The sequence below is a fragment of the Siphateles boraxobius genome, unplaced genomic scaffold, assembly GCF_051911475.1.
Source record: "Siphateles boraxobius isolate OS27281-9 unplaced genomic scaffold, OSU_SipBor_1 35, whole genome shotgun sequence".
Taxonomy (NCBI): Eukaryota; Metazoa; Chordata; class Actinopteri; order Cypriniformes; family Leuciscidae; genus Siphateles; species Siphateles boraxobius.
Window position 1 is genome coordinate 14,306,159 of NW_027508975.1, and position 101,273 is coordinate 14,407,431.

The 101,273-nt window shown below is 37.6% G+C and overlaps 3 protein-coding genes across 8 annotated transcripts; 1 reads left to right on the plus strand and 2 right to left on the minus strand.

Annotated features, from left to right (window-relative positions):
* Positions 1 to 9,492: 9,492 nt before the first annotated feature.
* Positions 9,493 to 20,838, plus strand: LOC143702530 (XK-related protein 8-like). Of its 2 annotated transcripts, XM_077196474.1 has the most exons (4): positions 10,130 to 10,409; positions 10,452 to 10,534; positions 15,506 to 15,699; positions 19,479 to 20,838. In XM_077196474.1, exons 1-4 carry the CDS (start codon positions 10,182 to 10,184, stop codon positions 20,201 to 20,203), a joined length of 1,230 nt encoding a protein of 409 aa, XP_077052589.1. In that variant the 5' UTR covers positions 10,130 to 10,181; the 3' UTR covers positions 20,204 to 20,838. The 2 variants fall into 2 exon arrangements, with proteins under 2 accessions (XP_077052588.1, XP_077052589.1); XM_077196473.1 differs by having other exon boundaries at positions 9,493 to 10,534.
* A 1,077-nt stretch (positions 20,839 to 21,915) lies between these two features.
* eya3 (EYA transcriptional coactivator and phosphatase 3) lies at positions 21,916 to 52,522 on the minus strand. 4 transcript variants are annotated; one of them, XM_077196477.1, is made up of 19 exons: positions 52,395 to 52,511; positions 43,380 to 43,503; positions 42,740 to 42,789; positions 41,629 to 41,732; positions 38,688 to 38,771; positions 38,516 to 38,585; positions 37,196 to 37,305; positions 36,838 to 36,972; positions 36,521 to 36,600; positions 35,753 to 35,933; positions 34,847 to 35,016; positions 33,831 to 33,914; positions 33,624 to 33,713; positions 33,485 to 33,543; positions 33,177 to 33,337; positions 32,117 to 32,231; positions 27,564 to 27,685; positions 26,862 to 26,962; positions 21,916 to 24,501 (listed from the first exon to the last, which is right to left on the minus strand). In XM_077196477.1, exons 2-19 carry the CDS (start codon positions 43,410 to 43,412, stop codon positions 24,421 to 24,423), a joined length of 1,830 nt encoding a protein of 609 aa, XP_077052592.1. In that variant the 5' UTR covers positions 43,413 to 43,503; positions 52,395 to 52,511; the 3' UTR covers positions 21,916 to 24,420. The 4 variants fall into 4 exon arrangements, with proteins under 4 accessions (XP_077052592.1, XP_077052591.1, XP_077052593.1 ...); XM_077196476.1 differs by having other exon boundaries at positions 38,688 to 38,774; XM_077196478.1 differs by lacking the exon at positions 36,838 to 36,972 and having other exon boundaries at positions 38,688 to 38,774; positions 52,395 to 52,522.
* Positions 52,523 to 59,617: 7,095 nt separating this feature from the next.
* LOC143702532 (serine/threonine-protein kinase Sgk1) lies at positions 59,618 to 73,961 on the minus strand. 2 transcript variants are annotated; one of them, XM_077196481.1, is made up of 12 exons: positions 73,499 to 73,961; positions 65,479 to 65,554; positions 64,168 to 64,275; positions 63,995 to 64,052; positions 63,821 to 63,904; positions 63,607 to 63,738; positions 63,399 to 63,511; positions 63,162 to 63,285; positions 62,327 to 62,422; positions 61,897 to 62,052; positions 61,719 to 61,808; positions 59,618 to 61,128 (listed from the first exon to the last, which is right to left on the minus strand). In XM_077196481.1, exons 1-12 carry the CDS (start codon positions 73,530 to 73,532, stop codon positions 60,961 to 60,963), a joined length of 1,239 nt encoding a protein of 412 aa, XP_077052596.1. In that variant the 5' UTR covers positions 73,533 to 73,961; the 3' UTR covers positions 59,618 to 60,960. The 2 variants fall into 2 exon arrangements, with proteins under 2 accessions (XP_077052596.1, XP_077052595.1); XM_077196480.1 differs by lacking the exon at positions 73,499 to 73,961 and adding an exon at positions 66,223 to 66,453.
* Positions 73,962 to 101,273: the final 27,312 nt, after the last annotated feature.

A 101,273-nucleotide genomic window follows, 5' to 3' on the forward strand; every position in this document is an offset into this window, starting at 1 on the left:
TAGATTTATTTTTCACATTTTAGGTCCAAAAAAATTAAATTAACATTTTGCAATTATCGCAATGTCAGGTTTGGGTGAAGGGATGAAGCGAGGATTCAATAATGCAGTTGATAGGCTTTTAATGATAATAAAATAAAACAAAATGCAAACCAAAACTACCCCGATGACTTGACTTGAGGAACATAGATGGTATATATACAATGCTGATCTGGCACAGGTCTGAAAACGCAAGGAGAGTAAATAGGGAGCAAACAAGGCAGGTAACGAGGGAGGACAGATGGGGCAAATAAACCAATAGTCAAGTAACAAGATGGGCACGGTCAAGAAAATAACAAATCACAACCCATGTGCTCACACAAACCGAGACATGAACACGCAGCTAATGAGAACTCATAAGCCACTTGTTCACACAGAACATGACAATATGAAAGCAAACAGCCAGTGTAAAACAAGCTGCGTGCTACACAGCACAAGACAAAACACGACATGAAAGCACATAGCCGATGTAAACACGAACTGCGTGCTGCACAAAACACAACAACACACACAGACAGAAGAGCGTACGGCCCGAGCGAGCACGCTCACACGACAAGAGAGAGTGCATGAGAACTCGAAACTCGAAGCGAAAGCTCATCCTGTGAGCTCACAACAGAATACAAACACGCAGAGGATGAATGTCTGAATCCCGACACAGAACCAAAGCCAAACTAGACCAAAGTGCCGGGATCAAAACACCACGCCCCGCACATGAAACAAGTCACACAGACAAGAGCGCATGGCTTGAGAACGCTTGAACTGTGCGCTCAGACAAAGACAAGACAAAACTGGAGTGTCAGGGTTCTGTCACAAAACCAAGATTTATGATTTCCATTACACAAGAGTAGATGTTAAAAACTAATGCTGATTTGTACTCGGCTTTCGCCAAGATAAGCACCAACTAAGACGTAGCTTTACAGTAACCTATGCTTCTCCATCCATTTACGCTTCTTTCCATATGGTGATGTGAATCTCCTTCTGTCTGGTGTTAATAGCTGCAGTGTATTTGGCGCGTCAGCACACACAACAGCTGCAACCAAAGTGTGGTCTACCCAGCGGATCAGCATGACAACCGCTTGGATTGAGCCGAGTAGGGGACATCTCTAGGGTCTTCAAGTGGGCACCTTCCGTCCTCAGTGTTTCGTCGACTAGCCCACAACACCTCAAGAGGGCTCGACAGTGACTCTGGCGTCCCAGAGTCACCCCCCTCCGTCCCCCACTCAACTCAGCCCAGCTTACTGACCCTTACATCCCTCCAGCTGCTGAGGTTGCTCCTTCCTCGTTGTTCACATGTGACCTAACCACAATCTCTCCGCAACCCGACCATACGGGCCAACCGTTTGACTACGGCTGTCGAGCCCCACTGCCGTCATTAAAGCGGGTTCAGTGGCAACAATTCCGTATAGCATACTGCCTACCGCAAAACACAATATCTGTCCAAACATCAATCCCCATTCACGCAAAATACACAGGAACGTAATAACTGTAATAACTATGCAGACTATACAAATAAACCAACAGACTCTTCGAATCTTCGAAACCGTAGCTGTACACAGCCAGCCAGAATCTTTCCGTCTCAACCACAGCCAGTTGCTGCTCCTTTCTGCTGCTTCAGATAAGTTCTTTACTGTGCGACGCAACTCTTGGCCACTGAATCCGACGTCTCTGAGGAACTGGGTTGTAGAGTGTGAAGAGCCACCTTACATCCTGTCAAAATGTGCCTTAATGTGGCAGGTGATGAACACAAAGGACATGACGGATCCTCTCCTACCCAGAGGTAGGAATATAAAAAATAAACTAGACAGAAGTGACAGAACCCTGACAAGTAATTAAAAATGAGTGTGCAATTTAGGTAAGAAATATAAAAGCCCAACATGGAGTAGATAAATACAGTTGAAAGATTTGAAGAACAAAACTACCCCATCAAAGTCAGCAAAACCTTTCTCTGGCTGACTCCGAGTGAGGGTTTATTACGTATTCATTTTTTTTTGTTAAAGTTAGCTTCACGGAGCGATGCCAAGCAAGCAGTAAACAATGTCATGTGCTCTTTAGCGGTATTGTAAACAATTCATTCATGAACAACACACTGTAAACCACTCAGAACACCCAACCAAAGCCCCCCAAAACACCCAGAACAGCCTAGAAACACACTGTAAACCACTCAGAACACCCTATAGGAACATAATGTAAACCACTCAAAACACCATAATAAAGCACTGTAAATCACCCAGAACGACCTATAGCAATGCAATGTAAACCACTCAAAACTCCCTCACTCTAAAAAAATGCTGGGTTGTTTTAACCCAAATTTGGGTCAAATATGGACAAATCCAAACGTATGGTTAAAAAATGAATTAAAATAATTAACCCAACGGCTGGGTTTGTCCATATTTGACCCAAATTAGGGTTGAAACAACCCAGCATTTTTTAGAGTGGAAAACACTGTAAATCACCCAGAACACCCTAGCATTGCACTGTAAACCACTCAAAATATCTTAATAAAGCATTGTAAACCACAGAACACCCTATAGCAATGCACTGTAATCCACTCAAAACACCCTAAACAAAGCACTGTAAACCACTCAAAACATCCTAATAAAGCACTGTAATCCATAGAACACCCTATAGCAATGCACTGTAAACCACTTAAAACACAATAGCAATGCACTGTAAACCACTCAAAACATCCTAATAAAGCACTGTAATCCACTCAAAACATCCTAATAAAGCACTGTAAACCATAGAACTCCCTATAGCAATGCACTGTAGGCTAAACCACTTAAAACACAATAGCAATGCACTGTAAACCACTCAGAACACTAGCAACTGCATTTTAGCTAAAATGCTAAATGCCTAAATTAAAGATTAAACTCTCATAACTACATATTTTAACACACTTAAAGGGGTCCTATTATGCAATTTTTTAAAGTCTTGGTTTTGTTTTGGGGATGTACTAGGCTTTCATGCTTGAGTGTAAAAAAAAAGCAAAATTTTTTCACATATTTTACATTGGCTGCATCGAAAACCTGAAAAATGCTGCCATCGATGCACGTCCATTTACAAAATTATCTTCACTTCCTGTCTCACACCTTCATCTGATCGATTTTTGAAGGCAGCACACCTTATTCATAGCAGCGCCATCCTTGAAAGCCAAGGTGTGAGTGATAGACATACTTCAGTGGGTTGTACTGCTGTTTAATGTGTTTTTGGATTGCTACTGATGAAATACTGCAAAACTATCTTTCCAAGAAATGAAAGCTCTAGAGTAAAGTTCTGCCAGGGAGACTCAAATGTTACATCACTCATTACTTTCTAGTCTATCCACTCACTATCTAATACTTGGGGTAAAAAAGATTGTTACTTACACACGTTTGAGTTTGCTGATGATGCAAACATTCACCTCCATCCTCCCCACCACCACCAGGATGGTCCTTGTCCATACCTCCCCGGGGGTCGGCTGCGCGCTTGCCTTCATCTTCAAGCAGGATATGCAGAGTAGGCTACCCTCCGAATGTGAACTATGGACCGGGCCAAAAGACCATTGGTTCTACGCCAAAGAACCATCCAATATTTTTGTTTTCATTTTCTGGTCTATTTAATTAATAAATGTCGTATGACGGATGACGATGAATGGGGTTTCGCTTAGAACCCCCATATCTTTTTATCTATAAAGAAAATATATTTGGTTTTCTCCACAGAGATTTTAAATCTCCATTTATAAGACCATTCCCAACATTGCATGCAGCTGACTGCATTATATTAACAATATAATCCACATTTCTTCCTCTAGTCTAATCCAAAGAGCTCCATCATTAAGCGAACCAATGGGCCCCCCAGTCGAGTTTAATTTTTTTGATGACTTAAACAAGTGACATAAATTAATGAATGAATATGAATGAATGAATGAATGAATGAATGAATGAATGAATAATTCAAGACAAGAAAATTCTGATTTCATGATCAATATACCTGCCAACAAATGCTGCTGTGTCTGCCAGCGTTTAAATCATGCGCATAATCTGGACACCTTGCGAGTGCATAGACTATTCCATTCCTATCTACGGCAAGCCCCGAGGGGAAAATAGATTGCATACACACATACAACGAGCGGCAGTACATCATTACCAGTATTATAGTAACAGACTTTGTTGGATTCTGTCATGTACAATCCAACAAAGTCTGTTACAATAATAATAATAAAAAGGATTCTGAGGACAGTTACACTGTATTGAGACAGTTGAGAAATAATAATATTTACAGTTTTCAACAATAATTGTCATTGTTGAACCCTTGCTCTTATTATGTTTCGATTTCTCAGTTTTGTCATTATTTTAGCAAATAATTTATTTTATATGTTTTGAGACAGTTTGTTTTAAGAAGTTTCAAAGAGTTAGTAAAAGAGTAAAGTTTTAAAAAAAGTTAAGTAGGCATCTATTTTTTTATTAAGTATTTATTTTGTATTAATACATAATCTCACTGTATTCATTTATAATGTATCATTATTGCGTGACATTTGTGTCAATAATCGTCAAGCACAGGTGACTTCGCGTAGTGGGAGGGGGCCCCCAAATCAAATTCTGCTTAGGGCCCCCAAAAGGCTCGGACCGGCTCTGATTAATGAGCTCCATCATTAAAGACACTTTTACAACAATATATTGTTGCAAAAGTGTCATTAATCATAAAAAATAAATAACAATGGACTTATGCCGCTACACCCTGTGGGGGCCCATTCTCAATCAAACCTTTTTCTGATATAGCCTATACTCTGTCTAATCTTTACTTGTATATTTCACTTTTATACCACATATTCCAATCTGATCTAATTTTATCAGCAAACCTTCCTTCCATAATACTGTAAGTGTTCAGTTCCAACCAGTCTAGGGGAAGCAACAATATAGTTAACACTACTGCCACCTAGTGGACTGACACACAACATGACGCTTTCAAAAATATAAAATAAAAACAAACTACCTTTTAGGACATAACACCCCCACCCTTAAATTACAAACCAGAGGTTTGTATACCATACAATACAATACAATACAATACAATACAATACAACACAACACAACACAACACAGTACTCCAATACTTCACCATCATGAACAGACAGGGTGTCTGCAATAACATTCTCAGCATCTTTCTCATCAGAGGCTATGCACATTCATATTTCGATATTATTAAATGTATTTTGCATTGTTTTTTCCTTTCTATCTATGACCCAGCAGTAGAAAACCACTGATGTAAATGGAAGAACAAGACACTGAAATGTGACACTGATGTTTCTGTTTCACAGTTGTGAGTGTGGTCGCCTCCACTACTTCTATAGCCGTTATTATATCTTGTGAAAATATACCTTGTCCTTATCTTATTTTTCACTATGGACTGATCTGAACAGCACTGTTGATGATTATGGTCTACACTTTCAATATATTTTTCAATACATTAAATTATTCATTTTTGTCAGACCAAATGTCTGACTATAGAAGTTCTTGTATTCAACTGGGAATATCCCCTACAGTAAGTTCATGTTTTTGGTTTTTATGTCTGTGGTTTCATTAGAATTTCAATTAAAGGATAGCTCATTTAAACATGTGTTCTCTTGTTATGAGTGTGGAATGCAAGCTAATACGTCATGGGTTATGATACTATCTCAGTTCTTTTTTTTTACAGGTCTCCATTGAATATTTTGTTAAAAAGACTAACCTAGTCTTTCATGTGCGGTTATTGTGCGTTCTTGTGTGTTTATTTGCATAATTTGTTTCCGTGTAACTATTAGTTTGTACTGCCTGTTTGGTTGCTTGACAGCAGACTTTATTGACTAAGATTCATATGCACCTGCATTTTCCAGGTACTGTAAGCTTGAAGCTTTAAATAATTCAAATCATGGCCGACTTCAGGTATGCCTTTGCCTATACCTCTGTTAGACAACTGAGCATTTAGACAATATGTGCCTTTTACAAACTTTGTTGCATTATTTTCCTGTTATCACTGTAAAGCTGCTTTGAAACAATCTACATTGTAAAAAGCGCTCTATAAATAAAGGTCACTTGACTTTTATTACTAATGGTATTTGCTGAGGCAAGCATTACTACTGTTGTTCAACTTAAGGTTATACATTTGAACAAAACATTAACCTTAAGTTTTAAACTTTGTTGCATAACTTGTTTGTTCATGAATGAGACAAATGTTGCAGCTTATTGAGGAGATTATGATTTCACCGGATGGATGATCGAGAAATAACACAGATTTATACTGAATGTTCACTGCATGTTTAGACTTTAAGACCATATATCAAGTCATAGACACCTGGGAGTGGAGTGGACTGCACTGCAAACAACTGAAAACATAGAAACACACTCTAAACCACTAAATACACTCAGCAATGCACTGTAAAAAAACAAACAAGAAAATGACCTTGCTAGATTACTTACAATATGTAGTCCGTTAATGATTCCAAATAACATGAAAACCAATTGTAGTAGTAACATAATCCATCTCCGTTTCAAAAAAGCATCACAAGCCTAAGTAGATCGTAGAGCCTTTGCCACCAATGGTCTCTCAACTTAGCTCACAATGCTTTTGGGAAACACAGCCCTGGGCAGTGGATCTGTAGTTCCTAGCATGTTTTCCAGGAGAGGGAAAGATGTTGATAGTTTACATTAATGTTTAATGTTCAGTTATGGGGAGAATTTTGGAGTTTCTGTCATTGAACATTGTGGTTACCATTGTGCTAAAGAATAGCGCTGTCAAGTGCGATTTTTCTTTGATGCAACACAATGTTTCAAGATTCAAGTTTCAAGTTTACTTTACTTATAAAGCACATTTTAAAACAACCTTGTTTGACCAAAGTGCTGTACAAGATATAACTAGATCCATCCCAAAAATTAAAATCAGCTTTCACAAGACATTGAACGCACAAGAATACAAATAGGTTTTTAAAAGACTTCTAAACTCAGACACTGTGGACGCTGTTTTCATATGTAGTGTCAGTTTGTTCCATAACCCAGGGCCAGCTACCGCAAAGGCTCTGTCTCCCCTGCATTTCAATCTGGAACTGGGTACTTATAACAGATAATTGGTCTGTGATCTGAGCAATCTAACAGGTTTGTGTTCCGTAACCAACTCAGAAAGGTATTGAGAAGCAAGATTACATAATGCTATACACAAGTCAAACAACAAGACTTTAAATTCAATACGATACTGAACAGCCAGTGTAGTGAACGTAGTGTAGGGGTGATGTGATTCTGTTTATGAATGCCTGTAAGCAAACGGGGAGCTGCATTTTGGACCAGTTGAAGCCGATGGATAGATGAAACTGGTAGCCCTTGGTATAGCGAATTACAGTAATCAAGCCGTGTATAATAACCCCAAATCACAATTTCTCATTGAAGCAAAATTCGCCGATCAGCAAGGAGCTGGTGCGGGTGTGTCAAATCTTGAGGTTTATTAGAAATTGTATGTTGAGTCAATGTAACTCAATTAAGTTAAAACAGCATTCCCTTGTTTTATGCACTGATCTAATGTCTTATATAGATCAGTGGTTTTATACATAAAACTGATTGAAGTATGTTACAACAACATTAGAACATATAATTTATAGGTAGAATCAGTGCTTTAAGTGGGACGGTACGCGCCGGTACTCAGTACCGCCACTTCCAAATATAGCTCTTGAGCGTACCGCCATCTCTCCGTGCGCCGGTACGCTCATTTGCACATCTGTTTTAATCAATTGGCTGCGCTGCCGCTTTTCAGAGCGCCCTTCACAATGCATGCTTCCTAATTCGTCCCACCGAGAGCAGAGACTACATTACCAGCCCGTCCTCATCCCAATGCGTCATATACGACGCTTTTGCCAAAGCGTACATATCCTACGCACATGGCACCCTTTAGCGTAAATATGAGACGCAGATATATATGGGGCAGAAGGCGCCTCCTAGTGGTCTAACCCTAACCCTACCCCAGACCTAAACCTACCCATACTCTGTGCGTGTTATATTTACGCTAAAGGGTGCCATGTTCGTAGGATATGTACGCTTTGGCAAAAGCGTCGTATATGACGCATTGGGATGAGAACGCGTTGACATTACCCATACACCCTTGAGTTTTACAAGTGAAAAGAGCATGCGTCGCTTTTGCCGCTGTCAGTAGCTACGTTTACAACTTTACATTGACACAATCGGAATGAAATCAATACGATTGATGAATCTGAACAAGGTGTTTACATGAATGATAAAATAATCAGGTTGATGTGCGCGTTTATATGTCACAAGTTTCAAATCGGATCTGATTTTTTGACATGCACAAACTGCACAAATATACAGTTATACTCATTACGTTTATTTAACGTCCTTGCACATGTGCAGTCCTTTCAGTTTCGGTTTCCAATCAAGTGTTTACATGTTCTCTCGATCGAATTACATAAGGGATAAACCACCCCTTTCAATCCGATCGATATGTCATTCGGATCGAGCTCAATCGGATCGATTAAGGTGTTTACATGAGGGTTTTTTAGTCCTATCGAGCCGTCAATCCGATTATAAGTGTCCATTTGTCAACCATGGTGTCAACTCAACGTGGTCCGGAGAGGGTGTGTGAAACGGATAAAGAAATGAATGAACCATAGCAAGACTCATGTTTATGTTCTACTGTTCTATGGTTATTATGTTATTATGTTTTATAATTTATTTTATGTACATTTTGTTAAAAATGTTTTCAATACCCTTTTGCACATTTTATTTATGTTCAGTAGCTCTTTCTAGCTCAAGAAAATCCACAATTCAATTATTTTGTATAAGGTCGTCTGTTGACTGCTGTATATAAAACCCCTTCAAGAGACAACAAGCTGTTGTTACCTCAGGGGAGGAGGGGAGTCAGCAAAAAACAAAAACAAAAAAAACTTAATAATAGAGTACCGGCACCTCTTTTGGGCCACTTTAGCACTGGGTAGAATCAGGTAGAAATACCTCCTTGACGCAACATCTGCACATGTTCACTTTTTAGAGTGCAATGTTGAGGAAACACTTCCAGTGATTAAATGGAATCTGATTGTGTAATCCAGATTCCATGGAATCAGTTCCAAGCACTGACGGTAACCCACCCAGAACACTTATTATTGCATATTAACCCCTATAATGACCACCCAAAGAAACCGTGTATTGTGAATATAAAATATAATAAATATTCCAATATAGTGGTATTTTTTAGAAGAAAAAAAAGAACAAAAAAAAAGTATTATAGCTTCATTAGTACAGCCATTTGGGCAATTAAAGGTTTTCTTTTCCTCTTTACTTTAAAGGGGTGGTATAATACCATTTTCACAAGATGTAAAATAAATCTCTGATGTCCCCAGAGTATGTATGTGAAGTTTTAGCTCAAAACACCGTTTTTGTGTCTGTCCCTTTAAATGCAAATGAGCTGCTGGCACAGAGCCAGAGGGCGGAGCTACAACAACTTGTGTCCTTAGCAGCTTCGATTACCAGACAGACATGCACTGAAAATGTAAAAAACGTTTAGCCTTTTATGTTCAAACCGGAGTCAGAAAGATGGAGATACTCAAGAAGAAGTGACAACAATTAGACAACATTTCTGTATGGTTAGTTGATGGATTTATGTAGCTTATGTGTTATCTTCCAGTAATTGATTAGCATATTCTGTCTTGATTATCTATAAATCGTGTTCCAGGGGCGGGGTTTATGTAAATTTTAGGGTTTGTGATGTCATTAACCCGGGAGGAATGTCTTGTAGTCCCTACCAGCCATTTGTTGTAGTCCTTAAAAAGCTATTTCTTAAAGAAAATATCTCCCTTTGCTTTGAACTTTGAGCATTGTAACTTTGCAGATGTTGTTTATGCTCATACAGCAACATTACACTAACTAAAGCTAGAAAAGTGAAATCATAATCAACCACCCCTTTAATTAGGAGGATTATAGCAACTATTTGCCATTTCCCGCCAATTGTGTGTGAGTCTGGTCACATTCTTAAGTGACTTCACTCACTATCTCACACATGACTAATCATTCAAAACCATGCCATGGGAGGAGTTTATGTCTATGTGTAAATTTTACTTTCTCTTTCAGATGTTTTTAGCAGTATTTATATCCTTACTTTGTCATGCTGTAAAGGTTTCTCACACTGGATCAATCATGGAGGAAAGCTTGCCTTTCAAGTACTCTTTATTGGAATATCTGTTTACATTGGTGGGATTGTTACTTTCCCCGCTGGATATAGTGCTGGACATTCAGACTGTTGTGTTATTTTATCAGGATGAGGCCTATGTGTATATGGGGGTGATGATTTTTCTGCTGCTGGGCTCTTCAGTATTGGTACAGGTGTTCAGCTGGCTTTGGTACTCAGAATTCCTGGAGACTAAGGTGGAGAATACTAAGCTTGAGACTAAGGTGGAGAAGACTAAGCTTGAGACTAAGGTGGAGACATTTGCTAACAGGCATTTACTGATCAAACCCCTCCACTTCCTTCAGCTTGGAGTCTACCTCAGGTCTGTGATAGATTTGCTTCTTAATTTTCCTTGAATAGTCTTGTGGGAAAAAAGTAGCCTACACTTTAGCATCCATTTAAAAAGAGTACTTTTTATGGAAATAATATACTTTAAAAGAATATAAGTATAAACTGAATGTAATATTTTTAGATGCTTCACTGCATGTTAATTGCAAATACATGAGAATGCATTACAGTTTAATTTTGCAATTAAATTTTTTTTGACCCACTTAAATATGACTTAAATACATCTTTGTATGTAATGTCATAATTATTATTATTTTTAAATATGGTTTGTGTACTGCTGAATGTACTGACAAGCATTTATGGTAAACTACAGTATACTTTAATGTCATTTCTATTGACTTAAATGTCACGTATTTTAATATATCTGTAATTACACATTTGTAATGATATAGTTTCAATTTAGAAATATTTAAAATATATTAACTTTAAATTAAATACTAAATAACACACTACAATTACAATTATAATCAAGTACTTCACGTTCTTTAGTATGTTAGTCAACATCAAAAAAGTGTGCTTATTTAAAGCACAAAACAACATTATTAAAACATAATTATTTAATATGTACTTTAAAGAAAAACTTTTAATATGACATTATTACAATGTGCACTTTAATTACAAGACATTATTACAAAAAGTGTACTTAAGTGTGTTAAACAGTCATGAAAGTGAATTAGATATTATTAAAGCTCCAGTCGGCAAGTCTGCAGATTGAGTGGACTTAGGCAAAATTTTGAATGTTTACAACTCTCATGCCCCTCCCCCACTATCAACGAATACCCTCCCACCGAGTTCATGGCTTCGTGCTCGTCAGTGCACCAGATTTTCTGTGAACGCGCCCGTCTTATCAGCATCCATCAACACCATGAAGTATTTTGTTATTGTTGTTTTGTCATTTTGGAGTAGATTGTTACGAAATGGATTACCCACCAATTAAACGTAAATAAACACCATCGTCTGTCTGAAACGCTATTATTGCTGTATGTGACAGACATGGTCATTGTACATTTTTCTACTGCTCATAACGTTATATCAGAGCTAGTAAGATAGCACATACAATAACAGTAGCTTTACTACTGTTCTTACTCTTGTAAGAAAGACAGAGTAGCATTGATTCTTCCTAAAAGCCGAACTTTCATCTGGACATGTTTATCCACCTAACGTTTCATTCACACGGATTTCAGTTCAAACAAACCTGCCCAACAAGTGCTAACGTTAGCTATCCATATCAACACATTAGCGCAAACATACATTACAAACATAACACTAAGAAATAAAGGTACTGGAGCCAGTTGCACCAACAGGGCTTTACTAAGCCTGGTCCTAACTGCTAAGTAGGTCTTAGTTAAGACCAGTCTTTAGAGTTGACCTAACGTCGGTTGCACCAACAAAACTTAAGCCTAGGCTTAATTACGCCTGGTTTTAGCAATGTGCGTTCCTGTGAATGGCCACGGAACTATAGTGGTTGCCTAGCAGCGTGCGTTGCTGGGGTTACGTTGTAAACTATCTTCCGGTGTTTCATCACCGCAGACTCGGCCTCAGTGGGGAGGTGAGCAGATCGCGGAAGGCGACGGCTCAGTGCCAGTGATTCTCTGCGGATGGCCCGATATGCGGTGGATTTGTGGACATTAATCATGTTTCCAACAGTGTTTTGAAACGCACCATTTGCATAAAAACGTAGCGCTATTAACAGCTGTAATGCCGGTGTCAATGCTGCGTTGTGGTTCGACACAAACTGTAAGTGGGGTGACAGCTCTTCAACAAGTTCACATATCTCTCTCCGACAGAATCGAAACCTCTCAATCAGCTCCTCATCATTGTAAATGTCCAATGGATTGCTTCTGTCCCTAATAACTCACCGCCGTCTAAAAGCCTGCTCATTGTAAAGTCTGTGTATAAGGCGCGCCATGTCTTTACTGCTGAGTTATCAAGTGGTTACTATAGAAACTTGCCTAGATTTTGACTTTACGCCTGCTACTGACTAGGCGTAAGATTTACGCCCAGTCTTAACGTGAAGAGGACTTAAGCCTGGATGGTGCAACTGTCGTAACTATTAGGTCGGACTTAGAATGCTGAGTTAAGACCTACTTACCTTAAGACCAGGCGTAAGCCCTGTTGGTGCAACTGGCTCCTGGTTGATAAAGCACAATTACCTGTGGAATTACTATAACACTAAGAAATAAAGTAACTGGTTGATCAAGCACAGTTACCTGTGGAGAAGAAATGTTGCAAGCTCTGCATCCAGCTTGAACCCAATTAAATCAGTAAATCTCTCCACCTTTCAAATGCCGATCCGATGTTGATCCTGGTTTATTTACGCACTTTCTTTCTTTACTTCTTTATTTTCAGCAGGTGTTCTCTTTTCCTGTTTTGTTTTTGACCTCCTAGCTCTTGAGGTTAACCGAAGAATTGGAATCTTTTCCGCCATCACTCTTCATTACTGCGCGAACTTCAGGCGTGTGCATGCGATTGTAACGTGCGCGAGGGGTGGCGTGTGCACGACCTGTGATTGACAGTCAGATCTCACACCCCCCTGCGCTGATTGGACCCGATGATCCGGGACGGGTGGATTTTTCCAAAACAAATAACACACTCCAGGTGGAGTTAGAAGCTCGGTCTTTTTTCTAAAACCACTTTATTTATGTTGTTCTGTCGGATTATAGTGTCGATTTCACTGAATATGATCAAAAAATTGTTGCCGACGGGAGCTTTAAGTAGCCTTTTATTCAATTTATTTTACAGGTCCTTCTAAAAAAATTAGCATATTGTGATAAAGTTAATTATTTTCCATAATGTAATGAAAAAAATTAAACTTTCATATATTTTAGATTCATTGCACACCAACTGAAATATTTTGGGTCTTTTGTTGTTTCAATACTGATGATTTTGGCATACAGCTCATGAAAACCCAAAATTCCAATCACAAAAAATTAGCATATTTCATCCGACCAATAAAATAAGTGTTTTTAATACAAAAAAAGTCAACCTTCAAATAATTATGTTCAGTTATGCACTCAATACTTGGTCAGGAATCCTTTTGCAGAAATGACTGCTTCAATGCGGCGTGGCATGGAGCCAATCAGCCTGTGGCACTGCTGAGGTGTTATGGAGGCCCAGGATGCTTCGATAGCGGCCTTAAGCTCATCCAGAGTGTTGGGTCTTGCGTCTCTCAACTTTCTCTTCACAATATTCCACAGATTCTCTATGGGGTTCAGGTCAGGAGAGTTGGCAGGCCAATTGAGCACAGTAATACCATGGTCAGTAAACCATTTACCAGTGGTTTTGGCACTGTGAGCAGGTGCCAGGTCGTGCTGAAAAATGAAATCTTCATCTCCATAAAGCTTTTCAGCAGATGGAAGCATGAAGTGCTCCAAGATCTCCTGATAGCTAGCTGCATTGACCCTGCCCTTGATAAAACACAGTGGACCAACACCAGCAGCTGACATGGCACTCCAGACCATCACTGACTGTGGGTACTTGACACTGGACTTCAGGCATTTCCTTCTCCCCAGTCTTCCTCCAGACTCTGGCACCTTGATTTCCGGATGACATGCAAAATTTGCTTTCATCTGAAAAAAGTACTTTGGACCACTGAGCAACAGTCCAGTGCTGCTTTTCTTTAGCCCAGGTCAGGCGCTTCTGCCGCTGTTTCTGGTTCAAAAGTGGCTTGACCTGGGGAATGCGGCACCTGTAGCGCATTTCCTGCACACGCCTGTGCACGGTGGCTCTGGATGTTTCTACTCCAGACTCAGTCCACTGCTTCCGCAGGTCCCCCAAGGTCTGGAATCGGTCCTTCTCCACAATCTTCCTCAGGGTCCGGTCACCTCTTCTCGTTGTGCAAAGTTTTTTGCCACACTTTTTCCTTCCCACAGACTTCCCACTGAGGTGCCTTGATACAGCACTCTGGGAACAGCCTATTTGTTCAGAAATTTCTTTCTGTGTCTTACCCTCTTGCTTGAGGGTGTCAATGATGGCCTTCTGGACAGCAGTCAGGTCAGCAGTCTTACCCATGATTGCGGTTTTGAGTAATGAAACAGGCTGGGAGTTTTTAAAAGCCTCAGGAATCTTTTGCAGGTGTTTAGAGTTAATTAGTTGATTCAGATGATTAGGTTAATAACTCGTTTAGAGACCCTTTTCATGATATGCTAATTTTTTGAGATAGGAATTTTGGGTTTTCATGAGCTGTATGCCAAAATCATCAGTATTAAAACAATAAAAGACCTGAAATATTTCAGTTGGTGTGCAATGAATCTAAAATATATAAAAGTTTAATTTTTATCATTACATTATGGAAAACAATGAACTTTATCACAATATGCTAATTTTTGAGAAGGACCTGTATTATATACAATTCGTTTTTTTATATATATATATTATTTTAAGATTTGAATACTTACAAGTGAACATTCAGTACAACTAAGCACACTTGATCCATAAAATTATGAACACCTAAAGGGATAGTTCACCCAAACTCTCATCATTTACTCACCCTTTGTATGATATACAGCTTTAATTGAGGCTTTTATTCCCATATAAGCACTGATCAACATTTACATAGAGCACATAAAATATGGCAAACAGAGTTTTGTTCTCACAAACACGTTTCAGTTTCCGCAATAATCAGCGAGATGTGTTCTTCTGTCATTAGAAAAAGTGTCATTTGTGTTTCAAAGAACAGCATGAGGTTGAGTAAATGATGACAGAAAGTCATTTTTGGGTAAAGTAACCCTTTAAAAATCATCATTAAATCAAAATTAATCAGAGCTATTTCTTAATCCTTATTGAGATCAATTGATTTGGTCTGGAGTCAAACAGTTGACACATTTAAATAAAACAAGTACTTCATAATGTAGAACAAAAACCAAATTGTGGCTTCTGTTGGCTATTCTAAAGTTTTGATTTATTAAGTGTTGCTTAAGTAAATGCATGTACCTTGTGTTCACAGGTATGCTGGGGTGATAGAGATTTCCACAATGCTTTTTCTTAAAAAAACGAAAAGATTCACAAAGGATGTGGTTGTGTTCCTGAACCAGGACCTTCAGATGCTTCATCTATTTGAGGCATTTTCTGAAAGTGCCCCACAACTCATACTTATGATGTGTAGAATCTTACAGAGAGGAGAGCTGGAGCTTATTACAGGTCTGTCTCAAATCCAGAACACTTCGAAGATTTGTTTCTTTCAGATTATAGTTCTTATGTGTCTCTGAACCATTTAAAGCCACTATGAAATCAAATTTGACTAATCTTATTTTTTATAGAATATTACGTATTGTATAATGTATTATAAACAATTTATCCATGCAAATTATTATTATTTTTAATCCACTCATAGTCTTTAATCAAAATACATTCCCCTCCCTCTTGCAGCAACATCTCATCTCCTCTCTGATGACGTGTTTACTGGCAGAAGAGTGGGACAACCTGCCAATCACATGAGATCACAGCAATAGCAAACCACAATGATTCAACTAACCAATCAATACCCGAAGGACAAAATCAAGTGGGCCGCACAATATATTTTTCTTGTCCGAAAAGCCATTTCACTCTGATATGTCAAAGAGTAAAAAAGATGATAGCAACTTCCATTTAATGCAGACTTTATAGTGATATTTAAACCACAAAACAATAAAAAATAAAACACATATTCTGTCATAATCTACCCAACCTTATGTCACTCTGTGATTTTTCTATTTAGGTGGAACACAAAAGAAGATCTTTAGCAAAGATCCTTACCTTTTTTTCAAATAAAGAAAGTGGATTGTAACTGATTTTACTAAGCACCAAAAAAGCAAAAAGTACCTTAAAGTTGTATGAAATGGAAATTGTGATCTTTTCGTCACTGCTGTAATGTATGTCTGAGTGAAATGGCTTCTCAAACAAGATAAAAAACTGTAGGGTGGGACTTGATTTTGCCCATCGGGAATTGAATGGATTATTGGATCATAGTAATTTGCTGCTTGCTTCAATCGTGTTTGAGTGACAGGTTATTTTTGATTAAAGATTACAAAGATTACCATAATTGATGTCCTCTACTGTATGTCTGCGCTGATATGTGAATAAAAAATGTCTCTGTTACATTCGGTAACCCTCGTTCCCTGAAGGAGGGAACGGAGACGTACGTCTTTACTGACTAATAGGAATCTCGCTAGAGAGGCCAATCTACTTCGAGTGAAACTAAACAAGCCAATGCACATTGGCGTGCAATCATTTGCATCAGCTGGGCAGCCTCGCAGCGCGGGTATATAACGAGCAGGAGGTGCGATTGCACTTCAGTTTTTTGCTGAGGTGCCAAGCCTGATAAGCTGGCCGCCCCGGCGAGCGGCAGCAGATGTGGCGAAGGGACGTACGTCTCCGTTCCCTCCTTCAGGGAACGAGGGTTACCAAATGTAACAGAGACGTTTCCTATTAGTCGGTCACTATTACGTACGCCTTGACCGACTAATAGGAATCCCGACCAAAGCGCCACAGCTGCTGCACCCCATCCAGCGCCCTGTGCAAGCCTCTACCCCTTCTTACCTGGAAGGACGATAGGATGAGGCATACACAGAGTGAATCTGTCACTGTTGTTCCGTGATAACACAAACAGTGAGACATTTGATAACACTGGGGAAACGTGCCCTTTCTGTTAGGAAGATGAATGCTGTGGAAGCCACTTTCTTCAAGGAGTTATGTGGAAATACATATGGACTAACCCGAAGGTTGTACTACTTATGAATAATAGGTGACTTAGCCCAAGGGAAAGACACAGGCTTCCGATGGGAGCAGCCGTGGAGAAATATACACATATGGGATCCCCGTAGGCATAGGAGCCGATTTATGTTTTCCTCCGTGGGTGCTCATGGTTCACACCCTTTAAAAAAAAAAAAAAAGTAGTCAAAAAATATTTGCATTTCAGAACCTTAGGAAATGAACAGCGGCCGACACGAACACACACACACCTATTTACTTGATAATAAAGCCGTAAAGTAGGCTATCTTTCAACTCAGGACAGCGCCACTTCCTACAAATACAGACAGGATTGGAGATGAAAAGTTTAACTGACACGTAACCGCAATCAGCTTCGTGGGAAATTAAGAATCAATGTCACAAGTCCACACAGTAAAAATTTGGTTTTGCTTTTTTAATAAGAAATCTGTCCATTTTAGTCTCACTCTGAATCTGATTACCGAAAGCACATACACGCACGGCACTGTATGGGGGGATGGAGTGGGGTCACTAAAGAGTCACGTCCCTGCCCTGTAGCAGCCTTTTAAAGCGGCTCAGGGTGAGATGTAGTGCTAGCAATTCGAGCCAATTGATGTGCTAATGCAATTGGGGGTCCGTCCACACTCCTGACACAGCATGTCCGTTGTATGTGGCAGCCCAGCCTGTGGCAGAGGCAACTGTGAAGACCGCCGTGGCAGGATGTGTTTGATGGCCTCCGTCTGTGTTTGGGCACCGCTGGCACGCCCGAAGGAGGTAGTGGCTCCGAGCCGTCGTCCGCGGAGATGTCTGACCCACCCTCCGATGCAGCGATCGACATCTGGTCGTCACGGGGAGCACCAAAGGAAACGACTGGCTGCGGAGCGTGACAGGGATGAGGATTTCTATGGGTTGGTTCCCCGAAGGAAGCGCGCTCACCATGATCCTCAGGTCTCCGGCGTTACTGACCGAAGCAACCCTCTGGGGAGGGGTTGGATCGAGGCAGAGGCACGTGAACTCGGCCCCTTTGCAGGAACGAGAGTCTCGAACGCAGAATGGGCACATGACTCATCCACGAACGCTGCCTCAGTATGTTCGAGGCTCAGACACACGAGGCAGCAATCATGACCATCCCCGTGACCCCAGGTAACGACCACATCCAGAAACACACAGATAGAACGTCATCTTGAAAAAGACGCAAACTATCTGTGTAAGCTCTTTTAGGGACTGCTCTCACAGGTGCTGAAGCAAGTAGGGGAACAGTCACTTCGAACACAGACAGGAATGTGCACATGTCTATGCACTGTCTCTCTCTTGCGGGCAGGTCTTACCAGCTGTGAAAACAGCCTTTGAGCGCTCTGAGGCGCACCTTACCAGCTGTTACAACAGCTTTTTTGTTTGCTCAGTATAGACCTTATGCGCCAGACAAACGAGGGCGCAGCCATCTTTATAATATTGTCTTTGAACTTCCGTTTTGCGGTCGCTCTGTATATTTCTATGGCATTGCTGTCCAGGACTAATTAGCTTTTGAAGTGGTTTTACTTAAAGTAAAACTGCCTGAAGAAGGTCGCAAGACCGAAAGCTTGCTAATAAATTGATCTTGCACAGTGTTTGAGTGTGCGGCTGCTGTATTTTTACAATTTACTTAATGTAAAGTTAACAAAAGTTATCATGAGGATTGTAATGTTTAAAGCAGATGTCTTAACAAATGTCAGTAGACAGGGAAGATTTTAAAACGAGCAGTTCATTCAAAAATACGAAGGATCGCTGTGAAAATAGAGACCGGAAGACAAAAGACAATGAGCGCAGTGCTGAAAGGGGCGGGGCTACATAAGGTCTATAGAGAGCGAGAAAAAGACTGCTCGCGCTGCTTTGCTGTCACGCCCGCACCGGGAAGCAGAGGTCCAGAAAAACTTGTTTGAAGTCTCAAATTCAGTAGAGGCATTGAAGTGAGGCTGCACAGCTGATGCAAATGATTGCACGCCAATGTGCATTGGCTTGTTTAGTTTTACTCGAAGTAGATTGGCCTCTCTAGCGACATTCCTATTAGTCGGTCAAGACGTACGTCATAGTGACCGACTGATAGGGAACTTTTAATTCCAGACATAGCAGTGCCAATGTGTCTTCTTAGAGTCTCAGCATCAGCATGACTGATTATATGCAACTCACTCATATATTCAGAAGAACACTTGCTTGTGTGATATTGTTTACTAATATGTAATGGTTTTTCATTTCAGGTTTAAAAATCCTCTCATCAGCTGCTGCAATAGCCTTTACCGTAGCCTTGTATCACCGCAGCATGCGTTCCTTTCTTCAAGAAAAATGCAAGATGAGCTGGATCCCTACTGGCATCTACTTTCTGTGGAACTTCTTGTTGATCATTCCCCGTGTAACCGCTCTGGCACTCTTTTGCAGTGTATTGCCATGCTACATAATAGCCCACTTCCTGTCTTTGTGGATGCTGCTGGTTTTAGGGGTCTGGAGCCAAAAAACAGATCACATGGAAAATCGTGGTTGGGAATGGCTCTTCAGAGCTACTGTTGGTCTAATCTGGTACTTCAGCTGGTTTAACGTATCAACAGGAAGCATGAAATTAAAGACCGTTCTCTATAATTGTGTCATGGGGTTGGACACAATGATGCTGCTGGGCTTCTGGTGCTGGAAGGTGTTTGAGTATACAGGCTGTTGGAGCTCCTTAAATCCATACATAGTGATCCTGACACTACTAGGTTTGCAAGTTGTTGGAATTCTTGTGAAAATGATATACTACAAATGGTTCCATCCTAACTGTGATGAGCAGAAAATAGTTAAACCCAGTGAACAGAAGAAGAGACACAAAATAGAATTTTATGGCATGGATACAGGCCCCATGGAATCCTTATCTGAAGATAGAGCTCCTGTTCAAACTGTCACTGGTGTTATGAAGAGGGGGATGAACATGGCTGCTAATTTCTACTACTAGTTCTATAATTATATAGGTTACACTTTATTTTAAGTCTTATTGTTACAGTGTAATTATATATTTAAGTACTGAGTAATAGTAATTAACTACATGTACTTACTATAGGGTTAGGGTAGGATTAGGTTTTGGTTGAGGGTTAGTTGCATGTAATTAAGCATAATTTACTCTTTTTACCACGGTAAGTACATGTAACATATGTAACAAGGACACTGTAAAATAAAGTGTTACCTATATGGTAACACTTTATATTATGACCCGCAAACAACTGCGCAAGTAAACCGAAATTGCGGTGTACGTTTCTGTTATTATAGTGTACTTCCGTGTAGGTATAAGGGAACAATATGTTAAGTTTGGGGTAATAAAGGGGTAACAAGCAGATATACAACCTGCAAAGAACTTCGTAAGTAAACCGAAATTACAGTGTACGTTTCTGTAATTATAGTCTACCTCCGTGTAGGTATAAGGGAACAATATGTTAAGTTTTGGGTAATAAAGGTTTATTGTTATTTATACACTTTGCCCAGTGTGATTTCAAGATTATTTCTGTTCTGTTTACAGTTTGTACAGTGTTAATGTAATTTCAACATTGTGATTGTTTATTGTTAAACTTGTTTTAATAAATGGTTTTGGTTTAATTGTGCTACTGTTTTTTTACAAGTATTAAATTTAGAAATTTGTTGATAATGCTAATGTTGAAGCTAGGTTTGTCTGTTTCAGCATACTGGTTTAATGTTGTATTCACCCTGTAACTATACAAAACAAAGGGGTAACAAGCGCCACTTTAATTTACAGCCCGCAGGAGTTACACTTACCCTGTAAATACACAGTTGAAACGGGTAACAAACACTACTTACTATGTAACAATACGAAACAACGCTATTTGCACAGTAATTACAGAGAAAGGTACTCTTATTAAAAAACAAAACAAAAAAAAACGTTTTAGTTGCACAGTATATTTGCCCTGACATTTAAGTGTCATTGCAATACAATGTAAGGTAAGTACTTAGTACTACATGGTATGTTCTAAATTAAAAACATAGCAGAAACTATTTTTTTTTGGCTTAACTTATGCCAGGCTTAATGTAATTTAGTAAGAAAAGCCAATAAATTCAATTTTTTATCATACTGTGCTTACATACAGCCATATATATAAACACACACACATATATATTTATTTATATATATATATATATGGGTGTATGTAAGCACAGTATGATAAAAAAAAAATATATATATATACGTTTAATTTACAATCCACAGATGTCAAAATTTCCCTGCAACTACATTGCACAAGAACATATTTTGCCAGAAATGTGATAAACTTTATATATAACAGACATACAATTTTTGCCTGGAATATATTAACAGAATAGGTACCTGTTAGTTTTAAAATAATTACATTATAAATAATTTGCTTGTATATCTGGTTGTACCCCTTTATTACCCAAAACTTAACATATTGTTCCCTTATACCTACACGAAAGTACACTATAATTACAGAAACGTACACCGTAATTTCGGTTTACTTACGCAGTTGTTTGCGGGTCGTAATATAAAGTGTTACCAAAAAATAAAAATTTACAATTAATTGCAAATAACACGCAATTAAGCGTCCAAAAACATTATATTGTTGTTTAAAAGTATATTATTTATGTAAAAAGTGACATTTTGAGTCAGACAATTATGAGTGAGAGATAAACAAGTCAAGCAGGTAGGCCAGCCACAAAGTATTTAATGAACTTCACTTACACAAAACCATAAACAGTGTAGGTACAGATATTTGCTTCTTCAGACAGTTTCAGTTTGAATATGCCAGAGGTTCTCCAACTAAGCTAAAAGTTCAAGCATAATTCCAGGGCTAGATCGAGCACTTGTTCTCTAGCTAATAGAGCTACTACATCCCTTGATTGTCTATGCATTAGTAACAAATCCCTAAATCTCATGATACAGTCACGTATCTTCAATTAGGTGTAGATAATAGACAGTATACAGGGAATAGATCATTGTTTTTGTTTTGTTGTTTTTTTCCTGAAAAATGCAGGAAACAAAGTAGGACATAGAAGAAAAAAAGCACCAGAAGAGCATTTTTTGAGATTCAAGTGAAAGAATAACAGCATCTGATTGGCTGGGTTATGGAGGGAAATTATTTATGCAGAGATGAAGATGGCGAACATCAAAAGTACCAAACTTAAAGAAAATGACGGCATAGACCTTTGAGTCAAAGTTAACACTTCACCAAAACAAACAATACAAACATATGTTTGTCATATTGCATATGTTTGCCATATCTCAGTAATTCCCTTTAAGATAATACATTTACTGAATGGTGATTATATTTAAAAGGCACAATATAAATATGTACAGGAAAAGAAACACACAGACACGCACATCCACGCAAACAAATGAAGAGTACACATTCTTAATTGTCAAAGCTGCTTGAGTAAAAATGCTTTTTCTTCAGGCTCAGTAATGTTCAGTCACAATCTCACAGCAGTCGGGAATATTAGACCCAAGCTGCTTGTAAAACCACCTTCAACCATAATTGAAACAATCATTTATCACTGATCAGAAATGTATTGCACACTATCACAGTTTTCTCCCAAACACGTATGAACGAAAGAAAAAGGTCACAGGCAGGGGCCTCGTAGCTTCAAATCCATGGGTAATTTTGGCTTTATGCAAGAGGTAATATTACAAAATCCTACTCAGCCACACGACTTGCCTCAGGGGACAAGAATGCAGTTAGTTCCTGTGGCTCGTAATTACATTATAGACATTTAACAGATATATTTCTAATGGGACGTTTACTTCCAGGAGCTTAAGTTTCCCTCAAAACAACACCTTTATATGGATTTTAAAGAAATAGCTCAACCAAAAATTCTGATCATTTACTTACCCTCATGTCGATTCAAACCTATATTACTTTCTTCTGTGGAACGCAAAACAGGTGTTAAGCTGCTCTTTTCCATATAATGAAAGTGAGTAAGCCTCAAATTTAGTAAGCCATTCATTGAAAATCCTCCCCTCTGTCATAGCTCTGAAATCTCAATTGAATTTGTGTTCAAATACAGCAGGGCAAGAAATGTCACACCAAGTTGAGCAGTTGATTCAGTCTCATAACTACAGCAAAGGGGAATGCTGTTTGTGTATAACTTAAGGCATTCATAAAATAAAAAAAAGATTTAGGTAGGTTGCTCATCATATGACTTCAGTCATATAACATGGTAGACGTATTTGGCTTTTAGTTCTTTTATGGTGATTTTTGGAGTTTGAAAGCCCCCATTCCCATTTAAATTTCATTGTATGGAAAAGAGCAGCGTAAAAGTTCTCCTTTTGTGCTTCACGAAATGAAGTCAATCAAACAGGTTTGGAACAAAAGTAATGCAAAAGATGACAATCCTCATGTTTGTGTGATTAATTCTTTCAAGAAAAAGGAACAAAATGTACTAAAAGAAATATGGTTTCCCTAAGTCACTCTCTAATTTGTAATATTTCCCAATTTAAAGCAGAAATTAAGTGTATGAAGGATAAAAATGCATGCAGACCCCTGGAACTGAGGAAAATGCATATAGATATATATATATTAAATGTGATCTATGCTAAACCCTGTAGGTACCATCTGAAGACAGATATTAAACGGGCCACGTCTGTGATCCGCTTTAAGAACTGAAATAAATGCATAATTTCTTGGAGGCGTCTAAAAGCATGTAACCCGCCATCTCATAAGAACCCATATCCTGACCTTTGGAATGAGCGCAAATCAAAATGACTCCGACTTACTTTTCAGCCCTTTAAAAAGTTTGAAAAAAAGAAAAAGAAAAGAGAATTAAGTTCACTCCTATGTTTCTGTGTCAGTGCAGACTTTTGGTCATGGGTTTTTCCTTTGGTGAATCCAGTTACATTGAAGATGGTAAAGCTACATCCTTTTTCCAAGAGAAAGATGCAGTGAGAATGGGAGACAGTGTTTTCCTCTTTTCCGCACGTATGGTGGTGTTGTCCCAGTGCAAGGTTCAACCTAGGGGGAGGATAGCTGCCATTGAGGGAGTGGAGGGCTTTTGAGATCGTGTCGTGTCACACACCTTCTTGAGTTCTTGTCTATGAACGCTAATATTCCAGACTCTACTTCAGCTGCTCCACTGATGCGATGGATAAGGATGGGTGGATGGGATTGCTGATGGCTGCAAAAGGAGAGATCCTTGTCTTAGCTCCAACTCAATCTATAAGAAGTCCAGTTCCAGAGCTTGGTGAAGGGAAATCAGGTCTCCATGAGAAGAGATTCGCCAAAATGGCATGTTGTGCTAAACAGTGATAGTGCAAACTTGTTAGATTACAAATATGTAGAATAAATTTGAGAGAATTGCCCAATAAAATGTATTAAATGTAAAATGAATACAATAAAGCAACACTTGTGAAACTTTGTGTCAGGCCTATTGAACATGACAATTCACTAGCATTCAAAAGTTTGGGGTCAGTAAGATTTTTTGGGGGGAAAAATTAATACTTTAATTTAGCACAAATGCATCAAACGGCATTAAAGACATTAATACAGGTCCTTCTCAAAAAATTAGCATATTGTGATAAAGTTCATTATTTTCCATAATGTAATGATAAAAATTAAACTTTCATATATTTTAGATTCATTGCACACCAACTGAAATATTTCAGGTCTTTTGTTTTAATACTGATGATTTTGGCATACAGCTCATGAAAACCCAAAATTCCTATCTCAAAACATTAGCATATCATGAAAAAGGGTCTCTAAATGAGCTATTAACCTAATCATCTGAATCAACTAATTAACTCTAAACACCTGCAAAAGATTCCTAAAGCTTTTAAAAACTCCCAGCCTGTTTCATTACTCAAAACCGCAATCATGGGTAAGACTGCCGACCTGACTGCTGTCCAGAAGGCCATCATTGACACCCTCAAGCAAGAGGGTAAGACACAGAAAGAAATTTCTGAACAAATAGGCTGTTCCCAGAGTGCTGTATCAAGGCACCTCAGTGGGAAGTCTGTGGGAAGGAAAAAGTGTGGCAAAAAACGCTGCACAACTAGAAGAGGTGACCGGACCCTGAGGAAGATTGTGGAGAAGGACCGATTCCAGACCTTGGGTGACCTGCGGAAGCAGTGGACTGAGTCTGGAGTAGAAACATCCAGAGCCACCGTGCACAGGCGTGTGCAGGAAATGGGCTACAGGTGCCGCATTCCCCAGGTCAAGCCACTTTTGAACCAGAAACAGCGGCAGATGCGCCTGACCTGGGCTAAAGAAAAGCAGCACTGGACTGTTGCTCAGTGGTCCAAAGTACTTTTTTCGGATGAAAGCAAATTTTGCATGTCATTCGGAAATCAAGGTGCCAGAGTCTGGAGGAAGACTGGGGAGAAGGAAATGCCTGAAGTCCAGTGTCAAAGACCCACAGTCAGCTGCTGGTGTTGGTCCACTGTGTTTTATCAAGGGCAGGGTCAATGCAGCTAGGTATCAGGAGATTTTGGAGCACTTCATGCTTCCATCTGCTCAAAAGCTTTATGGAGATGAAGATTTCATTTTTCAGCACGACCTGGCACCTGCTCACAGTGCCAAAACCACTGGTAAATGGTTTACTGACCATGGTATTACCGTGCTCAATTGGCCTGCCAACTCTCCTGACCTGAACCCCATAGAGAATCTGTGGGATATTGTGAAGAGAAAGTTGAGAGACGCTTAAGGCCGCTATCGAAGCATCCTGGGCCTCCATAACACCTCAGCAGTGCCACAGGCTGATTGGCTCCATGCCACGCCGCATTGAAGCAGTCATTTCTGCAAAAGGATTCCCGACCAAGTATTGAGTGCATAACTGAACATAATTATTTGAAGGTTGACTTTTTTTTTATTAAAAACACTTATTTTATTGGTCGGATGAAACATGCAAATTTTTTGAGATAGGAATTTTGGGTTTTCATGAGCTGTATGCCAAAATCAACAGTATTAAAACAATAAAAGACCTGAAATATTTCAGCTGGTGTGCAATGAATCTAAAATATATGAAAGTTTAATTTTTATCATTACATTATGGAAAATAATGAACTTTATCACAATATGCTAATTTTTTGAGAAGGACCTGTAATGTTACAAAAGTTTTTTATTCCAAATAAATGCTGTTCTTTTGAACAGAATCCTGAAAAAAGTATCACGGTTTCCACAAAAATAAGAAGCAGCATAACCGTTTCAACCATGATTGTAAGAAATGTTTCTTGAGCAACAAAGCAGCACATTAGAATCATTTCTGAAAGGTCATGTAATACTAAAGAGTGGAGTAATGATGCTAAAAATCAAGGTTTGGCATCACATGAATAAATTACATTTTAAAATATATTCAAAGAGAAAAAAATTATTTTAAATTGTAATAATATTTCACAATAGAACTGTTATTACTGAATTTTTGTAATCAAATAAATGCTGCTTTGGTGAACATAATGGACTTTATTATGTAACTCCAAACATTTGAATGGTAGTGTACCTCACGGTATACTTTAAGTAAATAATTTAGATCATAGAGCTAAAAAAAAAAAAAATTTGTAAACCCCTGATTAGCAGTATCATTAAAGTATGAGATATTATATTTTGATGTGATCACGTTGACAGAGTTATGTCATACTGTATGTCCAAATCTTGGTATTGTACCTGCTTTGCAGCAAACTCTTCATCACGGCCGTCCCCTATAACAACATAGGTCACTTTCTTCCCAAAGCGAGCGATGATGCGTTCAAAGCAACTTTCTTTTCCTGTTAACAGACGAGTCATTCAGCGTTACTCTAACAAATGTTAGATATACCATGTAAATTTACCCTTGTGCTCAATTTCAGTTTGATACCAATGATTTTAAAAGGAGAGGATGTTTAAAATGAACATAGGCTACTGGAATCATTTATTAAGCCTCATGGTTGTTCAAAACCATATGACTTTTCATAACCTGAAACAAAAGGTGAATTTTCAAAGATTATTGTGACTACTCTTCTGTGTAATGATGAAAGTGGATGAAAGCTCCAAAATGAGCTAAGCCTTCATTCCAAGTGCTACATTCCAAACCTACGTAAGACATACAACATCTTATGGTCTACGTGGTGTATTATTGCTACAACCCATGTCTTCCACAAATGGAAATGTTTATTTTCAAAGTTTTGACAGTTTATGGTCTATACGGTTGTAGTTTATTTAACATTTTTGGAGCTTAACAGCCCCTGGTCATTGTACAGAAAAAAAACAGCAGTTTAAAAAAAAAATTAATCTTCAACATTCTCCTTTTGTGTTCTGCAAGTCTGGACCATCTGGCTTTGGAATGACATGAGGGTCTTAATTTAAATTTTTGGTAAACAAAACTGTTACCTATTTTAGTAGCACTGTAGATGTTCTCGATGGGAAAGACGTCACCCAGGCCATAGAGAAGCACTTTAGCTAAAGCAGGAACTAGCTGAGTGGTGGTGACCAGAATATTCATACATCTGCCCCTGTGAACAAACAATTAGCCAATGTTAATGTGTACACTACATTTAAGCCGATGGAGCCGCACTGAGAAACCTGTTTAGCATGTTACTCTAGACCTGCACACACAGTGTTTAATGCCTAGAGGCGGATCTGATTATTTCCTGTAAATCATGCATGCTCTGAGAACAGAGAAAGATGCAGTTGGGCTGGGTATCGGTACATATATCCTGATTAAATTTAATTACAGTTCAATCAATTCAATTATATTCTATTCTTTGAATATCGATGTGGTTCTCGATTTAATTCAATGACTATAGATTTAATACAAATACTACTCAGGTAGGCCTACAGAAATTGAATGAAGTAATCAAATGTAAAATAACACTTCATAGTCTTTACTGTATAAATTAAATATAGATTAATCCTTATTAAAGTTACAAATGTTTTATTTAGTCAAGAGCAGTGAGGGATTTTTCTGTCTTTTCTTGGTTGATCAACATTTAAAACAGACAGTAGCATGAATATTAGACTCCTGTCACTTTGAGACTAATGCACAGATCCAATATACTGATACTGTACACACGTTTTCTTGCTCTACTGTTAATGTTCACACAAAACATAACAGACTAGGTTTACTAGGATACTAGATAAACATTTTGATATTTTGTGTGTATTTGTTTGTTCAAGTGCAAGAAGGCGTGAAAGAACTCAATTCAGTATTCACAACGCTATTTGAGACGCAGCTTTCAGGGCACGCAGACAAAACGCGAATACCGAATCAAGAATCAGTCCTGTCATCTGTCCCGAGCATCTTTATTTCTTGGCTGCTTAATGAGAGTTGTTTGAGGACTCCACAGCATTGATCACCATGAGCTAAACACTAGAAGTGCCAGAATTCCAAGTCATGTGGATGCATGTCGAAGAGATCAATAAAGCAGTATACTCAGGACACTTCGTCTAACTCATCATTTGCACGGACTTGAGTAACTAGTGAACTGTTATGCACAAACATAACGTTACGGCTGCTGAGATGGGCAGCGCCGAAGAGAAAGGGTAACACATTCACCACAGATAGGCTATATTTTCATATCCACTGAACATAATTCAGAACAAGATAATAACAACTAGGGGTGGGGAAAAATAATCGATTCTTAGATGCATCGCGATGCGGACGTGGACGATTCTGAATCGATTCACAAATGTCAAAAATCGATTTTCAAAAAAAAAAAAAAAATTTTTGTTTTTAGATACAGTGATGTGAATAAGTTAGGACACCCATGCTAAAGTTGCCTAAAAAGAGGAATAAAAAATAATCTTTTGGAAATTGATCTTAATGCCTTAATTAGAAAAATGAGGAAAAATCCAATCTTTAAGGACACCAATTTTCTTTGTGAATGAATAATGTATCATACATAAATAAATGTTCTTCCTTAAAATACAGGGTGCATAAGTCAGGACACCCCTATGTTAAATTCCCATAGAGCCAGGCAGATTTGTATTTTTAAAGGCCAGTTATTTCATGGATCCAGGATAATATGCATCCTGATAAAGTTCCCTTGGCCTTTGGAATTAAAATATCCCCACATCATCACACACCCTTCACCATATCTAGAGATTGGCATGGGGTACTTTCCATAAGATCATCTTTCAATGCAAATCAAACCAGCTATTAGGCTAACTGAAATAACACCATGCCAATCTCTAGATATGGTGAAGGGTGTGTGATGATGTGGGGCTTTTTTTAAATCCAAAGGCCAAGGGAACTTTATCAGAATGCATATTATCCTGGATCCATGAAATAACTGGCCTTAAAAAATAAAAATCTGCCTGGCTCTATGGGAATTTAACATAGGGGTGTCCTGACTTATGCACCCTGTATTTTAAGGAAGAACATTTATTTATTTATGATACATTATTCATTCACAAATAAAATTGGTGTCTTTAAAGGTTGGATTTATCCTCATTTTTTTAATTAAAGCATTAAGATCAATTTCCAAAAGATGATATTATATTCCTCTTTTTAGGCAACTTTAGCATGGGTGTCCTAACTTATTCACATCACTGTATGTAGCCTATTTATAATGACGTAATATTGACGCAACGCAAAAGACGGAACTCTGAAGTGCGGAAGTGCAGTGCCCGGACCGTCTGTCTGTGGCGTGCGCACATAACAGAGACGCGATGGCTGAGCGCGAAATCCAAACACCCTCCTCGTTAAAAGCTGACGTGTGGAAATATTTTGGCTTCTATGAAGTTGAAGGGGGAAAGGAGCTGGACAAGAGCCACACTAGTTGTAAGCTTTGTAGAATAAAACTAAAATATTTCGGCAACACGACAAATATGAGAAGCCATATGACACGTTTCCACCCAGAGGAGGAAAAACACTCGGCTGTACCAGAGCCGTTTCTCTCTATGGCTCTGGGCTGCACCGCTGTTCAGACGATTCCTGCTGCCTTGTCGAAAAATCGAATCGATCACAGATAATGTTGATTCATTCTCTATTGTTTCCATAATGGTGTAAATCTCACAATATTATAACATCGTTATTTCATTTTAATCAGGGTAAGTGTATGGGGAGCATATTTTGATATTTTAAATGAACTAGCAATTATCACATTTGATATAACAAGTAAAAGTGATATTATTATATGAAATAAAATTATAATAAAATTCGAAGTTAAGAGTACAGTATAATGTACTGTTTTTATTTTTAAAACGGTGTGAAAAGTAAAAATTATCATCAAATATTCATCTTTGACCTGTCAAAGTTTCCTACAAGTCTCCACAGCAAGGATGCATAGATTTATGGGTGTGGTAAGCAGAAGAAAAATGAGTCTGCACATGCGCATAACCAGTAAGTAGCACATCTCGATGGGTAGCATGAATCGTCAGAACACCTGTTGTTGTTATATTATTAATTTACTACAAGTATGCTGCTAGTTCAGGCACACATTTATTTTCCTGTTGGTTCTTTGCAATGTTAATAAAATATATTGTACGTTAATTCTTTATGGGTCATTACTTTGTACTTTTAAAGCAAAGTATTTATATTCACTCACACACACACACACACACACACACACACACACACACACACACACACACACACACACACACACACACACACACACACACACAAAAGATTCAGATAATCGATAATCGCTTTTGAATCGAATCGCAGGCGTCTGAATCGTAATCGAATCGAATCGTGAGGTGCCTAGAGATTCCCACCCCTAATAACAACTAAAAGTATCTTATTTAGATATTCTGTTGACAGTGAGAGAGACAAAGGTCAACCGCGGGAAATGTAACAAAAGAATACTGCGAAATCCAGTGCGGTCAATATGACCGTCTATGGCCGAAATAGGTAAATATGTTCATTTGTTTTTTTGCCTTATGTGTAATTTATATGAAAAACATTTTAAATGACAATACAGACACTTTTAGGAAAAGTCAGGTACCAGCAGGATTTTATTTATTTTTTCAACAAAGTTATTGCAGATATAAAATTCAAAATGGTCAAAATGACCGCCATGGCCGTTCTAGTGTTAAAGGGGTGGTATAATGCCCTTTTCAAAAGATGTAAAATAAGTCTTTGATGTCCCCAGAGTGTGTATGTGAAGTTTTAGCTCAAAATACCGAACAGATAATTTTATTTAGGATATTAAAATTGTCACTTGTTGAGGGTTAGCAAAAACGCACTGTTTTTGTGTTTGTCTCTTTAAATGCAAATGAGCTGCTGCTTCCGTCACAGAGGGTGGAGCTTCAACAACTTGTGTCATTTTACCTCACACAGACATGCACTGAAAATTTAAAAACTTTTAGCCTTTTATGTTAAAACCGGAGTCAATGATGGAGAGACTCAAGAAGAAGTGACAACATGTAGAAAGCAACCGGACATTTCTGAATGGTTAATTGAAGAATTTATGCAGCTGATGTGGAGTTAACTATCTTTTAATTTATTGATTAGCATATTCTGTCATGATATTCTATAAATTGCGTTCCCAGGGGCGGGGATTATGTAAATTTTGGGGTTGATGATGTCACTAACCTGGGAAGAATGTTGTGTAGTCCCTACCAGCCGTTTGTTGTAGTCCTTAAAAAAAAATTCTTTAAAAGAAAATATATTCCTTTGCTTTGAACGGAGCGTTGGAACTTTGCAGATGTTGTTTATGCTCAAACAGCAACATTACACACACTAACCAAAGTTAGAAAAGTGAAATCATAATCAACCACCCCTTTAAAGTTTGCATCATAACCTCTCCTTAATTGCTGGTTCCCCTGCCTGACTTCTTGAGCTCCCTATTATTGAGGCGGGTATATTATTGACATGTAAAAGTCTAGACCCTGAATATAAGATGCATTTCATAGTAAAGAAAAAATATATACTCTGAACAATACGGTAATTGAAAAATCAATTTTTTTGCCCTAGATGCAGATTTAGTGAGTAGTACCTTGACTGTACGAGCAAGAGAGATTTGAGGGCAGTGCTCCGCCAGGCATCTGTAACGGTCTCAATCTCTGAGCGAAGCCTGAGCAGTAGGTCTCTCTTCATTGGGCTCAGCAGACCTAAAAAACAGCAATGTTGACATTAAAACAAATTATATTATAATATATATAATATGCAGTAATTTAAAGATACTACTGAACTTTGTATAATATAATAATCACATGACTTGAAATATAATATCACATGTCGAGAAATAAAAAAACAAATATAAGAAATCAAAATTAGATTAGTATACTCCTTAGTCCAAAAAGTTGATAGTGCCGACTAGATTTAAGTTTAAGACCTCTTGAAATGATAATTAAGACTTTTCTTATACCATTTAGAGATATTTAAGATAACGATAAAGCCTAATTTAAAGGGTTAGTTCACCCAAAAATGAAAATTAAGTCATTAATTACTCACCCCCATGATGTACCAACCCCGTAAGACCTTCGTTCATCTTCGGAACCCAAATGAAGATATTTTTGATTAAATCTGAGAGGTGGATCACTGCTACATAGGCTGCCAGAGGGAATGAAACTTGACAGCCCAGAAAGTCATTAAAGAACATGTTTAAATATTCCATGTGCCTACAGTGGCTCAACTATAAGTTTATCAAGCGACGAGAATACTTTTTTCCGAAAAAACAACAACATAAATAACGACTTTATTCGACTATTCCTTTTCTTCCTTGTGGGCCTGAGACGAGAGTTCAAGAGATTTCCACGCGCATGCGTCGCATGAACATGTTCTTTAATGACTTTCTGGGCCGTCAAGTTTCATTCCCTCAGACAGCCTATGTAGCAGGCTCTCACCTCTCAGATTTAATCAAAAATATCTTCATTTGTGTTCCGAAGATGAACAAAGGTCTTACGGGGTTGGTACAGCATGGGGGTGAGTAATTAATGACTTAATTTTCATTTTTGGGTGAACTAACCCTTGAAGACGTTTTAAGTACCTGCGAGGACCCTGCCTGTGTGAACCTGCAGCGGGGTTTGAAATAGAGATACGAGACACAATCTCACCTCCCACATTCCCTTGGAATCCGTTGTAGATCTCTTTGAGACGGCGATATCTGAAAGCCAGCTTACGCATCCACTCTACTCCTCCCTGTACCGCTGCAGTGGAACCCGGACCACTGCCCGCACTGGGCCCGCTAAAGCCATCGCTAGAGAAGTTGTAGTTGCTAAGCCAGAATGATCAATATTAGATACTTTCACACATTGCCTTTGTCATAAATATAACAGCAGGGTGTTTTGAGGATATAAGCAAAACACAATTGAAAAGCAATTTGCTGGTGTAAGTTGTTGCTGGAAAGCTCAAGTATCATTACCTCAAATCCTGCCCATTGTCGTCTGAGGCAACGTCATCAACATGGACTTGATCACATTCCTGTTTTGAAAGCAGAGGTAAATGTTATTTTCATGAACCTAACAGACAGCAAACAGACCCGTGTGTTCTGCTACACTTACCTCCAGATCGTTGAAAAAGAGATGCGTGTCTGCAAGCTCAAAGATCAACTCCTCCATCTGAAGACCCAGATTGAGAACTGTTGCTGGGTCCTGAATAAATAAAACCATCCCAGAAAACAAAAAGAATGTGAAAAGAGAAAATAACAGTAGATCAACAAATCAACTGCAAATACCTTTAAGATTACAAAAAAAAGCAATTTGCTGTACCTTGCCAAACTTCTGTGCAAATGAACCAGTAAGAAGAGAGTGGAAAATGATAATGGTTTCATCCAGATCCCACAAGAAGATACGCTGAGAAAAGAAAAAGACTTGTGTGTCATGTTTGCTGGACTTGGCTGTTGCCCAATCCATTATGTTCATCTCATGATTAATCACTTTATTTTGTAGATTTAGCAAATATAAATAAATTGTAAAGCTGACCCTCTGTTTAGCTAAGCAAGATCAATTTAAAGGGATAGTTCACCCAAAAATGAAAATTCTGTCATCATTTACTCAACCTCATGTTGTTCCAAACCTTTATGAATTTCTTTCTTCTGCTGAAAACAAAAGAATATATTTCTAAGAATGGCTGTAACCAAATAATTGATGGAACCCATTGACTACCAGTGTTTTCCCCCCCATACAATGCTAGACATGGTGCCCATCAATTGATTGGTTAGAGGTTAAATTACAAGTTAGACTGAGTTTTGTTTTTTCCGTTCTTTACTTTTGCGTCACTAATTGCATCCCTGTTTCTCTTGGGTTTACTTATTATCTGATATTTCTTTGATCTGTAAATATTTTGCTTATTTTCATTCTCGTTATTATTACTATTATCCACTTTTTTGTAGTTATTGTCACTTTTGTATAATAAATTACTTTTCTTTTGCATTACTTTGTTTCGTGTTGTCTCTTGCCACCACCATCACTCCAAATCATAATATCAATGTTACTTCTTTTTAACCCTAGACCACAAGATGTCGTAACACCCATATTCTTCAACATATCTTCTTTAGTGTTCAGCAGAAGAAATAAATTCATACAGGTTTGGAACAACTTGAGGGTGAGTAAATGACCAAATTTTCATTTTTGGGTGAACTATGCCTTTACTGTGTCAGAATGCAATGCAAGTAAAAGTGAATTTTTCAGTGCTGTTGCATGGGGGTTTCTATTTAGTTTGCACATGGGCATACCTTTTTAGAGGTTAGAATATGTCTCTAAAATTATGCAAGCTGCTGCATTACCTCAAGGTCATTGTCTGTGGACTGGGACCCGTCTGGTTTCTTGGCTTTGCCTTTAGCTTTGCTAGGAGTGTTTTTGCGGTTGGGCTCGTCCTGGTCTTGTGCTCCTGTGGGAAGGGCCATCCCAGCAGGCAGAGCCACACCAGTTGGGAGCGTCACACCTGGGGATGCATCTGGAGGAATGAGCAAAAATATGAAATACAGTGAGAGCCAGAGAAGAATGAGGGGCATTCACAATGACGACATGATCTAGACCAGGACCTGTACAGAGCAACATTTTTGCTTGACTTTACTATTAAAACTTAAAAATTACTATTGAAATTATTATTATTTTTTACATTACAATTATTATATGAATGAATCCATATATTAATTCAACTTCTTTAAAATAGTCATTTTGACTAAAGTTTGGGAGTTTATAATGTTTTTTTTTAACATCTCAGTCTTTTGTAGCTTACCAGGGCTGCATTTACTTGATCAAAGATAGTACAAACAATAATATTGTGAAATATTATTACAATTTAAAGAACCGTTTTCTATTTTAATACCATTTTAAAATCTAGTTTAATCCTGTGGTGACAAATCTTCGGTGTCACATGATCCTTCAGAAATCATTCTAATATGCTGATTTGCTGCTCAAAAAACATTTCTTACTATTATCATTTACAGCTACTTATTTTTTTTGTGTGGAAAATCTTTATTTCAAGACTCTTTGATGATGAGAAAGTTCAAAATAACAGCATTTATTTGAATTAGAACGCTGTACATGTTGAATAAAAATATTGTCTTAATAAAAAAATACTGACACCATTATAAATCATATTTCAAAAAAAATTCTAGTAGTCATATATAGAAAGTTTTGAATAATTGAAAAGGTTTACTGCAAATAACAGAGAGAAGATAACACACCTGTTGTGTTGGGCAGGTTTGCTGAGGCACTCCCTTCTGTCTTAATGGCTGGATATCCAGGTGCAACTACACCTGCTCCATCTCTATCATTGCTGGGCAGCCCAGGGGACAGGTAACTGGGAGGAGGAACGTAGTACTGGGAGAACTGACTCTGGCCAAGAGAGTTGTAATTTGAAAACTCCTAAAAAATTAAAAAGGGGACATAAGAAATGCGACCACTCTTAAGAAACAATATACAGCATTCATATAAATTAAAATCGTGTTCATTGTTTGTTCAACAAAACGTAACCAAAGCAAACTGATTGTTTCAAGCTTTCTTTTCCATATGTAAAACAACTACTTTTTTGTAGTCTAATAAATCTGTCAAAAATTACTGGTTGAAATGACAATTAACTGTTTGAAATCTGAGAATCTATTCTCAGAAAAATAATCAATTTTTTCTATATATTTTTTCTTTTTCTATTTTTTGAATCACTTCATAAAAAATGTATATTGTAACCCATCATGGTGAAGAACATGATGTTTTTGTATTTTTAACTTTGTTCTACACTGTATAACGTCTTAGTCATGACATCTCCACATACCTCAGCTAACTGATATATAGTTATATATATCAGTTGATATATAGCTATATTTATAACAAAATATGACTTCAACTTAGGTCAAATTAAGTGTTCTAAAGTGTTCATCTAACCCAAAAGCATCAACAGCATCCTCAATTGAGTTACTCTGTCCTTTCCATTAATGAGTTCCTTCCTCCACACTCACCTGATGTGTGCCAGTGGCTGTGGTCACAGCAGTTCCTGGGGGGATATTAGTGTACACACTGGATGTAGTGAAACAGGAACCTGAATGGGGAAGAATAATTATTATAAAGGATGCCAAAAAGACATGCAGTGAACAGCTCAGTACTAAAAATGATTGGTGATCATGATAAATATTTCTGAATGAAATGCTGTATGAGTGTTAATGAAAAGGTTTAGGCGGATGGAACTGGATGGATTTTGTCCTCAGCGGTCCTGTAATAAGGCTATGAGGCGCAGAGAGCGTGTAGAGACACACACAGAGAGCAGTAGCAGGCTTGCCTTGGCTGGGGTAGGAGTAGTGGATCTGGTTGGGTTGGGTTGAGGTATAGGCTGAGCTGAAGCTGAGAAACCCCGTCTGGCCAACAGAGGGCGCCTCGGGCAGCGACTCTGTCTTTAAGCCCGGCCACATGGAGCCTGAGGCCGTGCATGGATAGATGGCGCAAGAGAGGACAAAGAGTGGAGGAGAAAAGGGATGCAGAAACGAAAGTGGTGATTAGAGAGAGGTTAAGAACTGGATGTAATGTAGACGTGAACTGATCTGACTGCCAGCGTACAGTGTGAATGCAGGGTGAGAGTTTAAGTGGAATGAGTGTTCAGATGAATTAAAGCACAGACAGCAACTGGATGAAGCACAGACCAAATGGTGGCAGTCCGTACGTCTGGCCGGACTGAGGAAAGCCGCTGTATACGGTCGACTGGCCCAGGGAGGGGAAAGCCACTTGGCTGGCATATGCAGTGACAGCCGTGCTGAAGAATAATGAGAGTTGGGGAGAGTTAATAGCTGAACATTCAAAAACGCCACTGTACTTAGGGAGGCTGCAATAGACTTTAGTCTGGGTAGACAACATATTTAATTTGACTTAAACAAATGAAGGCGCAGTCCGTTCAATATGTGGTATGATCGTAGTCAACGTATTCAAAACTGACACCATTTACTTTCTTAATTATGTTACTGGTCTAACGAACAATTCATCTGTGAATGTTATTTTAAAAAAAACAATTGCGCTTAATTTTCATTAAAACGTCATAACTAGGGGTGTAACAATATTTTGCAATACAAAAATGTAAATGTGTCATTGGAAGAGACAATCTGTATTGTGCATACTTCACCCAAAATAAAAACTACTGTGTGAGGGAAAAAAAGTAAGTAAACAGAGTTTTGGTGTCAGTAATACATTAAACTACTATATATAATGTTGAATATATTGTATAATAATGCCATGGGGGAATATTTGTGGGTCTTGATAGTGCCAAATTTCTTATGTTATCAGTAAAAAGTGTCCTACATTAGTTTAAATATATCTAGTCAGTAACAGAGTGCAAGCATATTCTTCTAAAATAACTCTGTATTTAAAGCTTCAGAATCATGAATATTTCTATTCTGGTGTCACCATTGTCCGGTGCATTGGGTTACTACCCACACCAAGTCCAAGCCTATTTATTTCCACCCCAATTTAATACCAAATTTAGCATTTTAATCAACAGTACATTTTTTGTTAACCTTTTACCATATGACTTGGATTATGGTTCAGTATCGTGATATATGTAGCGAATCGTGCACGAGGGTATCGTAGTCATAACTTTCACCTAATTTTCATAAGTTGGCCTTTTTTTACTTTCTATACATCCATTATATATAATATATGTATAGAAAGTAAAAAAAGGCCAACTTATGAAAATTAGGTGAAAGTTATGACTTTTTTTTACTCTCATACATAAAAGAAAAACCCTATCATGGATTGAAACAACATTTATTGATGTATTATGTACATGCACAATAAGTACATTTCTTAAGCAAGCCAAGAGACAATATCAATATTGGATTATGATCCCATATTGATTCCAAATGACATGCTAGACTATTCACTTCAGGTTTTATTAAACAGATGACTGATTGTATTTTTTTATTTTATTTTTGCAAATACTAACCAGTTTTAAGATAACTTTCAATACTTACTTGCTTCCTTGGTAGATCTGTGAGGTATATTCAGTGGCTGTGGTTGTGGTGAGGTCTTTGCATGTCACTGCTGTTAAAAACAGGGGGTTTTGGAACAATGGTTTTATGCTTTAAATCAATGTCTGCGCAAGACAGCATCTCTTGTCCTGATATAGTAAATGCTGGGCCTTACCATTTGGAGTATATGCATTTTCCTTGACACAGCCCTGGGATCTTGATATTGTCTCCTGATTTGACTGTTCTGGACCCCCAGGCACTGCTGGAGACATTGAGGGGGTGGATAATATTTATATGTATTTTTACACAAATAGCCTACATGCAGGGGGACTAGAGTCTTTTGACAATATTCAACATCTATCTAAAATAACATAAGTGTTTCAATCAGATGAAACATCAATTCAATAAAGCAATCATAACAACAAAATATATTTAAAATGTGTAATATAAGCAAAACAATAAAAATTAAACTGTTTTAATTAAAAACGTTTTTTTTACACTGTTTTTATTTATGATTAGGTATATATAATATTAGAATTTCTATGAACCAATATAACAATACATAGTAATAAACAGAAATATTTACATATATTTTACTAAAAACTTTAAAGCTTGTAAAAATAGATTTTCAAATGATCGTGCAAAGAAATTATTGTTTTGAACCAATTCAATCATATGGAGAGTACGAATTAAATTAATTCTCAGCTAAAATTTTGCTCCTGTTGTGTAAATTGTGTAAATCAAAAATGTGATCTCGGTACTATCACTCTCATACTTAATGGACAAATAAAAAAGATGTTAAAATCATTGCAATATTCACAATGTTGGTAAATGTTTAGGGCTGTGGCGGTGAAAGAATTCCCTTTGCGTGGATTTTGAGTGGCTCAATATTAGGGCTGTAATCTCCCAGTCGATTAATTGGTCGATACGTTCTGGCTCGACTAAAATTCTGATTGGTCGACTTTTTGCCGCGTTAATTTCATTACATTCATTTCATCACTAATTGCTAATGGGGGTGTTTTCAGAGCACCCCTGTTTCAAAGGTAACAGTCTGTCATCAGAACACCCCCCTTGTTTTCACTTTTTTGGATTAGCCCAACCCACTGGAGACAGACTGAAGAAAGAACTACTAAGGCATTGGTCTGCATCATCCATGGTGGTTTGCTGAATTTAGCGTTTAATTTACTGTCAGAGTAATCTACCATGTCAAAGACATCGTGAGTGTGGCAGTATTTTATGAAAATAGAAAATAGAAAAAAAGTTTGCATATCACAGCTGGACATCAAACATGGCATATCACCTAAAAACGGTAAGCTAACTTGTCTGCGTTTAGTTGCCCAGTCTGTTTTGAGTTGCTATATGAATGAACATATCAGAATTGGCATAAAACATTGAAATATGTCAATTAGAAATAATCGTTTTATAAGTTAACTACAGGCGCACCCGCACACAATGACGGTAGCATCCCCCAGACACACCCATACCATGCTGGAAACATTTTATGGTTCACTTTTATTATTGTGACCATTTATTTCTAGTAATATTTATTGGATTTGTTTTTTTGGAGCCTAATGCGCAATTGCGCTGTGCCCACCGTTTGTATCAGTTATGCACTTTATTTCGTTTCTGCTCTCGTCTTGATCTGGTTTGTTTAATATATATTCTTTTTTCATTAAAGTGGACGTGCCTTGTGTGTTTAAGAGTAAAAGCTTTAAACTAATAGTCTATTCGTGCTTCAGCCGCGAAGATGAGCTCCTATGTTCAGCCTCGCTCTGTGCGAGGAAAAACAATTGTCTAAATTATGCTGCATATTCCTCAACAGTGCTTGTGCCGACATCACTATTTGACATAGTACTATTTTCGGAAATCATAGGCTATATTGCGCAGGTGCACGTGATGCAACGCTGTCAGAGCCGACAGACTCGAGTGTGTCATTTCAGTGCAAATCAATTAGGTCAAAAAAACGATTTAATATACTGCAATAGCCTACAAGTTTATTATAATAAATATATGTTAATATATAATTCATTTACGCGGACAAGGCTATATTTAAAGATTTATCTTTTTTGCTATATAAATAAGTGCTACGATGTGGTCAGCAGACATAAAGACAGGTTTAAATACAAAACCGGCTTTATTAAAAATCCAAACACAAGCATAAACAAGAACCGACCTAAAACAACTGAAACACAGGACTATATAAACGGGTACAAAAAAGTACTAGGTGTATGTGAAACTAATACGTAACTATTGCAACAAATGAGGACATAATCAGTAACCAATGAAACCGAATATAAACAGAACGGGGAAACAGGAACTAAAGGAAACAGAACAGAATGTCAAAATAAGGGTCCACAAAACAGAACATAAACCTGACTGACAATAAGCTCGTTGGGCTATTTTTATAAGTATAACAGTTAGTTCCGATCCTCGAATCTGACTGGAAGAGAGGCTTTCTAAGGCTGCTGATATTTTCCAATAGTATCCAGCATAAGCACTGCTTTGCGTTTTCTAGATAGGCTGTCAGTCAGACCATTGATTCAATGCATTGAAGCCATTCATGCGAAATACCCTTAAATGTTAAATGGAAGCTATGACAAAGATCGCTTTCCTCTTAGGACATGGAAAACATATTTTTTTCACGAATAAATTACTTGACCTGAAGAAGGACAGATGCAAGTAATGCAAGAGCTCAGTCGATCTCTCTTTCACTCACTGCCTGTTTAGACTTGTTTAGTGCAAATCATCAGAGCCTCTGTACAAATCATAATTGTACACAGTCTTAAGAAGAAGAAAAAAAGAGTCAGTTGATGGAAAAAAAACTTGTTATTAGCTTATTTAACATTCAATACACACGCATGAAGTGTAAAACAAGTAAGGTATAGCATTATGAAAAAAACGTGAACATCATGGTTGCGGCGGTTGCTTGCATTCCTGCTATTGGCTTGTCAGTATCGCGGTATTACAATATTGCGGTTATCAAGACAGCCCTATACACTATCAACAAAATATATTTGTTATAATTGCCCTGCCCAATACACACACATGCACCTTTTACCACTCTAAAATAAACAAAGTATTTCAGATGAAGAAAATTAAAGCAGAAACCTACTTACTTAAGTGCAAGTGAGCAACAGATGATGGTGGAAATGAATTGACTTCTGACTGTGCTGTTGATTCGTCCCGGTTTGGGGAGTCACTGCTGTCATTAGCAACCACACTGCAAAAAAACAACTTTTAGAAATTTGTCCTGTTGTTCTCTTAATGTATAACACCACAATGAAACGTGAAATGAGCCTCTGAGTTTTGGTTTGAAAAATTGTCAGCTTCCAGATTTCACATGAATGGCTAAAAGAGTAGCTAGCTGTTTTTATCATTTTGTTAAAGATAATGCATTTTGACTGAAGATGGGCAATCATCCAATAGGACATCATGCTTTAATCTGACAAGACACTCTTTGTTCTTTCTCTTTCCCCTTAATTGCTCATGGGCACAACAGTAATATCGCAAGATTATGATCTTATATCCAGTTTCTTGTATCTGTACTGCTTAGAATAGCATGCTGACATCCTAGCAGTATAATCCTTAAAAAATAATGTTCATTTTCTTGCATAGACCAGTTGTTTCGCTTCTTAAGACCTCGCTGTATTGTCAGGAGCCGTAGGTATTCATTTTGTTTTGTCTACATTTGTTTTGTTTTTAATCTCAAGCGATGGCACCTATTGACTTGCATTATATGAATCACAGAGGAACACGGTTGTAAAAGTAGTATTTGAGTTTATTGCCATATCAGCATTACCGGCTATTACATGGCAGATACATATTACATTTAACAACATAATATCATAAGTACAAAATAATGAAAACAAACTTAGACAAAAAACAAAACAAACACAAAAATAAGTACATGTACAAAACGAGTACAATTCTATAAAAGTACTACGCTGTCTCATAACATTAAAGATTGGGCAGGACCACGGTTTCAGCTAAAAATGTTATTTACTGTTCTACTGAAGAAAAAAATGTCCCCTGCATCTTGGATGGCCCGAGGGTGAGTAAATTAAAAGCAAATTTTCATTTTTGGGTTAACTATTCCTTTAGCTAGTACGCTATAGCCTATATGCAGGCTACACATAAAAATAAGAAATATACCACACTCTATAAGGAAAATGCATATGAAAATATGTAATGAACCATACACTGTAAAGAAAATGCATATGAACTTACAGTGAATCACCCTCCTGATTCACTTCTGGATCATGCCGAGCTTTCTTTGTCTATTCAATCAAAACAACAGAGAAAAAGAGCATACATTTATATATTACGTCTCTCAGCCTGTTTATTTACAGTGGCTGATGGCATTTGACATAATAATGTGAAGCATTTCATGCAGTGACAGAAGCATCCGGTAGTGTGACATGCTTTACATAATCTAAAACTACTGTGCACAACGACTGATTTCATTAACGGTAAACAGAAATTTTGCCATCAGCTAGTCAAGTCTTTTCAGCAGTTCACTCAAGAAAAGTCCTCATCAATTTCCCATTTGTCACATTTGTATTTTTGAACAAAATACAAAAGCAAAAAGGCGAAAAGGCACCTAAAATAAATGTCTTGATGCCGAACAAGAAGAAATTCATTCTATTTGTCAGCTACGCATGAATCTCTCTTCATTCCTGTACTGGTGTGATTAAGTAAAACAATATAAAAATACATATTTAATTAACAGCTATATTTACATGTATTTAAAAAAAAAAAAACTTTTATGCTAAAAAAATATATATTTTCAAATGAATGATGAAATTTATGTTTTGAACAAATTCAGTCATATGGACAATATGAAAAGAAATCAGTCCAGTGTACTCACAGGTAGCTCAGGCACCTCTTGCAACTCGTTCATGGCTGTGAAAGATGACGTCTTCACTGTCCGCCCAAGTAAATCCGCGCCGTCAGTCTCTGCAGTTGCCGCTGCTTCTGCTTTGGCCAAGGCCCTGCGTGAAAGACATAAGCCAACACTGTGAGAACATCTTTATATATGCTCTCCACCTCACTGGGGTTGATCCTTGTCATTTGTCTGTGTGCGCGGTCACGGTGCTGAGTATCATGGGAAAGTCAGGGGAAAAAGTGGGGCTTGTGGGGCCTAATCCCACTCTCACCCTCGTGGCAGGTGAGCTCGGCACCGGCACGTGAGGTGCCCCACAAAAGCACCAGATGTTTCCCCCGTACCCTCCCACTCTTCAGCGCACATGCCTGGATTGAATGTCCGCCTCTCCTTACATGTTTACTAACCTACATTTGGTGAAAACTAGGAAGCTTGTATTCTTTCCTGATTATATCAAAAGGGCATTAAGTGTTTCAGCGCAAGCTGTCACATCCAAAGGGTGGGCGAGGATAAGATCTAACCTAATTTTATTCACCTCATGCCTTCTTTAAACTGCATTTATATAATTGGTATATGAAGCAGGAAAGGGAGAAAGCAGGTCAGACGCTCATTTGCACTTGAGCCAATTTAGCAAACGCTTGCCAAAGCGTCATTCCTGTAAATATGGCACTACAATGTTTAGTAAAACACGTGAAGCCCTGAGCGATGCGTTTGCAACATACAGCCCAATATCCCAGGGACGTGATGTGGAAATGGAAAAAACAAGTGAACCGAAAATCTGGAACACTTTTTGAAATAAATTTAGAAATTTGGTCAAGTTACACAGACCATCACCCTTTTTGCGCCGACGTCACAATTGCGTCACTGCGGAGGCAAAACAAAGGGAAAACTGAGGCAGCCAATATAAACCAGCACAGATTCAGCTATATAAGGAGCTTAAAATATCATCTTGTTGTGTTGTTGGGTGCAAGAAACGACGGTATACAGGCTCCAATTTGAAATTTTATCGCATAAATCGCATAACGCATAACTATTTTGATTATTAGTGAATCATTTATGATTGTATAAATTGTTGTGACTGATTGTGACTAGACTTTTTGAAGAACCTGGTAAGAAAGAATAATTAAATGCATAAAGTAAAAAAACAATGATTTGCTGTATCTGGAATTTTTATTTCTAGAAAATATTCACATCATTAAAATTGCACTGTAATGGACAGCGAGTAACCTTACACATTAAGATAAAATCGGATTTTCTCCAGTCATTGTTAAAAAACAAGCTAACAAAACTTGCTAACTAGCGTTAGTGAATAGGACAGAGGAATCATTCTGCCTCCACCTAAGCTCCGCCCACAAAAAAGTCACTATGTTTAGTAACTGAAAAGGGGTCTATAAAGGGATAGTTTACCCAAAAATGAAAATTCTGTCAATTTTCTCAACCCCATGTCACTCCAAACATGTTTATGATCAAAATAAGTCTGTTGTTGCTCATACAATGAAAGCCAATGTCCAAAACAACATTGGACCAGTGACTGTCCCTGTACAGACAAAAAACTAACATACAGACATTTTTCATAATATTTCATCATATGTTTGGAATGGCATCAGGGGGAATTGGCTTCAATGAATTGACTCAAATTTTATTCAGTTTTTTTCATGATTAAATGTTTTAATTATTGTTGTTATATTAGTGTAAATAGAGGAAAACTTGTAAATATAATTCTTCCTGTTAATGTTAATTTCGTGAATAGTATGAAAACCCTTATTGTTACCAACATTTGACTATTTTACTTGCATTAAGCATTTTGAATTTAATTGGCAATAATTATTTAGTCAAATAAAACATTTTCTATATAATTATCATTGAACACACTGAATATTGTTGACGCGTTCACGAGAGCACAACACATGCGTGTCATGGGCAGACGTTGTGTGAACGTGCGTTGGAGATTATTATTTTGTAAATAGTGGCAAATTATGTTTTTTTTTTGCGCAAACAAAGCACTCTGTCACTTCATAAAATTGAGGTTAAACCACTTGGATTATTTAATGTGGTTTAACCTCAATTGTATGGAGTAACGCGCATGTGTCATGGTGCTCTCATCAATGTCAATGTATTTTTTTTTATTAATTTTAAACATCAATGTCTTTTTACTACTATTCTGGGGCTTGGAAGTGGTAGGCTAGTTGCATAGGCTATCAATAGAGGGACAAAAAAAGCTCTCAGATTTCATTAAACATATCTTCATTGTGAATTTTACATTTTGGATGAACTTACCCTTTAAAATTGTAATAAGTTTGCAATACAAATCTACATACAAAAGAATCAGACATTAAACTTCATAACAGCTTCGGGCTCCTAGTTTTTAATACATCTGCAAGAAAAGTCAATGTTCACATAAACATTTACTTATGTGTGTATGTATGCATACATGTATAAAATGCAGACGCAGGAGTCCACTTAATTTAAATAGTTTGCTATCTACATTATTTATTAAGTAAATAACAAATTAATTTAACAAGTTCAATTATTACAAGCATAGAGTGATGCAGGTATGCCTGGCTAGGGCAGGACAATAATTCAATATCAATATATATTGCGATATTTTTTTTCCAATAACGTTGATATGATTTTTAAACACATTTCCGATATTTCAATATACTACGTTTACATGCAACCAAATAATCCATTAGTAATCGGATTGATGGCTCAATCTGACTGAAAAGCCTTCATGTAAACACCTTAATCCATCCGATTGAGCTCGATTCAAATTAAATTTCGATCGGATTGAAAAGGGTGGTTTATTCCTTTTCTAATCCGATCGAGAGAACATTTAAACACTGGATCGGATTGAAAAACAAAACTGAAAGGACTGCGCATGTGCAATGACGTAGAAATAGCGTGATGGCGTATGACATGCGGAACGAGCTGTTCTTCCTGTTGATTAAAGTGTCATATAAATGAGTGTTCCGTCATTCTAAAATTCTCTTTTCACTCAACGTCTGTGGATGGGAGCAGGACAACGTCCCACCAGTCCTTGTTCTTTCGGATTCTCATTCAGACGACCGGTTTTGGGCGCGGGGATGGCCATTTTTTCTGCATGATAAATTTAAGCAGCACGGTACAACAGTTCATATGTTCATTGTCTCCAAATTATGACCAGAAATAGATAAATATTAAGTCTGCTGTTTAAAACAAATAATGAACCAATGTAGGAGAATGGTTATGCGCAAACAGCAGGAAACTCTGTATATTCGTGCAGTGTGCGCATGTCAAAAAAATAAATTCCGTTTTGAAGCTTGTGACATAATGCGCACATCAACCGAATCACATGTTTAGCATTCAGGTAAACACTATATTCAGATTCAACAATCGGAATGAATTCAGTCCGATTTAAACAAAGGTTGTGCATGTAAACTTGTGTCCTTGCCCCAGCAACGTGTTTTTTTGTAGATTTTTTATATGCAACTCTGAGTACTTTTCATAACCTTTATCCTGGCTGAAGCACTTTTGTTTCAATCTATAAGAATAATATAATCAGCCTATTTTATTAAAGATATTAATATTAATAAGTTGAGAGTCTTGTTTATTTGATGATGATTTTGCATGTCTTGTTTGCATGAAGGCTAAATACAAATAAAAGGTGAACATTCATTTATTTTTTACTGTTTTTATTTCTAAAATATTATATAGTTTTATTGGAGGAGATTTCATAGACTTGGCAAATTATTTTTTCAGAAATTAATAGATACAGACATCCATTGTGTTCATCAGTTTTTCTGAGGCTTTTATATTGTTCATATCGATATCGTAATTATATTGTATCGACCGAAAATAAATAAATATTGTGATATAAATTTTGTCCATATCATCCATCCCTAGCCTGGACCCCTCGACAAAAACCCAACAGGATTGTCCCATAGGCTTTTGGATTATCACTAAAAACAAGCTCTGTGATCACAAAAGTTTATGATACTTGGACGTTTTTTCCATCAAGATAATTATCACAGATAAACACAGCTTTTATTCATTTTGAAGCCTAAATGCATTCGCCAGAAGTAAAAAGCTAAAGGTAGGCTATAAACAAACTACACAATGCAAAGGCCCCACGAAGCTTCCGACAACTCTTTCAGGTTATATCTAAAAACATTTTCCCAGAACGTTTGAGTTAGAATAGTTTGTTAGAGCACAAATATTTTTATAGTTTAATAGTTTTATTCTCATATATTTTTATTTTTATTTTTTTATTCTTATAATTTGTAGTATTATGTTTCATGTTGTATTTGTATATGTCCACTGGAAGCCTCAGTACCAAAACAAATTCCTTGTGTGTGCAAGCACACTTGGCAATAAAGCTCTTTCTGATTCTGATATAACCATAACGGTGCTGTAAAAGCTGACTGAGTTTACATTTACCTTTACCATTTCTGTCATTTAACCAAAACCCCATTTAAAAAACCCATTGATGGAACCCGAAGTGCTAAATGCGTTTTGGCCAACAAAGGGATGTAATGTCTCCTCCACTCTATTTCAAAGGCATACAATGACTTAATTAGAATAGAAAGTAATGGACCACTTGCACTGAGCTTCGTAAAGCACTTCCGTTTGGAAATAGTACATCTCACTTATTTCCGGTTACGTTTACTTTCAATGTACTGTGGTCAGTCATTGAGTTGAACAAACGCCACCTAAAACAAGTGTCCGCAATAAGATTTAAAAATGTGGACATTTTTATTGAGAGGAGAATGGATGTTCTGATGTTTACTGTGTGCAGAATTTTTAATCCAAAGTTTTAATCTAAACCAATGCTTAGTTAATATTCAAAGCAGTTGACTGTCATTCTCCTCTATTCTGTGTGTGTCAGTGTTTAATTAATTCAATAGCCTTTAGCCTATTTAACATTTTTACAGACACCTCGTGACCATTCATTCAACTATTTTAAAAGACTGGAATAAAGCAACGCACACAAGCAATCCTTTTTATTAGTCAAATTCATTTAAAAATGTAAAATCAACAGGTAGGCTATGAAATATCAGTGAGAGAAAAACACTGTTAATGAGAAGACAAACATATAGGCTGCAGGTAAGTGGATAAATATATTTAGCCTATATTTATTATTCAGAATGCACAGTTGGAAAGAAAATATATTTATAGGAACATTTCAGCAGGCTCAAGATAATAAATACAGAGATCATTATTGATTGTTTTAATAAATTGGCATCCATAAAAAGTATTGATAATCTGCATTCTCATGTATGTAGGTGCGCTGAATGCTCTAACCGGAAACTCCCGATATGTAATAAGTAGGCTGAAACGTGGAAGTAGTTGTGCAAGTAGTCCATCACACTACCTTTTGAGATTAGTAAAATTTTTGTGTTACATTTTGTGATTTGCTGCTCAAGAAACATTTCTTATTAGGGCTGGAAAAAAAAAGAAGCTTTTTCGATTAATCCTTTTTTTTTTTTTAAATGTGGTTGATTCAAAAACGATTCTCAAATGCAATGAATCGATCTTTTCCATATTTATTTATCTATCACCCTGCTGTTCATTTTGGCAGCCATTTTTGATTTAGTCTAAGTCTTCGGACGAAAATGCTTATTGGTCTTTTTGGTCACACTTTAGTCATTTTGTCTTTCATAGTTTTAGTTGATAAAGTCTGCATTTTTTGTCAACTTTTAGTCATTACTTTAAGTCAAACTGCAGTTACCAACATTAATTTTGGTAGCCATTTTATATGTAGTCTTGGCCATTATAATTTTTCACTCTAGGCCAATTCAATTAAGTTTATGAGAAATTAGAATCAAGGTAACAGGCTGTATTGACATTGCACTTTTTAGTAGTAGCACTTGTGCAATTCTACATATCCCTTTTCCTAAATTCAGTGGTTCTCCAATTTTTTAGAGTGCCGTAACCCCTGAGGCATTTAACATCCTTCTGCGTACTCTTCCACTTAGACTGCAGTCACACCTTTTCCATTAAAGGATTAGTTCACCTCAAAATGAAAATTTCCTAATAATTTACTCACCCCAATGCCATCCAAGATATCCATGTCTTTCTTTCCTCAGTGGAAGAGAAAATAAGTTTTTTGAGGAAAACATTTCTGGATTTTTCTTCGAATAATGGACTTCAATGGCAACCAACGTTTTGAAGTCCAAATCAATGCAGTTTCAAAGGTCTTTGAAGTGCTTCCAACGGGCTGTGCACACTCGCAGCTAGCAAAAAAAATTCAATAATCCATATTCACCTTTCATATTTCACTTCCAAAATATTCAAACTAATTAAAAATTCAACCTATAATATTCAACAGGCGGTTTTCGGTCCATTTTATTTCGCTTTGTAAATTCGCTTCCACAAATTCAGTGGTTCAAATTCGACAGTAAATTCAACGTTGACGTCCAGGAACTGCAGGAAAAGCAGTAGATTACCAAGCATAATCTCCATCTGCTGCTAGTCGACATCACCAGCAGGGGGTGCAAGCGCGTGTTGTTGACGAAGAACAGAGGCCATTCATTCATAAAACTCATTTACAACAATGTAAGTGTATCAGTGATTATTATGTTTTATGTGAAATTCAGTGTCTTCACGTTTACTTTTCCTGTGTAGCCTACATGCATCTCTACCGTGAACGAGATTATAAAGTTATTCCCCGATGCGGATGTATACAGATCCAATGTTACATTTGAGTTTGACATATCTACTGGTTGTTTAGTTGCCTCAACCTTATATTGCGGCGATGTGCTGCATGCAGTAGGCTACTAGGGTTTCCTTCAATACGTCAGGATTCCCCTGCTGGATATATAAAACGCTTAACGTAGCTTAATGGACTAATACAGTGATATAAAAGACCAAACTCGCAGGCAAGCTGAAGGACTCAGAATGAACTTAACGCGCAAAGTTTAAAGCTGAGCGTTTCTCAGTGATACTGGCATAAGTTGGCTTGACATTGGACATTCGCACATTTAGGGACCATCTCTAAAGTTACATACGACATTGGTATACACGTTTCTAACTTCAATATGCTATTGACGTTTCTAACTTCAATAGCATTTGAAGAGAACGACTTGCAGACATAACACTAACTGTAAAGTGTTCATGTAAGTGTCAGGTATAATGCACAATTTATTCAAATAAATTTGAAGTTTGCTATTGAAGCTAGAAACGTTTAGGCCTGTAGCATAGACTGTAAAAAATAGGCCTGTAGGACTACCAATGTTACTTTAGAGACGGTCCCTAAATGTCCGAATGTCAAGCCAATTTTACATTTAGTCATTTAGAAGACGCTTTTATCCAAAGCGACTTAAGTAACAGTTAAACTAACAATATAGAACAATATGAAAGTGCTATGACCCTTCCCAGATTAATCATGCATGTAGGAATATTAACATGTATGTAGGCATACTTCCCCAATAAGGTGCGAGTTTGCTCTTTTATATCACTGTATTAGTCCATTAAGCAACGCTAAGCGGTTTGTCCTGATGGAAGGGGAATCCTTGAGTATGATGAGGTATTGAGGGAAACCGATTATAATCCCGTTCATGGTAGAAAAAGTTGATAACATGTAAGGCTACACAGGGAAAGTAACAATGAAGTTAATGAATGAAACATAAAAACAGCTTTTGTGCCTTTATCATCTTTTCTGCATATATACTGACCCAGATAATCATCACAAAAAACTTAATGCATACTCAATTGTTGTAAATGAGTTTTTATGAGTGAATGGCTTGCTCTAACTGTTGCTCTTTCTTTGTCAACACACGCTTGCACCCCCTGCTGGTGACGTCGACTAACAGCAGATGGAGATTATGCTCGGTAATCTACTGCTTTTCCTGCAGTTCCTGGACGTCAACGTTGAATTTGCTGTCGAATTTGAACCACTGAATTTGTGGAAGTGAATTTACAAAGCGAAATAAAATGGACCAAAAACCACCTGTTGAATATTATAGGTTGTATTTTTAATCAGTTTGAATATTTTGGAAGTATAATATGAAAGGTGAATATGGATTATTGAAATTTTACTAATGAAAATGTGTTTGAAATGTTTTGAATTTAAAGATTCACAGCTTAAATATTCAACCATGCTAAATTTATTTCAGCCCATAAAAATGCAAACCCTAAAAATACAATGCATTAAAATACAAGCAGGGTTAATGCAATGCATATTTTGTTCAAGAAGAACAATTCAACAGGCTTTTTGTTTCAAAAAAATTTGGCATTATTTTACTTCCATAGTAATATTTTTGTAGAAACCGTGATTCATTTATTTTAGGATTCTTTGATGTATAAAAACATTTATTAGAAACATTTTTGTAACATTATAAATGGTCTTGTTTTTATGTAGGCCTATTTTACTTTTTCTATAAATCGTTTTAATTTGAAAAACATAAATATAGAGATCAGTTCGCTAAAATCAGACTGCAGGAGCTGTAGTTCAGTAACTTAGGCATAAAAATGGGCTGACAGTTAAAGTTACACAGTAGAAGTACAGCATAAACCTAGCAAACAAAACACAATAGCAGGCGGCTTAAGTAATGTAAGTTTTAAGTAATCTTCAACTAAACAGGACTGACTTATGGACGGCTGATCAGTGAAGGTGAGGATCTCACATCTTACTCTAGTATTTTTGCTCCCATGACGCCGAAAACTGCTGCTTGGTAGGTAGGAAAGGTAGGAAGATCAAAAGTATTTGAGACACAGCCAGTGTTTCTCTCCAAAACTGTGGCTATTTCACCGGACATCTCCACATACCACACACATTAAATGTGACAATGTTCGGAAACACGCATAACGTTATCACTGCTGGCGCACATAGGAGAAGAAACATAAACTGTTTTCCAGTGGTCGCTGTGTTCATGTAACGTTAGCGTTTAGCACAGTTTGAGCAGTTAGCCAACGTGTGTTATTTAGCTCGCGGCTCACTGACCTTACCATTTCACACTAAACCGCTCATTAAAGCACTCAAATTCACAGTGCATGACACACAAATGGGAAAGAAACTCTTACCATCTCACCAAGTGCTACTTTCGAGGAAACTTTATGTTTCCTTGAACTGAAATTCCCTCGATGCCGCGCCGTGTGTTGTTAGGGACAACTATTTAGCAGGAAGTGGCTCAAATTCCCAACGCGCATGCGCAGAATTACAAGAGCTCCTTCGAATCACAAAACGGTAAACCCTAGCAAAAATGTAATGAGTGCTGAGGTTAGCATGTTACTACTGATTCGTAAACTATCATAGAGATGGGGGTTAGAATTTACTTTGTAAGCCCCCCCAGAACATTATATATGTAAAATGCAGTTTAATTTTTATTTCATTTTATTTTATTTAACTACATTTAATTATGTATTTTTGTTATAGTAAAAAAATATATTCACGGAAATGACAGAAATATCCTGAAAGCCAAGCTAAGTTTGTTATTTGTGTTTGTGTGTGTACAAATAACAAAGTAACATTTGGGGTCAGTAAGACTTTTTTGAAAAAAAAAAAAAACACCTTCATTCAGTAAGTGCACTACATTGTGTAAAAGTGACAGTAAATACATTCATAATGTTATAATAACTTATTTCTATTATTCAGCCTTACATTACCAAAATTCCCATACAGACACATTTAAACACACATAAGTCCAATGACAGTTATAAGCAACAGAGTAGAGATAAGTCTTCAAATGAGAAATGAAGCACTCAGAAGTGTCAAGATCTAATGTGGAGAGGGATGCTGTTGTAGAGGCACGGAGCTGCAACAGGGAAGGCACAATCTCCTTTGGATTTCAGACGTTTCTTGAGGACAATTAAAAGGACACTCTGAGCAGATCTTAAAGGTCTTGCAGTTTGATAATGATGTAAAAGGCCAGAAATATACTCTAGTGCAAGTCCATGTCTAGTGGGAGTCCATGTAAGCCCTTAAAAACCATTGACAGTAGCCTACTTTTTTATTAAAATGTATATTATTGTCACAGGACTCAAAGACAGAAGAACTCAAGTGCAGGGTTTTTTGAAAGGTTGGTGAGTGGAAGGAATTAGGGTGCTAACGATTAATCGACGATCGATTAATTGTAGATAATAATTTAACAGATAAAACTTATCAATCATCGATTAAGGTCAACTGCGAAACAAGTAAAGCAGACATGTGGAAAATAAAGCGAGTTTGCTGGAGTTATTTATGTGATCATTTTACTTTTAAAGGCTAGAGTTACACCTTCATGACTACAAGTTTGCTTGTGCATTCGTAGCCTTGTTGTTTTGTGCAAATGAAAGTTGTAATATTGTGTTTATTTTGTATTTCTGATTAATCAAATATAGGATGCGTTTTCGTTGAAATAACCCGCTAGCAAAGGGCTTCAGTTTACCGGTGTTTATTTACCGCTTCAGTTTCAGCGTGCACAGCTCAAACAGCAATGCACGACTTATAATAACCATGATTGGGACTTTTATGTTACATTATATATAAGAACACTATTTTAATAAATTGTTGTGAATTCATTGGGTTTAGTTGCCGTGGACCGCGTCCACAACAGGAGTTACACATTCTGACTAGCAGGCACATGTTGGTTACAGTTGTATTAGTCGTCATTTGATTATTAAATTAAAATTATTAAATTCAATTAAAAAGTATTTTAATTAAGGGATCAATCACATCGACTCATTTTACAATCCTACTAGCCCTTTATTGAGACTAAAAACCCTTCACATTCATTTACTGATGAAATTCTGCTTGTGTCAGTCCTGACGCAGCACAGTCCTTCAGTGTGACTTCTCCTACGATGACCGTCAAATCAAAAACCAATAGGATCACAGACCAAGGTACTTATTTACCCAATAAGTGTGACAAATGACACAATTATTTACGCAATAAGTGTGACAAAAATAACCAACCACCTGCTCCACACACATTGTCTTTGTTTTCTTACATTTTCTTTTCAAGACAAGCAATTATCAAAATCAACGCTTGAGATTGTTTTTGTTTGCTAGCCACCATTTCTTAAATGGAAAACCAGAAAACAGCAGAAAACCCAAGGAGCCTGATTCATTCCCAAGACACTGTTGATGCATGGCCATGACCGTAAAGCCAAACAGTGCCTTGGGATCCATGGGGTCATCAAGAAACACTACTTTCCCTCAGGCCTGAAAGACTGAGCGCTCTTTCTCTCACCACGGTTAGCCCCATACTCCCGCTGCAGCTCTTGACCATCCAGAAATTCAGATCTCTTATCACTAAAATCTCCTCCCAAAGAGCTTGGTTAGGAGAGCCTGCTTCCTGGTGGCAGCCCAATGCACAAGCACATGTGGCATGGAGTATCTCCCCCCATGCTCTGCCCTTCTAGAAGTGGCCAAAACTCTATTCACTCTCTTTGTTCAGTAAACTCTCACCGTGACGTGTAGCTTTACTACCCCGGAGCAGTGCTATTCAGAATTATTTCTGAAAATAAACTCTTATATCCCTGTATTCAATATGAACTAAATCGTATTCGATCGGGAAATAAGGTTGTTAGTTCTATTTGGAATGGAAAAATTCACCTTGACGTGGACGTTTTCCCACTTTAGCAAAATGCACCCAGCTAACAGCAATATAAGATTAAAGTGTTTGCGATGTCATCAGCCATCTTTGTCCGTAAACTGTTCACCAAGAAATACAATAATGTGTCAATGAGTACAGCTTCCACAATCTTCATGAGGAAGAAAGGGAGGCAGGGCTCCTTGATCGCTGTGGCGATTGGTCTATAAATCTGGTGTAATTGGTACTTCCACAGTTGGTCATGCCTGAGGCGTTCCCATAGTGAGACTAAATGGATGTTAGGAAGAGAACTGTTAACTGTTGTACAGTCTGACATAAAGACAGCTGATATTCCACAGTGTGACATGGCTTACAGCTGGGATCATGTTTGTACAGTCTGACCAGCAACAATCGTATAGGACTATTATAAATCGTACAGTGTGTACCTGGCTTAAGAATACAACCCCTTTAATACTTTATTGCACTTTATCCCATCCACTGACTTAAAGGTAGGGTAGACAATTTTGAGGCGAGCAATAGTGAACGAATGCAAAGATTGGACTAACATTTTATTGCCGTACGTTTTCCACAGACAATATATGCAGTATATACATATAAATACTTTTAGGCCAATTAACTTAGTGATTGCTATCAGAATGTGAAGGGACTTTCGACCAGCATTACAAAAAAATTCTGGAACAAATCACCTACCCTGCCTTTAAGCAGTCAAGGATAATCCCATTATTCACTGTGCCAAAAGCAAAATCATGATGCACTAAAATAGCACAGTTCCCTGAATCTGCCTGAATCATTTGTCACTTTGAGAATTTGAGAATAAACCGTATCAACATAAAAATGCCAAACAGATCACACTCACACAGCCTGATCATAACCAGGTAATAATCTAGTAATATATAACTAATAATCTAGTAAAAAGAGATGCCAGAAGAGGTGGAGGTTTAGCTGCTCTTTTTAAAGAGTTCTATCAATGCAAGCAAATATCATTTGGGAATTACCCGTCTTTCGCATATCTGGGTATTGTGTTAAAAGGTGCTCCATGCATTTTACTTATCATTGTTTACAGGCCTCCAAAATACTCTCCAGCCTTTGCTGAGCACTTTACAGAACTGTTATCAACAATTGCCTCTAGGTTTGACTGTTTTGTCATTGCTGGAGATTTTAACATTCACATAATGCAGAAACCAATATGGCAAAAGAAATCAAAACTGTTTTAAAAACTTTTGATCTGACTCAGCATGTACATGGACCCACACATAATCGTGGACACACTCTAGATTTACTTATCAGTAAGGGTCTAAACATTTCATCGATTGTTATTAAGGATGTAGCACTGTCTGATCATTTTTGTATTTTCTTTGATATATTGATCTCTCCTGCCATTGAAGCTAGATCTGTGTCTGTCAAGAAGAGATGCTTAAATGAGGAAACTAGTGTACTATTTATGAAGGCTATATCTTTAACACCAAGCATATCTGCGGACTCTGTTGATTTTCTCCTTGATTCTTTTAACTCAAAAGTTAAGACTGTAATTGATGATATTGCTCCTGTGAAAGTCAGGAAGAAGAATGGAAGACAAAAAGCACCTTGGAGAAACTCAACAGCAGTGCAAAATATGAAAAGACAATGCAGAAAAGCAGAGCGCATGTGGCGGAAGACAAAACTTGTAGTCCATTATAACATCTACAAAGACAGCATCCATGCTTTCAATATGGAACTAGGCAAAGCTAGACAGAATTTTTTCTCAAATATTATAAACTGCCACATAAACACACGCACTCTTTTTGCTACTGTAGAGAGACTGACAAACCCCCAAGCCAGATTCCCAGTGAAATGCTCTCAGAGAGAAAGTGCAGTGAGTTTGCTTCTTTCTTCTCTGAAAAAATCAATAATATCAGAAAGGTGATCAGTTGATCCTTGAGTTGCGATGGGAGAAAATAGCCTGAGAAAATAGCCACTATGTCTGATTTCGAAAAAATCGATGGCAAAATTTTGGAAGTACCGTACAGCACCTTAAAACATCAACCTGCACCCTTGACGCACTTCCCACATCTTTTTTCAAAAATGTGTTACACAGCTTAGAAGCAGATCTGCTAGAAGTTGTAAATGCCTCACTTCTCTCTGGTAGTTTTCTAAATTCCCTGAAAACTGCAGTTGTCAAGCCCCTCCTGAAAAAGAGCAATCTGGAAAAGACCATATTAAACAACTATAGACTGATCTCAAATCTTCCTTTCATAGGCAAGATCATTGAAAAAGTTGTCTTCAATCAGCTGAACAAATTTCTAAGCTCAAATGGATACTTTGACAATTTTCAATCTGGTTTATGATCGCATCACAGCACAGAGACAGCGCTCATAAAGATAATAAATGATATTCGCTTAAATACTGATACAAGGAAATTATCAGTGCTGGTACTACTCGACCTCAGTGCTGCATTTGACACTGTCGATCACAACATACTTCTTGACAGGCTGGAAAACTGGGTGGGGCTTTCTGGGATAGTCCTAATATGGTTCAGGTCATACTTGGTAGGGAGAGGTTATTATGCGAGTATAGGAGACCATAAGTCTGAGTGGACATCCATGACATACGGAGTCCCACAAGGCTCAATTCTTGAACTCCACTTTAACCTGTACATGCTTCCAATGAGCCAAATAATGAGAAAGAACCAAATCGCTTACCATAGCTATGCAGATGACTCACAGCTCTACTTAGCCCTATCGCCTAACGATTACAGCCCCATTGACTCCCTGTGGCAATGCATTGATGAAGTAAACAATTGGATGTGCCAAAACTTTCTTCAGTTGAACAAAGACAAAACTGAAGTCATTGCGTTTGGAAAAAAAGATGAAGTTCTCAAGGTGAATGCATACCTTCAGTCTAGGGGTCAGACAACTAAAAATCAAGTCAGGAATCTTGGTGTGTCTCTGGAGTCAGACCTTAGTTTCAGTAGTCACGTCAAAGCAAAAACTAAATCAGCATACTATCCCCTGAAAAATATTGCAAAAATTAGATGCTTTGTTTCCAGTCAAGACTTAGAGAAACTTGTGCATGCTTTCATCACCAGCAGGGTGGATTATTGTAATGGACTTCTCACTGGCCTTCCCAAAAAGACCATAAGACAGTTGCAGCTCATACAGAACGCTGCTGCTAGGATTCTGAGCAGAACCAGAAAATATGAACACATCACACCAGTCCTCAGGTCTTTACACTGGCTGCCAGGTACATATAGGATTGATTTTAAAGTATTGTTACTGGTATATAAATCACTAAATGGCCTAGGACCTCAATACATTGCAGACATGCTCACTGAATATAAACCCAACAGATCACTCAGATCATTAGGATCACATCCGCTTGAAATACCAAGGGTTCACTCTAATCATGGCGAGTCCACTTTTAGCTACTATGCCATCCGCTGCTGGAACCAGCTTCCAGAAGAGATCAGATGTGCTCCTACAGTAGTCACATTCAAATCCAAACTCAAAACACATCTGTTTAGCTGTGCATTTACTGAATGAGCACTGTACCACTCTTCGCCCGACTGTTCGTACTGTATTTTATTTAATTTTTTATTCTAAACTGTTTTAATTATTCTGATTTCTTTTGATTATTTTAATTTCTTCTATGTAAAGCACTTTGAATTACCATTGTGTATGAAATGTGCTATATAAATAAACTTGCCTTGCCTAATATGGCCTTATCCATCCATATATATATATATATATTAAGCAGCGCAACTGTTTTTAACATTGATTATAAGAACCGTTTCTTGAGCACTAAATCAGCATATATTAGAATGACCATGTGACACTGAAAACTGGAGTAATGAATGAATAAATGAGGTATTTATATAGCACTTTCATATGTACTGCTGTACACCCAAAGTGCTTTACAATATCAGGGAATCTCTCCTCAACCACCACCAGTGTGAAGCATCCACTTGGACGATGCGCCGACAGCCACAGTACAACGGCGCCAGTGCGCTCACCACACACCAGCTATAGGTGGAGAGGAGAGACAGTGATAGAGCCAATTCAGTGGATGGGGATTATTATGAGGCCATGATTGGCAAGGGCCATTGGGTGGAATGTGGCCAGGACACCGGGTTTACACCCCTACTCTTTACAAGAAGTGCCATGGGATTTTTAATGACCACAGAGAGTCAGGACCTCGGTTTTACGTCTCATCCGAAGGACGGACGGTCTCATCCGGTTATGGGTGCTGATAATTCCGCTTTGCCATCCATCACAGGTATACATTTTATTTTAAAATATATTAAAATAGAAAACTTTGTTTAAATCTTACTAATATTTCACAATATTACTGTTTGTACTGTATTTTGATCAAATAAATGCAGCCTTGGTGAGCACAAGAGACGCATCTCAGGCCGTGGACAATGAAATACCCTGGATGGATGACATAAGAATATTCACAACCCAAAACTGAACAATTTAAAAAAATATAAGTGAACAAATTAAACATCAAAACAAAGTGAAGAATTAGTAGACATGTATGGAATTTTTTTCAAATATTTATTTTGCATTCAAATAGATCATTCTCCAATATTTCATCAATCTAAGAATTTAATACTCTGATCATTAGAGGTAAATTATGTGACATGTAAATAAATATACATGGAAAAATATAAAACAATATATGAATAACTTCCAAAAATGGAAGAAAATAAACATTATCAATATTGCCATGTTTGTAAAGTTATCTAAAAAACTTGTATAGCACATAACTGGTCCAATTATATGAAACATATTACAATTAAAATAGGGATGCATTTCATGAGGGCATCCAAACCCCTCTTCTTCATTAAGTCGATGCCACTCAATCGTCTCAACAAGTCTTGTATGACAAATTGTTCACATCTCTTTCAAGTCACCATTTCTATTGCACAGCATTCCATGTCCCTGTCCAACCCTGGACGATGCAGACAGGAATGATAGACACATGTGGAAATGCATCACAACATACATAAATTAGCTGAACAGGCACAATTTGAACAAAAAAAAGACAGTTCCTTTTGGGCTAGTACATATAACTTCTATACATGATGCAGGTGGTTTGAATACAATCTAATCGACATGTTGTGTTTTCGGTAAACAGTGATCGCTTCAGATAGTGATGATAAATGGATGTTTAAAACATCCATCCATCTCACTAAATGTATGATAAAAGAATGTAATGTACGACTAGTAAAATTGCCTTCCCAAGAAACAGTGTCTGGCATATTGTGTAAAAGTGCTGGCATTGGAGAAAAAAGGAAAGAAAGTGCTTGTAAGACAAAATATTAATTTCAGGAGGAACACAGGATGTCTTCTAATTAATCAGACAAATAATCACAGCTAAAAGCCTTGTGACTTCGTAATCTAAACTAATTTTCCTTCTAATATAAATCTGAGTAGGGCCAGAGTTAAGCCAAACCACACTAAAATAATGCAGTATTATAAATATTGCAGTTATTAAATTAACATTTGTCAATAGGAAGAAGATAATAAATTTACTCATTAAAAATGTATTGATATTTGAGTCGTACAGCCTGTGTATCCTCTTGTACTGGTAGGGGTTGATGTATATCATCCATATATTTTGTACATTTCTAGATCCTTTACCTCCACTGTGCAACGATGCATGAAAAATGCAATTAAATAAAACATCATCCAAGGACATTTTGATCAAAAGTAAAAGATCACAGAAGGCCTTTCGCCCAATAGCTGGTGCCATCATCTCCGGCAAGTCACAGTCAATTTGCCTGTTTCCCTCCCCTCACAGATCATCCGTTAAACTCTCAGGCACTTCTAAGCTCTCTCTCTCTCTAGGAGCTCAGGTCCTCTTTGCAACCATTGGCACACATTCCATGTTGTTACTGTAGTCCTATAACTTCCCATGTTCCTTCTGGGCATGCACGAGTATCCGGGTTGTATCAATGTCCCTTTGTGCTGCCAGGTCGTACTTGCAAATAAAGTGGAAGAGCTAAGTGTCCCACCCTGTGGTCCTTCTTCTGTCCCGATGCTGGAATGGATATTCTGGATGGTGTCACGGAGGCTGTTACTGGAAGGCATGGTCAGCCGGTGGACCATAAGAAAAACCTGGGAACGCTCCAGCTGCTTCTCGTACACTGCTGGTCATGTGCAGATTATCAGTGTTGCATAGGGAGGTCGACACAGGTAAGTGTGTGAACTCTGGGTCAAAGTGCCGAAGGTCAGTTGGACCACTCTGTAGATTTAATAGAGACAATTTATTACATCTCTATGCAAAGACAAGGATTTATGGTAAACTAAAATATACTTTAAGGCAAGACACTACAAGCAAAACAATTTTTTCAAGCACTGGTCAATTTTACAATTTTGGGCTATTTTGCTTCCAAAACATGTAGACTACTGGAAAGAAAAGTGTTTATTATTATTCTTTATGTATTTGCATCTGTAGATTTCAAATAATACATACATTTAAAGGCTTTTCTCTCAAAATGTATTAAAAACTTTAGTAGCACTTGCATACACCAACCATACTCTATTCACCTGTGGTGTATTGCATTAAAGTCATTGCTTGTATGCCATGCATTTAAATATATTTGTAATTACACATTTGTAATGATGAAGTTTATTTAAAAATAAATTAACTTTAAATGTAATTTTGAATAACACACCACAATACTTTACATGTGCTTTAGTATGTACGTCAACACTTCAAAATAAGTGTACTTCTTTAAAGCACAACAAAGGATTATTAAAACATGATGATTTAAAATGTACTAAAAATTTTAGTATTAGCATTTTTACCATGCAGGTAAATTATTAACTTACCACTGAAGGAATGAAAGGAGGGATGATCTTTTTAGCCATGAGGTCGTCCCAGTTGATGGGAGAAAAGAAGCTGTGGAACTTCAGCTCCATCTACAAATAAGAAAAAGTTTGAATAAGAATCGCAAATCTCAGGAAAATAAACCATATGCGAGTAGGACTGGTGTGTTTTTCCACTTACAAAATCATCTTTGGACCCCAGTCTCTTTGTACGGTCCTTGTGCAGCAAACCCTCCAGCAGGTCACGACCAGAATTGGACACATTAGGCTTCAGGACTAGAGGCTTGTGAAGGATGTTGTTGTACATCTCGGCAGTGTTGCGACTGTAGAATGGAGGCTAGAAAATCAAAGTGTGAGAGATTAATTGTCTGCTAAATGTATCCTCTGCTACAATGTAATAAAAATTGTTGTTTCAAGTGTTAAAATGCCTTAAAATGTTAAGTTTAGTCAACTCAAATATCCAAGTTATCACTTAGTACAACTTCACATTTCAAGTTGACTAAACTTACCATTTTAAGGCAGCCTGAACACTTACTTTCTTAAGTTGAAATAACAATTATTTTATTGTGTACAACTGATCTAGTCATTTTCCAGGCAAAAGGTATTCTCACCAGTCCATACAGCATCTCAAACAGTACTGATCCCAGGCACCACCAGTCTACTGTACGATCATATGCCTGTTTCTGGAGGACCTCAGGTGCCAAGTACTGTGGGGGAAAAAAAGAGAAATAAATCAAAACACTGTTTAAATCCTAATTTCTAGTGAAGTATAGACAAACTATCTTATATTCCCCTGAGAAAAAGAAGTACACCTTTGGATACTTTAAAAAAAGAGCACTTATTACAGCAATAATATACTTTAAAAGAATACACTTAAGTGTGAACTGAATACAAGGTTTTCAGACACTGGAATTAAATAGAAATGTATATACGGTATGGTTAATCTGTACTGCTGATTGTACTTAAGCATTTATGGTAAAATAAATTATACTTTAATTTCATTTCTATTGAAACTTGTTTGTTTAAAAATATATATAATGATGTAGTTGCAATTTATTATGTTTAAAATATTTTAAAGGTAATACTGAATAACACATTACAAGTAACATTATAATATAATATACTGTAAGTCCTTCTGCATGTGCTTTAGTATGTCAGTAAACACCAAATAAGTGTACTTTAAAGCATGACAAAAATTAAAACATAATTATTTAAAATGTACTTAAATGTAAAACATTTAGTTTAAAAGTGTACTCAAGTGTGTTAAACAGTGATGAAAGTGGACTCCCTTTAAGTAGCCTACACTTAAGTGGCCCTGTATTTCATTATTATAATATCATCTACTAACAGTTTTTGTTTTAAAATAAACTTTTTAATTTGAAGTGCACGTTCAATACAGTTAAGCGCAATTATTTTTCACAAGATAGTCGTTTATGAATGACCCACCTCAGGAGTTCCACAGAACGTTGTGGTTGTGCCATTTGATTCCAGTCCCTCTTTGCACAGACCGAAATCTGTCAGCACAATGTGTCCCTGACAGTCCAAGAGGATGTTCTCTGGCTTTAAGTCTCTGTGAAAATTGACGGGTAAAGGTAAGACCCCATGGTCACCATTATAATGAACAGAATCGAGTACTCAGTTCAACTACTTCTCCACTAGAAGGCACTGCAGGCATTCACATACCTGTAAACTATGTGCAGTGAATGGAGGTAACCGAGAGCACTAGCTATCTCAGCAGCATAAAACCTTGCCCTGGGCTCCAGAAACACCCTCTCACGCTGGAGGTGGTAGAACAGCTGCAGAAGAAAAACGCCAAGAGTTCATGAATTCAGTCATCTATTTTGAGCTGAGGCATGGCCTCTTTCAGGCTATGAATGCATTGTTTACTAACCTCGCCTCCATTGACGTAGTCTAGCACAAAGTACAGTTTGTCTGTGGTTTGGAAAGAGTAGTGCAGCCCAACCAGGAATGGATGTTTGATATTTTTCATTAATACACTCCTTTCCGCCATGATATGCTTTTGCTGAAAAAACATTTTGAGTGTCATTGGTATTATGATTGTGGCGAAGTGCTTTCACATCTGAGAACATTGCATTAGGTCTTACCTCTTTCTTTTTCAGAATGATTTTTTTCTGCAGCACCTTCACAGCATAGTACTGTTCGCTTTCCTTGTGCCGCGCGAGCAGAACCTGTGGAAAAAGACGCAGTTAGCATTCTCAGTTTAGAATATGACATAAATGTTTACGTCTTGACTGTATAAGAAATGAAAAGTTGCCCACCTTTCCAAAGCTCCCCTTCCCAATGATCTTTAAGTAGTCAAAATCTGAAGGTTGGATCCTGTTAAGGAAATTAAAAAACATCAGTAATGCAAACAGCAAGCGGCCTGACTGACTGAAATTCAATTAAACAAACAAAAGATTGAGAAAAGAAGATGGGAAGAGTAACTACGTACTGAGTTTCTTCAGCCAAAGAGCTCCTTGGATTGGTCAAACACAGGTGATTCTCTTCCAGCTCCTCATTCTGGTTTTCATCGATTTTTAAGAATGAACCAACATCATCACTAGAGAAAAGAGATTAAAAAAGTATTAGGGATTTTATTTCAGATAGTTAACTTTGTTTAACAAACCCACAGTTTGTAAAAACAAAAGACAAACACACTGATTGATAATTACAATGGAAATATATGGGGCCAAATGTCAGTGTAATTATTTAAATTAATATATTATTATTATTATCATGTTTAAAAAACAAACCGAAAACTTTTTTTCCCCTCTTAATAACAGTTTATTAAAGAACGCATATAAAACTTGTGATTAATCAATTTGACCTATATTGGAACTCCCGGTTTCTGTTAATAATATGTTATAATTATAATATTATATTATAGTTACAGTACTATATTATATAGAGGGCCTTCAAATATTGTGTTGGGCAGTCAAAAAGGTTGAGAACCACTGATTTAAATGAATTATTTCCTGTAATGCCTTTGCACACAGATAGATGACAGTGTTGTTGAAGTTTATGAGGGGCCATTCCTGGTTTTGGAACATTCAAAATGACTTGATTATAATTTTAACCTGACAAGACAGCTGCAATCGGTGCAACTTGCACCGTGCAAGAATACTACATTACATAAATCTACTAAAATACAGATCAAATAATATTTTATTGAAACCTCATAAAATCAGTCCTCCTGCCCAAAAATTATGATTTTTAGTCTATTGAGGGACACCTCCAGCATCTTCCAGCATGAATGAATATTGTGGAGCATATGGAGGGTAGAGATGCGGTGAGAAATTTTCCACTGGTCCGACCTGAATGGCCCTAAGACCAAATGGGCCGCACTTAATTGAATCAGGCCCTTATCCTCGTCTAGGGGACATTAGGGATTTTCTCAAAGGTGCTTACTGCAGCCAAGCGGCGGCCTGGACAGCTGCTTTTCACAGAGCACTATTCTTGTGCTTGGCTTTATTTCGCCGGTACAGATTAACCTGCACAATTAGCAGGATGTACAGCTAAAGTCCAATGATGGGATTACAGGTTACACCAGAGGTTACAGTGTTGCCTTGGTGAATGAACGGTGGAAATTTCCTGAACCACTTTCTTGGTGATTTTGAAACACAGAAATCATAGATGTTCTTAATTGTTGAATAGCCTATGTCTTTTGTCTTTACAAATATGTACATGTAGACTAATTTTAGGTAAAAATGCAGCCTCATAAAAAAAAGTTCTCTCTCATATAGTTAAATATTGGGATACTTACTGTTGACAAATGGGAGGGTTGGAAACAAGCTTCTGGATGAAGTCGTTTAAGCCCATCTTCCTTTCTTTAATAAAAGCTGAAACGAAAAATAACCATTTACGTCAGAAGGAAATCCACAGCCGACGTCATTAACACCCTGCAATTGAACTGAACGAAATGCCAATACGAGAAGGGGAAACCCTTAAAAATCGCAGAGGTTATCGGTAAAATAATCATTTGCACGTCAGGTCTATGCCAGTAATCATGTAGCTAATATAGCCTACATGGTGTGATTCAGGATCCGTGTGAATATTGTTTAATGTCAAGAACGTGTCAGTGTTACACAACAGACCGCATTGCTCACAGTATGTAGACTAACTGTACACATATCACGAACGATGCTTCATCATTTCTTTCATTCTCTTGAAACACCGGCCTAATTTAATTAACCAATGTAAAAACAATTAAACCCGAATAAAAATGCAATGCAATATATATTTTTAATTATGATTTTTTTAAATGCGCATAGCGAAATAATAATAATAATAATAATAATAATAATAATAATAAATTATATATCTAATTAAAATAGAAAGTACAATCACAAAAACGGCTATATCACCTCTAAAGACATTTTTTCTCTCCTATTACAGTTGTTTAATTGCATTTTTGACATATTGCATCTTTTTTTCTAAATCAAAGAAGCAAAGTCCGTTATAGACATAACTAAAACAAAATAACTCAAATCTGTTGAGAGAGACGTACCGGTGAGAACTGACACGATCCCCCTCATCTTGCAGTATGTCAAGTCGCATCCAGCCTGAGTAACTGCCATCACTATTATTTTCTAAGAATAAATCCACAGGATGAATGTACTCCTTTAGAAGCCTTTTATTGCAACGCGCTGATCTCTCAGCAGCGAACCGTTTGAGTTTGACGAAGCGCACTACTGGGTTTTGATGCCAGGCTGTAGGATGGGCAGCGATACTGTCTTTCCCCGCCAGCGCTGGACTCGTATTTTTATACGGAACACGTGGTTTTAGAGGCGGGGCTCTGGCGTCATTTGAGTAACCGAGGAGACTTGCAAAATGTGATGTCACGGAATCCCACGAATCTCTGTTTCGCCGGTAGGGGGCGATGCATGGGGGGTGGGCGGAAGCGCCCAAGTGAACCATACACGAGGAGGTGGTACGTAGTTATTTTGAATTTGAGTTAGTACTTCAGGGCTGCTAAAAGAGTATGTTCTATATAGTATCACATGCACTCCAGAATCTTGCTGGAAACAGAAGTTTATCCAGGTACTTTTTTGCCTAACGTTACTCTTTTATCAGTAGCCTACGGTGAATTTGGACATATTTGCCACATACTATTTTTCGTCTACTAACGTTAACGTTATATAGTAGGTTAAGTATGCGATTTCGGACGCAGCTTCTGACTCTTTCTCAATTGAAAATTGCTACACAGCTGGCTCACCATCTCATCATAGTGTAACAGATTAACTTCTAATCCTTATCAGTAGCCTAATGATGAAGAAGAGCGTGAAGCAGTAAAATTTGAGAAATGAAATGCATTCAGTGAAATTAGGGCTGGATAATGCACATAACATGAGGTTATGGTTAGTGGAAGACATTCCTGTGCTGAATAGACGTGCTAAAATATTCTCCCCATTACTTAGGCCTACTGAGAATGACGCACATTATGAATCTGTTAAAGCCGTGTTTTAACAGATTTTCATCTGTGAACAAGCCACCATGTTCAAGCAATCCGACCAGGTCAAGGGTGTGAGGAGGCTGTGCCATCAAGCCTTACGTAAACCGATTCTCTGAGCCACATCATTTATTTGTCAGCCTGTTCTCCATATGTGGTCCACTGACCCTGTAAGTTATATAAGTGTGTTACATGATGCCATCCTCGATCTTATAATACAGAATTTGTCCGGTTAGACATCAAGGGGGACAACTAGGTATAACCCAGGGATTTCGAATTGGGGTCGCAAGAGAGTATAAAGGGGTCCTTAAGAAAAGTGAATGTTTACAGTGAATATGTATGTATATATATATATATATATATATATATATATATATATATATATATATATATGTGTGTGTGTGTGTGTGTGTGTGTGTGTGTATGTATGTGTATTTATATATATATTATTACTAAATAAATATTATTTTTGTATTATATACATGTTTACAGTGAATATGTATATAATTTAACTATGTATGTGTATTTATATAAATATATATTATTACTAACTAAATATTATTTTTGTATTAGCCTATATACAGGTAGATTTATACAAATAGCCTATATATTGATATTTTCACTTCAAACATACAGTTTTCTGCAGACCACCTTATAATCTTCCAGGCCCCCTGGGACCCCTGTTTAAAATCTTGAGTTTATTTTAATATTTTCCTTTTTTTTAAGTTTAAAGTTTAATAATTTTGTTGTGAGATTCTGTAATATTTATTAGTGTTTATATATATATATATATATATATATATATATATATATATATATATATATATATATATATATATATATATAGGCTATAGTTAAAAAAAAAAAAGTATATTTGTCATTTTAGCCTGCACCAATTTAAACTAAATAAAAAAGAGAAATGTTGCTTTAACAACAATAACCCTGGTGCACATGATTTGCATTTCCACTTCCATGGAACCATTTGGGACTTTTCTGGGATGTATAACTCGTTCTATCTGTAAATCCGGTCTACACATAATGCCGCTGGTATCCTTTCATTTTACACAAAGAGGATACGTTCTTTTTGAGAGCTTTAAAATCACCTGTAGATGAGGAGCCTTGCCAAGTTCTGTTTACACAAGCGGGTGGCATGACATTTCCTGACTTAAGAATTACATACTTTGTATCCAACCAAACATCCTATCTTTCAGATATCAGTTAGGAGGAACCATGCAGGGAAACTCAGCTGGAGCAGGTTTCAAATAACAAAAAGATGGGGAAGTTATTCGGTGGAATACTGGATAGTGCTTATCAGGTTCCATTGAATTTTAGCTCATAACGGATGAATAACAGACAGATGTAAGATTTCAATCCGTTTTGATGTATTCCTATATTTTATATACCCAACATTCTTACTCTTCTATGAAAATAAACAACAAATACTGTAAGTACTGATGAAAAAAAGACTGATGATTACGTGCAATCAAGTTTTTTGGGCAAATCAAAAGCTCTAATAACCTAATACCCTTTAAAATAAGTAAATATTTGTTTGTTTATGCTGACACTAGAACAGAGAAACAACAATATTATCCAGCCTATCAGGTGACTATATCTGGTGGTTCAGCTTTAAAACCTTTTCTGTTTTTGTCTTGTCTCTTCCTCCCCCCACTAACCTCCCCACATAACCGTGTTACTGTAACAGTATCTCATATGCCAAGAGCACAGGTGGCAAAGTCTTTCCGCTGCTCACCGAAGGTCCTTTGAATGAGTCATTCTGTCATAGTTGTCAGAGATCCAATTATTACTATTTATTTCCTGCATGTTACTATACTTGCCACGTTACCGTGGAGACGCAGGTCGACTGAGAGTGTGCATTTGCATTACAGGCCGAGAGTCTTTCGGTCAGATACCGTCTGCCACACTCTGGTGGGCAGGAAGTGAATCATCTGAAGAGAAGGGGGAGTTTATGGGAGTGCACCTCCTCTCACTGCTCTGGGCCGATTGCCTTTCTGGCTTGCGCCAACCTCATGCCCACACACTCATGTATAATAGATCGAATTCTCTAGTTGCCATTAGCTTAGTCCGACCCATGTATGGTCTTGATCTTTGATGTCTCAGTTCTGTGGGTTTTTTTTTTTTACTAATTGATTCGTGATTCCCCCTATTTGCATTTTTCTCTCTCTTATCTCATCCCTCATATGCCTCATCTATGTATTGTTCTCTGTAATGTGTTTGTGTTTGGAGCTCAATGGGAGCTGTGTAATGGCATTGAGGCATCTGGAGGTGGGTGTTCTTCAACTGTTAACTGTTGCTATAACTATGTTGATTACAGGGGAGACATGAGTTAGAAAACAAGTTACATGAATATTAGTAGGCCTGAACCATTAGTGGAGCACTTCATTGTCATTTTGGGGTGAATCCTGCATTAAGATGACCCATAAATGTAATATAGCCTATATCAAATAGCTGCAAAGAGGAAATGGAAACCTTTTACAACAAGGTTCAATAACATTTGTTAATGCATTATGTATTATTAACTAAAAACACTAAACTTCTATTTTACAGCATTTAGCCGTTAATGTAAGTTTATAAATATATTGTTGATTAATGTCCTTTAATGTAAATGTATACAAATTTAAATATTATACATGTATCAGTACTATAAGTTAATTTAATATAAATTTTAAAAGAAAGAAATGATTAGTTGTAAAATCATTAAATTATAAATGAATAAATAATCAAATTTGTCAAATATTTAATTGAACATTAACCTAAATTAATGAATGTACAGTATAAGCATATTGTTCATTGTTAGTTCATGATACCTACAGTAATTAACTAATGCATAACATAACCAACTGAACCTTATTGTAAAGTGTTAGAGAAAACTCTATTGAAAATGGCCTGAAATAGTTACTTAGAAATATAAATAATGACATATTCATTTATATAGATTAAGCATTTTTTTCACCAAACAATATCATTATATCCCAAAGCTAATCTTCTTTGTTAACAATTGACACTGATTGAGTCACTTTTATAACAGAAATTCTGCTGAAATCTTTGCAAAATGTCAGTGTTCGCAGCCCATTCTCCCTAGGCGTCATGAAACTGACGCCTTGGGAATCATTTTGACCATGCTTCAATATTCGACGCTTTAGGCACCCTTTAGCGTCAGTTACATGACGCGATCCTAGGGCGTCATCTTACTGACGCTTTACCTTTAACGTCAGTTAGATGACGCTATCTAATCCTAACCCTACCCCAGACCTAAACCTACCCGCGTCATCTAACTGACGCTTAGGTAAAGCGTCAGTAAGATGACGCCCTAGGATCGCGTCATGTAACTGACGCTAAAGGGTGCCTAAAGCGTCGAATATTGAAGCATGGTCAAAATTGTCATTTTAGTGACGCCTTGGGGTGAGAATTCGTTGGTGTTCGTGACATCACAATGCCTCAGTTTGGGGGTTTCACGTTACTGTAATTCCCCTAAAAGAATTATATGTGTGAGATAACTATTGTTGTTTCTCTTTCTGAGTGGTAAGGATTGAAGTTAACATGAAACAGCATTCACAACCAATTTTATTTTCAGTCACACTTTAGGTGTCCTTAACTATGCACTTATATAAGAAAATAAGTACAATGTATTTAATGTGTTGTATTGTAAAACACTTTTGCTGCTATTGAGGGGCGATACGGGTAGGGTTGGTTAAGGTTTAAGGGAAGGGTCAACAGTGTAATTATAGATGTAATTACAGAAATGAATTACAGCTGTAATTACATGGTATATTTTAAGTGCAATAACATGTATGTTCACAATAAGCGCATTGTACATTAAATACACCCAATTTAAAAAGGGACCTTATTTTTTAATGTGATGTATACACCTGTTTCTAAATGAAACAAGATATATATGAGGGAAGAATAATCAAACATAAAGTGCACTTATAAATCATACACAATTAGGCCATGTATGTGTATTTATGTGTCGAAGGCTTAGCAGGTTGAATATGAAAGTGAAACAGAGCATCCTGCTCACCCAGGTAACAGATGAAACAAACAAAGCCAAAGAGATCAAAGCCTAGACAACTAAATCAGACTAAAGTGGATTATGTCTGTTGTGATGGATGAATCAATGGATGGACTGGCAAAGCTGATCTACTAAACACAATATGTGCCATGATAATGATTTTATCGGTAATATTGCTTCCTTTTTGCAAAATGAAAGACTTAAAGGTACAAAAAAGGAGGGCAAAAGAAGGAACTCGTACATTTTATTTGAGAACATTTTATTTAACCTGGCATGAAAAATATACACATCCAATGACTTAAAGTTCTACCCTTAAAGTGAAATCTAAAAAGTTCCCTCCCTTGAATGGTGTTTCTTTTCTAATGACGTCAGTTTGACGGCTTGGGCAGAACATCCTGAACAAACACCTCAGTCTGCTGTCAGCGAGAGATGGCGAGGAGGTGTGTGAAAATCAAGCCCTGCCCTCTATTTCATATTCAGTTTCCCTCAGATATACATAACAATACGGAAGTCTGCCGCAACATCCGGTTCATTTAACATGGGAATTTTATGTGTCTTACCTCAGAGGTTTTGTCTTTTCAACTGGATCCTACAATTCAAATCATACAGCATCATAATCCATCGCTATTTTTAATTATCAATGACCAAAAACACAATATTTTGCAGTGTCCTACATTTGTAAGCTTGTTACCACCTGATTTTCTGTCATTACAAAAAAAGCAACTTCAAAAATTGCGACAGCTAAGAGCTAACATATTTTTATTCGGATCTGTTCTATAAGACGACGAGAACATTTTCTCATTCCATTTTTTTATATATTTCTTTTAAATATTGAGGTGTTTGCTGCATTTGTCAAGAACAACTATTCAACCTTGTTACAGGTTACTGTAATAAGTTACTGTAAATGTTGTACTTCCTTCATTACTAATATATATTTGTAAATACATATAAACAAGCGTTTGACCCTCAACTATCTAACTTAGTGACGGCTTAATTTAGGCCAAATTTTCAACCCTGTTACTGTTATCCTGTTACTCATATAGTTCTTTATTTGTTTTTATTTTTTTGTCCATGTAATATTGATGTTTATTTCATGATCATAAGCATCACACAGAGCTTTAAGCTTTATTTAGACACATTATGTCACAAATTTGGAAACAGTGTTGCAAAAATTGCATAAACAAATGACCCTATAGGCACACGGCATCACAATTCCTTTGTTACAGCCAGTACAGTTTACAGTCAACCTGTATATTAGGTGTCTTTAACTACAATGTACTCAGTCCTACATAAAAAAAAGTACAATGTTCTTATTGTTTTTATGCTGTATAGCAAATCAATTTTGCTGCTATTGAGGTGAGATACAGGTAAGGTTAGGTTCAAGAGTGGGTTAAAAGGGTAACAACAGGACAACAGTGTAATGTAATGTAATTACATGTAGGTAATTTTAATAATAAGTATAATATAAAACATGTATTTATGCATAATAAGTGCATTGTATCAAATGTATGAATTTAAATGTTAGCACTTAGTAGACACCTAATATAAAGTGGGACCAAGTTTTATTATAGTTTTTATTAAAGACCATTACCTACTCTTTTTGACCCTTATATAAATAAATGGTCCATTTACTAAAATAGTGTGAAATGTTGATGTATTCATATGTTTGATGCAGTTCAGTATAACATGTTTCTGCAGCTCAGTTTCAATAAATGGTCATTTTGAACCAAAAAGGAAGGTTTTGGTTCTGAAATTTACTATTTAGAGTACATCTCCGTTTCTCAAAGACCAATGAAAATATAATTTCATCTTGATAAATTTCATAAAACTGGAGATTAAGAAGTCACATTTCACATAGTTAAACAGGACAGAGCAGGACTCTGTAAAGGTAAAGTAAAATGGTAACACTTTACAGTAAGGTCCCATTACTTGCATTAACTAACATTACCTAACAACGAGCAATACATTGTAACAGTATTTATTTATCTTTTTTTAAGGTTAGTTATTACACATACAACTGAAATACAAAATACACTGTATATTGTTAGTTCATGTTACCTTAAGTCCATAAAAATATTAGCGAATATCCTACAGATTTGAACTATGTATTGTATATGTTGAAATTAACATGAACTAAGATTAATGAATGCTTTAGAATTATTATTCATTGTTAGTTCATGTTAAGTAATGTAGTTACCAAATGTTAACAAATGGAACCTTGTTGTGAAATGTTACCTGTAAAATTTACAAACTTTGTTACAACTAGGGTGATACTGGTCAGTTTTTAGTTGAAAAACTTCCTACCTATGAATGATTTCTTCCCAGTCTTCATGGTCATTTAACAGCGTATCTCTCAGTCCAAAGTAGATCCTTCTTCTTTATTGTGCTTTGACAGAAATCCTTTTAAAAGCTGATTCTAATGCAGTATCCTCAGCAGTTCATCATTTTGAAACATTTTGCATGTGAACAAGTATGTGTGTGCGGATCTGTGTAGGTGTGTGTCTAAATCTCTCTAGAGCTGCAGTATTGTTAGAGGCGGTCTCATCGCTTCAATTTCAAAGATCAGCAAATTATTGGCCTCATCACTCTTTGCTCTGTATCTCTTCGCCTCTCTTTTTGCTCTCCTTGTCTTTCTCATAGTTCAATGATAACTGAAACCAAAAACTGGTGTGGTATCTCCAGCCTCCCTTGTTCTTGAGTCTTGCAAACAAAACAAAGCGACAGGTGTCGGATAGCAGCTCGTCTCACGAGTGTCCTGGTACCGCCCTATAGGGAAACCAGTTTCCAGGTTACAGCAGTCGCTAGGGCAATACCTGCACCGTCTTCGACACTAGTTTAATTGTGCCATAAGCTTCTAATGACTTCCCGGGTCCATTGCCACACTCTGGGAATATCTTACAAAAAAAAAATTAATAAAAACAATGACTAGGCAAGTTTTTCTAGTTTCTTGCTGTTAGAAATTGCGTAGTCAGGCAAATGTGCAGCTACACCTGGCCAGGATGATTTGTGTAAATAGGCCAGAAGCGGTGCATTTATTACATACACTGGCTGATATATTATACATAATCATATATAATATTACGCATATATAACTTAGTCATAGACCTCTAATGTCCTAATGACATCAAATGGTTACAATTTCATTCAGCTTTATTTAAAAAACAAAAAAAACAAAGCTAAATGTGGAAGTGCTTCAATGAAAAGAAGCACATTTCCTTATGTAAAGGTTACCTAATGGTTTCCTCATTAAATTATGAAGACGATCCAGAGATTTTTAAAGAGACAATCAAAATTGTATTACTGATTTCCTGCCCAGTGCACATTCATCTCCACTGTAGAATAATGTTATGTTAATGGGCTTTTGGGTAATAGAGAGCACATCAAATGGCAACTGCTAGGCTGTTCTTTCTAAACGGCTGGCTTAATGGCACACTGGAAGTTTAATGAAACCATTATATCCTTATTATTTCCTAGCCCTTTGGACACCTCAATATTTATGTCTTCATGCGTTCTGCAGACCAATTCAGTTAGCCTGGAATCAAAGGAAGGGCACAAAAGCAATTTCAGCTAAAGTTTTCTTATCAAACTGTTGCAAGAGTCGATACGCAATTATAAATTAGGATTTTGTTCATAATGTTCTTATTCAGGTTTTTGAGTGGTGTAAAGTTCCTCAGGGTGCATCACTGTATTTATTGACTTCCTTATGATGACTGTGCTTATTATTAGCACCAAATCTATTATGAAATTGCCGCGACTTTAAATGATTACATTTAAAGTGAGGACAGACATGCGGAACAATAAGCTGGTTGTCAAACCGAGTGGATTTCCCCCCTTTTATTGACACCTTTTATTCCACCTTGAGGTCACATTGTGGTTTTTTAGCCACACTGTAGAAAATTAGAAATTGCCCCATGACACTTTTAGCAAAGGAACTGAAAGTGTTGGTAGTTTTCATCAAGTAATGGCAGTCACTTTCTGCGTTACTTAGAACTTCCTGTTTAACTAAATGTAGCTCAATGTGATAATTCAATGTGTAATTCCAAATCCCTAACTAACTAGCTAATTGTTGTTGTTGAAAATTTTATTATAATTATTATATTTTAACTCCTTAAGCTAACGATCATAGGTTACTACTTTACAGTGTATGATATCTGATCACTTAGAAAAGTAACAGCAAACCCTTCAGTAAGCCACAGCATTACTGAGGCATCTGCAGCACAATAAATGACATGTTACACAACTACAGTAAGTTTAATACTTGGGAGGTTGGTTTGAAATCCCTGAGTAATGAAAATAAAGAGGTCAGCAAATGTCCTGGGATTTTAAAACCTACAGTGACGACGTTTGTAACATCATGGTATTACGAAGAGCAAGTAGCTTGAAATAAAAACAAGAAGCAGAACAGAAAAACAGAAGCATTTGGCAACAAATTATAAATGTTTTTTGGGTTTTTTTTTTTTACGTAACTGATTTAAATTTTATTCATATTTTCAGACTGATATGGAATGTTAAGATTTGCAATAATCCGTGACTGGGCCAGCTGGAGTTTCTTGTAAGCCCAAGAGACTTTTTTTTTTTTTTTAATCAAAGTTCAAACAAGTGCAACTACTTTCAGTTCCTTCTGGTACTGTACTGAGAAATACTGATATGTACTGAGAGGATGGAATCAAAAAGAGATAAAAAAAAAACACTATCTAACAGCAAAACTAATTGTAGATGCACAATGTCCTTCTGACTCACTGAACATCTTAAGTATGAAACTTTGATGTGTAAATTTTCTTGTTTGTTATGGACACCCCTGTGAAAAAGAAATGTATGCACTTAATTGTGCACTTGAAGTGTACTTCAAATCTTAAAATTATATATTTTTTAAAACTGTACTTGCAAATGATATAATAATCATTAAATAAATGGCTACTTGAGTGTAGAGAGTATACACTTTCATGACTGTTTCTAAACACAAGTAGGTAAGTACACTTTAAAAATGCCTTTTATAACAATGTCAGACTAAATGCTTTACTTTAAAGTACAATTTAAATAATTATGGTTTGATAACATTTGCAGTGCTAAAGAAGTACTCTTATTGTGATCTGTTGACTAACATACTAAAGCATGTGTAAAGAATTATTATCATTTTATCTGTGGTGTGTTATTCGATATTACATTTAAAGTTAATATATTTTACAAGTGCTAAATTGCAGCATCATAACTACAAATGTGTAATTACAAATATTTTAAATTCATGACATACAAGTTTCAATAGAAATTACATCAAGTATATTTTTGTTTAACCACTTCAAACCATATCAAAGACAATAAAAATAATTATAAAATTACATATAAAGATGTGTTTAAGTCCTACTTAAGTGGACTAAAAAGCACTCTAAAGTTCAGCTAATTGCATTTAATATAGATTTAAACTATAATTTATTTTCATATAATTCCAAATGTCCATATTGATGTAATATATGCTAAAGTAAACTTCTTTTTCACAAAGTCATGAATGACCCAAACCATATCTAGGGACCTACTATAAAAGCCTAGTAACCACACACAACCCACGATTAGCACAATGCTCTTGGGTTTTGTGCTCGTAAGCACCGCTCACATTTTTCTCAGAAAATCCAGTTGTCTTTTAACACTTACTTGAGCTGTGAACTAAAAACTCATGAATAAAAGGTTACTGCACTTCAGTAACCAGCATAATCATCCATTGTGATAATTAGTTCTAATCATTCAGTGCTAGGAGCTGTTTGAGGATTGCTCACTCATGCTTATTCATGATGAAGTGTGGGGATCAGAGGAGAAGAGAGACAAAGATGACATTTTAAACCTGAACACAGTCTAAGACGCTCTTTAAATAGCCTTTGACCGTCTCCGAGTTTGTACTTGGGACTTATAGACAGGATTGATTGGACTTATGGACAGGCACTTAAATCACGCTACCCTTTTTAGCACATGCAGCATCATAGAACAGCTAATATAAACTCATTCCCTTTTAACTAGTTAATTCAATTTGACTTAAGTGTGTTATATGAAATTGATTTAGCAAACTAAAAATGACATTACAGCTCTGCCTTGACCTCACACTGATCCAGATCTCACCTGATCTAGAGCTGCAAACTTGTGCCAAAAATAGCCTCACACTTTTTCCTGTCCCTAAGATAAGTTGTTCCCTTTGAGAATAATCTGAGTTAACACACAGTGAGAGATATATTATGTGATGTCCTCAGAGGCCCTACAGATGTTAATTAAACAATCTATGGCTTCTTGACACAAAGCAATGCAATTTTGGCTGAGATTATAATGATGACGTATGGAACGTATATGAGGAATTCTTTTCTGGAACTAATAAAGTCAAATTTAAGCTGCTTTAATAACTAATATCGGGATAAAATAGAGCACATGGCATTTACTGATTTTAATCACTAGAGGCCTTTTAGATTACATTATGCATAATAAATTAGTAATTAATGAACTTGCATTGCAGCCGTATAATCTTAAAAGCTGTTGCATCGCTCATACTCCATGCACTGTGAATGGGGTGTTAAAGCATTTTTCATATTAAATCAATTTCCATTGCAATTCAAATTGCTGTATAGGGACCACTGAAAGAACTTTTGGGGCTACACAGGCTTATGGCCAGGGCCTAGTCACACCCATGAGTATATATACTGTATTTTGCATTTGTATTAGTTGTCTGCACGTGTTTTAGGCATGAATCTTTGCGCTCTGGACATTGTTGAGTTCTAAGAAAGACTCGCCATTCATTCCAGATTAGGAATGAAGGATTATTGTAAATCCATGTGAGGGGCATGTGCTAGCCTTCATTACATGAGAAAGGTTAAGTCTATATTCTCTCATTCTCTCACTCTCTCACTCTCTCATTCTCTCATTCTCTCTCTCTCTCTCTCTCTCTCTCTCTCTCTCTCTCTCTCTCTCTCTCTCTCTCTCTCAGGTTGTATCACTGAGATACCTTTTTTTGTGTTTTTTTTTCATTTTTATTAGGTTTGGCTGTGCACATTTTATTACGTCGGTCGTAACATCTTGACCAAGGCTAAATTGTCTGGCGATGGCCCTCGAGGGAGTTTCATTGAATATGTGGATTGAGTGGGTGTTGGAGCTATGCAGTTAAAGGATGACCTGACATTAAAATAGCCCATGCCCATATGTTACTCATGCGTCAGCAGTTCTCAGAAATCCAATAAATTAGACTGGCCTGATTAATAAAATGTAATGCCAACATTATCATTGCATCACAGTGTTCAAACAGTCTGTACAGGGGCTGCTGCTTTTTTCCCCCACGAAAAAATCCCAACTATCTTCTTAGTTTTGGTCATCTTGACATTGGTCAAATATGATCTGCCACTGTCATTCGTAGATGCAGTTATAACATTCTGAATTGTCTGTGGGGTCTAATGTAAAGCACTATGCAGTGTAATGCTTATGACACTGTGATCTAGAGGTTATACAACAGTTCTTCAGCTGTGCTCATGTAGTGAATGGGATTATGGATTTAAGTAGGGTTAGTGAAGGAGAGAGCTGTGTCATACTGATGCTATTGTCAGATGGGGTGAAACACAGCCAGCCTTCATCATATTTGCAACGGGTGTGTTGGCTGCAGGTCAAATTGCAAACAGGTCACTTGCTTGTTACATCACAGAGTAAAGGGCATCATAAAGTCATCATGCAGTTAATTCAATTGATAAAGTTTGTGATTGTTAAGTTGACATTTAACATCAAAATATTTGTATGTTATATGTTGTAGTTTCTGTTGATTAAATCTGCCTTTCAGGTTACTTTTTTCCACATGGTTGTCACCAGCTTGCTTTCTTTGGCAACAACACTAATGCTTCATTGAGCAGGAGCAGGAAGACTTACTAAATCAAGTGTATCATTGAGGGAGGCGACATTTAATGATTCCAATTACAATCCGTGGCTCTACGGTCTGCCTCAATGCACTCTGGGGAAATGAGCCATCTCTCTTACTTTGCAAGCAGCAGGTCAGTGAATTATGTTGAGAACACACGGCACACATTCCCAGCCTGTTTTGACTTTCCCCTCTGCTCTTGAATAAGCTTCCATCAAAGATGAACTAAAGAAAGAAAAAGGTTGTGAACCTCGCAGATGCTGTGTCGACATGGAGGGCTCTATTTTGGAGGGCGTACGCTGACCCTTCATGCACCTCACCCTTCAAAACAATAGTGAACATGTGGAATCTGACAAACAGAGAGAGAACTTGAACCAGCATAATCTCACTAGGAGTGTTGAGGGGACCTGGTTTTGACAGGCTAGGGTCTGATTCTAACCCAACGAAGCTAGTCATGTGCAAACAAAGCATGCTGTTATGCAGCCATAACAGACTGTGATGATATATAGTAATACTAAGAAATGAAATGAGTTGCATAAGGCTCATTTCATAGTCTAACTCAGTTGGAGGCAAGAGAAAGTTCAGATTATGTGAAAAAGAAGTGCACTTAATTGCATTGCATATATATGTATTCAAAGTATTTGACTATAATAACAACATAGCTAACTATAGCTAACAATTTTTTTTTACAGTCCTTGTTACATGTTATGTAACTACATATATTTATAATCACATGGAACTAACGCTAAACCAAACCCTTATCCTAACCGTATAGTAATGTAATTAGTTCATATTACTTAATACTTAAATGTATAATTACACTGTAACAAGGACACCTTAAAATAAAGTGTGACTAAAAACTGTACTTACAGATGTTATGATATTAATTAAAGAAAAGGCCACTTAAGTGTACTTAAAAGAGTACACTTAAGTACATCTTTAAAAAAGTGCACTTTGTAATAATGTCAAATTAAAACTTTTACTTTAATATACAATATAAATATGGTTTTATAATCTTTTGTCTTGCATATTTTTATGTGTTCACTAAAGTACTTGATTTTAATTTTAACTGCAGTGTTTTATTAAATATTACATTTAAAGTCATATTTTAATTTGTATGTACTAAAATGTAACTTCATTACAAACGTGTAATCACAAATATGAACATACACAACATTCAAGTGTCAATAGGAATTACATGAAAGTAAATAAAAATGCTTGTCAGGACATTCATACAGATATTTCAATAAAATAAGACAATAAAAGTAATTATGAAACTACATAGGTGGGTCAGAAAACGTAGTTGCGTTTAATCTAAAGTTAAACTATAATACTTTTTCATTTAATTGCAGTTAAGTGGCCAAAAACATCACGTGCCGTGCACACTGACGTATATTCTTTTCAAAATTATTATTTCTCTAATAACTTATAAAGAGGTATGCCAAAATGTACTTCTTGTTCACAAAAGACAGTTAACCTAAAGAAAAAAATTCAGTCATTATCTTGAGATATGTTTTATGCTCCTGAAAAAAAGCATCAAACAAATACTGTACTATGTTCAGAAAATGAAAGGGACAAAAAGAGAGGGGCTGTTCTAGAACTTTCTAACAAAGAACAATGGAGAGCACCTCTTCATTATTTACAAAGGGAACACTGCATTCCGATACCTGAGCCGATAGAAAGATAACTCCAGGGGTATCACTGTTTCTGTACCTCCCTCGGACTCCTCTTGTCTTCTCACAAATAATTGCTACCATAGTGAGGTCGAGTTCCACGCTCATGTGAAATATGAGTCCCAGCGCAGAAAGAATGTACTGTACACGTTACAAACTGACGTCACAGCATAACATCACAAATAAACCTCACATGGTGACAACCCTGGGGGTTTAAAAATAAACGCACATACAGTCATATGCGCACCAACTTAAATTGCCCTTTGGCGCTTTTATGAAAACATCTTACGTTTAAATTCCAGAGCTTGACATCACAGTGCCTGAGGTGCTGAGGATGAATTAGCAGAAGAAAACAGAATGGATTTACTTTGTCACAGTGTTTTTTAACTCTCATGTGCTTGCAATCTTTTTATGTTCCATCTGAACACTAAATGGAGACTTCAATGAATTTAAATACTCAATTTGAGACTTCCAGGACACTCAGAGGAAATCTTTAGGAGACTTGTTTTCTACACTATAAAATACATTGACCGCATTTACATTATGTGGTTTGAGTGACCCAATTCTGATTTTTTTCCCTCCCATGTTGCACAGAACAGATCCGACCCACGAACATGTAAGCAGGAAAAAAACACATGGATTCCGGTATTCTCAGATAGGTTTCAGGCCTCATTCAGAGGTGAAAATAAATGTAATATGAATCGTTCTGCCATGTAAGCGGATAGATCGGATATTCCCCTGACAATGCGAGTCGTACGACATTGAAAAAGTAATGGTGGTTAATGACGTCAACACGTGGACTCCAACCGTGATCACATGACTCTTTTTAATGGCTTCCTTTTCTGCCTATGCTTTTCCGGGTCAGTATGTCGACCTTGGGTTGTTTCGCCAAGTGTTTAGTGTAAGTTCAGATATCGGATATGGGTCACTTTCAAAAGAAAATGTAAGCTGGTTGTCAAAAAAGACTTATATATATATTCAACAAATCAGATATGGGCATCAAGATTTGCAATGTAAATTCGGCCATATAGAGATCTATGTCCAGTTATTCAAATGAAAACAGATTAGTGAAATCGTATTAATATCACAATCATAAAGCACATTAACATACTGTCACAGTGTAGTGCGGGTTAAAGAAGGACTCAAAGGTAAAAGCTCCAATTCAAACAGTTTACTCAAAATAACACTCACAGGTTCAGACAGGCAGAATGACAGGCAGGACAACACAAACGTTCAATACAACTAACAACCAACAAGGACTGATTGAACAGCGGGAAACTAAATACAGATACAAATGAACACTAATGAGGTGAGGACAGGTGACACAGATGGAGATGACGATGAACAGGTGGGTAATGACTAATGAGGGAGTGAGAACAGGTGTGGAGACAAGAAGGATTCTGGGTAGTGTAGTGTAGATGAAGACAGACAGGTGCAGACGAGGACTGTGACACATACTGTGTACTGTATGACCATCAACAACATTTTAAATACCAAAGGTAGAGTAACAAAACAGCCTATTTCACTATAAATGCGTGCAGGCCTGGCAAAGTATTAGTCACATTCCTCACTCCCCCACACAATCTTGGCTGGCACAAAAATAATGATAACAATGTTATTGAATAGTGTGATGAATATGAAGACCTATCCAGCTGTAAGTACATCACTGTAGCATGCTGAGAAATTATGTTGTAATGCTGCATGAGCAAGAAAATCTGGTCTGTGCCGTGACATTGTATTATGTCTATCCTCTCAAATATTCAACACACACCACTGAGAAAATACCAACTATATTTTCTGAAGAAAATGTCAGTGACGTTTGCCTATGCAAAACTTGCCACTTTGTTGGAGTTGTTCTGATAACTAATGTTGCTATACTACTCACAGATGGTCGCTAGGCAATTGTAAGGCCTTTGCTGAGGTGTTTGGGTTGTTTATAGAATTTTTCTATGTGGTTTCTAAAGTATTCTGAGTAATCTCTAGGGCACATGTGTCAAACTCCAGGTTCAGGTCTGTTTAATTAGGGTTAGAGCTAAACTCTGCAGGTCAGTGCACGGCCCTCCTGAAACTGAGTTTGAAAGCCCTGCCCTAGGGCATTGATAGGTGTTGAAAATGGTGCTCTGGATGGTTGCTAGGCAGTTTGCTAAGGTGTTATTTCTTGTTACCAGGGCACTCTTACGAGGTTGTTAATGTTTTTGAGATGGTTTTTAGGTCCTTCTTGGTTGCTATACCGTTTCGCAGTTTCAAGATGTTCTGAGTGACTATTAGGGTGCTGATAGATGGTTGCTAGGGCATTGCCAAGCAGTTGCTAAGATATTCTTTATTGTTGCCAGGGCACTGCTTTGTGGTTGCTAAGGTGTTAGAGATGGTAGCTAGGGCTTTCTCAATAGCTAAGCCATTTCCATGGATTTTCTAAGGTGTTCGTAATATAGAGCTTTGCGATTCTGGATAAATTGAGAATTACATTTTTTTTGTTTCAAACAGAGATCCAGATGCTCCCATGATTTTGAACAGACAATTAAACAAAATAACATGTAATTTACTAGAGGTTCTGACAAAATGTTAATTTCTGCTGTCTATTTAAAGGGTAACTAAACCCCAGGTCAGAGCCTGACTCCAACCACTGGCAATATTTGAAAAATGCTGGAAAAGTGGGCAGAGCCCAGTGGAGGGGGGGCGTGCACTTGAGACGCATCTCTCTATAGGCAAGGGCGTGGTTAGTTGGTACCCTCTGAGGTCAGAGGGTAACACAACTTCCAATAGGAAAATTCAACTGCAGTAGCCACCGTTCAACCTGAAGAGGGCAGCACTCAGATGTTTTTACACCATATATTGTAGAATTAAAACACTTTAAACCCAATTGTCAAAAAATGTACTCAAAACAATGAACAGCATTTCTGAAGCTCCATTCTTACAGATCATTAAAAAAAGTTGTTTTAGTGTTTAGTTACCCTTTAAAAATGCTTAATTAATCAGAATTTCTTTTTTCAATCGGAAATTCTTCACCTGTTTTTGTATGAATCTCTTCAATGAATGATTCAATGACAAATACATTTTTTAACAGTCACTTCTCACTACCTGGTGGTGTAGTAGTGAAGTAATTGACGCCTGGGTTGTGGAGCGCCGCCTGCCGTCCGAGAGGGAGCGGAGGAGTTGCCGCTGTTTTCCTGAAGCCGGAGCCTGCTGCCGTCTGCCATCATGAGGAGGTGCAGAGTAGAGTTCTCAACGGGCCGGGGCCGGGTTCGGGTCCGGGTCGAAAATATAAGCAAATGACTCAGGTCGGGTCGGACCTCGGGCTTAATCTTTTCCGCTCAGTGAAAAAAAAAAGTATTAATCATCGCTGCTGTTCACCGTAAAGAAAGTCTGGCTGCTGCGTGCAACGTGCATCGCGGGGGCAGACCTGACGCTGCTGCGGGCACGCCTTTAGCCTGGAGAAGAAGATGGAGTTGGTGAAAAGTAAACTTGCCGCAGGTGAATTCACCATCGCTACTACAGGAGTGGGAAAATCAGAGGTCTGGAAAGTGTTTGGAGTGGTGCTGGATTCTGATGGAAATTCTACAGGGTATGTGCAATGCTCAAAATGCAAGGTGCTTATGAAATATGACAGCAAAAAAACAAGGTCGTCAAGAAGATTTTTATTTGAGGCATATTTAGTAGCCTATATAGCCTATTTATATATTTAATGTTTGTTTCAGTTGTTTGCATTGTTTGTAGGCTATTGTTAAAAGATGTGAACATCAAAGGTTGATTTGAATTCCCGTCTGCTGGTCATGATAATAGCCTACGTGTATGAGAAAAAAGGAAGAAAAAATAAATAAAATCGGCGTCGGGCCGCTGGCCGGGTTCGGGCAGATAATTCATGTTGATGTGTCGGGTTACATCGGGTCCGGTCTTTAAAAGCCACGGGCCGGGTCGGGTCGGGTTTTAATTTTCAGGCCCGTTGAGAACTCTAGTGCAGAGGACGAGGGACTCGCTGCCGGCTGACTGAAGCTGGAGGATCTGTCGCCATCCACCAGGGGTCTGAGGAGTTAGAGGGCTGTCCTGCGAGGTGTTTCCAGCACGGACCGGATGGCAGTGCTTTTTGGGAACCGGACCAATAATTTGTTTTCCTTTTTCCCTCTTTTTTCCCTCTGAGAGGGGCTGCCTCTTTACTTTAATTTTATTTTGATATTAAAGTTTATGTTGAATATTTGCCGGTTTCCGCCTCCTTCTTCCCTGAGCCTTGAACTTTGCTACACATCCATAGACATCAGTGTATGTATATGCCGTTCCTATGCAGTTAACCATTAGGGTGTTGTTAGATGGTTGGCTAAGGCATTGCCATGCAGTAGCTAAGGTGTTCTTGGTTGTTGTCAGGGCACTGCTATGTGGTTGCTAATGTGTTTGAGGGGGTGCTAGGACCTCGCTTGTTACTATGCCATGGGTGGTGATGGCGCAGTGGATAAGATGCATGCCTTTGGTGTGAGAGACCTGGGTTCGAATTCACTGTGAGACACCATTGTGTCCCTGAGCAAGACACTTAAAGGAGAACTCCGGGCAATTTTTAAGTTAATCTTGATCGTTAGACCTTTGTGGGTACTGACTATAGAAAAAAAAACGAACCGGATTGGTGCTTGCTACGCGGAGCTGCGACCGCGAATGCCCAGAGCTCCCCTCAGCTAAAACGGCAGTTATGGGGGCATCGACATAAAGAGCGTTTTTGAGCCTCTTAACAGACACAAAATGCAATTAAAATGTCTGTCCAACATGAACAGGGACCCTACATGTGAACAATATGCGTTTAGCAACTTAGCCATTGTTTCAACTCACCTAAATAGTCTTTTAGACGGCAAGCTGTAGTCTCGCGCTGCAGTCCCGTGCTGTAGCCGGAAAAGGTAGACAATGTCCAGGTGGGAGGAGCGTTGATCATGTGCGACGAGTCTTCGTACATGGAATGGCATTTTTCTTCAAACGGCCCCGCTGTGTTGAGTGTGTGTAGTCATCCTTGTCAAAGTGTTCACTGCAAATGCGGTAATCTTTAGCGCGTAGTACTTCTACGGGAGTTTGCACATCAAGTTGAAATACAACTAGCCACAAACTGCAGAATCTCGAGGTCATGGAAAGGAAGACGATGAAAATATAAGCTCTTATATTTTCGCATTCTGTTGTCACAATTCGGAAAGGCACAAACACGAACCATTTCTTCTTCACTTGTAATCAACTCTGATCATAACTCGTCGCACATGATCAACGCTCCTCCCACCTGGACATTGTTTACCTTTTCCGGCTACAGCACGGGACTGCAGCGCGAGACTACAGCTTGCCGTCTAAAAGACTATTTAGGTGAGTTGAAACAATGGCTAAGTTGCTAAACGCATATTGTTCACATGTAGGGTCCCTGTTCATGTTGGACAGACATTTTAATTGCATTTTGTGTCTGTTAAGAGGTTCAAAAACGCTCTTTATGTCGATGCCCCCATAGCTGCCGTTTTAGCTGGGTGGGAGCTCTGGGCATTCGCGGTCGCAGCTCCGCGTAGCAAGCACCAATCCGGTTCGTTTTTTTTTCTATAGTCAGTACTCACAAAGGTCTAACGATCAAGATTAACTTAAAAATTGCCCGGAGTTCTCCTTTAAAGGGTTAGTTCAACCAAAAATGAGAATTATGTCATTAATGACTCACCCTCATGTCGCTCCAAGCCTGTAAGACCTCCGTTCATCTTCAGAACACAGTTTAAGATATTTTAGATTTAGTCCGAGAGCTTTCTGTCCCTCCATTGAAAATGTATGAACGGTATACTGTCCTTGTCCAGAAAGGAAATAAAGACATCATCAAAGTAGTCCATGTGACATCAGTGGGTTAGTTAGAATGTTTTGAAGCATCGGAAATACATTTTGGTCCAAAAATAACCAAAACCACGACTTTATTCAGCATTGTATTTTCTTCCGGTTCTGTTGGGGATCCGCGTTCACGAGTCCGCAGTGACGCTGATGACGTAAGACGCTGCTGACGTGTATCTGGTGCGTCCGTGTATTCGGGTTCAAATAAATATGGCTGGGCAAAAAAATGCAAGTCTTCCTCTGTGTGGAAATCCTTAGACATGTTTGTGAAGATTGTTTTGTTTCCAGCGTGCGTCTCCCTCAGACTGTAAACGAAGCTCAGGCGCACCAGACACACGTCAGCAGCGTCTTACGTCAGCAGCGTCACTGAACGCGGATCCCCAACAGAACCGGAAGACAATACAATGCTGAATAAAGTCGTCGTTTTGGTTATTTTTGGACCAAAATGTATTTCCGATGCTTCAAAACATTCTAACTAACCCACTGATGTCACATGGCCTACTTTGATGATGTCTTTATTTTCTTTCTGGACAAGGACAGTATACCGTTCATACATTTTCAATGGAGGGACAGAAAGCTCTCAGACTAAATCTAAAATATCTTAAACTGTGTTCTGAAGATGAACGGAGGTCTTACGGGCTTGGAGAGACAGGGTGAGCCATTAATGACATCATTTTCATTTTTGGGTGAACTAACCCTTTAACCCCTAGTTGCTCCAAAGGCGTGCAACTTCTGACATATATAGCAATTGTAAGTCGCTTTGGATAAAAGCGTCAGCTAAATGAATAAATGTAAATGCCATTTCTATGTGGTTGCTAAGGTGTTCTGAGAGACCATTAGGTTGCTGATAGATGATGGGTAGGGTTTTGCTAAGGTAATCAGGATGGATTCTAGCTGGCCTGCTAAGGACGTGATGCCACACAAATAAACTACTATTATTCTTTCATGGAAATCCATGTTGTCCTTCAGAATGGATGCAGGGTCAAAGTGTCACTCAGACTTTTTTCCATTTCATCTCATTTCATTTAATATTTTTGTCTCTTCACCTGGTAACCTTTCACAGCTCATTATAACTTTCCCCCATATCTGTCCCGCTGTATGACTACGGCTTACTGTTTCACCCTCAGACCCATCATATCATTCGGTTACCACTGACAGTAGCACAGCTCTAAATGAAAGCTTATGTAAATTCTTAGACCTGATTATCCCTTCCAATAAGACTGAGTTTTTATTTGAACAGATTGTCCAGCCTGCTGCTTTTGCTGAAAGCAAAGCACAAGCTCCCAACTGTATTTCATTACATTATCTCATGATGTCATATGTGAGGGATTACAGCCTCGCATACTAGAGTATGAATATGAAATGTCATTCAGCAATCATCAAAAATCTGTCTTTGCAATTTACACAAAGGTGTGAATGCCCAAATTATGGAGCCATCAGTGGACAATTACATTTAAATTAGATATCTTTGGGTGACCTAGTCAAGGCAAAGTTTTATGAGGCACTGGCTCTATAGAAATTGGGTCTCTCTGACCCTCAAGAGACTCAATTTCCCTATTTATTGCTACACAGTTGTCCATGGCTGTTTATTTTATAATCCAGTTTCAATTCTGTTTTAATTTGTGGCCTAAATCTTTTGACTACAGTTACCTTGTAATTTGATGCAAAAACTTCCTATCTTCCCATTACATTGACGTCAGATTTTGCTCTTACATAAACATGCCGCTTTCGGACTGCAATACATTTTATCCACTGCTTTTACGGTGCATTTGCCTCAAAATCAGCTATGTTGCCTTGGGGTCTCACCAGCACAGCTCAGTGACGCTGTTGTTCTCTAGTTTTTCTTTCTCATTCCCACTGTCTCTGTCCTTCTGTCTCTGGCCATATCCACTCTAACTCTGGGGCTTCAGGTTAAGTTCAGTTAAATTAAGCGGTTGCGTAAGCTGGATGTGAGAGACGCTTCTGTCAGTTTGCCCTGGGCTTTTTTTGGCTGTATGATGGAGACATTGGAACATCAGGTACATTGTATAGTATAAAAGACCTTTGATATTAAAATCCAATATTATTTGTGTAAAAGCATGTGATTTTTAAGATAATTGTTTTGTTGTTGATATATTTAAAAAGTGTTAAAAAAAAATATGACTGTATACAATTAAATAGTTTTTACCGGCATTGTGGAGTTTTGTCTCTGAGATGAGAGTTTTGCTCTAAAAATTTTGTTGTTATTATTATTATTATTATAAATTCATTTACAATAATTTCACTTTTATAGTTGAATCCTGGCCAAAGAGGGTGAATATTTAATACATTTTTGTAATATAATGATGATTATTATAAAATTTAAGTTTAGCAGACAGGTGTGGGGAATTTCACACTTTGACACATATTGATTTTTCCACTCAACTGGTGCATGCAGTGTCTTTTTGTTTTATGCAAATGCTTAATTTTGCTAGTCAAATCCTGTTTCCATTTAAGAGTGAATTGTATGTGTCCTGTGTTTCTTTTTACAAGCAAGAGGAATTCAGGAGAGAATTTGACCTATTTTGTACATTAACTGAACAAATCACTTTGAGTATTCAAGTGAGATGAAATAAGTACTTGTGATGTAAGATTCTTGACATACACAAAAAGTTCTAATGTGGGAGCTCATGAGGTCACTTCATAGTTTGGTGGATGTTATCTAATAACTAATCTATCTAATGACACTATTTTCTACTTGAACAATGTTGCATTATATGCCTTTAGGAAGAAAAGAGAGAAGGGTTGGATAAATAAAACTGTCCATTTTAAAACAGATTTTTAGCTTTGGAAGTTTTTTGATTGATCATATCAATTAGCCTAGAATATAAATAACTCTTTGACCAGAATGATTTTGACCTCATGCCTAAAGCTGTCTTTATCAGAATCCTTACTGACTGTTCAGCTATTCTGAACAGGGTTGCTGACGTGAACCTTTGGTGATTTTCGTCATGGAAATTGGAAGAAGTGTATTGAATTGATTGCCGTTAGGCTCCCCACTGGACCTGATGTCCACATACAGCAGCAAACAATGGGGAATTGTGTGCAAATGTGCCGCCCAACCACACACACATGCACACACCCTCATTCCCCATGAATAGAGCTTTTATTTATAGGCCTCCAGATTGGGGTGATGCCGTGGCTACGGAGATGGCATCACAGCGCTCCAGCAGCCCCGTCACATGGGACAATTCTCATAGGGCTGATGTGGCTATGAACCATCTGATCTCATTGCCATGGAGAAGCACATGACCTTGAATCGTGGAAAATCACAGCTGAATTACCCAGAATCTCACTTAAAATAAAAGAGAGGTTTGAGATAACAAAGCTTAAACCGAAAACAGAGAGCACCCAGATGGTAAAAATCACAGCTGGGTTTATGAGGGTGCCCAGGGCTGAGTATTATAAATGTTGCCAATGCAGACAATGTTCCCAGAGCACCACCCGCCTTTATTTTATTACAGTGAAAAGTGATGATTCAATAACAATAACAACATTAGCTGGATATATGTTTTCTTTTTGATTCCTTTAGTATAGCCCAGCTTGCAAACATTGTGTGGCATTGTGTCCAAAGAAAATACTGGAAAATAGTGAAGAATTTCCATTTTATTTCAACCTTTTTCATACACTTCAATTTAAAGACCCCCTCTAGTCAATAATTGTATCACTTTGATCATCGAACTCATCTATCCCTTTGAACTCATCTTTGATCACCAAAATGACATATTTAAAAAAAAAATCCTGTGATTTTTTTTTATTCATGCTTTAAAATAGCTTAAATCTAACTACACCCTTGCTTCATTTAATATACGCAGTTCCATGAATATGAAAATGGGCCCCGCCTCCACTCACTCCACTCCACTCACCAATCCACTTGGTCAACTTTAGTAAACGCTGCACAATGGCAAGTGGTTAATTCAGCTATGTTTGAACCAGAAACTGATTCACAAGAAGAAGTGGAAGAGTGAATTATACAGGCTCGTATAAAAGTATCAGAATGGTAATGCATTTTGTGTATCGCTCTCTACTACGTCAGACACATAACCGTAATTAATATGATTAGCCTTTTGCTTGACTATGTTATCAAACAGCTAATAATGTGTTGCTAATTTTACACAAACCATGTTCCCATTCGTCATCTCAGAGTCAGATAACTGCCTTTTAAAAATCAACATCCAAACACTTTGAACAACTCAGAACGTCAGTGGAGAAAGGCATATAGTTCATCGTAATATGCAGTACATCATATACATAATTCACCCGTTATATTGCTAAATGTACCCGATTTTTCATATCAACAGAAAAAAACATCAGGATAACCTGGCTTCTCTTGAAACCCCCTGCTTTAGAGCATAGTTATTGATAAAGCCCGCCCGCACATTGACGTAACAAGGTAGTTTGTGACGAAAAGAACACCTGTGATTTCAAACCGCATTTTAGAGACACTGGGCTTTTATAAAGCACAACTTTTATAGAACAGCCTATACAATTTGAGATATAATTAATGTATTACGGGTTTGTGTAGATCCCTATGCACAAGTAAATGATTTAGTGATGTTTGGCCTAACAAGCACCAGTAATGATTTTGTAGTAATAGCATTGGTATTAGAAACAGAGATCTCACAAGTTTACACAGCAACGCACCAACTTCACACACCAACCCTGAAAAGAGGCCACAGTAAATCTCTTCAATGGGGAGCTTAAATGAGTGTTTTTTCCTCTGGGCTCAATCTTTGAGCTTAAATGTAATATCACCAACAGTTCTTATTCAGCAAATTGAAGGATTGAAGAGTCAGATTAGTGTAATACATTTTCTACCTTTTAATTCATGTTCTTGTCCTCACAATAGAAGTTTGATGCATAAGTGGTTTTTGAATTAAATTTGCAACTAAGATGATCTAATCATTTAGCTGTCAATGTTCAGATTAGTTTTTGACAGCAGTCTTTTCATAATTTTATAAGATTATTAAACATTATAATTATATTTCATTAATATGCTTTTATTTCTTTAGATCATACTTTGTGTTAGAGATCTAAAAATGTAACTATTAAACGTCTATGCAGTTACATTGTCAGAATATAGTAAGAGACTGCGAGGCAGAGATGAGATAATCCAAACAGGCATTTATTAAACGTTTAGCAGAAAGACAAAGAAGGTAAATAACGGCACAGTCAGAATGTTCAATGGTGACGATAATGATAATTTAACGATTAAAAAGACATAGGATTTGGTAAACTGGTCATGTATTTTGACTTGGGCAAAAAAGAAATAATCAAGCAACAATCAGAACTCCCTAGCAGCCATACATCAACCATACACACCTTCTCCGCTAGTAAGCAACGCCCTGGCAACCACTCAGAACACTCTAGGCATTGTACAGCAAGTTTATTTATATATAGTACATTTAATAAAAAATGGTAATTTAAAGTGCTTTACATTAGCATAATAAAGAGAACAAGCATGGAAAATACCATGTCAATTTCTAAAATAATTTAAGAACATAAAAATGAATAAGCAAAAAAGGCCTAAAAATATTTGGGTAACGCTTTAAAATAACAGTACATGAATAATCATGTACTAATACCTGAATTAATAATTACTTAACTATGAAGTAATGATGAGTTAAGACATGTACTAATGAAGAACTAACCTTAACAATGACATGAGTCATATGAAGTCTTGCATGAATATACCATCGTACACGTTAGTACATGCTTGTTAATTAATGTATTAATGAACACTTTGGGGTAAACTAAATCAAACATGCTCTAGATTAGAAGAAAGATGTATTAAAAGGGCACAGTGTAAAATTGTTCATAAATTTGCCACCAGCAAATGTCACAAACATCATTGAATGACACTAGACGTCTTGCAATATTTACATTTAACCTTACTTGTTAAACACACATTGATGCATTCATCATTAAAAACAATTCAATCTCATTCCGTTTTAAGTGATTCCTCTGCTACCATCAAGAGTGAAATACCTACACTAACATATCCATTAAACAGATGCAATTTTCAAAATTAAAATCAGTGTTAGCACAGATGATGGTTATTTCTGTGGTTATTTTGTGGATTGGTTTCCTGTCTTTATATCATAATGCAGTCGGATGTTATTCTTGTTTTCTTGCTCTTCTTTGGGGCCACTATTGCCCCTTCAAAATGTCTCCACTTTCCTCCGTTCAGTTCCTTCTCCATCCAAATTCGGGCATAGCACCTCTGCTCTTCCACTTCTTTACAAACCACAGAAAAGCACCAAATGATATCTGATTTAGAAGAGCTAAATATGTATAGAACGTCTGTAATTGACACCTTTTAAAGATGTACTCTTGGAGGGCCAAGACAAGAAATTACTTGATACATTAACAAGTCATGAATTCATGTTACTTTATAAGTAATTAATGATTAGTTAGTAATAATGTGCCCCCTCAAGTAAAGTCATGGCATAATGATGCATTAATAAGCCATTAGTTGATGTTAGTGTATGGTTAGTTAATGATGAGTTAATTATGATGTGCCTCCTCAAGTAAAGTCATGACACAATGATGCACTTACAAATCATTAACTAAAATATGAATAAACATATACAATAAGAGTGCCCTCCTTTTTCCTTTACACCCATGGTACAAAACAATAACAAAGATAAAAATTATGTGTTGTTCTTTTATATTTATTTATACAATTAAACATATAGGGACTTGAAAGTCCAAACATTCCTGTAAATACACACATAAGACACGTTTACATGTAAAATAGGGAATGAGCTATAAGTTAATGCTAATTGAAGCATATATATTTAAGCAACAAGCAACAAAAATACTGTTAAAGTAACACTATGTAGTTTTTCAACCTTCATTATATATTTCCAAGACCCTTGTGATGGTACATCGACTTACAATAGGTTGAATGACACGTCTGCCATAGCTTGACAGTGTCTGTATCGCTTTTACTGGCACTATGTAACTATGTAACTGGGACACAAAAAAAACTACAAAATTCGACTGCTTTACGGCATACGTCACTTCCCCCACTTCCTCAGATTCTGACGTGAGAGCCCAACTAGCGTTTGATACCCGTCTGTATGCTGTTGTCATGACCGAAGCAACAACTAAAAGGAAGAAGGCAAAGTTTTTGTTAGAGGAGACTAAATGAAGAAAAAGGGAGAGTGACAAATTAAAAGACCGGACGAGGATCACTATTGGAGGTTGAGCAAGACAGTTTGAAGATGGTGAAAGTGTGCGCGCGCGCGACCGGCTCTCTTTCTCTCTGCTCGTTCTTTTAGTAACATGCACCCTGTCACAAGCGCAGCAGTCAGTCATCTGTAAAGTGTTTATACATTTATAAATAAATCAGGGAGTCAGGGAGCTGACTATCGCGTGAAATGTAAAAGGCTGAATAACATGGCCTGGCCATGTTACGGAATCTATCTGGTCCTCCATTTATCTTCACGAATCAAGTAATGCTAGTAGAGTAGCGAATTATCAATCTGGTAGCCACACTAACATGCTAGTTTACGATGGTTATAATAATAATCTTTCAGGATAACTATCCTAATGTCTGCAGGCTGATATGTTTGTGTATTTATTTTTCTGGTGAAAGTGTCTTGCCTCTGTCTATAATGCAAATCGATTTTCAAATTTGCAGATTCATCCATGGTAGCTTGATATTATAATATTACAAATACAACATATATGCAAACATGTCTTTAATTATTAATTCTGTTTACCAAAGAAGTCAACATTTATGAGATTAAAATGCCAGCATTACCATAGGAACACAACCAACGTGCCGAGTCCCACCAGAAACAAACCCTACATACTGTAGTTCCGGGAAGAAAAGCAGCTATTACTAAAGGCCTAAATAAACTATAAAAATCAGCAAATGGTTTAGATAAAATTGTGCTAGTTTAGTCTATTTTCCACATTTGATTAGACGGATCTGTGTGTAACGAATCAGAAGGCTGAGACAGATCCATATGCAACAACTTTACTAACTCAAAGACAGTCAGAGAGAAACACAGGAATTCTTGAATAAGGACGCGCTGACTGTGGGTAGAAACCAGGCTCGAAGAAGAAGGTAGACGATGTCAGTTCGGTAAACAGGGACTGGCGTAAAGGTCTGGGCAGGCGGCTTGAATCAGAATCTAGGTCAGGCTGTGGGTCGAGAGGCAGGCTGCAGACAATCAGAGAAGGTTAGTATAGCGAGGATCAGAAATATGGGAAGACTTGATGCACAGAAACGGCTTAGATATGCACACGTAGAGAGGCAATACTTCACAGAGAACGCTCAGTTAATGAGGCAGATAAAGGCTGAGCAATGATTAATAATACAGAACAGGTGATGGTAGTCACAGCTCAAATGATGCATACTAATAAGAGAGTATACAACACACTAGAACTCAGGAGAGGGCGCTTGTGGTTGAGAGATGGTGGACTCAGGGAGACTGGACACCGTAACAGAGACGTCCTGTCCGAGACAATGTCTTCAGTCAGACCATAAAACCGGAATACAAGATTACAGAGGTGTTCAGCAGTCTGCAGAGCTGTGGGAAGCTTACTGAGGGCTATGAGGCGGCAGGCCATGGAGAAGCGGTTTACAGTAAGGATAGGATTCGATTACAGTGAGGATAGTGGTGTGTCCATCAGATGGTGGCAGATCCGTAATAAAATCGATAGCAATATGAGACCAGGGTCGTTGTGGTATGGGCAGTGGTTGAAATAAACCGGCAGGCATGAGTTGGGAAGCTTTTTGGGTATTACAGGATAGGCATTGGTGAACGAACCGACTGGCATCCTGTGACATAGTTGACCACCAGAAGCGATTCTGAAGAAGATGGATGGTGGCGGTGATACCTGGGTGTCCGGAACTGGGCAGGGCATGAACATGCTTAAGCACCTTTTCTCGGAGAGCTTCGGGTACATAGAGCTTTCCCGGGGGGCATTCTGGAAGCGTCTCGGAGTCAGCGTTGGCCAGTTCGAGTTCGGTCTCGATGTCCCACCGTATGGGACTGATGATTAAATCAGGATCGAGAATGGTTTCTGGAGTCTGGATTGTGTGTGTGTGTGTGTGTGTGTGTGTGTGTGTGTGTGTGTGTGTGTGTGTGTGTGTGTGTGTGTGTGTGTGTGTGTGTGTGTGTGTGTGTGTGTGTGTGTGTGTGTGTGTCTGTCTGTTGTATACAACCAAGCACCGTTCACATTGTTAATAAAAAAAATGGCTTGCAAGTATTTTCCATGTTTTTCATGATTTTATGGAAGCTATCTCACTGTACTCACTTTTGTTTGTGTGTGTGAGAGAGAGAGTTTGTATATGTTTTATGTAGGTTAAACAGTCTGTCTCATAAGTCCTTTATTACAGCTTAGCTGTGTGCATGGCGAGGCAGACACTACAGCTAGAACAGTCTGTCCCAACTCTGTCCAGTTCACTTTCATGCCAGATTATCCCACAAGCTATTAGCATATACAGTTTCACGTTACTGTGATGTACACAGGGAATCTTCTTTTAATGTAAATTATTATCGTAATAAGTACTCATTTTAAAAGTATGTTAAAGTGTACTTCTTTTTCACAAGTGCATTTGTGCTTGCAAATATTAAAACTTGGCTCAGGAAGACCTTTTAGTGTGTAATATATTGTACTGTGTACTAAATAAAACTATATTTTACCTTTCCTTTATTATGCGGTTAATGTTGGAACTGTTGACACTTACAGCTTCCAAATTCCCTGAACTGGATTTGTAAGGGTGTCTAGAGATGCTAATCAGGGTTTCACTAGTGTGGCAGTCTGAGAAACACCAAACGATGACATATCTTCTAATTTTTACAGTGTATTTACATCATTCACTTTCATTGTATAGAAAACAGCAGCCTCTTTTTTTAGCTTTAGAAACCTAAACTTTTCCTTTTGTTTTCACCAGAAGAAATTATTGAGTGCAAGATAATAGTATTTTCATTTTTTTGTAATGTATAATTTGTAGATAATTTTTTTACTGAAGTGCTTGGAGGATATATGATCAGGGGAACTACACAGTTCCTGGGTGAGCCTTACTTGAGACTAAACCTGCAACTAACCCATTTGTTTACGTATCAGACCCTGAGTCAAGACCAGAATGAGGTGGATTTGAAGGTTACGCAATTCCTATAACTACAGAAAGACTGGCATTATAACTCTCCATACCCACACACCCCTCTTTTTAGAAGCACAAACAAGTTTTCAGACGAGCAGTGAACTCTGCCAGTGGGAACATTACAGGCATGTGTGAAATGTCTCTACTGTGTAAGCAAGCAGGGTGGATTTGCAGACTTTTTTTTTGACCCCTTTGCTTGGACATGATCTTTACCCCGTCAGGCTCGGCCAGCGTGTGCAGGTGTGTTTATGCTCCCCTTGAGACTGTGAGATTAATGTATTGTGCCAAAGTGCTGTTGGCATTATGTGCCATGTGTTGTTGCTGTTCTAAACACTATATGATTGCTGAGCATTACATCACCCTCAGTTTTGTGAGTATCTGTTGAAACTGTCCTTAATGGTTATTAGATCAAAAGAAATGTTTGTATAAATTGGTGAATAATAATAATACAAATAAAAATATGTACTTTCCAAAGGCAATAGCACAAATTAGTGGGTGGTAAAAAAGTATTTTGGTATTTTTCAAAACCAAAATACTTTCGGTTTTGAAGTTAGAAGATAAACGATAGAGGATTAGACAGGAGGCAGGGGGAATGGTATAGCACAGTTTTTGAGTAGGCTGGTTGTGTTCTGAAGAGGCAGACACCACTGTTCCCCCTCCACAACACAGACCCCATCCTCCTCTGTATCTCTCCCTCCACTCATCCACCTCATCATCTGTTCATCACAGCTCTCTCTGAATCATGTCACATCACTCCTCCACACCCTATGGCCTCAACTCTCTCTCAGAGCTGCTAGAACATTCACTGGTGTGTGATGGACGATTCTCTTTAACATCGATCAACACTGTACAAAATGTTTGTCAGGGAACTTAAAAATGTGATTTATTTCATATAATTTATTTAAACTGATTTTATTTAAAACTTTTTAAGAGTCAAAATAGCTAGAAAAAAGCTCCCCCCCCCCCCAAAAAAAAACTTTCTCTTACAGTTTGTCTTTTAAATCACTTTAAACTCACTCTTTCAGTACATCATTCCAACCTCATTCATCGTTCCCTATCTTTATTCTTTCCAACCTCATTCCTCGTTCCCTATCTTTATTCTGACGAACACAAAATTAGATTTGCTGTATGTTCTGGCTCTTGTCCATACAGTGAAAGTGAATGTGGACTGGGGTTGTCAAACTCCCTGGGAATGGTGTGTCCTCACTCCGTACAAGTTCCAACTGAGGAGGGAGGACGGGGGCTCAGGAGGGGGACGTGGAACAGGAGATAGAGAAAAACATCCTGGGGCAAACAAAACAGTCCATGGGGGAGTGAAGGGAGGGAGGAGCCATGAGATGGAGAAGCTAGATGGACACCCACAGTCCAGCTATAACTAGGCTCCAGGGTGGTGTCGAGGGAGGGAGGAGCCATGGTGGAGACTTGGCTGACGACACCCTTGGGACGACTGATGGAGATGGAGCCACTGGAGATCGAGCCCTGGTGAAGTTGAGGAGACAAAGAGACAACGCGAATTCACTAGCACTGAGGAGACAGAGGTGAAGCTGCGGCGATGAGCGTCTGAGAGGTGGAGCTGGTGGGACAGAGGACAAAGAGGAAGCCGAAGCCAGACAGAGCCAAAGGCATTGACAGGACGACGTCTGACCAAGGTGGAGCCGTAGGAACGAGGGAGTCCAGTGGAGCCATCAAGACGATGGTTTCTGGTGGAGATTAGGAAGGGAGGGGCCAAGGCAGAGCTGATAGGTCCACAGGCCGCAGAGGAGTGATGAGTTCATAAGCTGGAAGTAGAGCCAATGGAACCTTCTTACTGGGCAGATCTGGAGAACTGAAACTCCGAGGCAGTTCCTCACAAAAAGGTGTTGGAGATACAGAGGGGCTGAATGGAACTGGCTGATTTGGGAATGGGAGGTCAGAGAGGGAGGCTGGGAGGGTTCACAGGGAGGACAGGCGACGTGGGGCTGGGAGGTACCAGCAGAGATACAGGAGACTCAGGGCTGGGTGGTACCAGTGGGGAAACAGGAGATTCAGATTTGGGCGGGACCAGCGAGGGTGGGAGAAATAGGGAAAAATCTTCCTCAAACACCTCCAGTTCTCTTCCAGAGTACATACTGTACATATCCACAGCGGCGTGGTTTTGGTCAAAGGAACAAACTGGCATATACTGGGAAACTGGGTAAACTTAGAAAATGACAACTGAACATAACCCTGACAGTTAAGCAGAAACTTTGTAATATTTCTGTTTAATAATTCCTAATTCATTATTGTTAATGTCTTAAAATACAAAAATAATTTATAAACAAATTATAATTAATGCAGTTTAAAATTGCTAGAACAGTGTTGAATAACTATATGGACAAAAGTATTGGGAGACCTGACCATTAAACCAACAGGGACTATTGACATTGCATTCTAAATACAAACATTAATTTCTAGTCTGTTTCCCCTTTGCAGCTATAACAGCTTCCAGTCTTCTTGGAAGACTTTCCACAAGATTTCTGAGTGTTTCTGTGGGAATTTATCTCTTTTCATCCAGTAGAGCATTTGTGATGTTAGGCACTGGTGTTGGATGAGAAGGCCTGGCTCACAATCTCCCTTCCAGTTCATCCCAAAGATCTTCGATGAAGTTGAGGTCAGGGCTCTGTGTAGGCCATTAAAGTGCTTCAACACAAAACTCATCCAACCATGTCTTTATGAACCTTGTTTTGTGCACTTGGGCACAGTCATGCTGTAATAGAAAGACGCCTTCCCCAAACTGTTGAAAGCATAGCATTGTCCAAAATTTATTAGAATGCTGAAGCATTAAGATTTCGCTTCACTGGAAGTAAGTGGCATAGCCCAACCTCTGAAAAACAGCCCTATATCATTATCCCTCCTCCACCAAACTTACTTACAGTTGGCACAATGCAGTCAGGCAGGTAACGTTCCCCTGGAAACTGAGAAGTGCGATTCATTACTCCACCTCCACCTTACTCCAACCTTTCCACTGCTCCAGAGTCCAGTGCTTTACACTACTCCATCCGATGCTTAGCATTGTACTTGGTGATGTGAGGCTTGCATGCAGCTGCTCGACCATAGAAACCATTCCATGAAGATCCCACCACACAGTTTTTGTGTTGATATTAATCCTAGTGGAAGTTTGAAACTCTACAGCTTTGGAATCAACAAAGCGTTGGCAGCTTTTATGTGCCTTTCGCCTCAACATTCGGTGACACTGCGTGACACTCTGTGACTTTACCTGGTCTTCCACATCGTGGCTGACTTACTGCTGTCCCACTTTCCAATAAAACCACTTCCAATTGACCGTGGAATATCTAGGAGGGATGACATTTTTATGAACTGACTTTATGCAAAATTAGCATCCTATCACAGTACCACACTTGAATTGACTAAGCTCTTCAGAATGACCCTTTTTTTCATTTGTAAATGCAGAATGCATGGCTAAGTGCTTGATTTTATACACCTGTGGCAATGGGTCTGATTGAATCACCTGAATTAAGTACTAAAGATGTGTGTCCCGATACTTTTGACCATAAACCCTGCATACGAAATTGTGTACTGTCAGGTACTACATTTGAATTTGAATTTACTGTTCTATATAGTATGGATATGGGTAGTGAATACACATTTGTCGAAATATACATTCACCATGTTGTTACTGCCACGTGACCTACCTGTATTAGTTGAGTAGCTTCACTTCCATTCATAAATCCTCTTGCTCGGGCACATGGGGTAGTAAAGTGTCCACCGAATGCGCACATCAGAATCTTGGCGAAAGTAATAGGTCATCCAAGGTCATCCATTTTCGAATACTGTATATTTGGACATACTAGTCTTTTGGCATACTGTTTTTTGCATACTATATACAGTAGTACTTCATACATTCAAATATCGCAGATCAATGCCTATTTCGGTTGTTTTAAGGATTTTGTTGCTAAAATGTCCAGTAGATGTTGTTATTTACAGTTTACAAGGAGTTACAGAAGTCTGCAAACATTTCACTCTGCCCAGCGATTCTAATAACGGCATAGAGACAAGTTCACTTCAGGTTCACTTGAATATCCATTGGTTTGTGTTATATAACACTGGAGATCCATGTCAGTAATCACATTATCCTATGAAGACTACTAACAGATGTATCTTCCTGTTTACTTGTCATAGAGCGGCCCATGGGCAGATCGAAATATGTTATCATGACTATGCTGCAAAAACAATGACACATCTGAGGCTTGAGGTTGAGAATTGTGTGATTTTGACCCTATTGTATTATGTAATGTTTAAAACAAGTTGAAACAACTTGAACCTAGACCATTCACTTTATTTACAGTACATGATATGGTCATACCCTTCAACCCCTAAAGCATATTTGTTTAGTTTGGATGACTATACTTAAGAGCAAATATAGTTTTCCTTGTCAAAAAGAACTGTTCTTAATTGTATTAAATGTGCACTCGTAATGCACAATACTTGAAATCTTAAAAATATATTTTTAGAAAGCCGTACTTGCAGATAATATGCTTTTTTTTTTTTTTTTTTTTTTTACAAGATTAGTAATTTGTTTAAAATTGGTAAAAGTGA

Coding starts and splice junctions, on each gene's coding strand:
- LOC143702530 (XM_077196473.1), top strand. CDS start 10,065: ATGCCATGGGAGGAGTTTATGTCTATGTGTAAATTTTACTTTCTCTTT. Junction 10,535..15,505: donor CAGCTTGGAGTCTACCTCAG/GTCTGTGATAGA, acceptor TTGTGTTCACAG/GTATGCTGGGGTGATAGAGA. Junction 15,700..19,478: donor AGAGCTGGAGCTTATTACAG/GTCTGTCTCAAA, acceptor TTTTCATTTCAG/GTTTAAAAATCCTCTCATCA.
- eya3 (XM_077196476.1), bottom strand. CDS start 43,412: ATGAACGAGTTGCAAGAGGTGCCTGAGCTACCT. Junction 36,601..36,837: donor CTACTCCTACCCCAGCCAAG/GCAAGCCTGCTA, acceptor TTCCCCATTCAG/GTTCCTGTTTCACTACATCC. Junction 33,714..33,830: donor TTGCACAGAAGTTTGGCAAG/GTACAGCAAATT, acceptor TTATTTATTCAG/GACCCAGCAACAGTTCTCAA.
- LOC143702532 (XM_077196480.1), bottom strand. CDS start 66,292: ATGGCAGTTACTCAGGCTGGATGCGACTTGACATACTGCAAGATGAGG. Junction 62,053..62,326: donor TTGAGATGCTGTATGGACTG/GTGAGAATACCT, acceptor TTGATTTTCTAG/CCTCCATTCTACAGTCGCAA. Junction 61,129..61,718: donor CTCCTTTCATTCCTTCAGTG/GTAAGTTAATAA, acceptor TTAAATCTACAG/AGTGGTCCAACTGACCTTCG.